The sequence below is a fragment of the Ochotona princeps genome, chromosome 9 (genome assembly GCF_030435755.1).
Source record: "Ochotona princeps isolate mOchPri1 chromosome 9, mOchPri1.hap1, whole genome shotgun sequence".
Classification (NCBI taxonomy): domain Eukaryota; kingdom Metazoa; phylum Chordata; class Mammalia; order Lagomorpha; family Ochotonidae; genus Ochotona; species Ochotona princeps.
The window spans coordinates 67,915,753-68,059,534 of NC_080840.1; the positions used below are offsets into that span (position 1 = coordinate 67,915,753).

General features: G+C 42.0%; 4 protein-coding genes and 1 pseudogene across 5 annotated transcripts; 2 read left to right on the plus strand and 3 right to left on the minus strand.

Moving 5' to 3' along the window:
* The first annotated feature begins 7,341 nt into the window (after positions 1-7,341).
* Positions 7,342-35,123, plus strand: E2F5 (E2F transcription factor 5). 2 transcript variants are annotated; one of them, XM_058668769.1, is made up of 8 exons: positions 7,342-7,699; positions 25,143-25,252; positions 26,024-26,186; positions 28,954-28,996; positions 30,154-30,218; positions 32,026-32,296; positions 34,012-34,059; positions 34,919-35,123. In XM_058668769.1, the coding sequence occupies exons 1-8, from the start codon at positions 7,424-7,426 to the stop codon at positions 35,026-35,028; spliced, it is 1,086 nt and encodes a 361-aa protein (XP_058524752.1). In that variant the 5' UTR covers positions 7,342-7,423; the 3' UTR covers positions 35,029-35,123. The 2 variants fall into 2 exon arrangements, with proteins under 2 accessions (XP_058524752.1, XP_058524753.1); XM_058668770.1 differs by having other exon boundaries at positions 34,015-34,059.
* A 550-nt stretch (positions 35,124-35,673) lies between these two features.
* RBIS (ribosomal biogenesis factor) lies at positions 35,674-40,786 on the minus strand. The gene is made up of 4 exons (XM_004588088.4): positions 40,696-40,786; positions 39,009-39,125; positions 36,067-36,183; positions 35,674-35,800 (listed from the first exon to the last, which is right to left on the minus strand). The coding sequence occupies exons 2-4, from the start codon at positions 39,120-39,122 to the stop codon at positions 35,729-35,731; spliced, it is 303 nt and encodes a 100-aa protein (XP_004588145.2). The 5' UTR covers positions 39,123-39,125; positions 40,696-40,786; the 3' UTR covers positions 35,674-35,728.
* A 22,265-nt stretch (positions 40,787-63,051) lies between these two features.
* On the plus strand, positions 63,052-95,952 carry CA13 (carbonic anhydrase 13). The gene is made up of 7 exons (XM_004588090.4): positions 63,052-63,177; positions 69,231-69,428; positions 73,867-73,985; positions 81,884-81,979; positions 86,555-86,617; positions 87,093-87,248; positions 95,730-95,952. The coding sequence occupies exons 1-7, from the start codon at positions 63,141-63,143 to the stop codon at positions 95,847-95,849; spliced, it is 789 nt and encodes a 262-aa protein (XP_004588147.2). The 5' UTR covers positions 63,052-63,140; the 3' UTR covers positions 95,850-95,952.
* Positions 95,953-122,142: 26,190 nt separating this feature from the next.
* LOC131481195 (U2 spliceosomal RNA) lies at positions 122,143-122,261 on the minus strand (annotated as a pseudogene).
* A 4,379-nt stretch (positions 122,262-126,640) lies between these two features.
* Positions 126,641-135,799, minus strand: CA1 (carbonic anhydrase 1). Its single transcript, XM_004588091.3, has 7 exons — positions 135,652-135,799; positions 134,628-134,822; positions 132,986-133,104; positions 131,952-132,047; positions 131,016-131,078; positions 128,283-128,438; positions 126,641-127,064 (listed from the first exon to the last, which is right to left on the minus strand). The coding sequence occupies exons 1-7, from the start codon at positions 135,686-135,688 to the stop codon at positions 126,948-126,950; spliced, it is 783 nt and encodes a 260-aa protein (XP_004588148.1). The 5' UTR covers positions 135,689-135,799; the 3' UTR covers positions 126,641-126,947.
* Positions 135,800-143,782: the final 7,983 nt, after the last annotated feature.

Sequence of the window (143,782 nt, forward strand, 5' to 3'; positions counted from 1 at the left end):
TGTGGCCTGGGAAAGCAGTCGAGGACGGCCCAAAGCTTTGGGACCCTGCACCCATGTGGAGACCCAGAAAGAAGTCCTGGCTCCTTGCTTTGGATTGGCGCAGCACTGACTGTTGCGGCCACTTGGGGAGTGAATCATCGGATGGAAGATCTTCCTCTTTGTCTCTCCTCCTCTCTGTACATCTGCCTTTTCAATAAAAATAAATTTTAAAAAAAGCAACTTCTTTAAAAATGGGAATAAGTATTAACAAGGATACAGAGCAATCAGAACCTTCATACATTATTCACAGCAATATAAATGAGCAGAGTTACTTTAGAAAACAATCTAACAGTTCCTCAAAAGTTTAAACATAGACACCATATGACCCAGTAATTTCATCTGTAGGTATAAACCTAGAAGAAATTTTGGCCACAAAAACTTATATGCAAATGCTCATAACAGTGTTATTCAGAACAATCAAAAGATAGAAGTAACCCAAATGTTCCACCAGCTGGTAAATGGATAAATAAAATGTGATGTATTCATACAATTGAATATGATTATTAATAAAAAGAAATGAAGTACTGCTGCAAGCTACAACATGTGAATATTCAATATAGGCTATTTATGTAACTGAATGTAGAATGACAAGCAGTTGTTACATCATTGTACTAAAAACCAATAGACTATAAAGCTTACGTCAATGGACTGTGTGGTGTGTGACTCATTTCTCAGTAATACTATTGTAAAAATATGACAGAGTAATTTAGTAACAACAAAACTGATTTCAGACAAAAGGAAATCTATAGGGAAACCCCCCCCCCAAAAAAAACAAATATCTGATAAACATAGAAAACAAATCACAAACTAGCAAACATTTAATAATATCAGCAGTTAGATTACATGTGCATGGTATAAACAAAGAGCTGGTAAATACAGGCAGCAGGCCAAGTCTGCTGTTTAGACAAACACAATGCTTTTGTAGTGCAGGAGCAGTCACATGGCTGCCAGCGAGCGCTAAAACAAGTAGTGTTCTTTCATCTCGGTATTTTGATCTTGGACTTTCAGTTCCAAAATTGTGAGAAAACACATCCTTGTTGTTCAAGCTACTTAGTCTTTGGTATCATAAGTGATCGTCCCAGGAAACTATTTGTATAAAATTGATAAATGATATTTCATCATAATTGAAAATATTTTAATTACTTTATTAAGAAAATAAAGACAGGGAGGGGCCTGGCATGATAGCCTAGTGGCTAAATCCTCGTCCAGGATCCCAAATGGGTGCTGGTTTATGTCCTAGCTGTTCCATATCCCTTTTAGCTCCCTGTGTGTGTGACTGGGAAAGCCTTGGGACCCTATACCCACATGGGAGACCTGGAAGAAGCTCCTGCCTCCTGGCTTTGTATTGGCTCAGCTTTGGCTGTTGCAGCCACTTGGGGAGTGAACCAGTGGATGGAAGATCTTTTTCTCTGTCTCTCCTTCTCTCTGTAAATCTGATTTTCCAATAAAAATAAGTAAATCTTTAAAGCAAAAGGGAAAATGAAGAGAGAATATGACACAATATCTGTTAAGTTGTATGTGATTAAAACATTTGTACATTTGTATTCTAATAATATATAAATAATGTACAATTCAATTAAAGATACAATTCAAAAACAGACAAAATATTTAAATGAACAAACTTCCCACCATGTATTATATATTATAGCTGATAAGCCCATGAACAAAAATGTATACATCATGATGATATTACAACTACAAATATATATGTATCTACTAGCAGTCACAAAATACACTAGCAAAAATTAAATGTAAAAAAAAATTGAATGTAAAAATATACCTGCCAATAATTGTGATTGTAAATATCAGTCCTTTATGCTCCTTATTTCCCAGAGCAAACTGAAGGAAACCAAGAAAGTCACAGAACACTTGGGCATCATAAACTGATTTGGTCTAGCACATTTTACAGAATGTTCTATTCAATGACAACAGAGTACACATTCTTCTCAAGTAGATGGACCATTATCTGAGAGAGCCCTGATGCTAGATAATGAAATATAAGCAATAAAAAATGTTTTATAACCAAAAATTTTAAATTAGAAACCAATTATAGCAAAAAAACTTAGGTAGTTCATACATATATGGATTTTCTTTTATTATTTTTAATAATAAATTCATTTTTTATGATGTTATGTAGTTAAGAAGGATGCATGCCCATGTGGACCAATTAGGGTGGGGAGGGTCGAGCAGTGGAGGAAAGTGGATGAGACAACCGCCTCCATCTCTTGTTTGATTCTGACTCTTTTCTCTCCACATTCCCCAGCCTAGCAGGCCTCACCCCCCAGTTTCAACTTCTGCATACACCAGTGGGGGGTGGGCGTTGCTACTCAGTCCAGCTCAGGTCTCCCATGTAGATACCTTGGTCTGACGCAGGCATGCCCTTCATTTTCTCCCCTCTAAATCACCCAGTCTCAGCTCCCTTACCTACCTGCAAGTGCAGTGGCCCAGTCCACGGAAGCCCCAACAAGTCATTCCTCTCCATTAAACATTCTCTTAGTCACTTCCACTCCAAGGGGTCCCTACACTCCCTCCCCCCGTGAATCTGCACCACTCCTGCATAGGGCTGGGCTGATGTGTGCCAGCCCAGCATTCCCTGCCTTCTCCACATCTTAAAAAAAAAAAAAATAGGCAACTATGCAGGCACAGAACACAGGCAACATTAACCAGGCGCAGAACGCCTGCCAGCTATTGGTTGCTTTTCTCCCAGCAGTGTAACACTTGCCCAGGCAAGCTAGGCCGTTGCCTGCAGCTGGGGCCTCATACACTTTTCATCAGTATCTTGAGCACTTTATTTTTATCTTGTGGTATAGATTTCATGGTACTAGGCAATAAAAGGACTAGTGTATACATTGTATAATGGTGATATTTCCTCTTTTGACTGTAAGGCTTTTGACTTAGATTTAACTTTTTTTTGGTAATAAAAATTTTTCAACACTCAGTGGACATGGGCTCTTAGTGAAGGGTTTGGCTCTGAGGTTCTACATGTAGGGTGTAAGTCTGTTCCTAAATGGCAGATATCTAGCGGACAGCAGGCATTTGTGAAACAGCTTATTATCTGGACAAGCCATAATCCTATGTTTTGGAGGGTTACAAGGACTTTCAATATCATTATAAAGAACTGCTAATATTCATAAATGTTTTGTAAGTCTTACAACATTATTTAGTTCTCATCCACATTGACTGTAGATTTTGAAAGTGGTGGCAGGTACACAGGAAACCAAAGTCTAAAGCTTGTTTGGCTACTCTTCACCCACAATGCATTTTCTGGACAATGTCACGCAGATGCGGAATGGGACGTTCCTCATTCCATTGGCCCGTACAGTATGGGATGGCCCTTATCATTTTGGCTCAGACAGCTTTCTTGAGCCTTGTTTCAATGTGCACATCTGGGGTTCTCATCTTTTCACAGCAAACTTCTGGATCTCTTTGAGGACCCATGGAGCCTGCTTCTTGAAGCCCACTCGGTGTATTTCCACGTCACCCTCATTGACGGCAGAACTGCCGTTTTTCTTGCTGCCCTTCTTGAGAGGAGCCATCTCGTATGGTTCAAACTGGAAAGGAACGATATTCACAATGTTTTACAGAGTTTTGCTGAGTGATTGTGTTTTTCAAGAAGTCTCAAAGGCATGTACTCTTGGTAAATATCTGACCATAATTTACTTTCTTTTGTTACCTATAAGAGTAGTTACTGTTCAAGCATACACATGACCCTTAGATGAAGCATCCTACACATTTCAGAGACGGAGACAGAAAGATCTTTTGTCTACTGGGTCACTTCTCAAGTGGGCACAGTGGCTGCAGCTGAGCCGATCCAAAGCCAGAAGCCAGGAGCTTCTTCTGGGTCTCCCATGTGGGTGCAGGGTCCCAAAGCTTTGGGCCATTCTCCACTGCCTTCCCAGGCCACAAGCAGGGAGTCGGATCGGAAGTGAACCAACTGAGACATGAACCGGCACCCATATGGAATCCTGGTGGGTGCAAGGCAAGGGTTCAGCCACCGAGCCATCACACCGGACCCTATATGCTCTTTTTCATAAGCCAATAAAGCAGATGAAAAAGTGATGAAATGAAATTTGAAATCTCTCTAAATTCATGGATAATCTGAATTTTCTGTGGCCACTATTTATAGGGTACAAATTTGAAAACCAGGTCTTGGCTTTATCTGTCCTATTGTTCTGCACATGTCATGAATGGGCAGAGAGTACTTCATATCATAGAAACAGGATTAGCAAGCCCTGAAATATATCTTTTTGATTAGTTTTTTAGCCAGAAAATAGGTGCTTCTGTGTTGTAACTTTCTGAAAGCAAAAATCAAAGCCAAGCCTTACTTTTTCTAATTTAGCAGATTACAATAGGAAGGCTGAGACACACACCCTTTTCATGGCAGTGTGTCAGCTCAAAGGATGGCTGAGAGCTGGACATGCCAACCAATCATGACCTCTGAATGGATCAATCCCTTTAAAAATCAGCAGCTTACCCATATAACTTAATTGGGTTTTGTTAAGAAGCTATATATTATGGCAAAACCACACATAGTTTATATTGCTCCTGGACCTTGGTGACAATGGTCTAGGTGAAATTCCACAAGGGTTAGATAGTGTCCGTCCAACGAACCATGGACTAATAAATCACAATGTCACAATGTGTAATCTCTACCTCCCCTCCCTCAGCCGTCTGAACTAGCCAAGGATCTGGGCCTTGCATTCAACAAAGTTTATAGCCACCCATTGATCCCAAAAGTCAAAGAAATGTTGTCTAGTTCAAATTATTGCAATATAGAATTAACCTTTATCTTCTTGATTTGCTCAGAGCCTGGATATTTGATGGGAAGACATCTTAGACAGAAGAAGAAGACATTTCAGAAACAGAAGAAAGAAGTGGTCATAACTGACAGGCTTTGGAGTACTGTCATCTGTATAGCCTAAAGCATGTAGGAATCACAGTCAGATTGACCCATCACAGAAGAATTATTTATATTCTGACTTCATAAGATCAGAAATGTAAAAAAAAAAAAGTTGAAAAAAGGAAAAAAAAAGATTTTAGCCATCTTTGCCTCCTAGTGGTTTTCAGCAAAAACATCTTATTTTTCATTAGGCTATTCAGGGTTTCTGACAGAATGGGTACATGGGAAGTATCTGGAATTACACAAGGATGCAGACAACACACCCGATTCTCCTACCAAATGCTGATCTTATCTTTGAGGTTTGTAATCAAGACTTCACATTTTTAACAAACACTGTATAATTTTTCCTTCTAATATGTGAGAATCAATTGCATGATTTTTAGCTCTCCAACAGGAGATTTTGAAAGTTAATGAAAATGGTTGCTAATTGGTAAATATTTTCTATTCAAATCTCAGCTAAGTTAAACAAATGAAAAATTCATTGTGAAAACTACAAATAACATTCTAAGCAAAACTTCAGACGGCCTATTAGCACAATTAATATAACTGCTTTGTAGAAAACCTTGAACACTGGAAATTTTAAAGTTTATACTTAAGTGTACTGGGACAGTCACTTACTATAAAGTGACACTAACTACCATGGACCAGTTGTACCTAATTAAAATGCTGCACACTACAGGATGTGAGAAGGGGAGACTTTGACAGGTAATTAGCTTTAATGGAAATCAAAGGGTGCCCCTCTTGTAATAGAGTTAGTACCTTCCAAGAAATCAGAGAGCCTGCCTCCCTCTGCTCTTCCTTTCTCTCTCTTTCCCCTTTCTGTCACAGGAGGACACAGTGAGAAAGCCACCATTCACAAACCAACAACAGTGTCCTCACCAAACACATTAGGTTAGCTCCTGGCTGTTTGCAAGCCAACATCCACGTGAGCCACCCAGTCAACAACTAGGGCTAACACGCCACTTCATTCTAACCACAAAGCTTATTTTGTAAAACAGAAATCTCACTGAGTCTTTGTCTTGTCCAATATTGACTGTTTCTTCTTCAAATTAAATCTAAAACTTCCTTAAGTAACCACACAGAGCAGCCATAAATAATATCAATTGGCAAAACCTGCATAAGATTTAGCTAATGTGAAATCGTTTGGCTATAATCCTTCTCAGACTGTCCAAAACTAGTTTTAGTAAGATGTAAATTTCGTGTTAGACCTCAGATTTTAATGCCACGTTTTCGAAAGCGTTCACAAAATAAAGTCACTCCATTGTCAGTCAGTTTCTGTCTCTGTGATGGAGAACCACATTTGTATTAAAAACAGGGCTTGATTTTTCCTAGTTAATAAGGCTGTTTGAATATCTCACTTCATTGACCTTTTCTGCTAGTTGTTACTCTAAAAAACACATTGCCTGACATTTCATTAGTGAATATTGCCATGTAAAGTTCGCACTCATCTGTTTACTACATTCAAGGCACTGCATGACACCAAACCCTTTAAAATTCAGCTCTATGGTTCAAGAATTTGTAAGGCAATGAGAAAAGCTTTACTCAGATCTGCATAGTATCATTTGCCACCTATGGTTTGGAAAGGCCAGAAGTAGAAGAAACTGTGGAGGAGAGGTGAAGGCAAATACTTAAAACACAGTAGTAAATAGTATTGAGCACTTGTTTGAAGGCAGAGGCTCTGGGAGCTAAGCGGAGTTCTCTGGACATTACGCCCCCTATCCCTCTACACAGCAGCTTCTCCATCCGAGGAGAATACAAACCAAACTTAAAACTCCATGATCCCACTCTTCCTGTGTTTTGAATCTAAAACTGAGTCCAGGTCAGGGAGGTAAGTACAAACGATGCTCAAGTTACAAAAGAGCAAAGTGCCAGGGACCTCCCCGTCTCCAACAGTAACTGCAGGAGACTCCTCCCGCGCAGCTCTCTCCGCACGCCACAAAGTCCGCCCACTAGGCGCGGCGGACAGCGTTCAGGCCGCGGGACAGCGGGCCTTGAAGCCCACAGCGGAGTCCGTGCGTTTCCAGGTCCCTGTCCGACCCACGCGGCCACGCGCGCCCCTCGAGCGCTCAAGCCCCTGGCCGACGCCGCGCGCGAGCGCGAAACCGCGTCTCCCACGCTGCCCCGCCCGCGCCCCTCCTTCCCTCAGAAAAATGCGTTTCTAGGCAACGGCAGGCCGCGGCGTCACTTCCTGCCATTTAAACTCCGGTCCCCACCCCTCGCAGCCCCTTCTGATTCCCACTGCCCCTTCCCTGCGTCGTGGGCTGAGTTGGCGCGGCCCAGGCTCTGGGGAGGGGGCGGAGGCCCGGCGCGCCGGGCGGGCCGCGAGTCTTTCAGACTCCGCGCACCTGTTGTGCGCAGCAGCCCGGGCCCCTAGGTGGCGGTTCTCAGCCGCAGAGCCCACCAGCACCCCGCACGCAGGTGGCCCCGAGCGGAGCGGGCGAGCGGCGGGGCGCCGGGGCCGGGCCACCGCGGCACCGGGACGCGATGGCGGCGGCGGAGCCCGCGAGCTCCGGCCAGCAGGCGCCGCCGGGGCAAGGGCAACGTCCACAGCCGCAGCCTCCGCAGCCTCCACCACATCCTCCACAACCGCCACAGCACCCCGGGAGCGCGGGCGGCAGCGGGGGCGGCGGTGGTAGTGGTGCCGGTGGTGGTGGTGGCGGCGGCGGCAGCAGCAGGCACGAGAAGAGCCTGGGACTGCTCACCACCAAGTTCGTGTCGTTGCTGCAGGAAGCCAAGGACGGCGTCTTGGATCTCAAAGCGGTGAGCCTGGGAGGCGGGAGTGGGGGGCGGACTGCAGGGCGTGTGGCCTGAGGAGAAGCCCGGCCCCCCTCGCCGCGTGGGTCGTGCGGCACGGTGTGGGCGCGCCCCGCGGGCACCGCGGGAGCAGAAAAACCCTGGCCATGTGGCTGACGGACGCCGGGTCCGGGGAGGGCGCAGGGACCCGGTTAACCTCTCCGGGCCGCCTACCCAATGGGGTCTGGCGCGGCGCGCGGGGGGCTCTCGACAAAGAGCCCGGGAGCTCGAGGCCGCGTGCAGGGCGGCGCTGCCTTGGGACTCCTGGAGCGAGATCTGCAGCTCGGCATCCACCTGCGGCGAAGGCTCGGTGGCCGGGCGCTTTGCCTGCAGACACCCTGGGGACTCGGTTGCTGTTGGGATTCTCGGAACGCTGTTGTTTAAAACAGAAGGCCCAGGGTGCTCTCTGTTGCAGACAAGAAATGAACTTTCCGTAGTCCTCATTAAAATAATAATCACAATAATACTCCCTACCCCCTTTTCATATATACTTCCTTTCAGCACTTTGGTGATGAGGAAAGCATATTTGGTTAGTGAATTAATCTGGCGGCCAGGAACGATTTCGAAAGGTGAGGGGATGATTTGTAAGATTCACCCAGGCAGGTGGGAGCGCTCAGTGAAGTCCGTATAGTTTCGTGAGAACGTGGGTTTAGCCCTTGGCCACAGCCCGGAGTTTGCCAACAACACCGCGCATCCAGTTCGCCTGGTGCTGCAGAATGACTTAACCGTCCGCGTGGAATTTGGAAGGATTCCACAACTGAGGGAGAGAGGCAGACTGAGAATATGGATACGTGTGAATGTGACCAATTGAACTAAAATCCGCCACGCCAAGTTTAAGGACCATAGCTTTACGAGCAAACAAAAATGTTACTACTGCACAGGTGCAGCGGTCGCTGGGGAAATTGGCGCCAGCACTCAGGGGAGGTGCCAACCTCGAAGCCATGCCCAGTGGCAGAAGTCCCATCTCCGGAGGGGCACCAGGCCCACCACCCCTGAGAGGAGGGCGAGACAGTTCCATGGGTATTGACTGTCCGGGTAACCGAGCAGAAAGTGTGCCTTCCACAGCGTCCTCCTCCCCCTGGCTGTAGCAGCTGAATTGTTCTGCTTAATGGAGATGGAGCACATATTTGGGGAAGTAGTTTCTGCTATCTTGATATAATTTTGATATAAATCTTTTTCCCACCTTTCCAAGTTCCATGTTTTCTTTTTTCCTTCCATACCTCTTTTTTCCCACTCTCTCCAAAAGTGCTTTATGGCACATATTATACTGTGGGTAGTGAATTAAAATGGATTGTTTGAAAAATTTCTCAAGAACACTTAAGGTCATCAGAGAAAATCTGCAAAACTCAAGATCATAGACTGCTATTTAAAAACATAAAAGTTGCGGTGTAGATTTTGAGTTTAATAGGGAGGTGTAGGGGGATATGTTTTAGATAAAAAAAAAACCTGAATTTGGAGGGCTTCTGCCTCAATACGCTTCCAGCTGGGACTGAACTGTGGCCATGCTTCGCCTGCGCCGGTTGGACTGGAGTTTGATCTGTGGAAGTCCCTGAGGGGCGAGTGGGGTGCAGTCTGCTGTTTCCTGCAGAGATGATCTCCTTCATCCTGAATCTGCCCCGGAACTTAAAGATTCCTGCAGTAATGTCTCATTGTATTCCATGACTTTCTAGAAGACTTGTTTGGCATGCCATGCTTTTTCTCTGAAGAATGTATATGCATTTTGCTGAAGTATTTTTCATTGATGTACAGGAGCACTTCGGAAAGGTCAGGGAAAATGGAATTTAAGTTTCCTTAGCCCGAAAAGTGAGAGCTGCGTAAAGCCACGTTGGCTTGGTGCCTGGTGGGAGGTCCACGGATGGGTATGATGGAGCTAATACAGAGGAAGGATGACATGGTGAGCCAGGAAGCCGGGGGTGGTTGGACCAAAATTAAGCTTTTAGAGCCAGTCCTCTCTAACTACCTTTCAAAGGCATACAGCCAGAGACCCAAGGACCTCCCACCAGGCTCACCCCAGGATAGCTCAGAGGTATTGCATGAATTTCCATTCTCATCATACCGTCATCAACTTGGAACTTGGGAATTTAACAATCCACCTGAGGGAGGGAGCCATACTCCAAGCAAGCCTTCGCAGATTCGGTTTTCTAATGTAGACCACTAAAGGAAAGAACAACCTCACTTTGGCTTTTAGTGATGTTTATTTTTAAAAATATAACTGATTGAGGGCATAGCTAAACAAAGCAGGTAAGTCTTCTTAATAAAGCTGTTCTGGAATAATTTAACAATTAGGAAGGACTAGAAACACATTGGAAGTCATTTGAGGAAATTTTTCTCTAATACCTCCCCACTTCTGTTGCATTAGATTGATTTGCAGCAGTGGAGGTGGGATAGTGCCTTTCTTTATTTTCCCTTCCCTCTTCCCTTCCCTCTCCCCTCTTCCCTTCCTTTCTCTTCCCTTCCCTCTTTCCTTTCAGGTAAATTGAGTAATTGCATTTGGATAAACAGTTTGCCAGTTTATGCTGTTAATGTAGTTAGTACTTATGGAAACCTTACTATATTTCAGGTATTTTACATCTGCTAACCCATTTTGTGCTCTTGCCAGTGGAAGTTTTTGAACCTGATATCACCATTTCACGGTTGGGAAAATTACTAGGTTAAATAAGCAAGACAGGTTTAGTAACTTTCCAAGTATCTTATAGTAGAAGGAGCCAAGATTTGACGCTAGCCAGCCAGGACCTTCTTCCAGGTCCCCCACGTGGTGCAGGGACCCAGCCTCTGGCCATTCTCCATTGCTTTCCAGGCCGTGATGGAGTTGAACCGAAAGTGGAGCAGCTGCAAAACAAACTGGTGCAAATATGGCAGGCTGGTACTGCAGGTGGAGGATTAACCTGCTGTGCGCCACGTTCATTGGAAACTCAAATATACAGAGAGGAGGAGAGGCAGAGAGGAAGATCTTCTGTCCAGTAGTTCACTCCCCAGTGACTGCAACGGCCATAGCTGAGCCAATCTAAAGCCAGGAGCCAGGAGCTTCTTTCCAGGTCTCCCATGCACGTGCAGGGACCCAGGGCTTTGGGCTGTTTTAGGGAGCTGGATTGGAAGTGAAGCTGCCGGGATTAGAACCGGTGCCCATATGGGAATCCGACACATTCAAGGCGAGGACCTTAACCACTATGATATCGTGCCGGGCCCATTGGACCATGAACTTTTAAAAGCATGATCTGGACTCTTGTATAATTATGTAAGTCATCAGTTATCTGAATGATACCTGGATTAGTGTGTTTCTTATGTCACAGGTCCCTGATTTGTACCCATTTATGATAACCTAATTGTCACACATTTTGGAAGAAATGAGTAATTTAACCTTACAATAAACTGGTTCTTCTTAATATTCTCCTTAATACTTGTTAAATTATTTAGTGGAGAGGTAGGCATGTGATTACAAAGTAAATTGGAAGTGTGTTGTAATAAATTTAAAGAGTGAGAAAGAGAATGTAGGAAACATTGTGTGCCCTTAAACTGTATGTACGAAATACATGCAACTTGTACTGATTCTTACATGCAGTTAGCTTAAGCAGAGATAGATGAATTGGGTCGGCTGGACTCAATTGCGTGCTTAAAAATCCCAGGAGATTTCAATCCGTGGGTGTGTATTGTAAGACTTGGAAACAAGGCTTTAGCAGATACTTGCACAGCCATGCTCATAGCGACATTTATAGCAGCCAAAATGTGGGAGCACCACATTTCTATCAGTGGATAAAATAGGAAGTAAACATACAATGGAAGATTTTTCAGCTTTAAAAAGTGATATGAAAATTCTAACATACACTATAGAACAAGTAAGCTGTAGGGAAATGCTAAATGAGATAAGCCAGTCATAAAAACAAATACTGTGTGGTTCCACTTAGGTCATGTGTATGGAGTGGTTAGATTCATAGAAGTGTATTTGCCAGGAGGAGACAATGTCAGTTGTTTAGTGATACTCCTCAAAGTCATATATTGATGTCTTAATTACTGGTGCCTCAGAGTGTGATGGTGGAGGCAGGACTTTTGCAAAGATGATGGAGTTAAATGAACCTATTGGGGCAGGCCCTCCTCCAGTGTGTTGAGTGTCCCTTATGAGAAGGGAGAAAGTGGCACACCCAGAGAGACCCCAGGGATGCCCTCACACTGTGAAGACCCTGACGACACAGCGGGAAGGTACTGTCTGGGTTGAAAGGGGTCTCAGAAGAAGGCAGATCAGTTGGTGCCCGGGCCTTGGTCGTCCTAGTCACCAGTGAGAAAACATTAACGTGTAAACCAACCCACTGTGGCGCTTTGTGGAACAGGTGTAGAGTTTCAGTTTTGCAAGATGAAGTATTGTGGATGGAATTAGTATAGCTGAATTGTGTACTCTGCTTTTAGCACTCGACACCTGTTAGAATGGTGCAAATTCAAACTGCTAGCACTAGCGGAAATGCCAGCAAGGATGTGATGTAACAGGAAGTCTCATTTATTGCTGGTGAGAATACAAAATGGCAAAACCACTTTGGAATCGACAGTCTTGATCGTATGATCTGGTATCATGCTCTTCGGAGTTTGACCAAATGAGTTGAAACTTATATCTACACAATCATTCATAGCAGTTTTACCTTATAATCCTAAAACTTGGAAGCGACCATGGTGTCCTTTAGTTGTTGACCAGATAAACTGCTACCTCTAGCCAATATTATTCAGTGCTAAAAAGAAGTGGGCTATCAAGCCATGTGAAGACATTAAGTACGTATTATTAGGTTGAAAAAAGCTCATCTGGAAAGTCTACATACCGTAGGGATTTCTATAATAGAGGCACTGACCTGTGGCACAGTGCGTTAAGCCACCACTTGGGATGCCAGAATCTGGTATCCATGTGTCAGCTCCGATCCTGGCTCTTTCACTGTGACCCGGCTTCCTGCTCCGGTGCCTGGAGAAGCAGCAGATTGGCTCCCTGCCACCTCGGTGGGAGAGCTGGCTGAAGATTCTGTTTCCAGCTTTCCGTTTGAACTAAACCTGGTTGTTGTGACCATTTAGGCAATGAAAAGCAGATACTTCAAATGGAAAACATAGAACTCTAGAGACAAAATACTAGTGGTTGCTGTGGCAGGAAATAAATAAGGATGGGGGATTTTCAGGGCAGTGAAACTGTTCTCTGTTGGACACGTGTCATCCAACATTTGTCAGAGCCCACAGAATGGACACCAGCAGGAGTGAAGCCTAGTGTTGGGTTGTGTACTGTGGCTGATACAGGTGTGAGCGTAGGTTCTTTGAGTCTAACACGCTGAGGTGGATGTTGACAATGGAAGAGGTTGTGTGTCTGAAAGAGCTATTGGAAATTTCCTGTACTTAATTTTTCTGTGAACCTAAAGCTGCATTAAAATGCAGTCTGTCAGTGATACCTATATAATGCTAATCTGAATGCATGTATTCCCGGGCTCGGTTATTAAATGCAAGAGATTGAGCTGAATGGAAAAAAAAATACCTTACAACACTATTAAAAATTATTACTAGTAGCTGATACTAAACAGCTGGCACTGTTATTAATCCATGTAGCAAAACGACAAAGGAGTTGCTATAGCGCCATTTTGCTAAGAAATTGAAGCTAAAAGAGGGTAAGAGATTTACCCAGTATATACTGTGAGAGAAATAGGAGCTCCGTGTGAACCACCATGCTAAGCAAAAGATGAACCTACTGCTAACGTGCTGTCTTTAGCGTTCTTTTGAAAGAAAACAGGGGAGGGGGAAGCTTGTCATTCTCATTTTCTAGCTTTCCAACAACATAATATACTAATTCTGAGCTTCTGATTCTGATCAGTGAACAATGCTTTGAAACTTTTTAAAAATAAAGATTTATTTATTTTTATTTGAAAGGCAGAATTACAGCATGGTCAATGTCCTTGAGCAATTTAGGAAGAATCTAGAGAAGTTTCCTGGAAGGCAGCGGTGGCACAAAAAGCTAATTCTCCTCCTGTAGTACTGGCATCCCATTATGGGCGCCGCTTCCTGTCTCGGCTGCTCCACTTCGATGCAGCTGTCTGCTTTGGCCTGGGAAAGCACCGAAGGATGCTGCCAAGCATTGGTCTCCTACATCCTCATGGGAATCTCAGGTAAAGCTCCTGGCTCCCAGTTTCAGATTGGCTCAGCCAAGTGTTGCTGCCATTTGGGGAGTGAACCAGTGGATGGAAGATCTTTATCTGTCTCATCTCTCTCTCTAATTCTGACTTTCAAGCAGAATAAATATATTTTTTAAAGTTTATGGAAAAATGTGAATTATGAGAATACTCATAGATTTCTATTTTTTTGTCACCAAAATCAACTCCATATTTAATTTGTTTTCCTGTGACCTTTCAAAGTACTGTCAGTCTGAGCCTCAGTTTCTTCATTTGTAAAGTGAGAAAAGTTACTACAGAACTGCTAGCCCAATATGGTAGCCTAGTGGCTAAAGTCCTTGCCTTGCATGTACTAGGATCCCATATGGGTGCCAGTTTTAATCCCGGTGGCCCCTCTGCCCATCCGGGACCCTGCACATGCATGGGAAACCTGGAAAGAAGCTCCTGGCTCCTGGCTTTGGATTGGCTCAGCTATGGCCATTGCAGTGGCCACTTGGGAGGTACATCATCGGACGGAAGATCTTCCTTTCTGTGTCTCCTCCTCTCTGCATATCTGACTTTCCAATAAAATAAAATAGATCTTTTTTTTTTTAAAGATTTATTCATTTTATTACAGCCAGATATACACAGAGGAGGAGAGACAGAGAGGAAGATCTTCCGTCCGATGATTCACTCCCCAAGTGAGCCGCAGCGGGCCGGTACATGCCGATCCGATGCCGGGAACCTGGAACCTCTTCCGGGTCTCCCACGTGGGTGCAGTGTCCCGTCCTCAACTGCTTTCCCAGGCCACAAGCAGGGAGCTAGATGGGAAGTGGAGCTGCCGGGATTAGAACCGGCGGCCATATGGGATCCCGGGGCTTTTAAGGCGAGGACTTTAGCCGCTAGGCCACGCTGCCGGGCCCAATAGATCTTTTTTTAAAAAAAGAAACTGCTAAAATGTATTTTGCTTTCAAAGCACGTATAGTACTTGGCACATAGTAAATGTATGTTAGATAAACAGTAGTTAACAGGAAAGATCAATATTAGGAATTCTGTATACACTGATTTAGCAGATTCGGAAAACTGATGTGTAATAATGATTTTTGTTCAACTTCATAAAACTAATCACATTCATTTCTCATCTGCTGTTTGTAATATTTGGCTGCTATTGTAATTTTCAGGTTATTATTTATTTCACTTTATTTGAAAGGCAGAAAGGCTGGCAGAGATCTGCCATTTGGTGGTTCACTCCTCAAATGCTCAGATGCCATGACTGCAAGGTGGCTGTGCAGAACTCGGTGTGGGTCTCCCACACGCATGGTAGGGACCCAAGTAGTTGCCATCGCCTGCTGCCTCCAAGGGTGTGCTTTAAAAGGAAGCTGGGTCACAAGCGGGAGGAGAGTCGTGACTCAGAATAGGCACTCCAGCACCGGCCACAGCATCCCAGCCCTGGCTGTGATTAATACGGCTGTGAATATTCATTACAAGTCTTCGTGTCATAGACACATTTTTTTCATAGTTTTGATTTGCATTCCTTTGAATTATTTCATTATTAACTCATTACAATGTGATTTTTTTTAAAAAGACTGTTAACAATATTTTGATGTTAATTCTGTGCTTTTTTCCTGCTTTAGTCCAATCTGTCTTGTCCTTTTATATGAAATAGATTTGCCATTTGTAAGTTCCAGGTGACCGACAATTTTGACATTTTGCTGTGTGTGCTCATGAGCTTGAGACAGATTCTTCAGTTCATCTGGCATGGGGTGCTAATCAGTTGTGAAGGCAGCTAAGCTGAAAGCTGGATTTGTCTCCAATCATGGTTCATTTTTACTCTAATCCTGTTGAGAGTTTTAGATTGTGCGGTAGCTTGAATACTGACGGGTCTCCAAAGGCCTGTGTGTTTAAGGTTTGGTTCCCAGGGTCCAAAACTCAGTGATGTGTTTTCACTTTCTAAGTTAAGAATATGGACTACAACCAATTACATAGAGATTTACCTGTTATTAGTATATTCTTGAGGATACAGGGTCCAAGTATCATAAAACCATGCTTATCCAATTGGATTTCACCCCATTACTTGTTTTCAGACAAGGTGAAGATTTTATCTTTATTAATAACATTTCTTACTAGAATATATGCAACCATTTTGGTTGGAAAATTTTTCAGAATGGGCCATAGCTGTCCTTATCCTCTTAAACTGAGAATACTGAATGCGTTTTTCTGTTTCAGTAGCTCAAGATATTCATAAATTTCACACAATTTTCCTAGTTAAATAGACATTTTATCAGATATCTCTTTTCTTTGGAATACTTTCTGGTGACTTGAATAAGACAGTTAAAGTTTCTCTTTAAAAGCATATGCACTGTTTATTAAAAATAAAAATCAGGGAAAAACCGTAAAGCCTATGCATTGCAAAACACTGAGTATAGAAGCAGTTAGTTTGCAGTAGCTTAACCACTGAAGGCTTTACAAGACATTCCTTTGGGGTAGGGCTTTGAGAGAGTTGAAATACTTGTTATGTAGTTAGTGCTGCTTCTGGAAGGAGCCTTTGTGTCTTTCAACTGCTTTTTTTTTTCTTTGGTATTTAATTTCCTTGTTGATTTTATGGTTCCTATAGACTCAGTGAATGCACACTGTGGCCTCTTCAGGATCTCTTTGGGTCCCCACCTTAAGTAATCTCCTTTTTCCCACCTCTTACAACACTTGTGTCATTTTTTTAAAACCTCATAAAGTGTAGGCTACAGCCCTAAAACCTTATATGTGTGTGTATTTATTTTCTTTTTCTAACAAATAGACAAGTAGAAATGAAAACCATTGTATACACTCCATAGGAAACCTTCAGTGGACCAGTGTTAGTAGAATTACTCTGTGCAGCCACATAACTTGGAACATTTGGTTGTATACTAAATTTATCTGAAATGTTTAAAAATTGCGTAAGTCCATCTAAAACCGTTTTGCCACAAATTAATTTCATGAATTTATAATTGGCACTAACTCCTACCTAGATTACTAATTGATTTTCTAAGGCTTTTCCTGTAAAACAGGAAGAGCTCCTGCTTTAAAAAGTTGTTTGAGCACTTGATGATATCTTAAGATCCTATTACATATTTATCCTAATTATCACCTTATAAAAAGTTCTTACTGTGGATTGAAATCAAACATGCTACACAGTAATTACCATTAGCAGTGTTTCAAATTAGGTAATAGCCCCAGCTTTGCCATGGAGTAGATCAACACAAAACTTCATGGCACATTTGAAGATGAGCTTACTCAAGTATTTTGTTAGCTAATTTTGAAACCTCTCAATGCATTTTTTTTCTTCATTTTGAAAGGCAGAGTTAGAGAGATGGAGACAGAGATCCGTTATCTACTGATTCATTCCCCAAGTGGCCACAACTGCCAGAGCTTGGCTTGTCTGAAGCTGGGAGCCAGAACTTCTGGGTCTCCCACATGGGTGCGGGATCCCAAGGCTTTAGGTCAGTCTTAACTGCTTTCCCAGTCAGTAAGCAGGGAACTGGATCAGAATTGAAGGAGCCGGGACTCTAACCAGTGCGCATATGGCATGCCAGACTGCAGGTGGATGACAAGCATGCTGCATCACAGTGCCAGCTCCATAATTTTAAAAACTTTAGAGCAGCACAGATATGGAGACAGATCTCTGTTTGCTGGTTTACTCCCCAGATGCCTGCAGCTGCCAGAACTCGGTCAGGGCAAAGCCAGGAGCCGAAACCTCCAGGAGGGGAACAGCAGCCCAGCTGTTTGAGCCATCACTGTTGCCTCCCTTGGTTCCTTTTAGCAGGAGGACGGAATGAGAATTAGAGCCAGTGCTTGAACCCCAGTGTAATGATATGTTAGGAAGGCATTTTAACCACCTGGGCAGTTGCCCACCCTTGTTTTTTGCTTTTTAAATCCTTGTGAAATTGTCTTACAGGCGATTGTGGTAGATTACAATGGACTCCTTCCACTTGCAGCTAATTGGTTTTATGTGTTTCTGTTGCACATGTTTGATTTTAGGTCGTGAACCTCCACGCTCTACTTTTTTTTTTAAGATTTATTTATTTTTAGTGGAAAGTCAGATTTTCATAGAAGAGATACAGAGAGGAAGATCTTCCTTCCACTGATTCGCTCTCCAAGTGGCCATAATGGCCAGAGCTGAGCCGATCTGAAGCCAGGAGCCATGAGCTTCTTCTGCACATGGATGCAGGGTCCCAAGGCTTTGGGCCATCCTTGACTGCTTTCCCAGGCTACAAGAAGGGAGCGGATGGGAAGTGGAGCAGCCGGGATGCAAACTGGCACCCATGTGCAATCTTGGTGCATGCAAGGTGAGGACTTTAGCCACTAGACTACCTCACAGGGCTCTGTTGTAATGTTGAGTTCAGACTTATGGTCCCAGAAGAGAGTAAAACAGCTGCTTTGCAGATGGAGAACCTGAAAGTCAGTGCTGCTTAGAACTTGCTGTCTACCGTTGGCCTTTTGGAACACAGTGTCCTGCTCTGTCAGAACATCACCCTGAGCAACTGAGCCTCAGCTAGTCCTAACTTAGATAAACTGCTGCATAATCTCCTCCCTTTCCTCAGAGCGCTGGGTTTTACTGGACTTGTTTGTTGAAGTAAAGGGGTGAGGCTTCGTGATTTTTCATACTGTCTCTTAGCTGCCCTGGTTTTCTTGTCCACCTCTTAAAAACATGATATGCCTTAACTTTGTCCCGTCTGTAGATTTTGTAGAATTTAATATTTGGAGGGGAGAATTGTTTCTTTCAGATGGTTATTTTTATTTGTTTGTGACAATTAAATTGATATAATAGAATTAAATGCTTCCTTACAACTATACAGATCAAGTCCTGTTAGAGTAGCCGTCACTTTGTTAAATAAACTTGACACAAAACATGCACATGTGCATCTGTTTCACAGCTACATTGGCAGGCAAATAAAACAGGAAGGCCCTGCCCCTGGTCTCTTGTGCACACTCCTCCAGGGCTGATCGAAGGTGCGCTTTAAATCCATGATCACCAACCTGAAAGTGTTAGCAACGTTGCCCAGCATTCCTTTCCCCCGTCGGCTCTCTAGCTCCTATACATAAATATTTCACACCTTGTCTCTTCAACCATCAGTCATTTCCATCACCAGCCCACTCCCCACTTCAGTAGTGATGAGAAAATGTAAAGCAGCTTTGTTCTCTTTCTTAAAATGTCTCCGTTAAGGCTTTGGTCTACATCCCTCTACCAGAAGAGCTATGGTCAGGATCTCGAGGGATCTTCCCAAGGACAAATTCACTGATCATGGGTTTTTTTTTTGTTTTTAAATTTATTTATTTTTGTTAGAAAGATTTACAGAGAGAGGGACAGATAGAAACTCCATCTGCTGGTTCACTCCCCAAATGGCCTCAATGGCCAGAGCTGATCTGAGCTGAGCTGATCTGAAGCCAGGTGCCAGGAGATTCTTCCAGGTCTCCCATTTGGGTACAGGGTCCCAAGGATTTGGGCCATCCTCTGCTGTTTTCTCAGGCCACAAGCAGGAAGCTGAGTGGGAAATGGCATAGTCAGGCCATGAACCAGTGCCAATATAGGATGCCTCGCTTGGAGTTGGAGGATTAGCCATTTGAGCCATTGCACCGGCCCTACACCTTCTTAAATTATTCTCCATAAGTGGTCACATCAGGTAGGGCTGTGCTAGGCCTAAGCTAGGAGATAGGAACTCCACCTGGGTCTCCCACAAGGGTGGCAAAAATCAAGTACTTGGGTCAGATGCTCCCTCCCAAACAGATTAGCAGGAAGTTGAACTGGGTTTGGAGATGGACTTGATCCCAGGGATTCTGTTATGGGATGAAGGCTTCGCATGCCACTGGTTAGTTCACTGTACCTTACCCTCTGCCCTCATTGGTCAGTTCTGGTGACTTGCCCTAACGGCAGTGCATGGTATGGTCTTTCTTAGACTTTGCTCCTTTGAATGCCAAAACTCCACCCTTCTGCTTCTGCTACTTCTGTGCAGGAAGCTCATCTATTCATTGATCGTCAGTAATGGCTATCAATGAGCCCTGCTCCTTCCTTACCTCCCAGGTGAATCCAGGGAGTTCTGTCTAGTGGCCTACAATGTCTGTTCTCTGATGACTACTGAATTTCTGCCACACATGAGGGCCTCATTCCTATTTCACACACTTGCCAATACAGTGGTCTTGATTTCTTCCCTTCAGTATCAGAAAAATGTCCAGGGTCAAGATCCTGATTTCCAGTGGCTCACCCCGATTCAACCTGTAGTAGTCCCTGTCTGTGACTGGTCAACTCAAAAGACTGTGGAATCACCCTGGACTCCTCTCTCTCTCAGGGCCTGCTGCTTGCTGACCTTCAAAAATTTACTCAGAATTTCATTTCTCAGTACCATTGTCAGTACCCCTCCATCCAAGCCACTGCCATGATTTTGTGGGTTTCTGCCATGGCCTTCTCACTGGCCTTCTTTCTTCCACTTCAGTCTTACAAGAATTTTCTCTATGCAGTAGTAAGAGAACCTTTAAAAATGTGAACTCCAGGGCTAGTGGAGGCTCACAGCTTAATGTTCCATCCTTTTTGGATACCAGTTTTGGTCCTGACTACTCCATTTCCAGTTCAGCTCCCTGTTTATAAGCCGGGAAAGCAGTGCAGGATGGCTCAAAGCCTTGGGCCTCTGCACCCATGTAGGAGACCCTGAGGAAGTTCCTGCCTTTAGATTATTAGCTCAACTCCAGCCATTGTGGCTATTTGGAGTGTGAACCAGTGGATGGAAGACTTCTCTCTGTCTCTCCTTCTCTCTGTAAATTTGCCTTTCCTATAAAAATAAATAAATCTTTAATAAAATATATGAGGTCCAGTCATCCATAGGCTCAGAATCTTTCAGGGACTTTTAATTGATGGGAACAAAAGCTGGTGACTTAAGAACCTTTGTATTGGCTGGCCCCTTTGTTCAGATTCTGCTTCTAACATATACTTAAATAAGTCACTTGATCCTTTCAGTTCAAATGTCACATTGTGAAAGGGCTCTGCTCTGAACATCCTGCTTAACATAGTTGCATTCATCTTACCTCTAAACATAATTATTTGCAAAATAACTATGTTTCTGTCTTTGAGGACAGGACTTTGTTGCTGTTGTACCCATAAGGCTCAGAACCAAGCCTTGAAAGAAGTATGTGTTACATGAATTGGTGAAGATGATGGTGGTGGCAGCAGTGGTGGGCATTCATGACTTCATTTTAATATAGTTGAAAATCTCAGGTTATTTAATAAAGCTTCAAGACTCACACATTTTGTTAAAGGATTTATTTATTTTTGAAAGAGAATTTCAGAGAGAGAGGGAGAGAGACCGTCCGTTTGCTGGTGTGACAGCCCAGACAATACAAAATGGTGGGAGTAAGGCTAGATCTTCTGGAACATTTTTGGGACATGTCCATAAGCTGACGTTTGCCATAACCTTGGGTTCTGGGACACCCCCGAGACGGGAGGGAGTGCTCATCACAAGATGGTATCTCATTCCAGGATGAGATCTTGCTTTTCTTTTATGGCTCAGTCAAGAAACTGATTGCCCCAAATTGGTTTCTATACGTGGAATTGGAAGGACCAATTTGCCTGTTTGCCTGGTTTGCCTGGTTCTGGCGGGATACAGCTCTTACTGATTGGATAGTTTGAAGTGCATGATGCTTAAACTGGGTATCTGTTCCACACCACTACAGCTGATTGCATAATTTGTATTGTGCACTGATGTAACAGTTGACTGATTTGTATCATGTGCCAGTGTTCTCAGTTAAGTGGATGATTGTTGCTCAAGAACCCCTGAGCAAGGCTGATTGGGGCTGCTGCCCTCTTCCATGTGTAATGGAACGGGACGGCCTGCTGGCCGGTGAATAGACTCCCGAGCTTCCAAGAGTCTGCCTCTGACTGATTTCTGGGATAGATTAGGTCACTCCCCAAATGGCTGCACATGGCTGGAGTTGGGCCAGTACAGAATCAGGAGCTTCATCTAGGTCTCCCAAGTGGGTGGGTACAAGGAACCAAGCACTTAGCCATCCTCCACTGCTTTCCCAGGCACATTTGCAGGAAGCTGGATCAGAAGTGGAGCTGCTGGGACAGTGCTGCTGGGACAGTGCCAGTGCTTCAGGTGGAGGCTTAATCTATATGCCTAACACCAGCCCAAAAAACTCCCTAACTTTTTAAAATAGCACATAAAACGGAGTAGTCACTGTACTCACAAACTCTGAAATCTTTTCCAGGATCCTCTTTCAACCTTTATTTGATGATGAACTGTTACTGTTAGTTATTTAAAAAGAGATGAGAGTTCTAGTTCATATGATATTATATTATTACGCGCAGCTAATTCCCGCAACCTGGTTCTTTACTGTGAGCTGAAATTACCAGACGCAAGGAGGTATCTTAAGAGGTTTATTCCAACGGGGAAGGAGCCTGGTAGAGGTGGTGAAGATACGGAAAGAAGGGCAAGAGAGAGAAGAGGGGGAGAGAAGAGAGAGAGAGGGGAGAGACCAGAGAGCAAGCCGCACCTGGGGGGCCTTTTTGTCTGCCAGGTGTAGGGGGCGGGGATTGGGAGGGATTGAGGCCAGGCCCCAGGGGATTGGTGCCCGCAGGTGAATGCCTAGGGATGATTGGTGAGTGGGCGGAGTTGGGGAAGGGGCTGGAAGATTGGGGTGGGATTCTCAGGTGGAATGCCAGATTACATCTGATTGGTGGATAGCTAGGCCGGCGGGAATTTCGTGAGCTGTGAGGAAGAAGGAATGGCGCCGGGTCCAGGGAAGGATATTGGAATAACTCCTTACAGTTACTAGCCCACATTTAAGTATTAACTGTGTAGCACACATTGTACCAAGAGTATCCAGCCCAATCCCACAGTTTACCTGTTTGGTATATGTTATCATTCTGTGTTATAAAAGAAAATAAATGGAACTTACTGAGTTTAAGGGACCAGCTGACGGTAGGAAGTAGTGCTGGAATCTAATCTTTATTTGTCCAACTCTAGAACTAACTTCTCAGCAATGATGCAGCTGCTAAAAGCCTCACAGGGATTCTCTTCAAGGGATTTGTTCTGTTTATATTGGTCATTTATGTTTATGTGCTTAAATAGAAATCATTTGTCACTGAAACCAAGAATATAATGTTGTGACTGGTAAACAGTGTAAGGAGTTATTCCAATACCCTTCCCTGGACCCGGCGCCATTCCTTCTTCCTCACAGCTCATGAAGTTCGCGCCGGCCTAGCTATCCACCAATCGGATGTAACCTGGCTTTCCACCTGAATCCCACCCCCCAATCTTCCAGCCCCCTCCCCAACTCCACCCACTTGTCAATCATCCCTAGGCATTCACCTGCAGGCGCCAATCCCCTGGGGGCCTGCCCTCAATCCCTCCCAATCCCCACCCCCTATACCTGGCTGACAAAAAGGCTCCCCCAGGTGCGGCTCGCGCTCTTATCCCGGCTCTTATCCCTCCCCCTCTTACCCCGCTCTTACCCCTCTCTTCTCCCTCTCTTCTCTCTCTCTCCTCTCTCTCCCTTCTCTCTCTTGCTTTTCTTTGCTCTCCCGTTCCCCTCTACCCATTCCTGCCCCGTTGGAATAAAACCTCCAAAAGATACCTCGTTGCGTCTGGTGTTTCAGCTCACGGTAAAGAACCAGGTTGTGGGAATTAGCTGCGCGTAATAATATCGGGATAATATCGTAATATCGTATGAACTAGAACTCTACAAATCTTTTTAAAATAACTAACAAACAGTAATAAGCCTAAGTCAGAGACTTTAAAAGATTTTGAGCCAAAGGTTCAATGTCACAGTACTTTGCGTGATGGTAAAGGACAATGCTTGCAGCGTGGTTTGTGTTAGCATGTTGGAATAGCAAAGCGAGTGGGCTGTTGCTGTGGTTGTGAATGTTTTTATGTGTAAGTATGTAGATACAGGAACACAAGGCTCAGAAGAAGCCAGAGCTTGAGGTGCTCACAGTTCCTCAGGAGCGTTCAGCAGGTGGTGAGGTGCTTGGTGCCTGGGAAAGGCAGATCAGACTTGCTAACTTGCTGCTTTGGCTGTTGGAAGGAGCTCCTTTTGCATAAAAGCGTTGAGGCCCTGGGAGGCCTCATTACCAATCCTATGAAGTTAAAACCCTGCTCATTAATTTAGATAATGTGCGGACAAGTTGTCAGCATCACAAATGTGTTTTCCGTGGCTACAATTAACCTTAAACTGTAGGTCCACATTCAAGATAGGTTATTGTTAACTAATCTATTCTGAAAAAAGTTTGTAGGGTGATGAGTTTTTATTGGGAAACAAATGTAAGAAATGTGAGTGAAAACTAATTAGAGGAACTTATATTCCTGGAATTTGTTTGTAATGTGACAGTTCGTAGTGTCTTTGTTGATTTTACTTTATATGAATGAATCTAATACATTTCCATGTAATAGTTACTAGTACAATTTTGTTCTAGGAATTATTTATTTATTTATTTGAAAGTTAGAGGGAGGGAGGAAGAGAGAGAGAGATCCTCTCATTTCTACTTCCTGCAAATGCCTGCAAAGAGCCAGGTCTGGGCCAGGACAAAGAAACCAGGAGCCCAGAACTCTCCGGGTCCCCACTGGCGGCAGTGACCAGTGTACTTGAACCGTCACCTGCTGTTTCCCAGGATATGCACCACAGGAAGCTGCATAGGAAGGGGAGTGGCGAGTTGCTGTGGGATGTTGGTATTCCACGGACTTTCTTCAGTGTTGTGCTGCAGTGCCTGCCCCTGTGCTCTGAGTTTAGGGTTTTCGTTGTTCTTGCTGTTGCTTTTTATGCTTTATCTTGGTATGGCTTGATTCATTGCTGTTTTCATTGGAGTTTTAAAATGTAATTTCAAAGTATTACAAAAAGGTATATAATAAAGAATTTCCCTCCCAAGGATCCTACTTGCCAAAAAAGCCAATTCTGGAGATAACATTTTTTTAGGTTTCAAAAAGTAAGGAAGGCTGTCATTAGGTGAGAACACGAACAGAGAACTCAGATAGGAAGCGACACAGGTAGAAATCATTAGCTCTTCCTCCAGCGTAGTTCCTAAGGTGGCACGCATCATTTTCGTTGTGTTCTTTTGTTTTTGTGGGCTTTGTGTCATGACCTTCACTTTTCTTTCCCATTCCAACATCTGCTACCTTTTAACTGGAATAATTTCTTTGGTATTTGCAATGTTCTGAACATACCCAGCTATTGTTCTCAAGCAACTGACGGGGTCAAATTTGGGATTGGGCATTCATGCTGTGAGCTTAATAATCAACCCTTTTTTACTTTAAAATATGATTTGTTTTTTATGTTTGCTTTATTTTCGTAAGCAGGCTGCAGACACTTTGGCTGTAAGGCAAAAAAGAAGAATTTACGATATCACCAATGTCTTAGAAGGAATTGATCTCATTGAAAAAAAGTCAAAAAATAGTATCCAGTGGAAGTAAGTTACAATTCAGCATGCAATTCTAAAACATTTAGTTTTTCCCTGTGACTTTTCTAGCATTTGCCCTTTTAGATTTCGATGCTCTATCTCAGCCTCTCCTTGTCCTTTGGAACCCTGTATCCATCAGCCCTGGCTGAAGTGCCCCCTTGTTCTCTGCTGTCTCAATTCTGTTCTTAGGGTACATGTCTGACTTTCTCCCTCCGGTTACTGCTTTGGCAAACATTGATGCTGCTTTGTACTGTAACTCCTCTGAATGAATCGTCACCCAACTAAAAAACTCCTGCCACTAAGGACTGTATTGCACATAGAAATGTGTACCTGTAAATTCTTGAGTGGAGTAATTGTAATGTTTTAACTGTTGCATAATTGTCTATTTGGAAGTGTTCAGTTGTCCTCTTTTTATTATTATTATTTTTTTAGCTGAAATTTCACCAAAATGTTAAAAGCGGTGTATTCATGAGGCTGCCAGTTTTGACTGTGTAACTTTGACATCTTTTTGGCGCCTGAATCACCAGCCTGGTCTCCCAGGTGACGGAAAACACTCTGGAGCAGACTGTGAACTTTTTTTGTAATTCATTTGTTCTTGTCAGTACATTTTATAAGCAGATATTTTCAGAAAGATAAAATATTTTCAGAAAAATTTTCTGAGAATTTTAATCTTGAGTTTTAGCAAAGTGTAGATTTCATTTCATATTACTGCCTATAGAAAAATTAAGTGATGTAAAGATAGATCTGATTTGGGAATATCAATTTTCACATGTTTTTAAGAGGTGTAGGTGCTGGCTGTAATACTAAAGAAGTCATAGATAGACTGAAATTTCTTAAGACTGAAATTGAAGATTTAGAACTGAAGGAAAGAGAACTTGATCAGCAGAAGTTGTGGCTCCAGCAAAGCATCAAAAATGTGATGGATGACTCCATTAATAATAGATATCCTTTCAAATAATTAACACATGTACATATAGCAATCTGTATGCTTATAATATAACTTTTAGTCTGAAACCCAGTTACTTTATTCAAATGATTCTAGAGTTAAGTTTTGTAAGTAAATATAACATTTCAGTTTTTATTTTATTTTTATTTTAGATGATGTTAACATAGTTGATCACAGTGGGGTGAGTCAAGGGTTAGGGAAAAGTGGGGTATGATAATTATTTCCAAATTTTCTATTTCTCCTGACTGTTTTTTGGTGTGGGGGCAGGGGGAGGGTAAGAGGAGAAGCCATACCTAGCCTCCCAACCACCCCAGTATCACCCAGGGATGGGGAACATTTCAATTTTGTTAATGCTTCTCTAGTGAATCATACCAATAGTTTAAAGATTGTACCTGTTTATCCATTAATTCCCAGGTTTCATTTGCAGGGGAAAAAGATCAGGTAACTTTTAATCTATCCTTTGATAAAATGAAATATGCTAACTGAAGTGCTTAGAAGGGTCATGAATATTAGAACTTTGTAAGAGTGATATATTTTTATTTTTTTTAAAGAGAGGTATATATATTTTTTTAAAGATTTATTCATTTTTATTACAGCCAGATATACACAGAGGAGGAGAGACAGAGAGGAAGATCTTCCGTCCAATGATTCACTGCCCAAGTGAGCCTCAACGGGTCGGTGCGTGCAGATCCAAAGCCGGGAACCTGGAGCCTCTTCCGGGTCCCCCACGTGGGTGCAGTGTCCCAGTGCATTGGGCCGTGCTCCACTGCTTTCCCAGGCCACAAGCAGGGAGCTGGATGGGAAGTGGAGCTGCTGGGATTAGAACCGGCACCCATATGGGATCCCGGGGCTTTCAAGGCGAGGACTTTAGCCGCTAGGCCACGCCGCCGGGCCCGCGATATACTTTTAAATACTAATGTTCAGTGTTCTGAAGTGGTAAAAATTCATCAACTTTCAAGGTTTTCAAAAATTAATTTTGGTCTGACGAGGCAGCAGTCTGGAGTCCAGTCAGTCCCAGGTCCTTTTGCTCGGTCCTGGCCTGCAGATAGCTTCTGGTGGCAGGCAGGAATCCCAGGTTTGCGTATCTGTCATATTGTGTTAACACCAAAAATCTTTTAATTTCTTCTAAACCACTTTGTCTTTTAGATACTTGAAATTCTCCTGGCTTGTGACTTGACTTCCACTCTTAGGAAAACTTCAGCTACATTTTACATTTTCTCTTATACCCATTTTAAACAGTACATGGTTTTCTTTTTCATATTGTCATGGATTTGGTGAATAAGTTCCTGGTCGCTTTCTAGAAATAGAACAAATCCTTGATGGGTTTGAGAACCGTGCAGGTTTTCATTTTCTTTTCCTTAAAGATTTAATTATTTTTACTGGAAAGGCAGATCAACAGAGAGAAGGATCTTCCATCCACTGGTTTACTCCCTAAATGGCTGTGGAGGCCAGAGCTGAGCCGATCCGAAGCCAGGAGCCAGGAGCCTCTTGTGGGTCTCCCACACGGGTGCAGGGTTCCCAAGGCTTTGGGCCGTCCTCCACTGTTTTCCCAGGCCACAAGCAGGGAGCTGGATGGGAAGTAAAGCAGTCAGGACAGGAAATGGCTCCTCCATGACATCCTGGTGATTAAAGGGGAAGGATCTGTCAATCGAGTCATTGTGCTTGGCCACATGTAGGTTTTCAAGCTGTGCCCTGTAGGGCCCTGAGATTCAAAGACCACTGAACCTCGTTGGTCTTAGACTTTGGTGTTCAGGTTTACAGGATTCTGGCCATTCCCAGTTCCTCAAACCATAATGGTATGTTACACACACACACACACACGGTAGAAGAGCTCCAGGATGTTTATTTTGGTGCAAAAAATGGAAAATCATACCTAAGTTTTTATAACATGTATTTTTCATTAGTTTTTTGGAAATCCTTCAGGAATATTATACATGCACACAGACATACACACGTGTGTGTGTATACTACATACGTGGTTATCTGTAAATTTTTTGAAAGCCTGAAGGGACCTTTCTGGGGGGTGCAGTTCTTGGAGAGTATCGAAGGCTCAGTGTGGAGCACACCTTGGGTACTTTGACAGTTTTCCAGGGCCACACTCCCCTCTGTGGATTTGACACCCCAGGAAGCAGTATTCGCTCTGCCTTCATCGCCAGGCCAGGCCAGATTACCAGAGGTTCCTCCTACAGCTTGGAATTGACCCAATTACTCTAATTCTTAAGTGTTCCCCCTTTCATTCCTTGCTTCTGTGAAAACTCCACTTGGGGTTTGACTTAATGCTTTCTCTTCCTCTGTCTCCTGCCTTTGACCACGCTGGTGTCTCTCCCACACGGGCCTGTGTGACGTGCCACACCTGCTGTCTCCAGGACCTGAGTAGTGTTTTCCTCTTGGTCTCCGGTTGTAGCTGACCTGGACTGAGTGTCTCATAAAACATCACGGTGACACAGGATGTTCAGTTTAGGTTTTTACTCTGCACTCCTGCTGATGGCCCCTTATCCATTTCCTTCTCTCAGAAGCCCCTGCCTCCAGAGAGAATGCACTATTCTCTCTCCCAAGGGTCTGCAGGTGCGGCAGTGATCAGAATTGGAGCAAAGGAAGTCTGATTCCTTCTGCTTTTCTAAACTGAAGACTTCTTGTCTTGTTTGATCATGTATGGCAACCCCTTCATGCATTTGGCTATTTGCTTATTTTAGCCTTCAGATATATTCATTTAAATGCTTAAACCTTGATACAAATGCTGTTCCTTAACTCTTATGGCAGTACGTTTTCCTATGTAACTCATGAAGACATCTGTAACTGCTTTAACGGTAAGTACTGTTAGACTTTTTCTTATGTGTTTTCTTGGGCCAACCTATTAAATGTAGAGGGATTTAGAATTGCACATTTACCCAGCCTCAGGCAGCATGTCAGGAGTTTGGGACATTTTTCTCACTCTTCAGTGCTGTGTGTTGATTGCTACATTTGTTTGTGTTTTCATGACAACTGCTTTTAACAGCTTTTCATGATGTTGCCTCAGTTGGCAGGCACATGTTGAGTGTGGGAGTGGAGAGAAGGCGAGAGGGCAGAGGGGCAGGGAAATTAGAGCTGGATTGAATGTTTCTCACACTCAGCGCCCACGGCTGTCATGAGTACTGTTTTTACAAACACACCGCGTGTGCTGGCCCTCCGGGGAACCTAAAGGAGCAAGGACCTAGGTTGCTGCTTTCCATAACCAAAAACTTCTCCCAATCCTAGTCCAGCCTCTTCATTTTTCTCCTCTTGAAGTGACGTTATGTAGTAATTAAAAAAAAACGGGAGATAGTAAATTCTGATAACATTAGTAAAGTCAAAAATTAGTAAAAAAAAAAAAAAACTAGTAAAAGTTTACATATATTTAATTACGTATGTTCTACCAAAAGGACAGCCCTATGTATTAAACACCACCCCCCAAAATACCAAGAGCTCTTGTCAAGTGCAATCTGATTTTTCATGTTAGCCTGTGTTAGAAATACATGTTAACTTAATGTTTTATTTTTCCATAATTCCCAAGCTTTCTGAGGATGTTGGGAAATTTCTGTTACCCTGTTAACTTGGACTTCATGAATATATTCCCTTACCTTCAAGATTTCATATTCTCTTACCTAGCTCTAGTGTCCTAACTCATTTAAGTAGTTTAAATATTTCAAGTAAATGTTATTATTAAACTGAAGTGAAAATGGTTAAGAACCACAGCTTTTATAGGAGGCAGATATAAAAGCAAAATTATTCTGCATTGTGTTTGTGAATGAAAACAGTAGAGCTAACACTGAATGTTTATCGTGTCCTAAGAGGTACTAAAGTTAAGTTATCTCATTTAATTACCATTTTGCAGAATTTAAAACCAAAGCTAAGGTCATCTACCCTGGTTTTTAAACCCAAGCATTCTGCTTGCAGAACGTTACTCTTGCCACATTTCTCTATATTCTTTATTTATGTTTTTGACCAGGTGATACACTTTTGGCCATTCAGGCACCTTCTGGTACACAGCTGGAGGTACCTATTCCAGAAATGGTAGGTATCCTGTAAGTGATTGGTGTAAGCAGTTTTGAATTGCTGCACTACCTCTTGCGAAAGTTTTACTATTGGATATTTTATATCTTCTGTACTTTAGAAGTGAATAAGTAACCTCATTTGATGTTTTCATTACAAGTAGTTTGTTTTTGTTTTGTTTCATTGGAAAGCTAGAATTACAGAGAGGGAGAAACTGAGAGGACTATTCCATCTGCCGGTTCACTAAGGGCCAGGGTTATACCAGACTGAAGCCAGACACCAGGAACTTCATCCAGGTCTCCCATGTGGTGCAGGGGCCCAAGTATTTGGGATGCCCTCCCACTGCTTTTCCAGGCATGTTAGGCTGGAACTGGATGGGAAGTGCAACAGCTGGGATTCCAACAAGCACCCATATGGAATGCTGACCTACAGGCTATGGGTTATCCTATTATTCCACAGTACTGTCACCGCGTTTTTGTTTTTTAACTTGACTTTATTGCAGCCAGAGGATATCGGGAGAAATAATGGCATTTGTAATAATCTTTTAGCTTTATTTATTTATTTCTTGTATGTTCTTTTTCTTTTTTATTGGAAAGGCAGCTTTAATAAAGAGGAGATACAAAGATCTTTCTTTTGCTGGTTCACTACCCAAGTGGCCACAATGGCCTGAACTTAGCCCATCAGAAACCAGGAGCCTCTTCTGGGTCTCCCATGTGGGTGCAGCATCCCAAGGCTTTAGGGCATCCTCTGCTGCTTTCGCAGGCCTCAGGCAGGGAGCTGGATGCGAAGTGGAGCAACTGAGACATGACCGGCGCCCATATAGGATCTCCGTGTGAAAAGCGAGGATTTAGCCCCTGACTCATCCCACCAGGCCCTGCAATGATCTTTCAAAATCAGTTAAGGGCCTGGCACAGTAGCCTAGATGGCCCAAAGCCTTGGGATCCTGCTCGCGTGTGGGAGACCCGGAAGAAGCTCCTGGTGTTGAATGGGTTCAGCTCCAGCGGTGAGTTAGCCAGAAGATGGAAGATCTTTGTCTCTCCTTCTCTGTGTAAAACCCGTCTTTCTAATTAAAAATAAGTAAATCTTTTAAAAAATCAATTAAAATGACTACAAGTAAAACTTATAAAAAATCCTGACTGAGGAAAAAGGTTCAACTTAGAAGAATTGTGAAGTTGGCACAATAGCACAACTGACTAATCCTTTGTCTGCAAGTGCTCGGTTGGGTCTCTGGACCACACTGGAGACCCGAAGAAGCTCCTGGATGTTGGCTTTGGATCAGCTCAGCTCTGGCCGTTGCGGTCATTTAGAGAGTGAACCAGTGGATGAGAGATCTTTCTGCCTGTCTGTATCTCCTTCCCTCTGTGTATCTGCCTAACAAATTAATCTTAACCTTTCACTAATTTTTTGCTGTATGTTTCATGAGTTGTCTTCAGATTCAATGTTTCCAAAACTGAAAGTTCTAACCCACCCCGCTCCCCTCCAAAAAAGAGCCCAAAAAGATAACTATATTATTTGACTTTTCACCTCATTTTATTAGTTTGTATTTAAGCATTTATATTATATATATTAGTTTAAAGCCTTGGGATGGAAATTACTTTCTTTTATGCTTAAATCTCTGTAGTAGAAAAATCAGGTATGCTTGCACTCACTGAATGGAAACAAGTTGTACTTTCCTACTTTTGGTCTCTATCCTTCTATTTTGACTTTGTGATTTTGTGAATTTGGTTAGTCCTCAATAAAAGTTTTTTTTTTTGTCTTGTTTTCAGTGTTTTGAGGTAGCTAGAAATGTTAATATTAATTCGTAATGTTTATACCAATAACTTCAAAGGGTCAGAATGGTCAGAAGAAGTACCAGATCAATCTAAAGAGTCACTCAGGACCTATCCACGTGCTGCTGATAAATAAAGAGTCCAGTTCCTCGAAGCCTGTGGTGTTTCCCATTCCCCCACCTGATGACCTCACCCAGCCTTCATCCCAGTCCTCCTCCACTCCAGTGACTCCACAGAAACCCCCCGGGGCCGCTCAGCATGTGCCTGAGCAGCCTGCCTCTGAAAGAAGTCCACATCTCCAGCAGACACCTGCTACAGACATACCTTCAGGTAGGCTCCAGGCCCGCTTCAAACCTTAGGGGAAAATACAAATAGTGTGTTAAATTGAATTGGGAAGTCTTCCTGAATCTGATCTTTGAAGTACTGTCATGTTACCCAACACAGGAGACAAAATAGTAAGATTTAAAAAAATCAATATTAATATTTTTAAATTTTGTATCAGTATCAGTAATAGGCTAGTTTCTTTAGCATTGGGACAGGTATAAGGGGACAGGTATAAGGAAGATCCAATCTACAGGCCTACATGTGTTTCATATGTGAGGAGGTTCAGAACGTTCATGGAAAATGTGTCTTATTTTCACAAACTTTTGAAGCTGCATCCTGTGTATGGGAGATACACAAGTCAAAAATATCTAGTCAGATAAGATAACAGAGCTGAGGCTGGCTAACAGTGAATACCGAGCAAGGAAGAGACGTCTGTGCAAAAGGTGACTGTTTCCCTTCGGATTCTGTTTCTGGGGCTAAGTAAGTCAGACTTGTTGCCTTTTCTTTATTATTTAGATACATCAGCTTTTATCTGTGGTTCACTTGGTGAGGCTCTTTTATTTCTTAAGACGTATAGGATAAGAAATTGAAATTATAACTACCTTCACAAAAAGGCATTAAAAATAAATATAGCACATGTGGACTTACGCCTCTTTCTTGACTATTAACCTCTTTGCTGAGACTTAGTTTGTGAGTGGACAAATGGTTGCAACTCCCAGTTATTTATGATATCTTGCTTTCTTAATTATTTCATCTGCAAAGTGACAAAAATGGGGAAGGTGGACAAATAGCCAAAACACTAAAAGTCGGGTGGGAGGAGTAGGGACCATAACTGCCAAATTCATAAACATCTCCTTGGCATGTGTTTCTTCTGGTTCTGGTGGGCAGGCATTTAGCTAGCAACTCTTGATTGCAAACATAAGGAACATGCTTGTCTCTCCGTTGCTGAAAGATGAATGGTGTTAATGTAGAGGACACAGCGCAGGTGGTTAGTGACTGTAAGGTACATAGTCCTCATTCTTTACCTATGGGATGTTTCCTTGCTGCTCCTCGGAGAGTTCACAGTAGTTAACCATTTAATGAGAACTGAGCAGTTAGCTTCTGTACATGATCTTGTTTGGAAACTGAGGAAAGTAACCAGTAACCTGGGGGCAGACTTGAGAAGGCTGGAGTATCACACTAATGAGTTAGGATATCAGTCACTAATCCAGTGAATATTACTGACCAGGGAAATATAGCAATTAGAACTGTGTGAGCAGAACAAAATGAATTAGGACAGAAGATGCTTTAGGCTCTAGGAAGTAGAGATCAAAGTGGAAATTGAACATTTGAAGTTTGCAGTTATGCAACTGTGGGAAAGCATCAAGGCTTAAACAGAGGGATGACACAGCATATTGAGAAATAACTTCTTAGGCAAAATAAGTAATATTTAATGTGTGTGATCTGGAAAGAAAGGTAATAGGAATGAAAAAGGATGCAGTTTTAAGATTTGGAGACCAGGAAAATTAGACCCTACGCTTTCTGACAGTTGAGTTTCATGGAATGAGGATTGGTCTAGGTCTTGAGTTTGAAAGCATAAGTAATACCAGTAATGTTCATGAAAATGATCTTTCCAGAATGTTGCAGGGAGTCAACTTTACACGCAGTCAAGCTGCCGGTGTTTCAGTACTAAAGTATGTAAACAGAAATGTAACTGAACTTTATCATATTTCTACTTTCAGTAGGATCTATTAGTGGAGACATCATTGATGAGTTAATGTCTTCTGATGGTAAGTAATTTACAGTGGTACTTGTTTACACATCAGCGTTGTTTTCCTAGAAGTCACAAGTGACACAGTTTGAGACTGTATTTTCTAATTGCTTTAGTATGATGATTCACGAAAAGTCTCCCTTAAAAATACCTCACAGTAAATAATAACCGTGCTTCAGAGTGTATTTTTTCTGCATTTCAAGGAGAAAGAATCCATGAGGGGCTACTTATCACCTTTACTTAATAAACTTCAAATGTAGTCCCAAAGAGTGCAGTAAGATAATATGTCTAAATGAGTGGATCTGAAACCCAGTTTTGTGAAGACTCACAACGTGGCATATTTCAGACTGCCACTGTGAAATCCCCAAACTTCTAACTTTAGCCATGTCAGCTTCCAATCTGAAAAAAATTCTTAAAATAACTACTATCTGAATAATTTGTCTCTGAGCTTCACTTTGCTGTTGCTTCTTGGATTCAGAGTCCTGGTTCTGCTAACAAATGGAGCAGAGACCAGGAAGTGTAATAGGAGTTAAATTTGGTACAGTAACCACTTAGGGATTTTCCACTTATAGAAAGGACATTACTAGACTTTGGAAATCTAGTGCATACTTCCGTTTTCAAAGGACAGACTTGTTAGTTAGTGTTTTAAAATCATCAATACTGCAGTGACAAATTAATTCAGCCACACTAGGATCAATCATCAGTGTACATATTACTTTAAGCAAATCTTCTAAATCACACATAAAACAGGTCATTAATTTGATCATTTGTTGACATGTTGCAACTTAATTTGGGTTGATTCATTTGAGCATATTTTATGTTAGTTTCTATATAGGTAATTGTATTCTATCTTTAACACTGAATTTCTTTGTTTACAGTGTTTCCACTCTTGCGGCTTTCTCCTACCCCAGCAGATGACTACAACTTTAATTTAGATGACAATGAAGGAGTGTGTGACCTGTTTGATGTCCAGATACTAAACTACTAGATTTCATGGAAATTTGGGACTCCTATCTACCTCTAACTGTGTAACATTTAGACTTCTTAATAACCTAAGTATTTAATGAATGTAACACCTTTTTAGTTCACTGATTCTGAAGTATTCTTCCCTAATACTTTTCTTTTACTTCACAAAACTTCAACCATGAAAACAAAGGGCTTTACTATTCAACCTCATCCCCATGGGATCCCCATGTGATTACCTCCGGGATTTCAGTGCTTTTTTTTTTTCATCTGTATTTTTGTTTTTTGGTCTTTTTTTTTTTAAACCAATTCTAGATCTTTGTTTTCTTCTTATGAGAGGAAAGTTAAAGCAGACTTCAGGTCTCTGAAAGCAAACAAGAAAGTTGGCCAAAGGCCCTACACTTGTTTATCTTGTATGGTTACTGCCATGAGACTGTACTTCTGTGTCTTTTAGGCCAGACAGACATTCACTGCCACTTGTAAGTGAGGATTTCTAAGTGTTTCAGTGAACAGATTTTGTGAAGTGCCTTCTGTTTTAGCACTTTAAGTTTATCACATTTTGTTGACTTCTAACATTCCACTTTCCTAGGTTTTAGGAAAGAGCTGTTTATGTAGTTTGTTTTTAAAATGTGCCAATGCCTGTACATTAACAAGATTTTTAAAAATAAAATTGTATAAAATATTTAATTTATTGATCTTTTGGGGGGAATTACATCACCACTGCATCACAACTGAGCCATTAATCTTGTAGCTTCATCAACATTTACAGGTTCATTTTCATGACTCTGCTGAGGAATCTGAAGAAAGAAAAGTATTATATTTATTTAAACATCTAACAAAATGATTTGCTTATATTATCCAACTTAATCTAGTCTGTCATGTCTTTGGAAGCAGAATACTAACTCTCAGACTCATAGTTTAGAATATAAGCATGACTGAATGTGCTGTACATACCATAGAAGCAAGTGTACTGAGGGCCAACCATTAAAATTCATACTCAGTGTATAAGCTTTGGGAATTGGGAGCTTATCAGCCATAAGATAAGCAAATGGTTGCAACTTACCAGCTCTTTTTGTAGAGGTTCCAGAGAAAGGCGCTTTGCGAAGTGTGCAAGTTCCTTTTGAATATTTATAAAAGCTTTATTCACTCTGTTCACCTTGTCTTCATTCACAATGTTTATCTTTAGAAAAAGAAAAAAGACATTAATCTCCCAAATCCCCCTCACTTTAAATCTAAACTCCCAAATTCATGCTGAAGTTGCTACAGATATGTGAGGGAATTTTAATTTAAAAAAAAAAAAAAAAACCTTTAGTTTTTTAGAAATTACAATTATGGGCTGTGCTGGTTCACTTCCCAGATGGCCACAATAGCCAGGGCTGGACCAGTGAAATCAGTAGCTTCAAATTCCACGCGAGTCTTCCCCATGGGTGGCAGGACCTCAAGTACCTGAGCCATCTTCTGCTGAATTCCAAAATTATTAGCAGGAAGGTAGACTGACAGCGCAGCAACCAGAACTTGAACCAGCACTCATGGGATGCTGGCATTACAGGTGGTCGCTTAACCCACTGAGCCACAACACTGCCCTCTACACCGCTGAGGCAAGTATTTGCTTTTGCAACAAGGATGCCCATTCACACATCCTGCCAATCAGCATACACAGAGCTGATGCTATCAAAATGAAATGATGTGCCTCAAGTATACCAGACTGCCTCAGTTGAACATCTCTGCACTTGCTCTTCCCTCTGCCTAGAAGATGCTGCTACCAACAGTTCTTAGCTCTTCACAGTGCTGGGACTTGGCTTCAATGTTGACTTCATTTGAAAACAGTCCTGTATGATACTGTCCGCAGTTCCTCCATATGCTGCCAATACTTTGTTTCCTACCTCGCAAAGTGCAAAGTCATAAAGCTCCATCAAGAAGCTTAACCCGGGCCTAACGCGATAGCCTAGTAGCTAAAGTCCTCACTTTGCACGCCCAGGATCCCATATGGGCGCCAGTTCTAATCCCAGCTGCTCCACTTCCCGTCCAGCTCCCTGCTTGTGGCCTGGGAAAGCAGAGGAGGACGGCCCAAAGCCTTGGGACCCTGCACCCGTGTGGGAGACCTTGAAGAGGCTCCTGGCCTCTAATTGGCTCAGCTCCGGTTGTTGTGGCCACTTGGGGAATGAATCAACGGTTGGAAGATCCTCGTCCTCTCTATCTCTCCTCTTCTCTGTATATCTGACTTTCCAATAAAAATGAAATAAATATTTTTTTAAAAAAAGGTGTTAAGCTTGCTACAGGAAGCCTTACACATTTGCATTCGGGAGCAGACAAGCAGCGTGGTTAGGGTGCTGCCTGGGATGTGCACATCCCACACTGGAGGAGTGCCTCGGTTCAAGTATGGCTCCATTTGTAGCTCCTACTAAAATACAATCAGGGAGACAAGTCGGCTAGGCCAAGGAGCTGGGTCCTTGTGACCAGGCGGGAGACCTGGGCCGAGTTACGAGGTCCTAGGTTTGTCCTAACCTAGCCATGGCTGCTGTGCACATTTGAAGAGTAAACAGAAGATCACTTCCTGTCTCTCGAACTTTTTTTTTAAAGATTTAGTTATTTTTACTGCAGAGTCAGCTATACAGAGAGGAATGTCTTCTGTCTGCTGATTCACTCACCAAGCGGTCACAATGGCTAGAGCTGAACCAATCTGAAGCTAGGAGCCAAGAGCTCTTCTGGGTCTCCCACAAGGGTGTCTGGTCCCAAGGCTTTGGGCTGTCCTTGACTGCTTTCCCAGGCCACAAGCAGGGAGCTGGATGGGAAGTGGAGCTGCTGGGATTAGAACCGGCGCCCATATGGGATCCCGGGGCTTTCAAGGTGAGGACCTTAGCCGCTAGGCCACGCTGCCGGGCCCTAACGATTTGTTTTAAAAAAATAAAATTCTCCCATAAATATGTAAGAAAAAAGTTCTTTATTAAAAAGCTCTAGAGACACAGGCCAGGCGCAATAGCCTAGTAGCTAACGTGCTCGCCATGCGGCGCCTGGGATCCCATATTGGCACCGGTTCTAATCCCAGTAGCCCTACTTCGCATCCAGCTCCCTGCTTGTGGCCTGGGAAAGCAGTCAAGGATGGCCCAATGCATTGGGACCCTGCACCCGTGTGGGAGACCTGGAAGAGGTTCCAGGTTCCCGGCTTTGGATCTGCACGCACCGGCCCGTTGCGGCTCACTTGGGGAGTGAATCATCGGACGGAAGATCTTCCTCTCTGTCTCTCCTCCTCTGTGTATATCCGGCTGTAATAAAATGAATAAATCTTTTAAAAAAAAAACAAATGGTTAAAATATTCTTGAGTTTCAGAAAACACTAAGAACTGTTGTGTTACTTAGCTTTTTTATTTACTTTTATTGGAAAGGCAGATTTACAGAGAGAAGAGACAAACAGCTGTAACAGCCAGAGCTAAGTTGATCCAAAGCCAGGAGACAGAAGCTTCTTCCTGGTCTCCCACAGGGATGCAGGGGCCCAAGCACCTGGACCATTCTGGGCTGCTTTCCCAAGCCATGAGCAGGAAGCTTTATCAAGAGGAGCAGCCAGGACACAAACCAGTGCTCATCTGGGGTGCTGGCACTGCAGGAAGAAGCCCCAGTTTCATACAAAAGCAACCATTTATTCAATTGCTTGAAGCGTAGGCTTTCTGGGTCCAGTGTGGTAGCCTAGTGGCTAAAGTTCTTGCCTTGAATGCACTGGGATGCCATAGGGGCACAGGTTCATGTCTTGGCTGCCCTATTTCCCATCCCAGCTCCCTACTTGTGGCCTGGGAAAGCAGCACCCCTTGGGAGACCCATAAGAATCTCCTGGCTCTGGACTGGCTCAGTTCAGGCAGTTGCCACTTTGCGGGGTGTACCAGTAGATGGAAGATCATTATCTCTGCCTCTCTTCCTTTCTCGAAAATCTGACTTTCCAATTTCAATAAATAAATCTTTAAAAAGTACGCTTTCCCTGTAACCAATGAACACAGAATGCTGAACTCATACATACCTTCTTAAGGCTAGTAGTAACTGGTTTTGCTTTGTTTTTAGCTTTGAAGTTTTTGTGGCTGGCTATGTGGAATACATTCCTGCATTTCTGTCCTCTTAATTTGTTCTTGGCCATTGTCTAGGAAAGAAGAAAAAACTCAGTTAAAAAGTTGCTGCATGTACTACTATGTTTTCTACGCTTTGCAAGCCATTGGGTGTACCCCATCAGTATGTGTGGGCTGAATTCCTTAATAGCTTCACAACTGTTTCTGCAGCATCTGATAGCATGCTCCTCCGTATTAGCAGTGTATTTTAGTTCCCAGCACAGCTTAGCGACTAACTAGCTACTAATTCATGCGCCTTCTTCTCTGCTGTGCACCCCATCAAAATCAGTCCTTAATCCTATAGTTCTTCCACTCTCATTTCTTGAGGCTGTCCTCAATGTATCTGTCAGCCATAGAGAAAACAGGACTGGCTTACTGCCGCCAACCCTGTACCTCCACTGGGTTAAACCGGGGGTTGATAAATCTGCAAGTTTTAATGGAGCAAACTCTTCGGTTTTGTGTTGTCCGGCTGTTTTTGTTTGTTGCTTAGAAAGTGTTAAATAGTTCCTGCCTGGTCCTTAACTGTTCACTCCTACTGTCAGCTGTCTGCACGGTGGCTGTTTGCCGTGCACTGGGTGAAATCTGTTACAGAGCTTCGAGGCTTCTCTGAACACATTAGAGGCAACACGCTGTGTTCTTAGGTACCCTAAATCTAATTTAACATCTGCCAGATATCTCCAGTTACTTGCCTGTGACATGGCAGTAGCCAAACTGTTTTTAAAAGGTTTATTTTGGTTTTATTTGAGAAAGATTTGCAGAGAGAAGGGGAGATAGCAGAGATCCATCTGTTGGTTCACTCCCCAAAGGGCCACAGCCATCAGAGGCTCTGCCAGGAGCCAGGATTATTCACTTTCCAGTCTCCCACGTGTGTGAGGAGCCCCAACCCCCTCTGCTGCTTTCCCAGGCACATTAGCAAGGCGCCGGATGGGTGGCAGAGAGCCCAAACTCCACCAGTGCCGCAGGTAGAGGCCTAGGCTACGATACCACCCTACCCCACCGCACTAGCCCCAAGACAGCCAGCCACCTCTTTTTCTTAGGACCTTCATTGTGTCTCTTGACTGAAACATATCCTGTCTCAAAGTAGCCTCAGAAATTTACGGAACTAACAGCAATACTTTGAGCCCTAACAACACTTATTACAGAAAATGAGACAACAACACGTACAGAAAATACATGATCAGGACAGAAGCATAAGCTACAAATAAAAACTTGTATTAACTTAAGTGCCAATCGCTTATCTAGCATTCATTCCTCAGTGTTAGCTGTGGTAAACAAATGACAGAAACCAGACTTTGATATGGGACTCAAGACATAAGTAGGCGTTCCAGGCAGCGCACCAGGAACCCACTACTTGGAGAGACAGGGAAATTCTTGGACAAAGCACGTGCACAGTGACCCTCGTGTACACAGCCCCCACCCGGGGTGCTGGTAAAGCAATGGGTGCCCAGCAAGCACCAGAGTGTCGGCCTGGGCCTTAGGTAAGCCTCGGGGTCCAGCAAGGCCACACAGCAGGACAGAACCAGGCTTCCGGGCCACAGCGGCACCAACGCCGCCCACACCACAGCAAACCTCACGCCGACCCCCGGGAAAAACCCCTCATCAGACCTTCAGTGCTCGCGGGCGGCAACTCGAGCTCCAGAGACACCAGCTGCACTGGCACGGTCCAGGAAGTTCCGGGGAGGGACCTCGTGGCGAGCTCGGCCTAAGGCGTGGCCCCGCCCACAGGGGAAGCCGCCCCGCACGTACGGCGAGGCCCCGCCTCCGTGAAGGGTCCCGCCCATAGGGGAAGCCGCGCCCACAGCCCCGCACGCCTCCGTGCGAGGTTCCACCCCCAGGGGAAGCACCGCCAACCAGGCAGAGCGTCGTCCCAAGGCACAGCTGAGCCCCGCCCACAGCCCCTCCATACATTGAGGCCCCGCCCACACCCCCGCGCGCACAGCGAGGCCCCGCCTCCATGCGTGGTCCCGCCCACAGTGCCCACAGTGCAGTCCACGCCCCCTTGGCGTGGTCCCGCCCCCTTGGCGTGGTCCCGCCCCTAGGGCCGCGTTTCTCTCCCGCGGGAAGCCGGAAGCGGCGCCGGCAGTTCTGTCCGCGGGCGGGTGGCGGCGTCCCGGCAGTAGCGGGCAGTGCTACCCGGGCGGGTCGCGTACGGAAGCCCCGGGCCTCTCTCCCGAGCCCTGAAAGGCGTCTCGGTGAGCATCCTGCCGGCCCCTCGCGGCTCTGCCCGCGCGGACAGGAGGTGGCGCTGCGCTGCTCTGGGACAACGGGGAAAGGTTGGTCAGGAGGGAAGTCCGCGACCCAGTTCTTGTTCTGTCAAATCAGACACTTGCCTCCTTGGAAGAGGAACCACTTTTATAATGAGTTGTTTAATTATATTTATGCTCATCACAGAAAAAGTAAGGGATACAGAAGGAAAAAGGAATGCTTGTCAGTGTGTGTTCCCCTCAAATTTTGTGTGTTAAATTTTTTTGAAGTGCAGATTTGCAGAGATAGAAAGGCCCCTCTAGGTTCACTCCCCAATGGCCGGAGCTAAGCCGGACTAAGCCGACCCAAAGCCAGGAGCCAGGAGCTTCTTCTGGGTCTCCTATGTGGGTGCAGGGTCCCAGGGCTTAGGGCCGTCCTCTGCTGCTCTCCCAGGCCACAAGCAGGGAGCTGGATGGGAAGTAGAGCAACTGGGACCTATGCCTGCACCCATATGCGATCCAGGCACTTGGAGGTAGCAGGTTAGCCAATTGAGCCATTGCACCAGACCCTCAAATTTTTACTTAAAAAAAGTCAGTGTTGCGGGGAGCAGGCATTGTAGCATAGCATGTAAAGCTGCCGCTTGGAATCCGAGATCCTGTCTGTCTGCACTATTTCCAATCCAGCTAATGGCCTGAGAAAAACAGTGGAAGATGGAGCAATTGCTTTGGGTCTCTGCCACACACTTGGGGGAAGCTACTGCGCCTCGCTTCAGTCAGCTGGGGAGTGAGCCATCAGTTGGAAGATCCTCTTTCTCTCTCTCTCTTCTCTTTTCTCTCTACTGTTACTGCTTCTCTGCCTGTTATGTAAATATATAATCATTTTTAAAATCAGCCTTTCAAGACACCTTAAAATGATAATAAAAGTACAAAATGTATGGAAATAAAATCAAAGCTATTTGGAAAGTGAACTGGTGGGTGGCCTAGCGCTCTGTCTCCCCTCTTACTTTGTCCCTCTGCTTTGTAAATAAATCCTAAATAATAGTAATGATCAAAGCCTCAGGCTTAACACAAAGGGAGGAAGTATATAGTCTGAGTCATTTGTATTCATGTGTAAACTAGATGAGCCATATGTAGAAGAAAAACAGTTTCAGGATTTTTTGTCTTTAAAGATAGGTCCAGCAATCACGTTTCTAGCTTTTCTAACTGTCTTAAATACGAATAAAAAATATATCAATGGGGAAGAAGAACCACACCTTTTGGAAACCTTGGTTTCCGTTCTGAGATTCAGCGATGCAGAGCCCTTCACACAGATATCAAGAACTGCCTTGCAAGCAACTCAACAGGTAATCAAAGATAGTTCAGGGGAAGAAAAGACAGTGAGTGTAAAGCAAAACCATGTATAGTAGAATGCGCAGCTACATGGCGGCACAGAGCCCACCTGGGCTCAGTGACACGCCAGGGTGCGTTAGTTTGCGTCTTCATCTCTTAACCATCCCATTCCTTGAATTTGATTGGCTTGAGCACCTGGGCTCTGTGGGAGCTTAAAGGGAACACAGGTTTCTCTCTCTCTTTTTAAAAGATTTATTTTATTTTTATTGGGAAGTCAGATATACAGAGAGGAGGAGAGACAGAGAGGAAGATCTTCCGTCTACTGTTTCACCCCGCAAGTGGCAGCAATGGCTGAGCTAAGCTTATCCAAAACCAGGAGCCCAGAGACTCTTATGGGTCTCCCACGTGGGTACAGGGTCCCAAGGCTCTGGGCCATCCTCAACTGTTTTCCCAGGCCACAAGCAGGGAGTTGGAAGGGAAGTGGAGCAGGCGAGGTATCAACTAGCACCCTTATGAGATGCCAGTACATGCGAGGTGAGGACTTTAGTCACTAGGCTACTGCAGCAGGCCCAAGGGATAGCTATATTTTTTATGCCATGAGTTTGGGTTCCTTTGCTTATTTGGTTATCAGTGATTTTCATGGCTCTGGATTGAAAATGGGAGTTACCAGGTGCTTTTATCAGCATCTCAGGAAGTGAAGGAGGGAAATTATTTATTTATTTATTTATTTGCGGTTGGACTCTGACACAGCGGCCGGGAGGCTTTGTTGTACACGCGCTAGGCTGGGCCAGGCGGGACCTGCGCAGGTCGGGGCGGGGGTGCTGCGGCTCACCGGCCGGCGGGGAGGTCTCCGGGGTCTCGGTGGGGTGGACGCTCCGGGCTAGTGGGACGGCTCCCTCCTGCCGCGGCCACCTACTTTGGACCACTGTCGCATCTTCCTCCGCTTGCGCTTCAGCCTGCTCATCCGCTTCTTCCTCCACTTGGCTCTCATGGCGCGGAGGTGTCCACGATGATGGCGCTAAAGCCGAGAGAAGAAGGGAAATTATTTAAAATTAAGGAAAAAGTGTGAGCTCCTCGGACACCAGAGCAATGACCAGAATAGACCGTGGCAAAAACTTTCTGGAAATACAGGCCAGGAATGCCATGGCCTTAGGAACATGAGCCTACAGGCCCTGCCTTGTCACAGGGTTGTGCTCTTCACAGGGCCATTTTATCGCAGTGATCCATGACAGAGTGAATTGTGCCTGTGACTTAGATATAACAGTGTGCCCACATTCTTCGGTTGACATTTGATGGCTACACTGTTATGTGGGAACACATCCTTATTTAAATGAAATGCACACTGAAGTTTTCTGGGATGAGGAAGCAACTGGCTAGTAACTTATTCCCAAATGGTTCAGGAAAAAATGACTTAATTTCACCCTATACATTTTTTTTAAAGATTTACTTATTTTTTTTTATTGCAAAGTCAGATATACAGAGAGGAGGAGAGACAGAGAGGAAGATCTTCCGTCCGATGATTCACTCCCCAAGTGAGCCGCAATGGCCAGTGCGCGCCGATCCAAAGCCGGGAACCTGGAACCTCTTCCAGGTCTCCCACACGGGTGCAGGGTCCCAATGCATTGGGCCGTCCTTGACTGCTTTCCCAGGCCACAAGCAGGGAGCTGGATGGGAAGTGGAGCTGCCAGGATTAGAACCGGAGTCCATATGGGATCCCGGGGCTTTCAAGGTGAGGACTTCAGCCGCCGGGCCCGTCCTGTCATTTTTTAAAAGAAGAGATATATGTATTTATTTGGAAAGTCAACGTTAGAGAGAGAGAGAACTTCCATCCACTGATTTACTTGCCAGATGGCACAACCACCACTACTGGGCCAGGCTGAAGCTAGGGGCCAGAAGCTTCTTCTGGGTCTGCCCTGTAGGTAGTAGAAGCCCAAACACTTGGGCTGACTACCACTGCTTTTCCCAGGCCATTAGCAGGGAGCTGGATCAGAAGTGGAGCAGCCAGGACACAGACCAGCATCCACATGTGATGCCAGTATCACACTTCGTCTTTCTCTGTTGTGCCACAAAGCTGGTCCCTACTCCTTCCTTCTCAGTTAACTCTTACCTGGACCAGTGACTCAGCCTTTCTTTACTTTTCTGGCTTGATAGTCTTGAAATTAATAGTTTAATAACGGATAGGTTTTATCTGTTGTTTTCTCATGATCAAATTAGCAAATGTCTCTCCCCTCCCTTTTTGTGGGGCAGAGGGACAGAAATATGACACAAATATCTCTGTGAGCTCTCATTATGTCCTATCAAGTTGTACAAGAATTTTATAATACCCTGTGATAGGGAGAAGTTAACTTTGATCACTTGATTAAGATATTTGCCACGTTCACCATAAAGTCATTCTTCTCTTTTTATCAGTAACTATTTCTTAAGGAGCGGTCTTAAGCTATGCAAATATTCCTTTACTCACCAAGCTTTAATGTACTGGTTTTGGTACACTTTATATTTCTTGGCTGAAATAATTATTGCCATGATAAGTGCCTAATTCGATTTTTTAAATATTTCATCATTCTTAGAGTCACAGTTGACATTGTAAATAAGAATTTTCTCCCCCCATTTAATTCATTTGTTCAATTATGCATTTATAGGATGGCTCATAGGTTAGTCTTTTATAAAATAGACTTTTGTTATCACAATTGATTATGGTGTTCACACTATAGGATTTGACCAAGCATTCACTTGCCCTATTTGATCAGGCAGTCACCAGTTGCCCCCATTTTGACTGGTTCTCATCATTCTTTGATCTTTTTGTTTGGTTTGTTTTCTGTACAACAAAGCGTCCCGGTACCGTTTTGGACCTATACTTCCTCAGTCCTAGAAGCAAGCACTCATTCGTCTGTATAGCTTGGCCTCTGTGGGTGAAGAATTACGTTTGGAAACCAACATCTGAGGTTTGGATGTCTCCAGGCCTTCTCAGGGGCAGAGCTTACTCACTACCCATATGTGTGCATACTCCTAGTCTACCTACATACACATGAGTGTATACTTCATCAACTCTATTATTTTATATATTCACACCATGAGTTAAGACTCTCTCCAGTTCAATTAAATCCCATAGCATTAGTTTTTTGTTTTTTGGTTTTTGTTTTTTTTTAAGATTTATTATTATTGGAGAGCCGGATATACAGAGAGGAGAGACAGAGAGGAAGATCTTCCATCCGATGATTCACTCCCCAAGTGAGCCGCAACGGGCCGGCACGCGCCGATCTGATGCCGGGAACCAGGAACCTCTTCCAGGTCTCCCACGCAGGGGCAGGGTCCCAAAGCTTTGGGCCGTCCTTGACTGCTTTCCCAGGCCACACAGGCAGGGAGCTGGATGGGAAGTGAAGCTGCCGGAATTAGAACCGGCGTCCATATGGGATCCCGGGGCGTTCAAGGCGAGGACTTTAGCCGCTAGGCCATGCCGCCGGGCCCAGCATTAGTTTTAATTTCTACTTTTCCATGTTTGTCATCTCATTCTCCATCATTGAGAACTCTGTCTATTATTATCCTGAATGTGAGAATACTCTAAAAGTTATTGAATAGGGCCCGGCGCAGTAACCTAGTGGGTAAAGTCCTTGCTTTGCATGCGCCAGGTCCCATGTGCATGCCGGTTCATGTCCCTGTGGCCCTACTTCCCCATTCAGCTCCCTGCCTGTGTGGCCTGGGAAAGCAGTATAAGATGGTCTAAGGCTTTGGGACATGGCACCAAGTGTGAAACCCAGAAAGAAGCTCCTGGTTCCTGGCTTCGGATTGGTTCAGCTCCGACCATTCACTTGGGAAGTAAATCAGTGGACTGAAAATCTTCCTCTCTGTACTTTCCTCCTCTGAATATCTGACTTCTCAATAAAAATAATAAAAGTAAGTCTTTAAAGTGAATGGACAAAGGGTAACTTTTACTTTGGTATAAAAAAATTAAAATCCAAACTTTTTTATTTTTAGAAATTTTTTAAAGACTTATTTATTTTTATCGCAAAGTCAAATATGCAGAGAGGAGGAGAGACAGAGAAGAACATCTTCCGTCCACTGACTCAGTCCCCAAGTGGCCACAACGGCCAGAGCTGAGACAATCCGAGCCAGGAGCTTATTCCAGATCTCCCATGCAGGTGCAGGGTTCCAAGGCTTTGGGCCTCGACTTCTTTCCCAAGCCACAAGCAGGAAGCTGGATGGGAAGCACGGCTGCCGGGATTAGAACTGGTGCCCATAGAGGATCCCGGCGTTGGCAAGGTGAGGACTTTAGCCGCTAGGCTACTGCGCATTGCCCAAACTTAAAAAAAAAATAAACATCTTCACCAGTTTTTGAGTTCTGCATATAGCCAATCTTCTCTCATTGTTAGTATCTACATGCCATACCCACACATCACACAGGTGCTCTCCTCATCCCCAGAGGCTCCCATCATGCACACGCGGTGCTGCTCTCTGAGTCGGTGTCTTCTCCAAGCCACTTAGACCTGACTCTCCCTGAGCTTATGTGCTATCCTCCCTCTATCTTCTAAAACCTGCTCTCGTTAGAAGTGAGAAATGAAAGGAAAGGAAAGAAGGTGGGCAGGAGGCAAAGAGAAGAGGAAGAGCACATTTCAGGGGATTTTGTTCTACAGGCAATGAAGACTTCCCCCGTCCCAGCACTGCCCACTTAGAGACCCCAGGGATGCTGCTTGAAGGGACGAGCTTTTGTCTTGAAAGCGGCTTAGAGGAAGGGACAGTTGCAAGCAGGAAGCCAGGATGTTGAGGCCTAGGGAAGACCAAGAAATCCTTCATGGACTGTAGCTGCTCTGGCTCCTCCGAATACCCAGTGCACAGAGAAACGGGCACCAGCATTATCTGCAGTCTCTATTTCTGTGTTTGTGTGTGTGTGTGTGCCAAATACATAGTTAAGCTATGTCTGTTAGTTATTTAAAACAATGGTTGAGTTCTAGTTCATACGATATTACGATAGTATTACGCGCAGCTAATTCCTGCAACCTGGTTCTTTACCGTGAGCTGAAAACACCAGACGCAACGAGGGATCTTAGGAGGTTTATTCCAGCGGGGCAGGAACAGGATGGAGGGGAAGGGGAGGAGGGGAAGGGAGGCTGGAAGAAGAGGGGAAGAGCAAAGAAGAAGAGAGAGAGAGCCGCACCTGGGGGTGCCTTTTTGTCTGCCAGGTGTGGTGTGGTGGGGATTGGGAGGGTTTGAGGGCAGGCCCCAGGGGATTGGCAACTGCAGGTGAATGCCTAGGGATGATTGGTGAGTGGGCGGGGTTGGGGAAGGGGCTGGAAGATTGGGGGTGGGATTCTCAGGTGGAATGCCAGGTTACATCTGATTGGTGGATAGCTAGAGTGGTGCAAATTTCATTAACTGTGAGGAAGAAGAAATGGCGCCGGGGTCCAGGGTGGGATATTCGAATAACTCCTTACAATGTCCAATGAAAGCTGTAGTACATTGAAACGTCTTTCAAACTTTGTCATGATTGATTATGGAAATTGGAAATATTTTAATTTTAAGCTGAGTAATACGCACACATGTGCTTAGAACATGAGTGAACATTTGTAATAGTCTGCGTAAGAAAATATATGGGATCTTCTGATCTTCGATGTAGATAAAAATCATAGAAATATGTGGAGAATAGAAGCCAGGTAATGAAGAGGTGGTTAATGCCTGACAGTAAGGGGAATGCGATTCATGTGTCAGACTGTTGTGGTGCTACACGAGGGAGGTCACAGTTTAGCTTTCAGCAGATTTTCCATCCTTGAAAATCATATTGCTGATGTGGGTGTTGGCCTGTCATGCATTCTTCAGTCAGCAGGTCTATAACTCCACGACTCCTGGATTTCCACCGGGGGTTCTATATTTTTAGCATATAGAAGGTTTAGCAAAGTGTTTTCCCAGTCAAAGAAAACTCGAAGTATAAAAAGCAGACAAGAGGGCCTGGTGCAATAACCTAGTGGCTAAAGTCCTAGCCTTGAACACGCTGGGATCCCATATGGGTGCCGGTTTTTGTCCCAGCAGTCCCGCTTCCCATCCAGCTCCCTGCTCGTGGCTTGGGAAAGCAGTCAAGCACGGCTCAAAGCCTTGGGACCCTGCACCCACATGGGAGACCCAGAAGAAGCTCCTGAGTTCAGATCGGCTGAGCTCCAGGCCATTGCGGCCAATTGGAGAGTGAGCCAGTGGACAGAAAATCTCTGTCTCTCCTCCTCTCTGTGAATCTGACTTCCCAATAAAGTAAATAAATAAGTCTTAAGAAAAGAGTTGAATGATGGGCCCGGCAGCATGGCCTAGCGGCTAAAGTCCTCGCCTTGAAAGCCCCGGGATCCCATATGGGCGCTGGTTCTAATCCCGGCAGCTCCACTTCCCATCCAGCTCCCTGCTTGTGGCCTGGGAAAGCAGTCGGGGACGGTCCAATACACTGGGACACTACACCCGTGTGGGAGACCTGGAAGAAGTTCCTGGTTCCCGGCATCAGATCGGCGCACACCGGCCGTTGCGGCTCACTTGGGGAGTGAAACATCGGATGGAAGACCTTCCTCTCTGTCTCTCCTCCTCCTCTGTATATCTGACTTTGTAATAAAAAAAAGTTGAATGCCAAGAATGGTTAAGTACGTATCTCAAAGGCAATAAAAACAACCAGAGAGTATGTGAAGTCCTTTTACATTTTTATGGTGCTTAGTTATAGTGCAAGTAATAGTTAACAATTAAAGGAATTGCAAAATATTTAACAGGTGCCTGTTGAAAACTCAGTAAATTTGGCAAGGGCGAGGAAGGCAGTGTGTTGTTCAATTATAATTTGACACTCTAAATTTCAGCAATATTTTAAAGCAAAAACAATGCAAAGCAGACAGTGTTTTGAAATTGCCAAGTTAACTCCCAGGCTAACTGCTCAATCATGACTTTGTTTTTCAGTTGAGAGTTCTATGTTCCAAGCCTACAGAGGTTACAGCACACAGTGTGGGGTGTGTTTTTGGTTTGTGTAATTTGAACACCTCTGCTGTGTTGAGATATTACTAAGAATGAATAGACACCGACGTTACGGTACTGTGCAAAAATACCGAAGACCGTTATTTCACAAGCATTTGACTCCTTAAGAACCTTTTTCTTTCTTTAGAAAAGCCACAGAGAGAAGCAGGTGTTGGGTGTAGCCACCAAAACGACTGATTCCACATCACAGAGCCTGGGACTGACTCCGAGCTCCTGACTCCATTGCTGACCATCAAGGGAGGCCCTAGAAGGCGCAGTTACGGCTCTAGTAACTGGCTTTCTGCCACCCCTGTGGGAGACAGGCATTGCGCTCCTGGCTCTCGGCCCAGCTAGGCTCATGTAAAGCGTGAATTAGCAGATGGACACTCGCTCTGCCTCCCAAATAAAAATGAAAATTTTTAAAAATTCAGTGAAAGTAAAAATACTAAAGAGTCTTTGTAAAAATCTGGAAAATTCAGAAAAGTGTAAAGGAGAAAATAAAAGCAGCAATTACAGCATTCTGATCTAACTCCCCAGCATAATCCCTCCCTTTGGATGATTATAATAGCTTCATCACTGGGACCCCTGCTTTCACCTTGGCCTGATGTAACAGCTGAAATGTTAATCACATCATGTCATTCATCAGCTCAAAACTTCCCAGGTTGGCACATCCGTCAGAATCAAAACCGAGCAGCGACCGTGGCCTGCCGAATCCAACCTGTTGGCGCGGACCCTGACAGGTGTGCCCCGGCTTCCGGGTGGCCGCTGGTCACTGCAGGCATGCCCCAGAGTTCTGCCTTTCCGCCAGGAACACTTGCCTCCTAGATATCCCCAAAGTTCACTCTCAGCTTCTTCAGATGTGCTCTCTAAGACATCCTCACCACCTCCAGTATTAAATCCTCCAATATTTTTGCCTCCTTATTCTGCTGTCTCATATCACCATACAGTGTATTATGCACTAGTTACTTTTTAAAGATTTATTTATTTTTAATTGGAAAGTCAGATTTACAGAGAGCAGGAGAGACAAAGATCTTCCATCCCCGAGTGACTGCAGTGGCCAGAGCTATCAATCTGAAGCCAGGAGCTTCTTCTGAGTCTCCCACATGGGTGCAGGGTCCCAAGGCTTTGGGCCGTCCTCTACTGCTTTCCCAGGCCACAAGCAGGGAGCTGGATGGGAAGTGGAGCAGCCAGGGTAGGAACTGGCAACCATATGGGATTCTGGTGTGTTCAAGGCAAGGACTTAGCCACTAGGCTACCACACCGGGCCCAGTAGTTCTTCTCTTTTTTTTCCTTTTTTCTTTCTTCCTTTCTTTCTTTCTTTCTTTCTTTCTTTCTTTCTTTCTTTCTTTCTTTCTTTCTTTCTCTTTTTCTTTCTGTTTTCTCTTTCCCTTTCTTTCTCTTTCTTTCTTTCTCTCTCTCCTTTCTTTCTTTCTCTCTTTCTTTCATCTCCATCTCCTCGATTGTATACCGTAAAAGGCAGGTCTTTTTTTTTTTTTTAATGTGATTTCTTTTATTATTATTATTTATCTTTGCAACATTTGTTGAGTTGAAAATTCCTCTTGACCAGAAGGAATAAATAAACTGCACTAGAGAACCAGATAATACATGTGAAAAACCACCTTGGAACCAGTGCAGTGAAAGGCAGGTCTTTGGATCTCCCCAAAGGAGCTCAGGCGGATGGCTGCAAGCTGAGGCTGCCTATGGCTCTAAGCCCCATGAGCTCCATACTTGGCCTTCTGCCCAGGTTTATTTTCACGCCCCTTGGACACAGCAGCGGTTTCCCTCAGACTGAGTCAGTGCTTTCCGTGACCTAGCCTTGGAAGGCACACAGCATCATTTCCATTGCAATTTATCGATCGCCCGCTAGGCCTGGTTCAGTGAGGAAGGAACCACACAGGAGTTGAGCACCAGGAGGTGAGGATCACAAGAAAATGACCTGGGAGGCTGGTCAGTGGCATTGCTCTATGCCTAAAACATTGGGTAGCATATAAGAACTCAATGAATATTTTACCATCAAACTTTTTTCTTTCTTTCTTTTTTATTTTTCTTAAAATGAAAGGTGGAGTTGGACTCAGAGATAGTTTATATCTGCTGGCTCACTCCCCAAATGTCTGCACCAGGTCTGGCCTGGGCTAGGTCAAAGTCTGGGCTCAGAACTCCCTCTGGGTGTCTCCTCTCGGGAACAGGTTCAGGAACTTGAGCTATTGTCTGTTCCACCAAGGTGCGCCTTAGCAGAACACTGGATAAGAAGCAGAGAAGTCAAGACTGAAAACAGGCTCTCGGATATGGGATGCTGGCATCTCAACCTGTGGCATCACTTATGTGCCCAAGGGCTCCCACTCAAGCAAGATATTTAAGTAAATATAAGTCGGTTCTATTATAAAGCATTTTTAATATTTCTTTATAACATATTTTTCTGGGCATGCAAACTATGTTGCTTATTATAAATTGAAGTTTTTCTTTAAATACAATTTTATATTCTATACACACAAATATATAAGGTTAGGTACAGTTTGAAAACACATAATTTTTTTAAGATTTATTTTATTTTTATTGCAAAGTCAGGTATACAGAGAGGAGGAGAGACAGAGAGGAAGACCTTCCATCTGATGTTTCACTCCCCAAGTGACCACAATGGCCAGTGCTGCATCAATCCAAAGCCAGGAGCCAGAAATTTCCTCCAGGTCTCCCATACAGGTGCATGGTCCCAAGACTTTGGGCCATCCTCCTCTGCTTTCCCAGGCCACAAGCAGGGAGCTGGATGGGAAGTGGAGCTGCCGGGATTAGAACCAGGGTTCATATGGGATCCCAGGCGTGTTCAAGGCGAGGACTTTAGCCGCTGGCCGCTGCACTGGGCCCATGTGTAATGGTTTTAAAAACATTATGCTGATATAGACTGTTTCAATTTTCTTATTTTTAATTAAATATTTATTTGTTTTATTTGAAGGGCAGAGTTACACAGAGAGAGAGAGAGAGAAATAGAGAGATCTTCTATCTGCTGATTCACTCCTTGAATGTCCCCAGTGGCTAAAGCTGGGCCCATTTGAAGCTAGGAGCCAGGAGTTCTTCCAGGATTCCCATGTGAGTGGTGTAGGTCTCCCCCACATTAGGCCTTCCTCTACTGCTTTCCTATGCTGTGAGCAGGGAGCTGGATTGGAAGTGGAGCATCCCAGACTGAAACTGGTGCCCATATGGGATGCAAACACTGAAGGCACAGATTTAACCTGCTAGGCTATGGTGCCTATCGCCAATTTTCTTTTTATCAGTAGCATATCTGTTGATTGTAAGTTTTTATGTTATAAATATACTCTAATGAGCATCTTGATGTATGACTGCTCAAAACAGAGTTGAGTGTTTGGCATAGCAGTTAAGTTGCAACTTGGAGTGGCTAATCTCCTATTGGAGTATCTGAATTTTAGTGTCAGTTCTGCTTCCGATCCAGCTGTGTGCTAATGTGTACCCTGGGAGCAGCAGGTGATGGCCCAGGCAGCTGGTCCCTGCCGTCCGTGTGAGGTCCGAGATGGAGACCTTGGCTCCTCAGTGTGTCCTGGCCCGCCTTGGCGTGCTTGGTCACTTGTGGAGTGATGCAATGGGAGGAAGATTCTGTCTCTGTCTCTCTATATTTCAAGTAAAAAACATGAAAATAAATAACAATTTAAACATTATTTATAGTTTCTAAACTTTTTTTGCATAGTATGTGTAAGAACAAGATCTAAGGTTATGAATATTTAAATTTCTTTTAAAATATTCATTTATTCATTAATTACATTGCATTACATGACACAATTTCATAGGTACTGGGATTCCCCCCCCTTCACCCCAAACCCTTCCCCCATCATGAATTCCTTCGCCTTGATGCATAACCACAGCTCAAGTTCCGTTGAGATTCCCTAATTAAAAGTTTACACCATACAGAGTCCAGCATCCCACTTGTCCAGTTCAAGTTCAATGGCCTCTTAGGGAGGCCCTCTCAGGTTTGTAGGCAGAGCCAGCAGAGCGTCACCTCGATCAATTAGAAGCTCCAACATATCATCAGCAACAGTCCAGGTATGATGAGGCTGGTGCAGAGTCCACTGATTGACATAGTCCATCTTAGGGTTTCCCCTTGTCCAGTTTTCCGCTGGAAGCATAAAGCTGAGGTGGTTGATTGATCTACTCCATTTTCCATCTTTTCTTGGTTAATGCTTTGATTCCTCCATTTTGTTCAGGGGAATCCCCCTAAAAAAAAACTTTGAGGCATTCCCAGTCCAGGCTCCTACATGTACTACTAGTAAGCACAGTGCTCGCCACCGTCCATCACTCCGATCAGCTGATGGTTTTAACCCCTGGGTTGGTTCTCTTCTGAGCCCCGACCTCTATTGGAACCAATGAGTATCGCATCTCTCCCCGGCTCTGCCCATCACACTCTCGTCCCTCACCTAAACCAGTGGGAGGAGTGCTGGTCGGGTGTTGCATTCCCTACTAGCACAGGCCATTTCACCTTAAATATTTAAATTTCTTGATTTCAATCACCAAATTCTTTCCAAAAGATGACAGAGTTTTTGTGTTTGACAATAGTTTCTGAACATACCTATTTCATCATTTTCTAATTACAGATTATTAATAATTTTTTAAGAGACTGAAAATAGCTTATCAGGAAGAGACACTATAAAGATTTTTAAATTTATACAATTTTTAAAAGATTCATTTGTTTTTATTGGAAAGGAAGATATACAGACAGAAGGAGATACAGAAAAGATCTTCAGTCTACTGATAAACTCCCCAAGTGGCCACAATGGCCGGAGCTGAACCGATCCGAAGACAGGAGCTAAGAGTTTCTTCCGGGTCTTCCATTGCAGATGCAGAGTCCCAAAGCTTTGGACCATCCATGACTGCTTTCCCAGGTCACAAGCAAGGAGCTGGATGGCAAATGGAGCAGCTGGGATTGGAGCTAGTGCCCATATGGGGTCCCAGCATGTGCAAGGCAAGGACTTTAGCCACTAGGCTACCGTGCTGGGCCCATTACATTTATGCATTTATTAAAGTTTATGTGTAAAGTTATACAGGAGTGTAACCTGATCGTTTGCCTAGGAAACCAATTGATTGCCTAGGAGCTAAAATAAACAAAATGTAGTGGTTAGAAGAAAAAGAAAAAATTAGTAATCAATATGATTTTGTAGTTTCTGCCTGGTACATGTGGGCAGGGTATGATGCTGGGTAGTGAGATAGAAAATAGTTGAGAATGAAGTTGAGAAAGAGGAAACTTTCCGTGTCATTTGGGTACCTTATGCAGCTGGATACATGTTAGTGAACCCGACTCTTTGCCAAGCAGTATAGTAGCTGTAAGCCTCATGTGACTATTGAGCATTTGTCAAAGTGACTGTGTTGAATTAAGATGTGTTGCTAGAGTAAATTCACACTAGACTAGGAAGCTTTACAAGCCTAAATGAGTGTAAACGATATGATTATTTCAGTCAAGTCCTAAACAGGAGACAGAAATCATGCAGTGAATTGAACAGAGAAAGTATATTGTAACAAACAAACTACTAGCTGCAATAAGGTGAAAGTAAAACTCCAAGGGATATCCTGAGGCTATGGGGATTTCTGAAGAAAGATGAACTTAAAATTCAGCCTCTTTTGCAAGATTTGGGTGCAGACCGTTGGAGGAGAAGTATTGTTGCAGCTCAATGGAGGATAAAGTTCCTGGGATTTCCCAGACCGGAGTTGGTCCACAGTTGCCAGGCAAGCAGGAAACACCAATGCAGGATGTTAGCTGGGCTAGGACTGCCATGCAGCCGCAAGGCTGCAAGGGCCCTCAGGGCGCTGAGAACCCATGCCTGGCTGGAGAAGCATGGCCTAGAGTGCACTAAGTTCATGTCAGAAGAGTCCTAGGAAACAGCACCTGCTCTGAGAAGAATGTGTCAAAGCTTTATAATCCCAGAGCAGGTAATAGGGGGCAAATTTAAAGCTAAAAGAAAATAAATGAATAATCAACACATCCCATATTTGTATATCCATCTTGAAATATTTGAGTATATCGAGCTAAGTAATAATATATATCATCAAGACTGAACTACTCCTTGCTTTCAAAAATGTAACTAATGACAAATTCAAAGTTACACAGATGGCTCACATTCCTGACTTAATTCACTTTGTGTTTCTTTCTGGTAGTGTGGGAATAGCTATCAAAGATGAATGAATTATTCCATCAAAACCAGTGAACATAGACAAAAAGAGAGGACAAAGAAAGAGAGAATGAGAGAAAGAGAGAAGAGTGAGGGAGGGAGAGAGAGAGACAGAGAGAAGGAATCCACCTTCTGGTGGAAAGTCCTGACCTTCCCTAAATTGGAAGGTTGGTTTGATGGTTTATTTTTGTGTGTCAATATGACTGGAGCCATAAGGTGCCTAGAAATTTGTTTAGACATTCTAGAAGACTATCCGAGGCTTTATTTTTGGATGAGATTAACATATAAATCAGCAGATGAGTAAAGCCAAAGCCGATTGCCTTCTCTAAGGTGGATGGTCCTCCATTCAGTCAAATAGGGAAAGGCTGGGGTCCCTGCTGTGACAGAGGGGGTTAGCTTGCCCTCTGCAGTGCCAGCATCCCATAGAGCACCTGCTAGTGCACTTCCTGGCTAGTCCAATGCCAATGCAGCTCTCTGCTTATGTGCCATTAAAAGAAACAGAAGATGTCCTAAGTCCTTGGGCCACTGCATCCACATGAGACATGTCGAAGAAACACTTGGCTTCAGTCTGGTTCCGCCCCAACTGTTGTGGAGCTTTGAGGAGTGATTCAGAAGATGGAAGACCTTTCTCTCTTTCTCTGTGTCTGTGTATGTGTTTATATATGTCGATGTTTATATGAATCTAAGTACCTACATATCTATCTGCACACACATATCTCAATAATAGAATTAGAGAAGAACCCAAGGAGTCCAGAAGCAAAAGGGAGATATATATTCAGAGATGTATTTTCTTACAAAAGAAGAAAAGATTTCATACGGTGTGGGTATGTTGATGGCAATGAGGGAGAAGGGGAAATTGAATGGCAATGCAAGTTAAAGATGTAATGGTGTGAGCTTGTTGGCAGTAGGAGGTTTTTCCAAACATGTGGAATACTAAAGCAAGACTTCTTCAGTGATGAAAGGAAAGATCCAGATTAGGAACTTGCTGGAATGACTGTAAAACCCACCTTCCTTGGTGTTTAGAAAGACATGGGCACTGGTCTTGAAAAAACAGGTTACCTTCTAGAAGACAGACAAGAGTAAGTGAACCTAATGAGAGCTGATAACGGAACACTTACAGAACTCCTGATTTCTCTATGTCCCTGTATTTCAGAATTGGCAGCAATAGACTTTACGTATTCATCCCAAGGAAGCAACTGTTATCAAAGAGGTGACAGCAGTTGGTTGTTGACTGAATAATACAGACTTTTAGAACTGATCTGTGCTGATAATCTTAGCTCTCTCCTCATATCCCTTTCTGATTTGGCTACATCTATAATATGCTCCAATGAGATATTAAACATTGCAAAATAGGATGTGGATAAAACAAAAATCCACAAATGCAAAACATAGGGCTTTTGTTATGTGTTCTTGTCTGACAATATAGGACTAGAGAAATCTTTAGCCATAGTTTCTGAAAGCTATACTCTAGAAAGTGTCTCCAGAAGTGATCTCATCGGAGTTACCCTTTCAATTTTGGTCTGAGAATGCTTTTTTTGGCATGACATCTGAGTCACATGGGCAAGTCCTGTAAAGCTCTTGACTCCAAAATTCCTCCTTGAGCGACTGTATCATGCAATGCTAACCTTTGTACAACCTTAGGAATGGGGAATTTAAAAAAAATGAAAGCCTCATACAATATCAACACCATAAAATCAACACTCTCCGTGAGATAATCAAACATAAGTTACACCTGTGGTTAATAAGTCCCAGCTGCACAAATTACAAGATTAATAAATGAAAGAAACAGCACAGATTGCGGAGCACTTGGACTTGGGACTCTTCAGATTGGGTCTGTGTCCTTGAGCATGTAACTCGCCTCTCTAAATAACTGACAGATTTCCTCAGCTTTGCTTGCTGCTTGATAACAATCAGAAGCTGATGGCTACTTCAGTTCACTCGGGAAATGAGTCTACCTACTTTCCCAAACAAAACAATACTAACCCAGAGATCGATTTTTCCTTAGTACTCTACTGTTTTAGTTAAATACCTAATGGCTAGGTTTGTAATTTACAACATCACTCTCGTTGTGACACACAGTTCTGATTCACTGCAGAGGAGTGGGGGGACTTCAACAGGTTTTGTTGCAAAGGGCTTACATTTCATTTATCTGCCTCGAAAGTGTAGAGATGAGTGAACCAGCTGATCAAATATTCTTTGTCTGTTCTTCTTTTACATTTTGCCATTCAAGAAAGTAAATTAAATGGATCTTTGAGGGACAAAAAGGAAAGTTAATGAATCGTTTCATTTGAAGAAACAGAAGGTTTTTATTTAAACCTCCTCCAATTCTTTTTTTTTTTTAAGATTTACTTATTTTATTACAAAGTCAGATATACAGAGAGGAGGAGAGATAGAGAGGAAGATCTTCCGTCTGATGTTTCACTCCCCAAGTGAGCCGCAACGGCCGGTGCTGCACCAATCCGAAGCCGGGAACCAGGAACCTCTTCCAGGTCTCCCATGTGGGTGCAGTGTCCCAAAGCATTGGGCCGTCCTCAACTGCTTTCCCAGGCCACAAGCAGGGAGCTGGATGGGAAGTGGAGCTGCCGGGATTAGAACCAGCGCCCATATGGGATCCCGGGGCGTTCAAGGCGAGGACTTTAGCCGCTAGGCCACGCCGCCGGGCCCATAACCTCCTCCAATTCTTAAAAAAAAAAAAAAATCAAGCCTTACAGAAAAATTGTGAGATCCATCAGATTCGCTAACTATTGTCAAATTATTTGAAACTCAATTTCAGACCTGGTATTTCAGCTCTACAGGTTTGATATTCATATCCCAACACAGTCCTACCACAAAGCACATCCAAGAAAGTTAACATCAGTTGACTATATTATATATTTGATGAACATGTTTAGATTTCCCCCAAATTGTCTTCAAAACATCTTTAAGGGATTTCTTCTCTAACCTTGGATCTAACTTAAATCTACATATTGTGTTTGAATTTAATATATCCTTTATCTGTATGAATCCTAGACTGTGTGAATATTGTATTAGTCAATAATCTTTACCTCAATAATCTTTAACTGAGTAATCTTAGCTCTCATGAGTGGATCCTACCTGAATAAGACAATACATTATCTTTGCAAAATGGCTCCTTTAAAATTCTGTCGTTTCCTCTGTATTTAGTGGATGGCTGATATGGAGATCTCTGTGTCTCTTTCTGTCTCGAATTCACTTCTATGGTGTGGATCTCTTTGTGAGCCATAAGATGGATTCAAGAATAGTTTTTCGAATGAGAGTATTTATAAGCTATTACCTTTTACTTATTTTTGACACTCAGATTGTCCCAAATTTGGTAGTGGGATCTCCTTCAAACAACCTCATATTTGTGTGTGTGTGTGTGTGTGTGTGTGTTAGTTACGCAAGCCCATTAGTTTCTTTTTTTCTTTTTTTTTTTTTTGAAAGATTTATTCATTTTATTACAGCCAGATATACACAGAGGAGGAGAGACAGAGAGGAAGATCTTCCGTCCGATGTTTCACTCCCCAAGTGAGTCGCAACGGGCCGGTGCGCGCCAATCCAATGCCGGGAACCTGGAACCTCTTCTGGGTCTCCCACGCGGGTGCAGTGTCCCAAAGCATTGGGCCGTCCTCAACTGCTTTCCCAGGCCACAAGCAGGGAGCTGGATGGGAAGTGGAGCTGCCGGGATTAGAACCGGCGCCCATATGGGATCCCGGGGCTTTCAAGGCGAGGACTTTAGCCGCTAGACCACGCCGCCGGGCCCAAGCCCATTAGTTTCTGAAAACACTTACTGCTTTCTAGAATACAAACATATTTGCTAGGATTATCTTCACCTTTTCCTGGATTACACCTAGAACTAGTGATTTTTCTAAGGAACTCCGATTCCTTCTAATGAAGGATGATATTTTGAATCCAGGGTCTCAGTGCTACATGTATCATAGCAAAAGGTAGATTCAGATCTATGAGCCTTGAAGCTAGGGCCATTTTGGAACATTTTTAGAAAAGCAGGACAACAAAATTACAAATTCAGAGTTAGGTATAGGGTCTTGAAATAACTGCGCAAATTAGGAGTTGCCATTTTTTAAAAATTAGCTTCGTTATTACTGGGGTGTTAATAGCTTTTACAATCATTCAGTAGACTGGAATATTTAAACTCAGGATCACAGGGTTTCTGCTTAGCTTCTGTCATTTCATATTTTTGTTTAAAACACAGTCAGCATCATGATTCTTGAGATCATCCAATTACGCATTTATTTACTCTAACATCATACATAAAATTAGTTTCAAAATCACCCCAACATTCCTACAATTACCACATCTATCAGTAAAATTCAGTATTTCCTTCTTCTTCTTAATATATTATACTTTATTAAAGGAGTACAGAGAGCTACTTTCAAATTCTATTTAATTTTTCGATATGGTTTTGTTATCAATTCAACATACAGTTCATTCCAATGCTTGTTTGAATTCGATGTTTGTGTTGTTTGACTCAGACTTTTGAAAATGTAAATTAATGTTCAAGTTCAGACAGATGCACTAAGAGTCATTGCAGTGCTCTGAGCTCCGTAGGGTCCCACCGAGGAAAAATAACTCAACATGGGCGGAGCAGATCCTGGGAAGCCGAGAAGGCAGGTGTCCTGATTAGCACTGAACGTGTCAGAAGGAGCACAACCAGCAGCACCCGGATGCTTCAGTCAGCTTCTTGGGTTTTCTGAGAGCTCACAGAGGTGCATGACCTTATCTGCTAAACAGAAGGGACATTCTGAAGGCAAGATAAAGGTGGACAAGGCTTGCTATGAAAGAGAAATGAAAATCTGTACCCCCACCTAAAGGGGTAAAAGAAAAGAAGGTGAAGATTGTGGCCAGAGCCACAGTGAGTCAGGCTAAACCTCTGCCTGTGGTGCTGTCTGCATCCCACATGGTGCTGGTTAAAGTCCTGGCTGCTTCAATTTTGATCCATGCCCCTGCTTTCGGACTGGGAAAGCAGCGGAGGATGGTCCAGGTCTTTGGACCTCTCCACCCACATGGGAGGCCCTGAAGAAGCTCCTGGCTCCTGGCTTTGATTCTGCCCAACTCCAGCCATTTAGCCATTTGGGGGAGTGTGGATAGTGAAGCAGCAGATGGAAAGACCTGTTTCTCTTCTCTCTATAACTCTGTCTTTCAAATAAAATGAAGATAAATCTTTAAAAATAGAAGAATTTCAAGAATCCCAACATACCCCCAGAAATCTCCTTTGGCCTATTTCTTGTGGTGGTGTGAGTGTCGCCCCCAAACCAAAGCAGATGACCTGTCCATTTGCGATGCTGCAAGGAAGCCGAGAGAGATTTGGGGTCATGCTGCTGTAGGTGACAAACCACCTTATGGAAAGAAGGCTGAGAGGCGGAAGGAAACATTTCCAAGGGACATTGCTGCAGATATAGCTAAGGGAAAAGAGTGAAAAGAACAAGGAAAAAGAATATGAAGATGATGATGAATTAGTTTCAGAATAGCCTTTTTTCCTTGTCTATAAAGCATTTATACCCTCCTCACCCCATACATAACTCACTCCTTTTTTAAAAAAAATTTTGTTTATTTTTATTGGAAAGGCAGTTCCACAGTGACAGCGAGAGACAGAGAGCATATTCCCAAGTGGCCCCAGTGGCTGGAGCTGAGCTGGTCCAAAGCCAGGAGCCTCTTTCAGATCTTGCATGCAGGTGCAGGGTCCCAAGGCTTTGTGCTGTCCTTGACTGCTTTCCCAGGCAGCAGGCAAGGAGCTGGAGGGGAAGTGGAACAGTCAGGACACGAACCAGCACCTACATGGATGCTGGCATTTGCAAGGTGAGGACTTAGCCAGCTTGTGCCGGGCTCTACAATTAAAGTGTAAGATTCTATAGGGTTTGTTTTAAAACTGTACAGTGTCTTTGTATAGTGGTCTCTTGGTGATATTTTCTTTCATTTTTTAAAGATTTATTTGTATTGGGAAGTTAGATATACAGAGAGGAGGAGAGACGGAAAGAAAAATCTTCCATCTGCTGAATCAGTTCCCAAGCGGCTGCAACAACCAGAGCTGCACTGATCCTAAGCCAGGATCCAGTAGCCTCTTCCAGGTCTCCCACACAGGTATAGCGTCCCAAGGCTTTGGGCCATCCTCAGCTGCTTTCCCAGGCCACAAGCAGGGAAGTGGAGCTGCCGGGATTAGAACCGGCATCCACATGGGATCCTGGCATGTTCAAGGTGAGGACTTCAGCCGCTAGGCTACTGTGCCAGGCCCCAAATGCATTGTTTTCAGTATTCCTTATTCACTGCAATGAGTATCAGGAGTCCCTGTAGGATATTGCAAGAATTGCGTGGAAGGCAAGGGGAAAAAAAAGGGGAGGGGGGAGTTAGACAAAACACAGTCACTCTTCCCATCTTTGAACAAAGGCCCATGCCCATTAAGAATCTCTTTGCTTTAGTTGGCCCATATGTAATACTTTACCACTCAGCTTTCCAACTTTCCAGCCAGCCTCCAACCTACAGGCAGCCTGAACAGCAACGGCAGTGGGAAAGGGGGAGGGCATAGTTTCTGTTATTCGCCGGGAACCTAAAGGCCCGCTATTCCAGGTCAGAAACTCAAGGCGCAGGTCATGCCTGCAACTGGGGTGGAGGGTAGTAAGCCTGCCTGGCATCCAAGAAAATATGGCCTGAAAACTTACCTGGCTGCTTTGATCAGAAAGGCAGCACACATGGTGAAAGGAAGCTGCAACAACCGCACTTGCTTCCCTCACGCACCTGTCTAAGGAGCAGGACACACGGGGCCTCGGAGGCCCTTGTTTCCTTCTAGGAGTGACATCCAGTTCCTATGACCTGGGGAAGCTAGCAGGACAGCATGAGCTATAGAACGGGGTTGTGAGGACTGGGGCTTACCTACTGTCTCCGAAGCCTCATTTCCTTGTTTCCTGGGACTCACAACCCTTTCCTCAAGGGAATACTGAAATGATCTTCAGGAGAACATGTGGGTGATTGTCTTGGCTAAACCCCTGGCCTGGTAAGCCTTCACTAAGTAGTGAAGTTATTTTTAGGTGGTGGTGATTATCCGTTGTGATTAGTTTTGTGTTACACCTGTCACCTTCCTTACCATCACTTCTCTACCAGCATCCCTGTCTCCTCCCAATGGGACAGTCCCAGGACTGGGTAACTTGCTTAGTTCCTGGACAGCCTGCCTCTCCCTGGTGACAGCCCACCAGGGCGGACTTCGCCATTGCCCCTGCCGGCACGCCACTGCCCTCTGGGGCCCGAGGTCGGGAGCGCCCTGGCCCCTGGTGCCAGGGCTCCTGCTGCAGCTGCCCGTGTCCCTCAGTCCCCGCCCCAGCCTGGCGGCCGCCCGCACACTCCACTCCCTCCCAGCCTGTCCTTGCCTTGCCACATCTTCCAGAGCCCAGTACCCGGGGGGACCATGTCGAGGATCAGCTGGGGCTACCTCGAGCACAACGGTGAGTGTCTGTCTCTGTCTCGGCTCGGGTCGGAAGGGGTCTTTGTGCAGGGGCCGGCGAGGGGCTGGCTCCACGGACCCTGCGTTCTCGGATCGCGCGTTGCTGGTCCCACTTCGGAGAAACTTTTTGGTTCCCCTTTCAACTGAGCCAGCGCTCCCCAAGCCCAAGGCAGGAAGCGGAGGGCAGCTCCAGTCGCTTATATAAAGGGGGGAGTCTTCTGCGGATGTTGGTTGATAGTAGGGGGCGACTTGCTGGTGAGTGCCCAGCCCCCCGGGTCTCCCCAGCCACGGACTGTCCCAAGTAATCAGCTCTGTTAAAAGCTTGGAGATGAGAAGTCTGATGACACACTTTAATGAAATGAGGACGAGTTCCCGTTCAGTCTTTGAATAACTCACTATTCACTGAGGAGGGACAGTGTTCAAAACTGTATTGAAGAAATGTTAGCAACTTGCGTGTTGCCACTTAAGGTTTGTTTGCCTTCTTAGCAACCAAAATACTGACAATTCCTTACGCATTAACTGTAAAGCGTGGGCACAGCTATTGCAGTTGACTGCTTCTGTTGGTGGCTGGAACACTTCAGCTTCAGTCCGGGAAAAGAAGTTTAATTTTATGTTACTTCTCCTGATTTCTTCCTCTCCACACGCATGCTCCCAGTGACTGCGAATCAGCAAAGTATTACTGAAATATTAGCACACTGATAAAAATAGGATTACTGATAGAGGTGGCAGTAAGATATGTATCTTGATTACCCCAAATCATCAAAAGCAAACCATTGTTCTTGTTTTTCTGTTAATCTGATGATCTCAAACTGTAATTACTCAAAACAGTTTCAAAATGACACCAAGTCTTATGCCCATCAAAATAAAGGCTAGAAATAATAATAGTTCCCTCTATGTCCCCTTGATTAGCAAATGTCTTATTGAAAAGGACTGTACAAATTTTAAGTGAGGTTTGTGTCCACAAAAAATTTTTATTTCTAGTAGTATGTTGAAGTTCTGATTGAGAACTTGTGAATTTAACAATGACAGTACATGAAATTAGTGCTTAGCACTGAAAATTGTTATTTAGGTGGATTTCTTTTTGACTAGAGCCACAATTTATCATCTTACATTTTGCTGATGTCTTTATTTTTATGGGAAAGGCAGCTTTACAGAGAGGGAAATGCAGAAAGACCCTTTATCTACTGGTTCACTCCCCAAGTGGCCACCATGGCTGGCTGGAGCTGAGCTGATCCAAAGACAAAAGCCAGGAGCTTCCTCCAGGCCTCCCATGCAGCCGCAGAGTCCATGGCTGCAGGCTACTCTCCACTGCAATACTAGGCCACTAGCAGGGAGCTGGATGCGAGGTGGAACTGGCACCCACATGGCAGCCTGAGCATACAAGGAGAGGATTTAGCCACTGAGCCATGGAACTAGTTCACATTTGGTAATGTCTAATTTGTGTTTTGGAAAACAAACCTCAGTAAAAAGATGAATATTTCAGTGGGTAATGATTGTTCATTAATAAGACTAGGAAATGTTGGCTTCCATGAAGCTCATTTTGAGAAATTAAAAATATCCATCTTAAACCATTAATAAGGAGTACATGTATATTTCAGCTAGAAACTGTAGGGCCATTCTTTCTTTAGATGCAGTAGCTTGCCGAGCACCACCCCTTGAAGTAAGTAGGGTTAAGTTTGGCAAAATCTTATTGGAAATGTAGTGTATTCTGAATAGGCAAGTTTTGTTGCAGTTTTCTTGTTTAGTTGCTGGCAAACCCAGTAATTTAACAGATCAAAGGAAAAATAAACTGAGAATAGTTTTACTTATAAATACAACAGTGGAGGCCTGGAAGGAACCCCATCTTCACAAATAACTCACACTTCTTCCAGTAATCTTTATCATTTTACTGATGTGTGTGGGGAATGTCACATCACTGAAAACAATATGAGTTTGTATAAACTGACTAGACAGTATTGGATATTTGGTGCAAAGAATCAGTAATTTTTTCTTTTTTTTGCTTTATTTTGGTTTGACATTCTGAAAACAGCTGTATAGGACTGGACATAGGAATATAAAAGAATCAGAAAGGAAGAAGCTTTGAATTTCAAGAATGTCAACAGCATGTTGTGATACGTGCGTTGCGTGTTTGAAGTCTATATCTTATTAGATTTACTCTTACTTGGTGGCAACGGAACAGAAATTTTTTGAGAGACAGCGAGTGAATCCAAAAATGTGAATGAAAATGTTTAATGAATATGGAAGCATGCCTTTTATTGTCATATTTTTAAGCCAGGAGTTTTGGTTTTCAAAGAACTTTGGCTTTGAGTCCGAAGTGTCAGAGGCACAGAGGACAGCACTGAACCAGAGTGTGTGGGTCTGTATTCAAGCTGTGGCTTTTGGTACCTGAGTGTATGTGAAAGACATACACTTCAAAAACAGAGCAGTAAACATTGCTGTTAGAGACTGAAATGGTTGATGATTGCAGTGTACTGCATTTGAATAAAATTGCACTCTAAATTTTATCATTTTAAAGTGTTTATTGTTGTTATAACAGGTGTTTGGTTAGGTGGCATGTTGTATTGTTTTAATTAGAACTTCCTTTCTGCAGAAAAAGTGGTCAGTGCAATAGGGAAACGATTAGCAGCTCCGTGTCCTACTTCCTGGTGATAGCAGTGCAATTGCAGGTATAGTAGAGAAGAGGAAATAAGAGCCTCCAACGTATAAAATGACTCACACCTCTGGAATACCTTATAGCTTACACGAAGCTGCAACTTTGCTTTTGATTTTGCAAAGTACAGCTTGAATAGAATCTCCCAGAAAAACAAAGAAACTGGACAAGGGAATGGTGCGCTTACTGGCTTGCCTCAGTTTGCTTCTGATGAGCCCGATGTGTGAACCTGACTTTTTGAATATCAGATTAGGATGATAGCTGTGCTATGTGTTGGGCTGGTAATGTAGCATCGGCATAGTAACCACAGAAGTATCATCTGAAGTTTAGAAACATATTGCAACCAAATTCTACTGCATGCCAAAGGTACAGTAATACTAGGGTAATTCAGAAAACTTGTAAAAAAGACACATTTATTTTGGTGCGGAAAAATTTGAAATCAATACACAGTTTTCTCATACTATTTTTTTAAGATTTATTTATGTTAATTTGGAAGGCAGATTTTCATCTAGAAGAGAGAGAAAGAGAGGTTCTTCTGTTTGCTAGTTCACTCCCCAAATGGCTGAAATGGCCAGATCTGAGCTGATCTGAAGTTGGGAGCCAGGAGCTTCTTTTAAGCCTCCCATGTGGGTACATCATCTCTGCTCTCCCAGGCTGTAAGCAGAGTTGGATTAGAAGTGAAATAGGGGCCTGGCATGGTAGCCTAGTGGCTAAAGTCCTCACCTTGAACACGCCAGGATCCCTTTTGGGCACCAGTTCTAATCCCAGCTGCCCTGCTTCCCATCCAGCTCCCTGCTTGTGGCCCAGGAAAGCAATCGAGGACATCCCAAAGCCTTAGGATCGTGCACCTGCATGTGAAAGACCTGGAGGAAGCTCCTGGCTCCTGGCTTCGGATTGGCTCAGCTTTAGCCATCGCGGCTGGTTGGGGAGTGAATCAGTAGATGGAAGATTTTCCTCTCTATCTCTCCTCCTCTCTGTATATTTGACTTTCCAATAAAAAATTTAAAAAATCTTAAAAAAAGAAGTGAAACAGGTAGAACATGAACCTGTATCCATATGGGATGCCAGTCCCACAGGGCAGTGTTAATTTGCTGTACCACTGCACTGGCCCCTCTCATAATTGTGAAGGAACTTTTTGAAGACCCTTAGTGTGCATGTGCACAGATTACAACATTTTGAATCCATGGGAAGATAAAAGAGAATAATAGAAGAAAGAAGCAGGAGGAGTGAGCAGCATTTAAAAAATATTTATTTTTATTGGAAAGGCAGATTGACAGTCAGGAGAATGAAAAATCCTCTGTCACTGGTTCACTCACCAAATGGCCACAACAGAACTGAGCTGATGCTGAGCCAGGAGCTTCTCCTCGGTCTCCCACACGGGTGCAGGGTCCCAAGGCTTAGCTGATGCTGAGCCAGGAGCTTCTCCTGGGTCTCCCACATGGGTGCAGGGTCCCAAGACTTTGTGCCATACTCCACTGCTTTCCAAGGCCACTAGCAGGGAGCTGGACAGGAAGTGTAAGACATGATGTGGCACCTATAAGGGGTCCTGGTGCTTGCAAGGCAGAGGGTTAGTTAACTGACCATCGCTCTGGGCCCATGGAAAACATTTTTAAGAGTAGTCTTCTTTCTTTTCTCTGTTCCTCTCACTTGTCCAGTCTTGTTCTCTGGAATACAGCACATTTTTTTAAATGTATTTTATTATTCGGGTACAAAGGGTCAAGGGCTACAGGGTGAAAGTGGGTAATACCATTGTTTCCACACTAATATTATAATTTTTCCCTGTATCTGGGGTTAGGGAAGTAACAAAGGGAAAACCACACCCAGCCTCCCACCTATCCCAGATCCCCAACGGGAGGCACGCTCCGAGGGTCCTGCTCAAACAGTTTTGATAGTTCATCAGTTCTGGATTGCTGCCAATCTCACAATTCAAATTGCAATGAAACCTATTCAGAGTCCACTGGCTGATAGTCACTTCATGGTTGGGGCTCTAAGATCAGCAGCTCAGTTGGAGGGATCTCCAAAGAATCTTCATCTGAGATGATCCCAGGCATGATTCTTGCACGAGTTTGCCAGTACAGACTCCAACACCGTCCGTCACACCAGTCAGCTTATGCACTTCTGGTCGTTGCGATTGCTGGGTCCATTCTGTTTCCAGCCCTGTCTTCCTCATGAACCTACGGGTGTTGTATTCCAGCTCGATCCTACCCACTTCATACTTGGTCCTCACGCAAACCAGTTGGAGCTGCAGCCTAGTTGGGGCGACTCCCCACAACCCCCACCGGTTCTGCCCCCTACCCTGGTTCCCATGCTTGCCAGCATGTACCGCAGGCTTGTCCAGTCTGTCCCACACCCCATCTAGCTCTCGCACATGTCAATGGGCACTGAAGCCTAGTTCAACCCAACCAACCTACTATTCAGCCCATACACCTACTGGCAGGTGCCTTTCTGTCTAGCCACCCCTGCCTCTGTCCTGGGTTTCGTGCTGTCCAGTGAGAATGGTAGCCCCGAGGGAGGTGCCCACTATTTCCCTTGTAGGCCACACCCACTCCCAGATTATGCACTCTCCAGGTGGTTCTGGCATTTGACTTGACAGAATTAGCTCCCAGTGCCATCCTCTGCCAGCTAATGCTGTGGCTAAGTCCAACGAACCCTCACCCACTCTAATTTTTGCTTGAACCAGTGGGAACAGTCAGCCCACCGTGGCCTTTCCCTTATCTAGCTTAAATGAGGCCCACAGGTGTTATAGCCCTGCCTATTCTGATCTGTCCCCATACCGACTCATGCTTTCCAATGGAAATAGTTGTCCAGCAGGGGAGCCCACATTCCCCTGTCAGCTTTGCCTCCTCCCCCTGATTATCACATGTGCTGTTTGGGCACTGCAAACACATCTGGTACGGCTCATCTCACCTTGGCATTCCTTATTGTGTACTGGTTTATGTCGCAACCGAACCTAGCTTAACCCACACTCTGTTCTGGTGCTCGGATTCGCCAGTGGGTGATGTGAACAGGCTCAGCCTGGTCTGCCACCAACCCATGCCATGTGTATGCCAGTGGGTGGAGTACAGCACATTTTTGAAGCTGAGCCTGAGTCTCATTGTTTTCAGTGGTGGATTATACTGTTGTTTTTCATTTTGTTAGATTGGTATTTTTGAAAAATACTTTTTAAGATTTCCATGATCTGATGGTTGAAAGGCTAGTTCTATTGTGAAAATGACTAGGGCAACACCTCATACCTCAAATAAAATAACTAGTCTTGTGAAAATACTTACATACCTATGTAATGCAAAAATCTTGTGCAGGGGGATATTGTTATATTACTTTTTAAAATCTGGGGCACAGTGCACTGGGTTCAACAGATATGACAAAATTTACTTAGTCCTTTCTTTTGGTCTTCCATGTTTAAGGTCCTATTCATTGGAATGAACTCTTCCCTATTGCCAATGGAGATCAGCAATCCCCGATTGAGATTAAAACCAAAGAAGTGAAATATGACTCTTCTCTTCGACCTCTTAGCATCAAGTATGACCCAAGTTCAGCTAAAATCATCAGCAATAGTGGTCATTCCTTCAATGTTGACTTTGATGACACCGAGGACAAATCAGGTTGGTTGGTAGTATTATGCATTTTTGGTGAGGAGTGAGCAATTTGGATGATGGATCCACATTCTTATCTTTCAGATTTTACCTAATTTTTCTTTTTCTTTGGTAAGCGGTAAGAAACACAAAGAAAAGTATATTCTGTAGCACACCACTTGGGTGGAGTAGTTCACGGATCAACTCTGAGCGCTCCTAGTCCATCAGCCAGAGGGCTGAAACCCTCCTGGATCTTGGAGTGTTCCTTCAGTTGGGCTGATGGGTACCCCCAGGTTAGATAACCTGAAGAGAACTGCTCCTTTACATTTTAACAGGCCCTTACACGTGGATGTGAAAATCTGATGACGCCGGATATGTCTCTTTCCGTTCCATCTCCTGATCTTTTTAGAACCGGACAGGATCTTTTCTCTCTAGGAACCTCACTTGATTAGCCCTATCTTTATTTTGTCCTATAACTGAACTTTCATACTGTGATGAAACTGCCTGTTGACTTCTCTGTTTTTCTACTGACTTAATAGCTTACTGTGGGCAAAAGACATATTCCAAATTTTTATGCCATTTGTCGTTTCCTCATTTCTTTTATGAGCATGTTATTTGGAATAGATTTTATTTTAATCTTAATGTAAAAGTAAAGGGGTTATGTGGAGAAATTATTACTTATTTTTAAACATAAAATGTAGACAGTGCTGGGCCTGGTATAATAGCCTAGTGGCTAAAATCCTCATCTTGCATCTGCTGGGATCCCATGTGGGTGCTGGTTCCAACCCTGACTGCTCCACTTCCCATCCAGCTCCCTGCTTGTGGCCTAGGAAAGCAGTAGAGGATGGCCCAAAACCTTAAGACCCAGAAGAAGCTCCTGGCTCTTGGCTTTGGATCGGCTCAGCCCTGGCTGTTGCAGCTACTTGGGGAGTGAACCATCTATGAGGAGGATTTTTCAGTCTCTCCTTCTATTTTATAGAACTGCCTTTCCAATCAAAATAAATAAATCCTCCCCACTAAATAGATGAGAACAGTGGTACTTACCTAGATTGGAAGGTGTGACAAATAAATTGACACTTTCAAATAGAATTATTAAGGATATTTTTCTGCCATTCTTCATTTTGTGTCATATTTAGATGTCTTGTTATAGATTGCCTCAGTCAGTTTTAAGCAAATCTTAATATTTTGACTCACTTTTCCCCTTCTCTGTATTTTTTCAGAGGAGCGTTGCATCAGGAGAATGATCTTTGCAATTAGATGTTGATTATAAGCCCAGTTTGGATGGTTCGGTTGCAACTGTGGAGCCCAGATACTCTCAGATTCAGGCAATCTTCGTGGCTTCACTAGGCAAAGCTGTGGTAATCAGGCTTTAAACCCTGGGCTCAGAGCAGGCTTACCAGAGATTAGCATCATTCTGGGATGTTTCCTTTAGCAATGTGTGTTTCTTTGTATCACTTTGCTTTCTCCAGAGCCAATCTGTTTGCACCTTCTCCCAAAGTCAATTCCACCTTGGTTATTCAGGCTTTCTAATCTGCTTTGTATCTGTGAAGGAATGACTTTGTGGGCCAAATCCAGTCTTATTACGCAATGCATGGGGATAAAAGGACAATAAAGCTGTTGTTGTCTGTTCCTTCGGAATGGCATTTCATCATCACCTATCCAGATTAGTTACATTATGTAGTGAATACAGTATCACTTAGGGAAAAATGACTTTTAAGTAAACTTGTATGTGAATAAACTTGAAACTGCTTAAAGGCAGATAAAATATTTTAGCCATTTGCACTTGAAATATAAATTATACATATTTTCTGTTGTAGTTACTGTCCTAGGAGATGGTATAGAAAATGAAACAATAATTTTTTTAATTACTATTTTTAAGGAAGTGAAAGAAGATGTCCTAAAGCTTGACTTACTGATCTCTCTTCTTTTTTGTTTTTCAAACACTTCGAAAATAATTGTTTATTGTAAAGCAATCTAGACTCAAATCAATTGAAATGACGCCCAGTCTTCCAAAGAAGCTTTACCACATATGCTCACATTTTTCTTTTTTCTTTTTCTTTTTGATGATGATTACGTGGTTGAGCAGGGTGAGAAAGATCGAAGGTAAGGGAAGAGTGGGTGAAATCATTGTTTCCAAATTCTCTAGCTCTTCTTGTCTCTGAGGGAAGGGGAGAAATAAAGGGAGAAACCAGACCCAGCCTCCCAAATGTCCCAGTGCCCAGGGATGGGGAACCGCCATCCGATATCAACCCAGGGTCCCACATGTTCTGAGGGTTCTGATCAAGTTCTTTGGATAGTTTTGAAATGCTGTCTGTTTCAGCGATGCATGTGTGAGGCAGCCCTCCCAGTGTGCATTGGCTGCCATAGTCGACCTCAGGTCTCCACTTACCCAGATTTTTGCTGTCATCGTTTGCTGGGATAGTTGTCCAATTTGTTCTGTTTTCCTTCCTCTGCTATATCAGTGGGCTTCCATATTCTCTCTGTGCATCAGGTTCTGTGTCCACTATTCTGCCATTTTTACTTGCAGGCAGGCCCTAGGACCAAGGACAGGCAACCCAAGCCCTGCCGGATCCCCCACCCCCAGGGTTCCCAAACATGGCACCCACTGTGCAGGCAGGCCCCAGTACTCGGGCCAGGTGACCAGAGCCCTGCTAGATTCCCCACCACCAGGGCTCACGAACCCAGTATCCACACTGCAGGCAGGCCCCAGGACATGGGCCAGACAACCTGAGCTCCCTGGATCCCCCTCTCCTGGAGCTCATGAAACTGGTACCCACTGACCTCAGGCTGGCATAGATCATGTCACCTCAGCATCCACTATCACATTGTGCAGCCTGGCTCAGTCCAGCTTCCTGGTGTGATTTTGCCTAATTCTGTCTTTTTGTATGTAGAAAACTGCATATGCTTATACTTAATGTCATTTGCTTCACATATAGGACACTTTCTTCTTGGCCATTTTTAAGATAATATTTACGTGATATGCCTAAAGAGGAGAACAGTTTAAGCCAAATGGTTGTTAAGATTCAACAGCAGTAACAACTTCGTCTGGATATTGATAGATGTTTAGTAATACTTGAGGAGTATTCATCACTCAGTGATTCCTTATTCTCCAAGATCTATTCAGGATGCTCAATAAAGATTTATCAGGAGACAGTTTGAGACCAAGTTTTCCATTAAGAAACTCTGTATACTTAGATGGGATCCTGTTGTCATAGTTTCAGAGATCATATTTATTGTGGAGCAATAGTAAAAATGTGCTTTGCCAAAGAAAGAAAACTATGACGATTTTTAAAAAAAGAGTTGATGTGATTATCCTGTTTTGCTATTTCTTCAAGAATATATAATTCCAGTATAGGAGATGAGGTTGATTTATAATTTTTTTTAAAGAATAATAAGATCAAGATAATAATAGTGGGTAACACATGTATTATGCCATTACAGGCAGTAGATATGTGCATTACATTTAATTTTTGTTCTATTTTTGACAGTAGGAGGAGGTCCTATGAATATCCCCAGCTTGTAGAGATGAAGACAGATGAATTAGTTTGTGCCGCATCACACATTCAATAAAAGAGGGTGTGAGCCCAGCTGTTCTAGCTGCTGAAACCGTGCCCTAACTATGATGCTGCCCTTTGCATATGATATGTCTTTCCATATGATATGTGTTTGCATATGATATGCTTACTCAAAGAGATTGGCTTGTCCTTAAACAGAACAAGTTATTGCCTTTTAGAATTCTTTGCATATGATAAGTCTTTGCATATGATATGTCTTTGCATATGATATGCTTACTCAAAGAGATTGGCTTGTCCTTAAACAGAGCAAGTCCTTGCCTTTTAGAATTCTTGTTCTCCTGTCTGATTGGGTGTCTGCTCTGGTTTGGATGTGGTTTGCCCCTGCCAAAACTCAAGCTGTATTGAAGTTGAAAGGTGCTTGGGCCTGTCAGAAGGATTCGGGTTATGGAAGCCACACACTCAGGGAGAGATTGCTGCGGTTTCTATGACAATGGGTTGGTTACCTGGAGAACAGGCTAGTTCTGGCTTCCTTGGCTCATTTTCTTCCTCGCACACAGATCTGCTTCTCCTTGCGTATGCTGGCTTCCCCTTCCCTTTCATCATTTTGTGTCTCAGCAAGAGCCCCTCAGCAGCAGCTGAGCGGATTTTGTATCCAGGATTTTGTATCTCCAGGATTGTCAGCAAAATAAACCTCTTTTCTTTATGAGTCAATCACCCTCAGAAACAAATATAGATCTTCTGTGGTTTTCCAGTGTTTCACCAAAGTTTGCATTGTGAGCTTTATAATCTTCTAAAATGTCTTGTCTACTGTTGTCCTATACTCACTTAAAAGTTCTATTCCTGCTAGCAAGCTGAAGAACATATAGGTAAAAAACCTTCTTGGAGGATATTGTTGTGGCAGCACATGTAAATGATTCACTTTTGCTAATAATTTAAAGTGTGTTCCTGTCTAGTTCTGCGTGGGGGCCCTCTCCATGGAAACTACAGGTTACGGCAGTTTCACCTTCACTGGGGTTCTGCTGATGATCATGGCTCCGAGCACGTGGTGGATGGAGTGAGCTATGCAGCGGAGGTAAGTCATCAGACTCACTCCACACAGTGCGATCTTAGGGGGATGGGGAAGAGCTCTGGAGCCCAAACAGATCCTGAGCTATCAGAGTAATTCAGTGTCTACCAGTGCTTTATTCATTCAATGTGAGAAGCTTCAAATGGGGCCCTTCTGAGCCATAAGCTAACGTTGGAGTTTAGGTTGTGTGTTCCCATTTTAGAAATCAGTAGGGCCCGGCGGCATGGCCTAGCGGCTAAAAGTCCTCGCCTTGAAAGCCCCGGGATCCCATATGGGCGCCGGTTCTAATCCCGGAAGCTCCACTTCCCATCCAGCTCCCTGCTTGTGGCCTGGGAAAGCAGTCGAGGACGGCCCAAAGCTTTGGGACCCTGCACCCGCGTGGGAGACCCGGAAGAGGTTCCTGGTTCCCGGCATCGGATTGGCGCGTACCGGCCTGTTGCGGCTCACTTGGGGAGTGAAACATCGGATGGAAGATCTTCCTCTCTGTCTCTCCTCCTCTCTGTATATCCGGCTTTCCAATAATAATAAAATCTTTAAAAAAAAAAAAAAAAGAAATCAGTAAATTAGGGGCTGAGTGCAATGGCTCAATGGCTAAATCTTTGTCTTGCATGTGCTGGGATCCCATATGGGTGCTGGTTTGTGTCCCAACTGCTTCACTTCCCATCAAGGTTCCGGTTTGTGGCCTGGGGAAGCAGTAGAGGATGGCCCCTGTATCCAAGGGAGAGACCTGGAAAAATCTCTTGGCTCCTGGCCTCTGGCTTCAGACAGCTCAGGCCATTGCAGTCATTTGGAGAGTGAACAAGCAGATGGAAGGTTATCCTGTCTCTCCTTCTCTCTGCAAACCTGCCTTTCCAAGTGAAGCAATAACAACAGCAACAAGCAAACAAAAAAAGAAATCAGTAAATAGGAGACTAAAGAGATTAGATAACTTATCCAGCTAGAAAACATTGAGATAGGTCTAAATCTGGTTCTATCTGAAATCAGATGACCAAGTCTTTCTACCATATCTGTTGTGTCTTCTGAAAGACAAATGAGAAGGGAGAGAAAGATACATGAGAGTCTTTAGAAGTTTCATGGAAAATATGTGTTATGAAAACAATATGCATGAATTTAAAATTTTTGTGCCAAAATACATTTATCTTCTAATCCCATGCTTACACAAATCTTTTGAAAAATCTTAGTATTTGTACTTTAGGCCCAGCGGTGTGCATATTTGGTCATGTACAAGTATACACTAGTATACAAAGCCCATATTAAGTTAACAATAGTAAAAGGCAAAATTCCACTTAAGAAAAAAATACAAAGTCATAAGCTCTGCTAAATTCTTCATTTTCTCTACTTTTGCAGATAAAAAATGTAATCTTTGTTAGTTTTCAAGTCATTGGCGAAAGCATAACACATGAAGCATTCATTGATTGTTTTTCATTGGGATTACTTTTCACTAATAATGCTCTGCTTTCCTTAATCCTGTAGCTACAGAACAAACTGTAACATGTTTCAAGTTTTAATATGATTAAATATTGTTAATACCCAACGTCATCACAAGATAAAAGTGAGTTTTTGTATGACTCAGCCAGTTCTATTCAAGTGAAAGTAATTTGGCTGTGAGTTGTCTAGGCAAGACACAGCAATGCTTCCCGGTAAATATGGTTTTTTTGTTTTGTTTTGTTTTCTCATAGTTACTCAGCTATGGATTTAGATCCTGTATAGACCTGCTTTTAGAGAAATCCAGGAAACAGAACTCGTTTCCAATTTTATTCTTCCTTTCAATTGTACTGGTTGCTCCATGAGACTGTCATTCAAAATATCAGTTTTGCCAACTCAGTCACTACCAGTTTGCAAGTTGTTTCCTGAAAAGGAGCCTCATGTATTGAAATTTACAAGAGGCTCACAGTCCTGACTTGCAGATCCAGGATGCCTTTGCATGTAAAACTGCAAATAAAAACCGAACTGGAATTTGGCAGTGTTTCTGCATAGGTATGTGAGGATATTTCTTGCTTCGCTGATTTATATGTTTACTCATTCACTCTGTAAGAATTCATTGAGAACCAACCGTGTCCCAAATCTTGGCACAACTTACTCGTGCTGTGTTAACGGATGTGCACGGAAGTGTTAGGGTGGCCCAAGTCTTCGGAACTCTGTAACCCAACCAAGGCTCTGGGTTAGAGATTGTCTTTCTATGGAAGAGACTTTTAATCTCAAATCTGAAGTATAAAAAAAGTAGTCAGGCAGAGGGGAAAATGTATGCATTTCTGTATAAAACCAAAAGCGAGGATTGAGGGCAGGAAAGGGCATCACATGATTAAAGATCAGAATGACCTGTGCGATTAGAGCTTGGAGAGCAAGACTGGGATTAAGAATGAGGGAAAGGGGCCCGGTGGTGTGGCCTTGAATGCGCCGGGATCCCATATGGACCCTGGTTCTAATCCCGGAAGCTCCACTTCCCATCCAGCTCCCTGCTTGTGGCCTGGGAAAGCAGTTGAGGACGGCCCAAAGCCTTGGGACCTTGCACTGTGTGGGAGACCTGGAGGAAGTTCCTGGCTCCTGGCTTTGGATCAGCACAGCGCTGGCCGTTGTGGTCGCTTGGGGGGTGGGTCATCGGACGGAAGATCTTCCTCTCTATCTCTCCTCCTCTCTGTACCTCTCTACCTCTCCTTTTTTCTGTATATCTGACTTTGTAATAAAAATAAAATAAATCTTTTAAAAAAAGAATAAGGGAAAGAAGTCAGTGATTTGAGATAGGCAACTCAGGCTGGCATAGTGCTGGACATAGACAATATATAAGTAAATGCTATGTGTTGAGCTCTTTGGTGAAATACTTTTGCAGGGTGAGTGAGGTGTTAGTAAAAGATTATTCAAGGGATAGGTGAATTGAAATTTAATGACAACCAAGCACTATGAAACTTGCTAGAGTTTCCCAGGATGTAAGAAAAAATGCTCTAAGGCAGGAAGGAGATTGGCATGCCCAAGAAAGGAATGGTGTTGGATTTGTGAGATTGGAATTAATGGGAAAGTTTTGAATTCTGTCCCAGAGAGGCAAGCAGAGACCATGCTACATTGGGAGTTTTTTGGGACTAAGTTTGAGATTAATTTTGAACGGAGTGCTAGGAAGACAATGGAAGTTTGAAGCAGGAGTACATCAGGTTTTATGTTTTATAAACTGTAATTGACTACTGTGTGAAGAAGAGGCTGTTTCTAGGCAAATACTGGAGCAAAAGAGAAATTATGCAGTAATAGAAGGAGTGTAAACATGTAGTGATGGTAACGGAAACACAGGGAAGATGGAAATGAAATTAGCTGGGCAGATACCTCATATGTTTAGCAGATAAAGTCAATGGCATTTAAAGAAGAAAAGGATTTTGGAATGGAGGAAGGAAAAAGAATGCTAGAAACATCTTGAGATTTTGGCTTGAGTGAGCTAGAGGGGCTATGTCGTTTGTTGCTGTGGGCACGCTGGAGGAGGAGCCCAAGGAGCGGAGCAATCAACGTTCTGTTTTGAGTATGTTTGGCTTCAAATGCTTATTAGGCCATCTAGGCTCATGTTCAAATAGGTCCTTGGATACAGTCTTTTGTTTAAAGGAGAAATTGGTGCTGAAGATAGTGACATTTGGTTCCAACTACCTAAGAATCCTTTGTACTCAGCCTTAGGAAGGATTCCAAGGTGTTAATTAGTTTTTCTAGACACTTTTCTGCCCAAGTTCATTAATGCTATCAAGCTATACCCTCTTATAAAATGAAAATAGGAAAGAAATGAAGAAAAACCATCTCAAGCCGCAATAGACCCATGTATATGTATCTATTTGTCACATACATCCACACACACACACACACACACACACACACACATATATATATAAAGAGAGAATAAAATAATTTGAATCATGAAAAATTTTGTCTTAGGAGTTATGCATCTAGAAAAACTGAACTAGCAGTCCATGTGGTATTTGGAACATTATTGGATGACAGCTTTTATAAAAAAACATCGTAAGTATATTAACTATGTAGTTAATTGTGAAATTGTGATTTCAACATTCATGGTAGAATTCTGGTATAGCATTTGGAAGAATCACTAATGTATCATTTAAAACTACCAAAGTTGAATAATTTATTTAGAAATTGTTATTCAATAGGGAAAACCTTATTTCTATTTTCTTTACTTTTTTTTCAAAGATTTATTTATTTTTATTGGAAAGTCAGATACACAGAGAGGAAAATCTTCCATCTTCTGATTCACTCCTTAAGTCGCTGCAATGGCCAGAGCTGAGTCGCTTCAAAGCCAGGAACCCAGAGATTCTTCCGGGTCTCCCACACAAGTGCTGGGTCCCAAAGCCTTGGGCTGCCCTTGATTGCTTTCCCAGGCTACAAGCAGGGAGCTGGATAGGAAGCAGGGCCTCTGGAATTAGAACTGGCACCCATATGGAATCCTGACACATGTAAGGTGAGGACTTTAGCCACTAGGTTACCATGCCAGGCCCTTTATTTCTATTTTTTTAAAAAAGATTTATCTTCATTTATTTGAAAATAAGCCTTACAGAGGGAGAGGGGGGAGGTATACAAAAGAGCTTTCATTTGTTGCTTTATTCCCTAAAAGTCCACAACAGCCAGGCCGAAGCCAGGAACTTCTTCTAGGTCTTCCACATGGGTGCAGACACCTGAATACCTGAGCCATCTGCTACTGCTTTTGCAGGCTCACTAGCAGGGAACTAGATCAGAAGAAGGACAGCCAAGAATCAAACCAGTGGCCCAATGGAGGCTGTCATGGCAAGTAGTGGCTGTATACGTTACTCTACACGCCTACCCCCTTTTCCCACTCTAGTGTTGGCTGCGAAAACCTGCCGTCCAAGTCACTTCTACTGTAACTGTTAGGAAATGTGAGTTTGTTATTTATTTCTTTGAATTTTGTATACAAATGTTAATAAAGGTGAAATAATATCAGTTCCATGAGCATATTGCTGCCAGTCAAGCAAGGTATATAAGAGAGAGAACTCATAAAAACAAACAAAAAATGGATGACTTTCTTGATCTAGTTTCCCATCATATTTCAAATCGTTGTTGCTGTTTACCCGGCAAAAAATGATTATGTAGAGGAGATATATATCTCTCATTAGTTGCAGATTCGTTTTCTAAAGAAGTTACTATACATCTTTTTATCTCATCAATGTCATTTTTTAATTGTGAACTGCTGTGTTGGCACAGAGCCTAAAACAACTTTTAACATTCATCTCCTCCCTGACAGTGGCATATCATTTGTCTCCTGTGAGCAGGTGAATTTCATTTCATCATCCAAATGTATTCAGGTTTCTTTCCTCCCCCAGCTGTCTCACACCAATTTGGAACGTGGTATGACAGGAATCACCTTTTATATTTTCTGTCTGAATATCTCAGTCTTCCCTGAGTGTTTGTGGGTGCTTTATTGTTGAATTCATAATAATTCTAATCCAACCAGAAATGCCCTCATATTGATTGCTTAGGAGACATAGAGCTATACTTATAATATAAAAATAAGAAAACATTTCTAAAGATAGTAACATCCATCATAACAGCAACAAAGATAGTTCGGGCATGAAGATCCATGTAACTGTGCCTTATGTGCCAAAAGGATTTGTTAGAAGATGCTATTTGTTAGACTGTCACTATTATTAATAAAATATCCAAGAGAAGCTATTTATGAAGGGAAAGCATCTTTTTCTTTTTAAAAAAGATTTATTTATTTTTATTGGAAAGTCAGATATATAGAGAGGAGAGACAGAAAGAAAGATCTTCTGTCCACTGATTCACTCCCCAAGCAGCCGCAATGGCTAAAGCTGAGCCAGGAGCCTCTTCCAGATCTTTCACACGTGGGTGCAGGGTCCCAAAGCTTTGGGCTGTCCTTCACTGCTTTCCCAGGCCACAGGCAGGGAGCTGGATGGGAAGCACTGCAGCTGGGATTAGAACCGGTGTCCATAAGGGATCCTGGCATGTTCAAGACGAGGACTTTTAGCCACTAGGCTACTGTGGCCGGCCCAGAAAGGTCTGTCTTGTCTTGCCTTGCCTTGCCTTTTCTTTCTCTCTTTCTCTTTCTTTTTCTTTTTTTCCTCTTTCTTTCTTTCTGTATTAGGGAGGATAGAGGAAGAGAGAGAGAGAGAGAGAAGAGAAGAGAAGAGAAATGGAGCGATCTTCCATTTGCTGTCATCCATAGGAGCAGCAGGTGACAGCTTCACCCACTATACCACAGTGGAGCAGAGTGGAGGGAGAATCACATGGTGAACCAGAAGCAAAGTAGTTCATGTCTGTGTCATGCTTCCGTGTAAAGACACCAAGATGAGATCAAAGGAGCCCCAGATTAACTTTCCAATCTAACCCACTTTTTAAAAAGTTTATTTATTTATTTGAAAGGCAGAGTGACACAGAGAATGGAGACACACACACACACATCATTTGCCCACTGTTTCACTCTTCAGATACCTTAACAGCAGGGTCTGGGACAAGCTGAAGCTAGTAGCCTAGCCAGGCACTTTCTGCATGTCTGCAAGAGGATAGTGGGAACCAGTACTTGAGGCATTGTCTGCTGCCTAGCAGGTGTATAGGAGGGAACTGGATTGGAGTGCAGTAGCTTGGACCGAGACTGCTAGCCTGATGAGAGATGTGCACATCCCAAGTGGTGGCTTAACCTGATGCACCATAATGCTTGCCCCCCAAAGCATTTTCTAAAGGCTCCAAATTCAGATTCCCATAATTGGATCAAGCCAGGACCCAATCAGTACGAGCAATCCATGACATTGGAGTTTAACCCTGCATGAGTTGGGGAGCCAAATCTTGTCAATCTACAGCAGAATTAATATTTCCTGTCAAATGTGTGGACACCGTGGCCAGTTTTTGTGACTTATGATCTTGGATAAATCTTGGGTGGTCACATTGCCCTTTGGCTGTTGAATTTGTCTTTCTTTTAAGAACTCTACAAAAGTGATCTTCTGCTTTATTGTTTTTCTGCTATCTTTGACAAACCTAGAATATTTAGGACAGTTGTGTTTTGTTAAGAACAGTTGTGTAAGAGTAGAGTTGTAAGGTGGTGAAGTCTGTTTTCTGGAGTTGCTTCCTTCTCTTACCTGTGTTTTCCCCTCCTCAGTAGCACTAGCTTGCTCTCACTTCCTTTCTCAATCATACATGGTTCCTAGACCTAAAAGCATTTTTTTTCTATTCAAACTTATTCTCAGTAAAAGATGTGAACATATTCATAAAGGTATTTATAAACATAGTAAATTTATAAAAATTAGGCGAGAGACATTTTAATCATTTTGATTTAATCATATATATGCCATATCTATATCAGAGCAATACTTTGTGTGACACAAGTGCATAGAATTATGATTTGTCAATTAAAATCTTAATGAAGAGTATGATTATTGCTTAATATAGTTATTCATATAGTCAGTCATATTTTCCTCTTATAAAAGGTCTTAAGCTATGGTGTGGTAAAATTTGGCACTTTCAAGAACAACTGAATTGTCTTTAGTGCTGAAAGGTATTGGTCCCTGAACACCTACTGTGTGGGAGATTCTGCACTCAGCAATGAGCCTGGCCGCACCTGGTGGACTCCACTGCCAGCTGTAAATGATTCGAGGCTGCCCCACTGCAGTCACTCAGGAACAGTGGTTGGAGTTTGTTGTGGCCAAACAGATGAGCAGAGTTCTTGGGGTGTTCTGAGTGGTGATACACAGACTTGTTAAGTGGCTGTAATTCTTCGGTGCTTGATTTTTAGTTTCTAGAAAAAGTATATAGGAACAGTCTATGGTTCTTGTGAAGAACACATTACACACACAGATGAATACACAGCATCAGAACATCCAAATGAATGCTATATCTGCACTTAGGTTTTTCAGGATGCTTTAAAAAGACCTTTAATTATGTGTGTTCTTCTCTTTCAGCTCCATGTAGTTCACTGGAATTCCGACAAATACCCCAGCTTTGTGGAAGCAGCTCATGAGCCGGATGGACTCGCTGTCTTGGGAGTGTTTCTAAAGGTGAGACTCCATTGATTTATTTTGGAATTGTGAACCATGTGGGATGAAGAGTTTGAGTCATAGAGTGAACATTATGCCACCGTTTAAGGTTATTTAGGGGATAGGGGAGGGAAGAGAGAACGGCAACCGACTCTGGATCTAGCTCTCATCTGGTTGTTCATTTCCCAATGTCCTCAGGTAGAAATTAAGGAGACAGGAGCTGAATTTTGGTCTCCCACGTGGGTGACAGGAACCCCAGTGCTTAAGCCATCACCTGCTGCATCCCAAGATAAACACATCAAAAGGAGGCTGGAATCAGAACTGGAACCAGGACTAAAACCTGAGCTCTTAGATGCAGAATGTGAGTGGATCAGTTGATGTTTTAACCACCACACCAAATGCCTACTTTCTAATAGTATCTTAAAATAGTAATAATTTTAAAATAGTAATAATTTTAAAATAGTTAACAAGTCCTAGGCTTAGCATTTCCCCTTTGATTTTAATATCTAATAAATAATTCAAAGCCCTGGTTTAGCAGGATTACTTGATGGTTCTTCTGATCGTCCATTATTTATGGGACTGCAGCAGCAGCAGCTTCAGTAGTAAGAATAATAGGAGCTGTAACAGCTGATGTCCTGAGAAGAAAGTTTCTTCTAGGTTCCTACTGATTACATAATATTTAGAGACACAAAACAGATTGAAGTTCAAGCTCCGGTTTCTTGAAGCACTTGTTTGTCCACAGCGGCGTGTTGTCACAACCCACTTTAAAAACACTTGTGTTGCCTATCTCTTTGTCTAATATTCCCATGTGGACAGACAACTATTGTTTTCACCACCACCTGGGGATGGGCTGGGCCTCTCAACTCCCGCTGTGATGGCATTCTTGCAGGGCGTGCACATTTGCCACGTTGCATACTCTGTGTGTGATGTAATTCCTGGGATTGGAACTGGGGGAGCAGCGGGTGGAGGCAGGGAGTCCTACGGACAGCAGCAGTTTGCTGACTTGGACCACCAAGTTCAGATGCAGCAACAAAAACCAGTAGGGCAAAAAAACCCCCCAAAACATATTGTAATTCTGAAGGAGGTGAAACCTGGTAGTTTCAAATCAGAACACTTCTAATGACCAAAAGAGGTATGGGGGCTGGGGAGAGATTGGTCCTAATGATAGATACATCACTTTAATTTGGGATCTGAAATTGATTTATGTTGCAACTAGATGTCTTCATCTCATATTTTGATGCCACCAAAGTAATTTTGTATCTGCAGTCTGAATACTTTTTAATTTTTTCTTTTATTATTATTATTTTATGATACATTTCCGTAGGCACTGGGATTTCACTTATGCCCTTCTCAAGCCCCTTTCCCCACCACTGATTCCCCCTATGTTATATAATAGTGTGATTCTTCATTCACAGTCATATGACCATCTTTGTGGACATGGACAATAGCAGGGAGTCCAGCATCCTATTCTCAAGATATAGTTGGCAGTTTCATTGGAAGTCCGTCTTTGATCTGGAAGTAGAGATGCATACTGCATTGTATTCTCACATCTGAAGTTGATAATCTCATTACACAGTTACTGTACATCCCCTTAAATGAAAAGCCACGATACAAAGTCAACAACAGGAAGAAAAATAGATATTTACAATGCCATGCAGCTCAATAACATGATACCGAATGACTAATGTGTCACTGAAGAAATGAAAAGGAAAATCAAAGACTTTCTTGAAGAAAATAGCACTATTGTATGATCTATGAGTCAGTGAAGAATTTAATAGGAGAAAAAAACATTTTGAAGCAATGAAAATTAAAACAAAACAGCAAAGTCCATGAGATATGGTTTCCGCTGATTTTTATTGGTGAGATCTGTCTCCTGTAGGCAACGGATAGATGGTTTTTTTTTTTAATTCAGTCTACTTATTTATGATGTTTGATTGATGGGTTTAAGCCATTTCATCCAGCGTTAATATGAATGGATAGTAATTTGGTCCTGTTATTTTAGCAATGGGTTGTTCATCATTTGATTTAATCTATTTTTATTTCCTGGGATGTTCTTCACATTTGCCTTTGGTGTTGATGGGTGCTATTCCTCTTCTCTGACAGATAACATCTTTAAGTATCCTTTGTAGGGCAGGTTTGGAAGAGGCATATTCATTGAGCTCCCCCCCTTTTTTTTCACTGTGGAAGAATTTTAATTAATTTTCAAAGACAAAGGAAAACTTTTCTGGGTACGTTATTCTGGGCCAACAATTTTTTCCTTTTAGGATCTGGAATATGTCACTCCATTCTCTTCTGGTCCGTAGAGTTTCCTCTGAGAGGTCAGCTGTGTGTCTGATTGCCATTCTTCTAAATGTCAATCAATTTTTTTTGCATGCATATTTAAGGAACTTTTCCTTATGTTTGATTGAAGAGAGCTTGATTATTATGTGTCGTGATGAAGATCACTTTTGTTTAACCCTGTTGGAGTTCTGTGCCCCTTCTGGATGTTGTTTCCCAATTCTTTCTCCAGATTAGGGAAGTTTTCCTTTATTATTTCACTGAGTACATTTTTAAACCCAGCTTCCTTTCTGTGCATTCTGGAATTCCCGTAACTCTTATATTTGGTATTTTAATAGTGTCTGTTAATCTTTGAATGCTTTTTTTTAGCTTGACCCAGCTCTGCTTCCAGGTTTTTGATTGCTTCCCCATTGTGACAAGAAATATTTTCCAATTCTGAGAATCTTCTGCTTCCTTCATTCTATTATTGAGACTTTTGACTGAATTTTTAATTTGCTATACTGTGTCCTTCATTTCCAAAAATTTGCCTTGATTTTGTTTCAGTGTTGCTATTTCCTGTGTGACATACTCCTTGAATTCCTCCAACTCCTGTATGTGCTTCTCATTGTTGATAAGAAGTTTTCTGAATTCTGTATCCCCCATTTTCTCTATGTATTCCTCAGTTTACTTAGAGATTGGCAAAGGCTTTTGCTCCTTTTCAGGGGAGTTTTCAGTAATATTCATTGTTCCTCTTTCTTTTGCTCTTGGTCATTGTACTTCTGGCTAGCAGATCCTTCTCCTTACGGCATGTATCCAAGCTGTGTCACCCACGGTACATAGTTCGATTTTACTTACTGCATTTGGTACCCTGTTCCTTGTTTGTAGTCACTTGTGCTGCTCTCCAGTGAGTTTCAGGTCTGGGTTCTTGTTCTAGACTTCTGCCATGGTCTCCATAGCCCCAGCTCCTGGCTTACCACTCTCCACCTCCTGAGATCCCATGCTGTGGCTGCACCATTGCTGTACAAACTTTCTCCCATTTTTGGTTCAAGCAATTCCCAGGATTAGGGAGACACCAGGTATTCTAAATAACTAGATTTTTGCTGGTGTTGGTCTTGCTGGAACCTGCTGGCCATTAGGTCTGAGGGTCAGCTGGACCTATTTTGACCTGTAGGATGCCAAAGTTATTATTCATTTTCCTGTGGGACAAGTACAATGCATTGAGCTGGAAGTGAGTTTGCTCTCAGCTCAGCACATGTGCAGCTCACTGTTGTCGCTCCGGTCTCACAGCATTTGACACTGTACAGAATAGCACCTGATGTGCCACTGGTGGAGTTCTGGATCTTCTGGCTATTAGGTCGTGGGGTTACCCAGATCTATTTTGGGTGGAACCTGTAGGATAATACATGGGTGCAATGCACTTAGCCAGAAATGAGTTCTCTCCCAGCTGAGTGCATTTGTAGTCTTGTTCCACAGCCTTTGCTACCCTACACAAAGTGGTGCCCAATGAGGCTGTGGTGAAGTTCTGGGCTGTGAAATCCACCCTGCTCCTCACCACCTGTTTGGGATCTGCTTCTCTCTCTTTCTGCTTCTGATCAAATCAAACAAATCAGCAGTATGGGCAGTTCTTTACCTGGGCTCACCTCCTGACCTCCAGGTGAACTCCCCTTCCCACCTGGCTACTGGTGGAGCTCCAGCTGCCTATGGAGCTCAGATCGCTGGTTGCTGAGTGCCACTGAGGTATCTGGTCATTGCAACACCGTACCATTGTCTTCACTGCTTTTCTGTGTCCGTCAGTCTCCAGGTGCCCCTGTGCTGTTGACCTGTGCTCTCCTATTTCCTGGAATGTTCCCTCTTCTGCTTCACCCTGGGTAATGATTCACTTTATTTAAATGTGTCCCTACCCTATTCTGCCATCTTGATTCTTTTTATTTTTAAATTTGCTTTATTTTTTATGAGAAGGATGTATGCCCATGTAGACCACTGATTAGGGTGGGAATGGTTGAGTCTGAATACTTAATAAATCAGATATTGTGTTGATTACCTAAGCAATATTTCTCTCCAGGTAGCCTTTCAAACCTTCATAAAGCTTAAAATATGCAGCTATTGCTCTTAGTTTTAGAAACAAACAGAACTTTAAGACAGGAACCCTATAATATCATCTGTTTTTCAGACTCTTCTGACCTGACAAGGCTGTACAGAAAAAGGAAAACTTTGTTCTACAGCAATCACCATACATTCTATGCTGAGTTGTGATTTTACAAAATTAAAAATAGTAGCTGAATTAAATGCTTCTGATTTGATCTGCTATTAAGAGCTTCTTTTGACATTTTGTGATTTTAGATTGGCGAATGTAATTCTCAGCTGCAGAAGATTACTGACATTTTGGATTCCATTAAAGAAAAGGTGAAATGAGTTACAAGAAATACATTTTTTGTTCTCTCTTGAATTCTTTTATCTTCTTTTAAAGTTTTAGATGATCTGTCATGAACTTGTCTGCTCTGGAAAAAGGTTTCATTGTACTTGATCAAAAAAGCAGAAGTAACCTTTTCCTATTTATTTTTTCAAAATTATTAAGGAATTTATAGTTATCTAAGATAACATTTACAGATCTACTATGCATAATTAATTGGTATTTTGATGTTATACAATGATCCTTCCATTGTAGCGTATTTTACATAATACATAAAAACAAGTTTATTTAAATGAATTTACATGATATGCTTCTTTTTCTAAATTTTTTTCAGATTAAAGCAAGTGTTTTTAAAATATAGTAAAGGAAGTTATTCAATAATTCCATATTATTTCCTTGGATGAATATTTCTTAAAGTCTTTGTGTACAACTTCCATTTTAACTTATGGAAATCCTTTGTTCTCTCAGGGAAAACAAATGCGATTCACAAATTTTGACCCATTATCTCTGCTTCCACCATGCTGGGACTACTGGACGTACCCCGGTTCTCTCACGGTTCCACCCCTGCTTGAGAGCGTCACATGGATCGTTTTAAAACAGCCTATAACTGTGAGCTCCCAACAGGTACGTTACCTCTTCTGGGGTGACCCTGACTCATTCAGAGGCAACTGAGCAGACTCTTATTTCAACCTTGCCCTTTCTGCCTAAAAAGGCAGTGTTTTCCCTCCCTTAGTCAGGGTGTGGGGGGTGCTTGTCCTTTTCTTATGTGACCTTCTGTGATCAGAAGATGACTTTCTCCTTTCTGACCTCAAGCCCTCGACCTGCTTCTCCGACCGTGATCATTATCATCCATAGGTGTATTGCCCTAAGACCCCTTTTTGCCTGCTAAATTGAAAAATGTATATTGTGCACTTCAAATTTTAAGCGGATAAACCACACAGTACGTGTTCTCACTGCAGTTAAAATACCAAGTTGATTTTGGGTTGATATTAACAAGAGTTTTGTAGGGCTGCCTAAGGGCCTTGACATCATCGCTGTTTGTTGGAGTCATTTGTTTTTCCATTTTTCCTGCTTAATTCTTATTCAGCCCCATAACGGGCTCTGCGGTCTGCTGAACTGGGGATGTCTTTAACATCCAGAGACTCAGCTTGCAACTGTCCTGTGTCACAGGTGGATGCTGTGTATTCTGGGGTGTTGTGTGTCTTAGTGAGTTTTGTTGGTTTGTTTTTGTTGCCTATTTTCAGTTTAGTTGTTTCAACAGCATTCCATGACCAGTTTTTGTAGCTAAAAAATATTCTTGTTCCCAGCTTGCCCACTTCTCTCGCAGTTAATTTTTCCTCTTTTTCAGACGAAAGTTGGTTCACCTTCATCAAGATCATTTAAGCAGCATTTTTCCTGGGCTGTTAAACATTTTCATTTTTTGTTGAGTTTTTCCTCACTGACCTTGTTTTTAGAGTGAATACAAAGAATAACCCGGTACATATTTATGAAAGCATTTTATAAAGGTCTGGATAGAAATTCAGAGCGTTACTATTAATTTTTTCCATCCTAGTTTGGAGACAAATGACCTGCCACTAATCCATTGGTTGTACTAAGGGTATTCATTTTTCTCCACTTCACATGACGAGCTATTTAATTTTGCATTCTGTTGTTAAATTTGAATGTTTTTAATGTGTAAATACTAAGAGTTCATAAATCAGAATGTCAAAGTAGTTAGTAATGAGGAATTGTGTTTTATGTTATATTTTGAATATACCATTTATTCTTTAAAGCCACTTGGAAAATAATTTATCTTTGTTTGGCAATCGGCTAGTGATTTAGAGGAAAATATATTGAAATAAACATTTAGTCTCTTAAAAAGAATAATGTCAACCTTACTAAAAATGATTCCTGCAAGCTTAGAAATTATTAACTGCCTCACTGTGGATTCTCTGATGTATCTTATTTGAGGTTCATTGAATTATTATTATTATTAATGTGGCTTTTCTACCTTAGAATATATAAAATAATAGCTACCTTTTAGAAAATTATTGGGTAATGATTCAAATTATCATAATAGGTATGGTAACTTTAAGAATTGCTGATGGAGAAACATGGAATGGGGGGGAAGGAGAGAGAAACAGAGATGGAAGGAGACAGAGACAGAGAGAGAGACAGAGACAGAGAGACAGAGACAGAGACAGAGAGAGAGACAGAGAGACAGAGACAGAGACAGAGACAGAGAGATTATACCTACTGGTTCGTTCCCCAAATGGTCACAGCTGCTGACATTGGGTCAGGACAGAGCGGGGAGCCTGGAACTCCATCTGAAACTTTCATGTGAGTAGTAGGGCCCAAGTTCTTGGGCCGTTTTCTGATACTTTCCCATGCATCCCAGTAGTCAGCAGGATGGGGTGTGGAGCACCGGGACAGTCATAGGGAATGCTGGTGTCATTACAGGTGCCATAATTTGTTGTATCAGAGCTGGGCCTAAAAGACATTAAAAATCCGGTCACAGACTAACAGTGTGAAAAATATCAGGTAAAACTCAACTGAGGGACACACTACAAAATGTTTTAACTCATCAAAAGCAGTCTGAGAAATTTCATAAGTAAGAAATGACTCAGGAGAATTGACAAGTCATTTCCTGTGTTTAAGTCTGGAGCAGAAAATGACACTAGGTTAAAACAAAGCAAATGTGTAAAGATTTAGTTAATGATAGTACATTAATATTGATTCATGAATTACAGAAATACACTATACTAATATAAGAGTCATTTATAGAGGAAAGTTATGGGGGAAAGTCAGTTATAGGAGAAAGGTAAGTATAGATTGCATGGGAAATATTTATAGTCATTTTGCAATAGTTATGTGAATCTAAGACTGTTCTAAAAGTGAGTTCATAAAATTATTCAGCAGTGGAGTAGGCGTCGTGCCCCAAGCCACCACTTGGATGTTTTACATCCATCAGAGTGTCTGGTTTGATTTCCAGGATTCCAGTTCAGCTTCCTGCATCTTGCCTGTAAGGCGGCAGATGGTGGTCCACATGCTGGGTTCCTGTCATCCTGGTGGGAGACCCAGGCAGAGTGCCTGGCTTTTTGCTTTGGTTTGTCCTAACTGTGGTTGTTGTAGGCATTTGGGGAATGAACCAGAGGATGGAAGAACTCTCTTTTTCTCTCTCTGTCTCTGTTTCTCCCTCTGTGGCACTCTGCTTTTTGATAGAAATATTCAAATCTTTTAAAAAATGTTATTTAGTTGCTTAGTTCTCTTACATAAAGTAAAATGAATATGTCTTTTACATATAGCATTGAGAATGTAGTTTTTTTATAAGTGAGATTAGCATCCTGGCATTTAAGTGCTGTGTACAGCTTGTGTCTACATGCCTTGAGTAATAGTAGGATTTTCCTTTTTTTCCTTTTTTCCCCTTCTACTTGCTATGTTGCAGTGTCTTTATATATTGGAATGCTAAGCTTGTGACTTTGAAGTAAATGGAAATGCCATTGTAATAATTTGGGGAAAAAATTAAGGAGGGCTGAGATAAGGGAGGAGGAGAGAAAGAGGGAAGGGAGGAGCCCCTCCACTTCTAAGTCTATATTGTGAAAAATATGAAATGTGTGCATGTTATATTAAAAAAGACAACTTTGCAGATATTTCCCACTAGACGAAGGTTAGCAACACCTGGAAATATTTGTTTCCTTAGGACTTTAGTAAAACAGCCAAGCAATTTGTGAAGGATGATTGAACTATTTCTTTTAAATGAGAACTATGTATATTTAATGAGTCTACACTGATGAAACATGTTTAAATTCATATTATGTTAATGTGTATGCATTTCTTGCATACGTACATTATATAAGCATTCACACACAGCTGTGGACTCTTCCAAAATGATTCATGCAAAAATCAAATAAAGAAAGCTTGTTTGGCGCCAAAAAATTACGTTTAAAAAATAGTATTAAATCTCATGTTTTGTAGCTCTCTCTTTTTATAGCTGTGGAGAACCACTGCTTTTATTTCATTTTGAATTCTACCATATAATGCCACTGGCTATGAAGAATAATCCTCTCTAAGGCCAGATTTCTTTTCCCTGAGATTTTCTACTGCTCTTTTTTTTTTTTTTTTGAAGATTTATTTATTTTTATTGGAAAGCCGGATATGCAGAGAGGAGGAGAGACAGAGAGGAAGATCTTCCGTCCGGTGGTTCACTCCCCAAGCGGCCTCAATGGCTAAGCCAATCCGAAGCCAGGGGCCAAGGAGATTTTTCCAGGTCTCCCACATGGGTGTAGGGTCCCGAGGCTTTGGGCCGTCCTTGACTGCTTTCCCAGGCCACAAGCAGGGAGCTGGATGGGAAGTGGAGCTGCTGGGATTAGAACCGGCGCCCATATGGGATCCTGGGTGTTCAAGGCGAGGACCTTAACTGCTACACTATCGCTGGGCCCTCTCCTGCTCTTTCTTAGTAAGTCACTCTTTGAACTAAAGAATAAATCAGATTTTAAGAATTACGTTTTTTTTTTTTCTCAAGTCCATTTTATTCCTCGGAGTCACTGAGTGGTGATAAATCGTTGGTATAATTGCTATTCCAGTAAGCAGGCATGCTGCTTTCTAAATGTTTGGATAACAGATCTGTCATTTTCTCTGGAAGTTTGGCTTTTCCCATCAAGTCTCTGAGTTCTGCTAAATTGTCCAAATTGACTTATTTAAGTGTTGAAATTTAATGTACAAAACACTTGATTTTGACTCTATTTCTGATTTTTTAAAATCTTCCTTTATTTAATTTATGGAGTTGCCTGCATAGAGTGAAACTCATGAAAGTTAGGTGTGTGTTTGCTGATGTTGGTGTTTGTGTAACCACGGAACACCCACCCACAACTGAGAACAAACTCCTTGGCCAGTAAAATTCCCCGTGTGCTCTGCACTCACCCTCCCTTCCCATGTATAGCCTGAAGCATTCCCTGACATGTTATCACTGCAGTATTGACTTTCCTAGAATTTTGCTTATATCACTCAGATAGTTAATAGATGTTTGTGTCTGACTTCTTTAACTCAGAATCGTATTTTTAAATTTCACCCATTCTTTGTTTTGTAAGCGGTTAGATCACAGAAAACAATGTGTTCAGCCATCGGTGGACATGTGTGTTGCTTCCAGTTTTTGAATTAGTAGTGGTACGTATTTGGATGTTAGGAGTAATTCACATCCACTCTTTTGTGTGGACAGTTTCATATGCCTTAGGTCGATACCTTGGACAGCAATGACTAGATCTTACATATTTAATTTTATAAGGTACTGCCATATTCTCTTCCTTTCTTCCATCCAGTCTTTCTTTCTAGATATATTTGTGTATGTGAAGGCAGAAAAACAGAGATTTTCCTCCTGCTGGCTCACTCGCAGAGGCCTACAATGGCTGAATTGGATGAGGCTTAATGCTTCATCTGGTTTTCCTACATGTGTCGCAGGGACCCAAAGACTGGGACCGTCTTTGACTGCCTTCCTGGATTCACGAGCAGGAAGTTAGATTTTAAGGGGTAGAGCTGAGACTTGAACTTGCACCCTGATGTAGGATGTGCATATCCGAAGGAGACACTAACCCACTGCAAAACACAATGCTTACCCCGTCATACTGCTTTCTAAAGCGTGTGTCATCTTGCGCTTCCACTAGCAATCTATGAGATTTCTAGTTGTTCCATAATTAGGCCAGTGTTTGATATTAGTTCTCTGGCTGTAAGCTGTTCTGGTGGTTATATGTGATTTTAATTTGCTTCTTTCCCGATGACTAATGAGTTTGAACATTTTTATATGTGCTCATTGTCTGTATTTTCTTTTTTTGAAGTAAGATTAAAATCTCTTGCCCATTTTCATATTGGGTTGACTTCTCCTTGTTGATTTGGTGGAGGATCAGTCAGTTGAGCCAATGTATGGGCCTTTGTGTTTTATTCTTCTGAATGATTATTTATTTATTTGAAAAACAAAGAAAGAGAGAGGAATAGGGAGAGGGAAAGAAAGGAGAGAGAGACGGGGAGAGAGGTTGGCGGGGGGAGGAAGAGATCTTCCATCCACTGGTTTGCACTCCAGATGGCAGCAATAGCCAGACTGGGCTGGGATAAAGCCAGAAATCAGGATTTGCATCCAGGTCTCACACATGGGTGGCAAGAGCCGAAGTACTTTGGCTATCAGTTCTGCCTGTGAGGCATAATAATAGCAGGAAGCTGCATGGGAAGTAAAAGTAGGACTCAATGCCAAACACTCCAGTATGGGTTGTGGGTATCCCAAGGGATGGCTTTACCTGCTGTGCGGTAACTCCCACATCAAATGTCATGAACTTTAGGGTAAGTTTGAAATTTGTACTCTGATATGATTTAGTATTAGGTGTTTGCTCCAAAATGACCTAGTTTGGCAGGATGGGAGGTGGAAAATGTATCAGTGGGCATGATGGGTGAAAATTGGTGGTGATTGATGGTGACTGAAGCTAGGTAACAGGCTCATGGTATTCGATTTCACTTTTTACTATTGTGTATGTTTGAAAATTTCTGTAATAAAAGGTAAGTGGTGGCTGGCTCTGTGATACAGCAGACCAAGCCTCTGCCTGTGGATTGAGTCCTGGCTGCTCCACTTCTGATCCAGCTCCCTGGTAAGGGCCTGGGTAAGCAGTGAAGGATGTCCCAAGTCCTTGGCCCCCTGCACCAGGCTCCTGGTTTCAGACTATTGCAATCATTAGGGGAATGAACCCGTGGGTGTAAGGTCTCTTTCTTTCCTTCTCTCTAACTCTTCCTTTGAATGAACAAATCTTTTTAAAAAGTTGATAAAACCAAAAAGAGACTAAGAGGAAAGTGAGAAAAAAAACCCCTGCAAAATAGTGCAGTTGTTAGTGCATGGCTTATTTGACAACCTCAAATAGATAGCAGGTAAAGCAGATAACAGTACAATATAATCAATAATAGTAATGGCCTAATGTAAAGTCAAGCTTTTAGAACAGTGCCTGGCCCACCATGTACCACAAGAAAGAACTTATTCTCACTATTACTCAATTTTGCCCAGCAGTAGAATGTTATTAAAAATGCTTGAATATGAGCATGAGCAAAAGTTATTTACAGTTCTCTTGAGAAAGAATGTTTCAGCTTGCTGGGGTTACTCCACAAAGAAATCCAGTAGTTAGAGCCGAGGAAACCAGCAGAACAGGTTTTGCTCACCTTAGCCTCAAGGTTGAACTGAGACAGTCCTGCTCAGTCAGCCTCTGTGACAGAGACGCCAGGTTTTCAGTGTGAGTACAGTCTGGGGTCACCTGGGAGGGTGGAGTTGGAAGAGACCAGCTGGGGGTGCGAAATTCAGAGAGTGCAGTGGCAGAAAACACCAGAGCTAACCAAAGCAAATACATGCAGAGAGCTGGCAGGTGAAGTGTGGTCCACTTAGCTGGCCCAAGTGGTGGAGAGATCATGAGTCCTCAAGAGAAGGGGTTTGATGAAACGTTAGGGCAAATTTGGAAACTCTTGCTAAAATGCCAGACTAGGTAGAGAAGGATATATAGTTAAATCCAGTTCTAGATCAGTGAGGCTGGAATGCTGCCCAGTTAGGGAGTCATGGTCAGAGAGGAGTTGAATGGCAGGAAAAGTATGGAAAGAATATAAAGCCACTTTCTGAGAGGGAGCAGTGGTATTACAGGCAAGGCACACTGGTCTGTAGCACTGTGCAGTGACCTGGCATGGCCTCCACAGAGCACTGGTGTCACCCCTGGGTTCCACAGGTGGAATTTTTCTTGGTCTTTGCTAATTAACCATACCCAACAGTTCTTTAGTCTCTTATCTGGTTTTGCCCATAATGATTTGGTCTAATGAAACACAAGAGAGAGGAATTTGGATATGTTTTTGTCTTCCGTCCTGTAGCTGTGCTCCTGATGTTAGTGGAAACATGGTTACTTGTGTGTGATAGGTGATCCTATCTCCAAAAACCATGGTTCCATTACTGTTTTCTTCTTCTTATGAGAGATCTCTGTCTTCTCTGCACCCCCTTGTGATTGGTACCAGACAAGAAATGCTTTAGGCCTTGGGTCAGTGGTGATGTTGGAACCTGAATGATGTGTCCGCTTCTGAATTTGATGAACTCTGAGATTAGATGATCACTAACATTTAAATGGAATTTCTCATTCTTTTTTTTTTTTTTGAAAGATTTATTATTATTGGGAAGCCGGATATACAGAGAGGAGGAGAGACAGAGAGGAATATCTTCCGTCCGATGTTTCACTCCCCAAGTGAGCCGCAACGGGCCGATGTGCGCCGATCCGAAGCCGGGAACCTGGAACCTCTTCCGGGTCTCCCACGTGGGTGCAGGGTCCCAATGCATTGGACCATCCTCGACTGCTTTCCCAGGCCACAAGCAGGGAGCTGGATGGGAAGTGGAGCTGCTGGAATTAGAACCGGCACCCATATGGGATCCCGGGGCTTTCAAGGCGAGGACCTTAGCTGCTAGGCCACGCTGCCGGGCCCCAGGAATTTCTCATTCTTGATAACCATGTATCTTCACAAAAGCAAACACCAAAACCCCAGTTGTATTAATTAACATGATATTTTTGGTGATTGTTTTTGAGAAGACAGCATTATTTAGGTATTTTTTTCATCCTCATTTTACTATTGTAAATCAATAATCATACTTAACAAATAATATTAAACTACTAATAAATTGTTAGAACTTTATAAAATATAGTAGAAAACTGCAGCAATTAGTTATATAAATCTGTATTGATAGACAATTCAGAGATGATTTCAAGCTAAGATATGATTGAACTAAGCTTTGTAACAAAATGTGTGTATGCGTGTTTATGGGTAGAAAAACATTCTCGAGTTTCTACATATGTATTCTTAAAATCATATTCTAGGTATTCTTTCTCCTTCTTACGTAGACATTTGAATAGAAAATGCTGAATACTTGGTTTTTAGGCTCATTGATATTTCTGTAGTGATGAAAGTTTAGCAAATGCATTGTTTTGCTATGGGTGACCTGTAACAGACATTTCGTTGCGTTTGTTTCAGTTCCTGGTAGATGAAAGGTCACGTGTTTCTTCATTTTTTACACAGGGTAATTCATTAACATTGCTGTGACTTTCTTTGCTGAAACTAACTCTTCTCTTTCCTCATCAGCTGGCCAAATTCCGCGGCCTCCTGTGTACAGCCGAGGGTGAAACAGCGGCGTTTTTGTTGAGCAACCACCGTCCACCACAGCCACTGAAGGGTCGCAAAGTGAGAGCCTCCTTCCATTAGCCGCTGTCCCTGGGGATCCTGTGAGCCAGGACTGTGGAAGGAACCAGAACAAAGCCAAGGAAATCAACCCCCCCAAGTTCTTACCAACAGTTCTAGAATTCTAAGTTCTAGAATTCTAATTAGTGGGTGCCACTTTACTCTCAGCTTCAGCAAAGAGAACTGCTTCTCTGGTTGTGAACTAATTTAGATCATCTGCCTCAGATTTGCATTTATGTGTTTTCAAGCAGTGAATATAGTTTGGCATGTACTGAAATTCATTCAATATGTGTATATCAGCCTGCTTGAAAGCATGGCCTACATGGCAAACCTCTGAATGTTTTCAAGATTTTTCTTGAGATACCAACAGTCACACCTCCTGGTGGTGGTAGGTGAAAAGCACAAATTCAGTCCAGATAAAATAATTGTGTATACTTTTCTAAACAGGTTATTATTCATAAAACTGCAATATTTACTTTAAGATGAATTTCTGCTGTGACTGCATTGCTGGTTCTCATTGCATGGTGTCTTGTGAATGAGTTAATAGGAGAGTGACAGGGAGTGGGGTACAGTGATTTCCAGTGTCTACTCGACGGGTGATTAGTCCATGCAGTTTTGGAAGGAATTCCTGAGGACGTGAGACTATTTACATTATAATAAATTATGCTACTTACTGTGTTCACTGGGTCATGTCAGCTGACTAGTAACTGACAGGATGCAACCCTTCCCAATGTGTAGCATCAACGTGGCTTGAAGCTAACAGATTAGCCAGCACTGGAGCAGGCAGGCTTGCCCCCGGGCTCACCGAGTGAATGGGTCCTGTGTTTCGGCAGCAGAGCAGGGAACAATCCTGTATGGGCAGTTGTTCTCTCAGCTAGTGGAAAAATATCGCTTTAGTCTCATATAAAAATACAGTCACTTTCTCTGTTTTTTCCTCTCTGTCATTCTGTCTTTCAAAGAAATAAAATGAAGCTTCATAAAAAAATACAATCGGTTGGAGCCAGCATTCTGGTACAGTGGGTCAGGCCACCATCTGTGATGCCAGCATCTAGATAGGCATCAGTGGGAAACTTGGCTGCTCCACCACTGATCAAGCCCCCTACTGTTGCATCTGGGAGAGCAGCGGAAGACAGCCCAAGTGCTTGGACTCCTGCACACATGTGGGAAACCATGAAGAAGTTCCTGGCTCCTGGCTCCTGGCTCCAGGCTTGCCCAGCCTCAGCCATTGCAGCCATTTAAGGAGTGAACCAGCAGATGGAAAACCCCTCGCTCCCTCTGCCCCTCCCCCACCTCTCTGTAACTCTTCCAAATGAATACAAATAAATCTTTAAAAAGATAAGATCAGTCCCTAAATCCTTCAACTCATTTCCTTGGCACAGCCCTTCTCCTGTTTTGCACATGCCCCTCCTTTATTTTTCTTTCTGTTTTGAGTGAAGGATGAGTGGTGCTCCTTTTACTCTTTCTGATACAGATGGAGCAACACTAAGCGTTAACTTCGTGACCACATTTGAGACTTTCGTCATCCATGATTGTGATGATTTGTTTAAGGCATCTCTCTTCTTCTGAATGTCAATATTAATAATTCCAGTTTTTCCTAATATCTTTCTTGTAGAATACTCTTATTAAATTCTGTAGTAACAATGCTTACTGTTGTGTAAGATGAATTCATAAAGATTAAATCTGATATCTTGATCATTGTTACTTTTATTTGTACCTTGAGACATTGCAGAAGATTGATGCGTGGCAAATATTTAATGATCTGAATATTTAATAGTTTAAATGTATACCTTTAGTGATAAATATTGAATAGAAGTAGTAGTTAGCAGTAGTACTTGTTGTAAGATTTAGTAAATGTTCTTTCAAGAAGAATCCATTTTTAAGAGATAATATTCCTGTTGTATAATTTACTTACAATACATTTGATGTCAAGTGGAGAGATAATTAACACATCTAGCTTGGGTAACCAGAAGTTATAGTAGTTTTTTTTTTTTTTTTTTAAGTTGTATTGGAAAGGCAGATATACAGAGAGAAGAGACAGAGAGGAAGATCTTCCATCCGATGATTCACTCCTCAAGTGGTCGCAGTGGCCAGAGCTGAGCCAATCCAAAGCCAGGAACCAGGAGCTCTTTCAGGTCTCCCACGCGGGTGCAGGGTCCCAAAGCTTTGGGCCGTCCTCGACTGCTTTCCCAGGCCACAGGCAGGGAGCTGGATGGAAAGCAGGGCTGCCGGGATTAGAATTGGCTCCCGTATGGGATTCCAGTGCATGCAAAGTGAGGACTTTAGCGGCTAGGCTACTGCGCTGGGCCTAGTTACAGTAGTTTTAAAAACTACTTTGTTGAGTGAGAAGGTATTTCTTTAGTTTGGGAAGATAGTTTGGGAAGTATCCTAGTGGGAATAAGTTGCGTTTCTTCAGAGAGAAAGTTGCTGTGCCTGGAGGCGTTTGTACGGGGAGGATTCCATTACCTTGTGTTTCTGCTGCAGTTTTGCGTTGGTGCTGAGGTTCAGTCTGCACCACAGTGGCCTGAAAGTTCTACACCGTGCTGATTTCTGTGAAGATTGTCTGCTAATTTGTATATATTTTTAAAAATGTTAGAACATAAAATAAAATTATTATATTGTACCTTTTTAAAAATCAAAGTTATAAATGTAGTGTAGATTTATTTTGTTTCCCACAATATCTATTGGATTTATGTTTTTAAAATATTTTATATGCCAGTATCAAGTGGATTCCATCATAATAAAGAAAATGAGAAAAACTGTGTTTTTTATGTTCTATCAAGAACTAGTTTACACTTATAATTTAGTAAATAATTTCATATTCATAGAACAATTGTGAACAATGCAAAAATATTTTTTTTCTGCATTATCTGCGAATCAGTCACCACCCTAACTACCTGTCTCCACACGTGTTTAGTGTATAAGCTGGGACAGCTGAGACACATACACTGTCTCACATGGCCGTGGTGTAGTTAGATCTGAATCTAATTATAACACAAAAGAAAGCCAAATGGAGAAACACTTCACAAAATAACTGGCCTATAAGCTAAACATCCAGAAAGCCAAGGAAACACTGAAGAACTGTGCCTGGCTAAAGGAAACATGGCAAGGCAATAATTGAGTTATTCTGGGCAACAATGAAGTAACGTTAATCTCATAGATGCTTTGGTTATAGCTGGCTTCTGTTAGCCAGACAGGGATTCTAACAATCTAAGATTCCCAGGCCCTCGTAACAGTCTCCCACCTCAAGACCTGCACGTTTCTTGGTTCTCCTGCGCCCACCAGAAGGGGAAGAAGGTGCGTGCATTATACCTCCTGTTGCAAATCCAGGTGTGCAAACTTCTTCAGGTGGAGAGACACTTTTAGAAATGTTGTGTTTCAATAAAGTTATAAGAACCACAACTCAGACGTAAGTTTCTCATGAAGGTCTAACTTAGAGACAAATGCCGCGTGAAGGTTTTTGTCTTCAGAAATAACCACCTGTGTGGAGGTAATCTGGACATCCATATTCCCTGGAAACAGACTGAGTTAGAGTTGCAGGTGTCTCTATGAGGGCCCAGACACAACTGCACAACTAAAGGCCATTATATTTAAAGCATAATGCAACATCAGTCAGATTCCAACAGGAGGGTATTTCAAACAGAGGTTGAAAATGCCAGGTTCTCAAAGAGGCTCTGGATGTACTGTATTATGAAAAGGCTACGCATTTACTTCATTTTTTCCTTTGTCAAAATCAATTATATTTTCAAATTGAGTTTTTCATGAAAGTATTCTGATTCACATAGGGCGTGGGTATTTTGTAGCTTGCTCCATTCATGATGGTCTCCAGTAATTGCTGGCCTTGCTTCTTCTGGCCCGGGCCCTCTGATCTGCTTTGCAGTCAAACCTTCTATTGCCACCCTCTAGCAGGAACATTTCTTGCCTTAGACCAGCACTCCAGGGAGTGCTCAGCTCTTGCTTCAGGGAAGATGGGTTTCTTTTCAGTTTTGTTATTTTTACTGCTCCTGCAAAGGAGCTAATAGGTGGACCCGCTGGCATCTCAGTACAAATTAGGCTGTGGCAGTGGGTGATGCTGGCACTCATTATTTTCTTCAGCACCATGCAGTCATTTCTCGGAGGCTGCTTTCTCTGAAGTACGCCCTTGTTTTGAAGTCAAAGTTGTTGATTTTATTAAATCTCAACATACTCTGTTGCTAGTGAGTGTAACAAATGGGAAAGCTACATGATGCATGCTTGGTGTATTTTTGATGGTATATCTTTGGAAAAACACTTGGGTGACTGAGTGGCAAACTGAAGTAGCTACTTGTTTTCGTGGCATAACATCATTTCACACAACAGAGGAACTGAGAAAGTGTGACTTATCCAGACTGGGTAATTGATAAATAGTTTTCTTAGAAATCAATAAAGTCTGATTGCCTCCTCAAGGAAAAAAAACTGTTGGAAAATATTTGTTGACAGGAATGAAACTGGAACTTTCGAGAGAAAATTGTGATTTTTGGAAAACATATTTGCCTCTATGAGCTTTGCAGCTTCTGAATATTCAATGACGTTTCTAATAAGATTAGGGATAATTTTTCAAGTGTATTTTTGATATTTTGTAAAGAGCTTCGTCAAGAGCCCGGCAGTGTGGCCTAGCGGCTAAAGTCCTCGCCTTGAACGCCCCAGGATCCCATATGGACGCTGGTTCTAATTCCAGCAACCCCACTTCCCATCCAGCTCCCTGCTTGTGGCCTGGGAAAGCAGTGGAGGACGGCCCAATGCATGGGGACCCTGCACCCACATGGGAGACCCGGAGAAGGTTCCAGGTTCCTGGCTTCGGATCGGCGCAGCACCGGCCGTTGCAGCTCACTTGGGGAGTGAATCATCGGATGGAAGATCTTCCTCTCTGTCTCTCCTCCTCTCTGTATATCTGACTATGTAATAATAAAAAAAAAGAGCTTCGTCAATATTTTGAGGGCAGACATAACCCTGAGAGCCAGTACTAATTAATGACTAACACGTGATGTTATAAAGTCATGTACAAATAAAATACTTGCCATGGAAAGTGCACCAATAAATTTGAAAGGAAGAGTGTATGAAATGTTTGTCCATATAGTTTATTGGTATGCAACTCACTTTTAAGAAATTGTCACTTGCTATGTTTTGATTTGCACAAGAACATATACAATGATCTAAAATAGCTACTATCTTATGCCTCCATTTTATATTAAAACTCATTTATTTATTTTCATCTTTTTTGAAAGGCCAGAGTCAGGTACACATAAATGTCTACTTCCCGAATGTCTGCAGCAGGTGAGGCTGGGTCAGGCCAAACCCAGAACTCCACCCTGGTCTTGTATATGGATGGTAGGGACCCAAGTCCTTGAACTATCACCTGCTGCCTCCCAGCGTGTGTGACAGCAGGAAGCTGGATTGAAAACAGAGTAGTTGGTACTTGAACCCTGTAAGGGTTGTGGGCATCCAGAGTGGTGCATAATTAACTTCTGTGCCAAATACCCACCTTTCATCTCTACATTTTTTTGAAGATTTATTCATGTTTATTGGAAAGGCAGATTTGCAGAGAAAAGAGGCAGATAGAAAGACCTTCCACCTGCTGGTTCACTCCCCGAACGACTGCAATGGCTGGAGCTGAGATGGTCTGAAGCCAGGTGCCAGGAGCTTCTTTTGGATCTCCCACGTGTGTGTAGGGTCCCAAAGCTTTAGGCCATTCTCCGCTGGCCATAGCAAGGAGTTGGATGGGAAGTGGAACAGACGGGACACTACCTGGCACACAGATGGGATGCTAGGGTTGCAGAAGTAGGATTAGACAACCGAGCCATCTTGCTGGCCCCAGCTTTTATTTTACTACCTGTGTTTCCAGCACCAGGACAGTGATTGGCATGTGACGCATGTCAGTAAGTTTATTGAGCAAATAATATTTTATGCATATTTGAAGTAATACAGACTCAAAGTATGATCAATGTTCTGTATTAATTTTACAGATAGGGTGTGGAATAATAACTTTGCATCCCCCTGATAGTCTGTGGACTATGGTGTTCCCTAGAAAAGCTCCTATGGGAGTCTTGCATGTTTGGCCTGGTGCTTAAGGTGCCAGTGTGCTCCATTCTGAGTAACTGAGCTAGATTTCTGGCTCTGATCCTTGTCTCCAGCAGGTCAATCATAGGATTTGAGGATGGAAAGGACAATCTTTGGATGATACAGCGCAGGACACTTGCTCGTTGATTGAAAAGGGACCCTTCACACACTGTGGATGAAGAAGGCAAGAGTGCAGCATTGTGACATATGCTGGGTGGTTGCTGAGAGGTTAGCCAGGAGGGGCAGGGAGACTGGCCAAGTCAGCAGGACGTCAGAGGAAGGGCCTGCGTGCAGCCACCCCCATGATTCCAGTACACCTGATCTACTACCTGCATGGATAAAGCCCCTGGAGCTCTCAAACATGGATGTGACTCTCTCATTTGATGGTGTGTGGAACCAAGGTCAATAATCAGATCCTTCCTGTCCCACACTACAGGACAGAGATCACAGTCCAAGTTCCTGTATTCTTGGCCTGACAACCACGAGATTCTGAGATAAAAACTGAAGTCTTAGGGCACGGGCTTTAAAGAAAATATCATCACCAATTCAAGTCAATGAAAACCCGATTCCTTTGAAATATGACTGCCTCTATTTGTACCCGATGTCTCCAAGCGCAGTGCTTTTTAAATTAATCTAGCGTGGCAGGTCTTAGACGGGTGGACCATCCTCTGCTGCTTTCTAGGTGCACATTTAGGGAGCTGGATCATCAAAAGGAGAAGATCCGGTACTCAAACTGCTGTCCTATAAGGGATGCCCATTTACAACTGGCAGCTTAACTCTGCACCACAGTGCCAGTCCTACACTACCATCTTTAAAAATCACATTTTTCCAAGAGGGTGTTTTTATTAATTAATTACTTATATTTGAAAGGGAGCAGGAACCCACTGGTTCACTTTCCAAAGGTCCAAACTACAAGAGTCAGCACCAGCTATCTGCCAGGGTTTGCATGCGCAGGCGCTGGAGACCCAACTGGAGTTTCATGGTCAGCTTGGCATAGTCCTGGCAGTTGTGGCCACTATTTGGGCGAACCGGTGAACCAGCAGATGGAAGAGCCTCTCTCTCTCTCTCTCTCTCTCTCTCTCTCTCTCTCTCTCTCTCTCATTCTTTGTCATTCTGCCTTTTAAACAAATGAGCAGAGTGTAAAAAAGATGTCAGTATAACAATGTTCATACATATTAGGGCATTTCAAAAACTAAGTGTGGAAAATTAGGAGTTAGCTTTATTTTGGTGAAAACTTTGGATTTCATGAAGTTTTTGTTACAGTATGTATTTTCCATGAACTTTAGAAGATCCCTTATGCATTCACAAATTGAATTGTGCTCTACTGCTTTGAAACTACATTAAAAGTTTCCATGCAATTTTCAGAGCATAAACTTCCTGTCAGGTACTGAAAGACACAAAGACCTTACTCAATATGATCGGTGTGTGATTTCCCAGTTTTCAGGTTATCGCTTCGTGCTAGACAACAGATCTTCAAGAATAACGCTAGGATGAAAAAGGGAACATAGGAGAGCATGAGAGAAGGGAGAGAAAATGCTCTGGAAGTAAGCAGTATTTTAAAACAGAATATACAGTGTCTTTCATACAGGAATGAAATAAACATTAGGGGCTCAAATATGAGCAAACACGGGAAAATGGAAGTGGGAAATGGATTTGTTCCTCCTGTTAACCACCAGGTGGTGCTGTTGGATCAGAAAGGCTAATTTGCCCTGTAGGGCGTGAACTGGCCAGAGAAAGATCCGACACTATTCCCTTCTTTCCATATGTTAATGCTGAATTTCAGCTCCTTCCAAAGGCATCCTCTAATTATTTATAACTTTTCTCATTTTTTTTTGAGTTTAGGAGTGAATGAATGAGTGAACTTAATGACCCACATTTTCTTCTCCAGTCACCTCCCTCCACACTTTGCAGGTGCACCTTGCTGCTCACAGTCACTCAAGGGGTAGCTCTGTCACCTGCCCTGGGTACCACTCGGTCCTCTGGGTGTAGCACCGATTCCATTGTTCCCTGCTTCTGTTGCATTCATCAACAGCAAACATTTGACTTCCCCTGCTGTGGTTCACTTCTACTAAGTTTGAACTTAGGCAATGTGGGCCTGGGAGGAAGCAAGTTTGGGCTGAGGTTTCCTCGAGTCAGAAGGTTTTGACGTCGGTATGCTCTCCACTTATCGTTCTAGGAAGTTTTAGTTCTTGCTTCAGTTTTCTCAAGTGGGACAGGGTTTTGACTGTGAGTACTGCTCTACCATGCAAAGGGAATGGGTTACATCAGGAGTTTGCAGGCAGTTTTAACTCTTCCATGAGCGTAAGACTTATTTACGAAACACTTTGTTACAAAAGGTTTACTTACAAAGAAGCTCTGGGAGTTGGTAGCTTGGATCAGCTGGATAATCCTCCACTTACAAGCACCAGCTTCCCAAATGGGTGTCAGTTCATGTCCCAGCTGCTCCACTTCTCATCCAGCTCCCTGCTTATGGTCTGGGACAGCAGCAGGTGACGGGCCAAAGCCTTGGGACCCTGCACCCGTGTGAGAGACCTGGAAGAAGCTCCTGGCTCCCGGCTTTGGATCCCGGCTTTTAGCTCCAGCCATTGCGGCTATTTGGGGAGTGAACCACTAGGTGGAAGGTCTTTATGTCTCTGTCTCTTCTTCTTTCTTGAAATCTGCTTTTCAATTATAAATAAATAAATGTTAAAAAAAGAAAAGGATCTCTGTGAGTCGTTTGCAATCCCGTGCTACCCTTTGGCACGCTCTGTTTGTAGTTAAAAGCCCCTTTGGTGTTCTTTCTTTAGTTCTTTCACTCTTAGTGTTCTGCAGTGTTGACACCACACCCCTGCCTTTGCAGCTCAGACATTTCATTCAGTGAAGGCTCCTGCAGAGCTTGCTGGTGTTCTCCCCCCGGGGGTCCCTTCAACAAACACTCAGAGACACACACGACACAGTTTCACCTCTCGGAGGCTTTCCTAGCATCTGTGGAAAGAAACAAGAGACCGTTACTTTGTTTAGGAAACCCATATTATTTCTTATGCAGACGTTTTGAGAAGTCTGGGGTCAGGGGTGGTCCTGGATTTGCCCATTCACTGTGGAATCGCCGGAGGCCAGACATGAGCACTGCTCTATGCAAACATTTTTGAATGATATATCTGTTTATTTGAAAAGAAGAGTGATAAAGAAGAAAGAGAGAGAGAGAGGGAAAAGCAGAAAAAGAGAGTTTCAATATACTGGTTCATTCCCCATAACTGCTGCTAAAGTTGGGCCAGAACCAAACATGGAGCTTAGGGCTCCTTGCAAAGCTTCATGTGGGTGGCAGGCGGCCAAGTACTTGGGCCATCTTCTGGTATTTTCCTGGATGCATTAGTAGGCAGCTGGGCTGGAACAGAAGGTCTGGGACTTGAAGTCATTTACCAATATAAAATGCTGACCTCACAAGTGCGACAGTGCCAGCCCCTCTTGTTCTGGTGAGACTGGAGATTAAGGGTAGGGGCCGTATAGGAAATGCTGATTTTAATCAGAAGGCTGAAGGATGCAGTGCAGTGGCTTGTGAGCATGTGCAAGATCACATTTTTAAATTTTCAATTTCTATTCTAATTTTCAGTTCTAATTTCTCAATTTTCTAACACATAGAACAGAACACTAGTAGTATCAACATGATAGGGTTTTTTGAATATCTTACAAAAATGAAGAGTTATCGTGTCCATGGCATGCACAAGAACATTCGCTGTGACTGTTGTGTATATTCTATCCAAAAGGGAGAAAACAGAAACAGGTCGCTGCAGCTCCTTTTTAAGACACTAGATGTCGCCGCTGAGAGTCACACAGAAGGCAAAACCACCCAGAGAAAAGCGGGGTGAGCGGGGAGCAATCTCCATCCACCGCGAAGTCTTGGAGCATTCTTTTGAGTGTCGTACTAGAGTGAATCGGTCTTAGAAACATTGTAAGGCTTTAGTCTGTGTAACTAGACATCAAGTAAGCACGCTTAGTTTGATCATTTAACTGAATTGATCCAAAAGTAATGGTACTAAGCTTAAGAAGTCCTTGCTGCTGGCACAGGCTGCAGTGATGGGATCGGCCTGAGAGGTTAGAGGCGTGGAGGAGGCGATGGGACAGCCATGTTCAGAAGTGAGTGAAGAACAGCAGCGAACAAAACCAGTAAGAGACCAAGCATCCCGTGGATGCTGAGCTGGCGTGACGGGAACACCATGTGAGTATGGATCTTACGCCCACAAAACCCTCTACTCCAGCTTTCAAGATTTTGAAGTCTATTTCGTTTCATTTAACATTTTTTATTAATAAAAAGAGAACACATTTTGTGCATTCTACAGGTACAGACCAAAGAAGGCTAGCACATTTCCCTCACTCCTGTGCTCCTCCAAAACCCCTCTCTCCCTCACCTCTTTTCATCAGCTTTTGCAGACACAGCTTTTACAAATATGTATTCATTTTTATCACAAAGTCAGATGTGCAGATAGGAGAAGAGACAGAGAGGAAGATCTTCCGTCCGATGAGTCACTCCCTGAGTGACCGCAATGGCTGGTGCTGCGCTGATCTGAAGCCAGGAGCCAGGAACCTCCCTCAGACCTCCCACGTGGGTGCAGGATCCCAAGGCTTTGGGCCGTCCTCTTCTGCTTTCCCAGGCCACAGGCAGGGAGCTGGATGGGAAGTGGGGCTGTTGGGATAAGAACTGGCACCCATATGGGATCCTGGCATGTTCAAGGTGAGGACTTTAGCCGCTAGGCCACCATGCTGGACTCGCAAAGACATAATTTTAGCACATTCTATATTCACAGGCTTAATTTGCTATTAATCATAATAGTCAACAAGTAAAAAGCAGGAAGGCCACACTTCCACAGGAGTGCAAACATGGGCTAAAACAATTGCCATGTCACAAAATGACTGTTTCATTCCTACACAGTTATTGCATTCTAGATCAGCTGAGTTCTTATCTCAGTTATTGTGAACCTAACTAGAAGTACAAGTATTCCTTTCAAATGCTGATTTTGCTTCATTTGGGTAAATTCCCAGCAGCGGAGTGACTGGGTCTTATGGTAGGCCTATTCTCAGATCTCTGAAGAATGTCCATACTGTCTTCCATAATGGTTATATTGGTCTGTATTCTTACCAGTTGTGGATCAGGGTATGTTTTCATCACACCTTTCCCAGCGTCTATTTATTTATTTGATTTTTGGATGCTAGCTGTTCTAATCAGGGTGAGGTGAAACCTCAATGTGTTTTAATTTACATTTTCCTGTTGGCTCGTGAGCCTGAGTATATTTTTATGTGTCTGTTGTTGAAGCCTTATTCTAGGTGCCTTCCCCAATCTGTATGTAGTGTATCATATTAAATGTAAACCTAGATTCTCAAGTAAAAATTTCCTTAGATGGGATATATCCAATATATGTAGGAAGAATGAAGCTTCAAGTTGCCACCCTCCTTTTGTTACCTGCGTTAGGACTTTGAGAAGGGAAGTGCTGGCTCTGAAATGGAACGTTTGAGGGACAGTGTGACATGGTCCACCAGCAAGCGCACCTGTGCTTTCTGGGCTTGCCCTGCTGCTGGGGAAGTGTGCAGATCTACAGCGGCCCTCGGCACCAGCAGCAGTGTTTATTAAAGGAGTGAAACAGCAAGGAGATGGGCTAAAACTGAGTTTTCTGTTGTATTTCCACTCTTTATCCCGAAAGTTTAACAGTTGAGTGCAGTGCAATAGCCCTGTTACTCATGTCAGCTGACATCTGCCTGAGCAGTGTGGTAAGCATCACACATAAACCTGCTCACAATAATGTCACAGCACAGGTGTTGGAATTTACTCCCATTTTACAGATGAGAATGCTGAGGAAAGCTAGTCAGTCGCCTACAGCATTAGAGCTAGTCATTGGGTTTGATAAAACACACTCCCAGTAAGCAGAGAAATACATGCTTCTAAGGCCTGGCGTGACAGCCTCGTGGCTAAATTCCCACCTTGTGTTTGCTGGGATCCCATATGGGCAAGCATCCTGGCTGCTCTATTTCCCATCCAGTTCCCTGCCTGTGGCTTGGGAAGGCAGTCAAGCATGGCCCAAAGCCTTGGGACTCCCCATCTGCATAGGTGATCCTGAAGAAGCTCCTGGCTCCTGGTTTCGGATCAGTTCAGCTCCAGCCATTGTTGTCATTTGGGGAGTGAAGCAGTGAACAGAAAATTTTTCTCTGTGTCTCTTTCTCTCTATAAATCTGCCTTTCCAATAAAAATAAATAAATTGTGAAGAAAATAGACCTGTTTCTAACAGAGTGTTGTAAGATGAGGCCAGTTATATTCATCTAGCTGTTGTATTCTTCATTATATATGTATTTATGCACATATATGTATGTATATGCAACATATATCTGTTTCAAGTATACACGTAGATGCTTCCAGAAGTTCATGGAAAACAATTAAAAGATATATTTACGTTACTATAAATTTTTAAAAATCTACAAATATGAGAAAACTAAAAAAGTTCATAAAAATGTATATCATAAAAACTATACATGTATTTCACTTTAAAAAATATTTATTTATCTTTTATTTTTATTTGAAATACAAAGTAATAGAGAGAAGGAAAGACACAGAGAGAAAGATTTTCCATCTGCTGGTTTACTCTTCAAGTAAATGTGACAGCCGGAGCTGAACTAGTCCGAAGCCAGGAGCCGGGAGCTTCTTCTGGGTCCTCCACATGGGTGCAGGGGCTAAGGGCCTGAGCCACCCTCCACTGCCTTCCCAGGACAGAGCAGGGAGCTGAACTAGAAGTGGAGCAACCAGGAATCTTGAGGGACTGGCCATTCTTCAGAGCCTGTATTGAGGAACTAGAATCTCTCAGAACATATCTAGATGAAGAAATTTAAATGGGAAGAAGTTGAATTAGTGCTGCCAATCTTAAGACTGTGTGGGGAAATGTTCACGGATTTAACACTTATAGATCAAGGTTTTAAAATACCTCATTATAGATACCTAAGAAAAGAAACCATGCACATATCCGCCCCCATTTGTCTCTTAGGAATTTGAAACAAAGGAATCTCTAGTGGATCTTGCGCTCATAAAGTTTTGATAATTTGTTTTCCTTTTTGGACGTTTGACAATGGAATGGGCCATGAGAGAGCAAAGTCAACTGACTGTTACTCCGTGTTTAGAAGTCCCGTATTGGAGAAATTTACAATAGACAGTTTAATAGAAAGGAAGCAGACTGCTTCCCGTTTAAAAGCACTGCTTAACTTTCCTCAGAAATTTAAACTCTTCCATTGGCATTTCAGCTTGCAAGATCAGCAGATGACAAGGAACAATTATGCCATTTCCTCAAGTCCGAGTGACATCACCCATGGCATGGCAGTGGCAAATGGCTGCAGAATGTCACACGCTGCTGCTCTGCAGGTGCTAATCTCTCTTCCCAGGCAGCAGAGACATTCAGTCTATGGTGTGACACTGATGCCAAGATTAAGGTTGGAGCAAACCAGGACAGAAGAGGTGTGTGGACAAGAAAACACCAGGATTTTAATAGTCAAAATCCTGCGTTTGCTTTATTGTGCAGCAGAGTCGAGGGACATTAGGGATTTCGTTACACTTTGACACACTGGCTGAACCTGCAAATTGCTCATGCAATGGGAGGGTCTCTGTAGAAGTAGAAAATCACTCTTATGCCTGTTGCCCTAATACAACTTATTGTCTTAACTTCCCAACTTTCTTGGTTTCAGTCCAGCTCCTCACCTCTATGCCAACCATCTCCCCAACACACACAGTGCCGTTGTTGGTCACCTACGGCTACACACTTTTGATGAGGGTTGTATTGTCAACAGAGCAGAGTCCAAAGGACTACTTCTGGCATTCAAGCGCTCACATTCTCTGGTTATGACCCTTCTTGCCTAATGTCTGGGAACTTCCGGCCAGCCTTGCTGTGTTCTGTTCTCTCAGGACAACTGCCAACTTCTAAGAAAATCTGTTCTTTTCTATGATATTCTCTTTCTCTGCTTCTTTTTTCTTTAAGAAGACTACACTTCAAAAATTTTTTTGCGCTCTTGGCAGAAGGAAGAGCATTTTCAAACTGACTGCTATGCGTTTGCTCACAGCACTGGCCAGCTTAGCATGTAGTGGTTTGTGTTTGCATCTCCCACTTCTGCCTGATTGTGTTGTATCTTTAGAACTTGCATAGTGTCCAGTGCTTTTGAATAAATTTATTAATTTGTTGTATCCTTAGAATTAACATAGCATTCAATGCTGTTGAGTGAATTTATTAATTTTTAAAAGATTAAGGACACTGATAAATGCATAAAATGGAATAAATGGTTGAATTACATTATTTGCTGTTTTATTCAGTTCTAGTAACTCCCTGTTTTATACAATGTGGTGTTAATTGATCGGCACTGACCTTTAAAATGAGTAAGACATTGTTTCTGTGAAGGGGCCCACAATCTTGTGAGCAAAAGAGACACATGGCGTGAATTATATTTATTTATTTTATAAAATAAAAATATTCTTAAATCTGGATCATTTTTCTTGTATAAAATTGTGGTGGATAATGGTATCATAAGAGTATAAGCAACCAAAATATATACTGTATATCTAATTTCTGGTTGGTGTTATTCAGATAGAGCATGTTTAATAGCAATTTTATTTCCTCTCCAAGTAAGGGCACAAATCCTGAACATTTCTGCGGGGTGTTCTAGGGACATTGCCACAGGTAGCCAGCTCTACAAAGAACTATAGGGTCAGAACTATAGGGTCAGATGGTGATTCTAGGAAGCAACACACACCCACACACAGAGGCACATACAGACACACACATGCACTCATGGAGAAGTTGACATTTTCCCACTCAGGAATTCACAGGATTAGCTGCAAAGCGGTGGTACATGGACAAACATCTTGGACCCACTTATGGTAACGTGAGGGGATGAAGCAGAGATCACAAAATATTCAGAAGAGCATTTTGGAGCAGTCTTTGTTTCATTTCTCTTGTAGGCTTGGGTGAGGGTTTACCAGGGCCCAGCTTTAGTTTGGACAAGCGATATGAGGACTCCAAGTTGTTAGTGTTCTGTGATATATAAAGAAACCACCTGAGGTAGTCAGCTGTATTTTATAGAAGTCAGAGGTTGCTATTCAAGGACTAGAGCAGAGATAACAATCATTCTATTCTACTATACAAGGAGAAAAATCTATATTCATGGGGTCATATGATTGGAAGAGACATCAAGATGTCAAATAGTTCAGCCTTCACCTCCCAGCAGAATATCCAGTCATGTAAAATCACCAAGAAAAAATAGAATGAACCCAATAAACCGGATCCCATTTTGGAAACTGAATTCTTTTTCAGCAAATGGCATCAGTGAGCCTACACTGTGCATGAGCTAATGCTCTAAAATAGCATAGAAGACATTTTAGCATATTGTTAGCAGAATGAACAGCTTTCTTTGCTCATACCTTGAGAGTGAGAATTTTTGAGAGTCTTTGGTGAGTGGCCTTTGAAGGTGGTCATAGAAATAAATGCCTGCAGGTCTGGTGCCGTGGCTCAGCGGCTAAATTCTCATCATGCACCCCAGGAACCCATATAGGTGCCTGTTTGTGTTCTGGCTGCTCCACTTCCCATCCAGCTCCCTGCCTGTGCCCTGGGAAAGAAACAGAGGATGGTTCCAAGTCTTGGACCCCTGCACTCAAATGGGAGATCTGGAAGAAAGCTCCTGACTCCTGGTATCAGATCGGCTCAACTCCAGCCATTCCGGCCATTTGGGGAGTGAACCAGTGGATGGAAGACCTTTCTCTGTGTCTTTCCTTCTCCTCTGTAAATCTGCATTTCCAATAAAAATGAATGAATCTAAAAAAAAAGCCCAAAAAACAAAAACAAGAAAGAAATGTTTGCGCCAGGGGAAGCTGTCTGCTTCTGAGGGGCACAGAGTGAAGTTGGCTGCCGTAACGAGAGTGCAAAGCTCCTAGATGAGGACTGCGGTGGACCGGCAGAAGAGTGCGTTAGGAAGATGTTTTCAAAGGAACCACGAACTCTTAGAATGTGAGTTATAGTATTTGCCAATGAGCAGCTTCTTTATGATATATGAAATGCTTCAAAGTATTATTTCTTTTTTCCCTTTGAAGTTTCTAATAGTTCAATGCAACTTCTAAAAACATACCATTTGCTGCTACTTGCCACAGAAAAATAAGAGACTCATTGGAAATTAATCTGTTAATCTGTGATGTAGGAGCCTCTGCAGGTTGACGTGGATAAGGACAGTGAAGGTACATTTTGGCTTGGTAACTGAAGACCAGGACTCTATGTTCTAGAACAGAGGCTTTTGGAAACAGATATGGGCAGAAGCATTTAAGATCCCTGCTCAGAAGGGGCACTGCCGGGAAAACCATGAGGGTCTTTAGAAAGTTTGTGGAAAACGTGTGGTATGAAAAAAACTATGCGTAGATATTGACGTTTTTACATTGAAATAAACTCATCTTTTAACTTCATTCTTCTACTAATTTTTTGAAGTACCCCCATATATTTTGGATTAAAAAAAGTTTATTTATTTTCATCAATTGAAAAGCAGAGCGACAAACAGGAAAGAGAGAAAGAGCTAGACGGACAAATGTTGGCAAGAGTGCTGACAGGATCAGGCCAAAGCAAGAACCCAGGAATTTCACTTGGGTCTCCTGTGTCAATGGCAGGAGTTCAAACACTGGCACCATCCCATGTTGCCCCCCGCCCCCAGAAAGCATTAACAGGAAACTGTCTCAAAAGTGGAGTGGCTGGAACGAAGCAGGTATCTGGTATGAGATGCAGACATCCAGGTGGCTCCTGGCTTCAGACTGGCCCAACTCTGGCTGCTGTGGCCGTTTGGGGCATGAACGAGCAGATGGAAGATCTCTCTCTCTCTGCATCTCCCCTCTCTCTGTAAACCTGTTTTTCAAATTAAAAAAATGATTTCTTTTTAAGGCTGCCTTTTGTTTTCTACCCCTGAAGTTAAACTGATGCAAGTTGTTTTGCCCAAATCAATACCTGAGCAGATAAAAAAAAAAAATAAAGGGAGGAGTTGTTCCATTTTCATAGTAGCTGATTTTTGCTTAGTTTCTTTGCCAGCATTTTCGAGGCAGAGAAACTTGAACTCTGATGGGAGCAAATTGCTCTGATTATTATTCTATTCAATTGTTAGGTTAGTGCAGTTACATACACGAATGGGCATGTCTGTAAATAAATAAAAAAATAGAGCAGAGTGCCAGTAAGGTATTTTTTGATAGCACTAGAAACTGTAAGTGGGAGAAAGTATAAAAAACTACTGGGACACAGCCCAAAAATGTTACGTGATTTCAGCTGCACTTGTACTTTTTCCTAACCACAGTAGTTCAGATGTAAGGAGGAGGAACTTTACAAATTAATCAAAACAGCCAGCCTTATCAAGATATAAGTCACATTTGATCTAGTTCACCTACTTACACTGTCTAATTAAATTTTCAGGGTGTACTATTGGAGTGTATAATTTCTTTTTAGAAGTTGTGCTAAATTATATACAACATAAAAGGCACCGTTTCAGCCACATAGCTGTATAATTCAAGGTCCTTAATTATATTCAGCGTTATGCAATTGCCGTTATGACCCATAGCTAAAATATTTGCACGATCTGAAATAACAACTTTGTAACTATTAAGCAACAAATTTCCAGTTCTTGTCTGCTGCCCAGCAACCTCTAACCTTTTGTCTATGCATTTGTCTATTTTACATATTTCATGTTAATAAACTCATGAAATATTTGTTTTGTTGTATTTGACCTATTTGGCACATTGTTGCTTTTTTTTTTTTTTTTACAGATTTATTTTATTTTTATTGGAAAGTCAGATATACAGAGAGGAGGAGAGACAGAGGGGAAGATCCTCTGTCCAAGGATTCACTCCCCAAGTGGCTGCAACGGCCGGTGGCAGGAGCCAGGAACTTCTTCCAGGTCTCTCACACAGGTGCAGAGTCCTAAGGCTTTGGGCTGTCCTCAACTGCTTTCCCAGGCCACAAGCAGGGAGCTGGATGGGAAGTGGAGCTGCTGGGATTAGAACCGGCACCCATATGGGATCCCAGGGTGTTCAAGGTGAGGCCACTAGGCCATGCTGCTGGGCCCATGGCACCTTGTTTTCAAGTGTATGTTTTAGCATATTTCAGAACTTCATTTCTTTATATGACTGAGTAATGTTCCATTTTATGCATATATCCCTTTATACCCATTCTGTTGCTGAGCCATTAAGGTTCTCTCTGCGTTTGGGTCACTGCAGTAGAGCTGCTGTTGGCATTTTGGATGCATGTCTAGGGCATAACTGTCAAATGTGACAATTCTCTGCCTAGCTTTTGGAGAAGCTGCCAAACCTTAGTTACGGCACCGTTACAGTATCACCAGCACAGTGCCAGGGCTCCAGTTTCCTGGAAGGTGTTGCCATCTGAGTGTCTTGCATCATGGTTTTGTAAAAATGAACTTTTTCATTTATACCAGTAGACTATTATAGCTGGATTCCTTCTATTCCTCAATTTCCTTAAGTTTTGTGTATATTAAGTCATCTCAGATGTTTGTTACTACTCTTAAAGTTACTCCCAGATTCCTAGTGTTTAAGCTCTTATCTTGTAGAGGATTAAGAAGGAAACTCGGGGGCTGGAGAAAAAATCATAAATGAAAAAATTCTATGCAGTGGGGAAATGTGTGTGTTACGTAAAAGAGGCCAAAAGAAGTGTATCGGAGTGAGGCGTGATAGCGTAATGGTTAAGGTCCTCGCCTTGAACGCCCCGGGATCCCATATGGGCGCCGGTTCTAATCCCGGCAGCTCCACTTCCCATCCAGCTCCCTGCTTGTGTTGGGAAAGCAGTTGAGGACGGCCCAAAGCCTTGGGACCCTGCATCCACTTGGGAGACCTGGAGGAAGTTCCTGGTTCCTGGCTTTGGATCGGCGCAGCACCAGCCGTTGTGGCCACTTGAGGAGTGACTCATCGGACGGAAGATCATCCTGTCTCTCCTCCTCTCTGTATTCTGCGTTTCCAATAAAAATAAATTAATAATAATAATAAAAAAGATGTGTACCAAGGGATCATATATCTTATAAGGAATTATAAAGATTATGTAGGAGAAAGAAACCCTGAGTGTATTTATGGAAAGGTAATGAGAAATCAAGAGAAACAGACCGCGTCACTGTGAATAAAAGCCACCACAGAAAGAGCCAAGGTTCAGAGTCTTCATGGCTGTGACAGTGACTTTGACTTCAGCAGGGAAGACGTGCTTCTGCCCCCTCTTTCCTTCCCTCTGGTGGGGCGAGTAGCTCCTGAAACCTTGCTAAAAATGGAACGCTCACTTCCCCAACCCTGTAACTTCCACAGCTGATCAGGTCCACACGACATTGGCCCAGTGGATTTCCCAGACTATCCTGTGAGATGTAAGAAGCCCAGAGCTTCCCTCAAAGAAAGAAGAGGGCCTGGCAGAGTAGCCTAGCAGCTAACGTCCTCGCCTTGCACGTGCCAGGATCCAATATGGGCGCCGGTTCTGATCCCAGTGGCCCCGCTTCTCATCCAGCTCCCTGCTTGTGACCTGGGAAAGCCCAAAGCCTTGGGACCCTGCACCTATGTGGGAGACCTGGAAGAAATTCCTGCCTTTGGCTTTGAATTGGCTCAGTTCTGGCTGTTGTGGCCACCTGGGGAGTGAATCATCGGATGAAGATCTTTCTCTCTGTCTCTCCTCCTCTCTGTATATCTGACATTCCAATGAAAAAAAAAAGCAAATCTTAACAAAAAAAAAAAAGAAAAAATGCGATGTAGTTCAAAGGTGGTACTAGCTATCAAAGTTCTAGATTCTACATTTGACGGATTGTACCTGTAGAATACCTAATGTGATCCCATGATGGAACAGCACTTCTCATTGTCACTATCACACCAAATTTTTTTTAAAATTATATGAACTTGAAAATATGCATACTGTTTCATTTTCTAAATTTATGTCAAGAAAAAAAAAACAAGGCAGTGTATAACTATTCATATGTATCTTGTACAAGATGATTAACATGCAGTTAGTTATCAAGACATATCTCGACAAAAACCCAGACATCCAACACTAAGGGAGTTACTAAGTAAAGTATGACTCAACCATGTACTAAAACACTAGTTTGTCCTTGAAGGTGACCTTGTAGAAATGTATTGACAAACGTAATAATATTCATAAATTATTCGCAGATAAAACAAGTAAATTATAAAATAAAGTCATAGTTTGCAATATCTGCCTATTTTTGTCTGTATGTATATATTTCTTTTGCTGTCTATAGCTGTGTATTTGTGTTGATATTGAGAAATCTCTAACTTTTCTGCATATGCCTACACATATATGCTCTTAACATTTGTCTTCGGTAGTAGGATTATAAATGATTTTTATTCATTCCTTAGACTATCTGTATTTTACAATTTTCATATTGCGTTCCCGAATTATATCCCCACAACATTTACCCATATTCCATCCTGGAAAATGCCAAATAGAGGCAACTTCAGAATTCTGGCAAAGAAACTGATTGCTTTGCCCGCACATATGTGGAATTATGCATTTCTGTCTCCACATGTTCAAGACTGTGTCTCTTTAAAAATGTGTCCTAAAATCATCACAAAGAAGACCCCAGCCACAAGTCTTTTGGCAGTCAATGCTGATAGGGTGAGTAAAAGAAAGATGGCTCATCAGTGATGTATCTTGCTGGGCTGGGCACAGGGTGGGCACAGGGTGGGCACAGAAAGGGCGTGCATTACCAGTACTGCTGTCTGCAGTGTCTTGTGTTCTGTATCTTTTTTTTTTTTTTAGCTCAGGATTATCAGGGCAGTGTTTCCACACCAGCACCTTCAATGCGCATGTCCACTCAAACTCAAAGCCCCATTTGATTCCTACCAGCTTCTAAACACTTTGATGAATAAGGATTTAGCTCTTGCTGACAGAATCAGTTCTTACAGATGACTTGTTCATTCATAAGTAAGCAAATAGTGCTACAGTGGCTTGAATTCACTGCAAAGGCATTTTCACAGAGTTGATTTCATCAGCACATAATCTCTCAGGAACTTCATGAGTGAAACATCAACACTGTCTTTTTCACACGGATGCTGTGCATACTTGACTCCCACAGGCAGTAGGAATCAAAGGGCTTGCAGTGCCAGACGATGTGGGACTGTCCCGACTAGCAATGTGCAATGGTAAGGATTCAGCAGGTGCTCCCTGATCAGTCTCATCTGCACATTCATTTTTTCACAATATTAAACCTCATAGTGAAATACAGACATTTTCAGGCTTAGTCTGCATCTCCAGGTGTTCGGACTGTCCGTCTATTGCTCCAGAGACTCTTCTCTCGCTACCTTTTTGTTTTTTTAAAGATTTATTTATTTTTGTCTGAAAAGCAGATTTAGAGAGAGAGGAAGAGACAGACACAGGAAGATATCTTCCATCTGCTGGTTCATTCTCTGTCTCTGGAAGAGACAGAGCTGGGCTGATCTGAATCCGGGAGCCAGGAGCTTTTCCAGTTCTCCCATGTGGGTGCCCGTGCCCATGGACTTGAGTCATTTTTTTGCCATAAGCAGAGAGCCGGATTGGAAGTGGAGCATCCGAGACTCCAGCCAGTGCCTGTGTGAGGTGCCAACGCTGCAGGTGGAGGATTAACCTGGTGGACCACTGTGCCAGTCCCACATTAGAGACCTTTGCTATCAAGAGCCTGAAGGGAACTAAGACAAATCTAAAAACTTGTTGTCATAGGCTGAAAATCATGTTCAAAAATTGAAACTGTACAGGGCCTGGTGCAGTAGTCTAGTGGCTTGCATGTGCCAAGATACCACATGGGTGCCCGTTTGTGTCCTGGCTGCTTCACTTCCCACCCAGCTCCCTGCTTGTTGTCTGGAGAGCAGTTCACTTCCCATCCAGCTCCCTGCTTGTTGTCTGGAGAGCAGTTCAGGACAGCCCAGAGCCTTGGTACTCTGCACCCACACGGGAGACCCGGAAGAAGCTTCTGGCTTCTGGCTTTGAGTAGGTTCAGCTCTGGCTGTTGCGGCCACGAAGATCTTTCTCTTTGTTTCTCCATCTCTCTGTAAATGGGACTTTCCAATAAAAAGAAATAAATCTTAAAAAAATGTGTGGCAAGGGCTCAAGCCCGAGAAAGCATCAGATGATGACCCAATTGCTTGAGCCCTTGCCACGCATGTGGGAGACCCAGAGGAGGTTCCAGGATTCTGGCTCAGTGACTACCCTGGCTTGGTGACCACTTGGGAAGTGAATCAGTGCATGGAAAAATCTCTGTATTCTCGTGTCTGTAACTCTTGTTTTTTCAAATAAATCTTTTGAAAAAACAAGTCAATGAAATTAAAAATAATGAAAGAAATTATCATATATCTTCTATATGTAAAGCAGTAAGAGTGTAATATTAAAATGATAGACAATATCAGATTGGCCTTGCAAAAATTTCAAACATCCTTCAGCCACACTAAGTGTGAGGAGTACTGGGAAGCAGTGTGATATGGAAACATCGATTGCTTTCTTTTTTCTTTTCCTTTAATAATGCTCGTTACAAGTTGGTGGGGCCTAGAGGGTAGGGGATCAGTTCAGATGCCAGGGCTCCATATCAGGGCACCTGGGCTCAGGCCTCTGTTCCAGTACCTGATTCCAGGTTTCCACTATTTTGCACTTCAGAAGTAGTTGGTGAGGGTTTAAATAGCTGATCTGGCCACCAACGTGGGGTACCTGGAGTGTGATTTTTGACTTCAACTTGTCTAATTATGGTCATTGTGGACATGTGGGGAGCAGGTCAATAGAAGAAAAATCCCTGTTTACTGGTCTGTCTCTGCCATTCAAATAATATTAGAAAGAAAGTGGATGATGTCATTTGTGTCTTTGGTCTAGATCTATCCTTGCTATGTGCAGCAAATGTAGCTTTAAGCAAAATATAGGGATTTATACACAAACACACACATATATATGTGTATGTATATATACATATACACATATGCACACACATATATACAGATACATACATGTATACACACATGCACATATATATATAAATAAATGATAAAAATGTTTATAAGGGAAAAGCGTTTGTAAGGAGTGTAAATACAACAGTGTCAATGCAAGAGATGTTTCATTCCAGGGACCATGATATTGAGGACCTGTCTCTTTCTATCCATCCTCCTTTTAAGTCTAGCACTTTCCCTCAGTTTTCCATTTGATAAATGATTCTCTTGATTTAGTACAAATTCATGGTATTTCTGTATGGCATTGCCACCTGCCTTAAATCTACTTAAATGCACTATTCTTGCTTCCACAGAACGAGTGACTTCTTATCTCTCTTTATGTGCTCCTTCCCCCAGTGTCCCTTGCTCTCTCTTGGTATGTTTTTGGACTATACAACCTCATTCATGCTGCCTAAACAAACACAGAATTATGCAACAGCCTGCCATTCCTAAACTTAAGTTCCTCTATTTTGTGCTTATGGTAGCAGTCTCATTTCAATTTTATTTTCCTTTTATATTGTAACATTTTTTAGGGTAAAGGACATCTCATGAGAAGTTTATAGACTTGGTAACATAAGCCCCAATGGGAACGCCCTCAAATCTTGTAACATAGCTTAGTAAGTTATCTGCGGTGCTAGGATAGTTCTAGCTCATCATAACAAGGAGGGAACATTGACATTTCTGTTGCAAAAATAACCTGAAGTGATTTCATTGACATACAGGAGGCATCTATAGTCTTTTTGGACTTTCTCTAGCATAGAGTAAATGTAACAGTGCTTATAAAATACTGCAATATTTAAGGCAACTTGGGATATTTTGTATTTTTAAGGATTAATGGCTTGTACACATTTATGCTGCTTGCTCTACTTCATGTTAACCAATAAAACACGTTTTTGTCTTAATCCTCACCCAATTTTTTGGTTTTGTTGTTCAAACTACCAATGCATGCTCCTTGAAATATTTTTAGAACATTATCATTCTAGAAAAGTTAAATATAATTTAAGAAGTTACTCTATAGTCATAATTTCATATGCATATATATGCCCTAAGTGATTATAGCTTGAAAAAAAGGGTTAATTTAGGGTTTGAGGATTTACAGTTTTACCCTCACAAAATGTGGAATTCCAATACTGCTTTTTTCCTTACTAATTAGGCCTAAACCAATCTCCCACCCCCCATAAAAATAATTGTAGCTCATTCACCAGATAAAATGATTATAAGATTGCTGTGATGATAGGATTGCTATGTGGTGAAATCAGATATAGTTCCTGGTAAAATCTAAACAAATGCTAATCTCATCTAGGTATTACTTTAACAGTTATAACTTGGTGCGTAGAATAGTTCTAAATCTTTGCAAATATTCATGATAATAATCATTACTTTCCGTGATTTAATACTTGGTTTCTGCGATGAACCTTGTGAAGTAGGCTGCTTAACTTTTCCAAATGTATAGATGAGGAATCCATGGGATGGACAGCTAGAATGACTGCCCCAAGCTGAGAGACAATATCAGACTCAGGATTTCAATTTACACAAGTAGGTTCAAGAATCCACATTTTCAAGCAATATTGTCTTCTTTTGTTTATGCATTAGGTCAACCGAGTAATTAACTCGTACAATGCATTGAGTTACAGAGATGATGTTTCTGCTCTTCGGAAGATCATAGTTTTATGGCAAAAGGGGGTTTGTGAGCAAGCAACACCATTACAGTGTTGGGTACTCATAGAGGTTTGAGTTCAGTTATGGCAGCACAGGGCTGAGAAAGTGTAAAGGAAGCCCCTGCTGTCCACATTTGAAGGGCTGCCGAGCACATGCAACAGAAAACCTTCATTCATTTGCACAGTACCTGAACACTGTGAAGCTTCACAATTCCGTTTTTCGTAATGACAAATTTGAAGCTATGTGTAAAGGTGATGAATTTTATATAACTAAAAATTGACACAATATCAGAAACAAGGGATTTGCACGTTAGTAATCATGTCTATATGTTTTGTTGGACATCTGGAGAGGTTAGATGAACCGAAACCAAAAATAAACACAGTTCATAAACAATATTCATTATTCCACAAATGTGATTTTCTGGTTTTAATTTTGGCAAACTAATGCTTTTATGATACACATTTTCACATAATTTTTAAAGTCTTAGAGTAGTTGGATAAATGTATAAATATATGCTTTTACTTAACATGTTCGAAATTTGGACACATTTTTACAAAATTGTAAATTGAAACAAACATACACAACTTAAAATTTTAATTATCTTAATGTTTAAAAAGATTTCATATAACTCATTAAAACATAAAATAAATATAATAAAATTTATACACCTTTAAAAATCAGCTAAAGCTGAAATTTCTATTTCAATGTTTTATACAATTTAATTTTATTAGATTAAATATTTCTAGTAAAATAGGGCAATTCCTGAACCTACCAGTCAATGTCCATCTGGGTGCTAATTGGATTGATAATTTACATGTCATATCTAAGCCAACTTATCTATTTATAAATTTAATGGTAATGCAAAATGCTTAAAATTGCAAAATATTCCACAGCTGCCATGCACAGTTGTTGTGAACACTCAATAATTAATAAATAGCTTCAGAACCATAATTTGAGCACATAGGCAAATCAAAAAGTGTATGCTTGACTCTCTGATGGAAACATCAGGTTTTCAAATCAATTACATGTATGATACCTGGAGGGGATGTTTGGTGTGCGCTGTCTCTCGCCTGAGCACCAGTACTCCTCAGATCATTTCTGTCCTCTGTGGCCATGTCTGTTTGTCTCTGTCGCTGGTGATAGCACAGTCATTCATAGGAAACTTTGCTTTGTTTCAAGGACTAACAGCCAGGGATAGAGGGTAATGTTTTCTTGATATCTGAATCATTTTGTTTATGATAGCAGATGCTTACAGTTGTGGCTCTTTTGGTGCCAACCTAAGCACCAGATCCTGAGAGTTAGGGAACATCTATATGTGCAATGTTGCTTGAAGTTTATTTTTGTTTATGATGTGCAAGGCCCTTCCAAGTGTAGGTTCCATCCTTTCCAGAGCTCCCTCTTGCTTATGACTGAAGCTCTGTGTGATTACTACCTATGGGACCAAGGAATACTTTTAGATGAGTCAAAAAAAGGAGATAGGGCGACATGGAGCATGGTGCCATGTGGTAATGCAGCATGTCCAGGAACAGTAGACGTGTCTTTGTTGTTGGAACAGTAGACGTGTCTTTGTTGTTGGAACAGGTTGCCTGAGGGGAGTGGAGAGAAGTGGGAGAATAGCTGAGATGCCTACTGGAAGTGTAAACAGCCATATTTAGGGAAACTGAACTTATCTTAATGCAAGGGGGAATCTGAAATTAAACTGATAAGAACAGATACTACACTTGATCTTAGCCAAAAGGCCAAGAAGCGATGCAAGGGGGAATCTAAAGGACTTATGCCAAGGGTGGTTTTATTAGGTCGAACCAAGAAGGGCACCACCAGAAACAAAGGTATCAGTGAAATTAGCCCAACAAATATGTGGTAGTGGACTTGAGAGTGATGGGAGGAGTTGAGAGGAATGCTGGATAATGTGAGAGGTTAGATGTACAGGCAGGCACAACACCTTGTTATTGTTTAATGTGCCTGTTAAAGTTCAGAGAGCTTCTGTTTCCAGTCTTCAGGATTTTAACTTTTGCATTACCTGCTTCTGTTTAACTGTTGGATATTGCTTCAATATTTGAATTATAGACTGAGTGTGGTGTTAGCCAAAGATAGACTGATTCCAACCAGTGCCATCAATGAGAAAATGTAAAAAAAAAAACCCAAAAAACAAAAACACAAAACTGGTCTCACGTTGTCACACAACTGTTGATTCTTAATAAGATCCTTTTTGGGCTGTCTCCTTGGGTCCATGAAGTTCATCTCACAGGTTAAAAAGATTAAAAAAAATGACCAAGGTACAATGTGTACTATTCCTTGACAAATTCTCCATGAATTCACAGTAAACTGACCTTCAGTTACTTTTGGTAAGATTTTTTGATTTTTCAATGGGAAACATTTGGAATATTTATAAAATTTCCAAATATGCTGGAACTTTACAGAATGTTGCTTTGTTCTTTAGAGTGTTGAAATATTTATTTCTAAATTAAGTGTGACCTAAAATGGCATTTGTTTTGTTTTGCTCTATTTTGACTTCATGTAACCTTTCAAGACTGATTAGGGGAAGATTTGTGACAAGTGTAGCTGGAATTTGACTTAAATGTTTGGTAGTCACAGCCATTACAGATTGAGCTTTTTTTTTGTTTGTTTAAGATTTATCTATTTCTCTATTTGACAGATAAAGAGAGAGAGAGAGAGAGAGAGAGAGAGAGCTCTCTTCCATCTGCTGATTTACTCCCCAAATGTCTGCAGTATTTTGGGGGGCAGGGAACAACCTGAACCCTGGAGCCTGGAACTCTATCCAGGTGTCTCATGTGGGTGGCAGGGACCCAAGTATTGCCATTTCCCTGCGTTAGCAAGGAAGTGGACTTGAGTCAGAACTTTGATATGGGTATGGGTGGTAACTTATGCTACTGTGTCCTAACATATGCCCTGTATTGTTATTCTATAGCTTTTTAAAAACACTTTTGTTCGTGCTTATTACATCTGTCTTCTTATACCTGGGTCAACTGGGTTACTTGATACAAGTTTGATGCTATTGGTCTCCAACACACACAGTGACTTTAAGTGGCCGGATATGAGAAGCCAGTCTTAACAACTCCTCACCTACTCAACTGAATCAATAGCTACTGCAATTGATCAAGTGCTCCTGCAGGGTTCTGGGTGTTGAATTCAGACTTTGGTAACTCAGTTTCCCTCAGTGTGGAAGATGATGAGTTTTGAATTCATTTTTTTCCATCCCATGATTGAAGCCTGGTTCCTTAAGCTGAGTTTTGGGATTGAGACTTTGGTTGCATGTTCACATTTCTGGCTATTTTGGGCGACACATTACCTTGTGTCCCCAAGGTGTATTTTCATTGATTCACTAAATATTGTCCTGGCATATTCTTTGTAATAGGTGAAAAGGCTGAGAACAGACTTCTGCTTTGATAAAGAGAGTACTTGAATACAGGGAATGTTGATAATTTTTAAAGTGTTTTTGGCCAATTATTTATTTGATGATATCTCCCTCAGGTTATATTTTATACTGCTTTTCCTCTCATTTTCATTCATTCATTAGCTTAGATACTAAACAACAACTCACTAGGGTTTGCATCTTATTTCTTTTCTTGTTTTATGTCTTTTTTTACATTGAGACCTTATGTTAATTCTAAATTATATTTGGAAGGGAGAACAAATGAGATTCATGAATAATATGAGACATTTAGTGAGGCTCTATCTCTAGACAGCCAGGAAGAATGAGATAGAAAATAATGATAACAAAAAGTAATGTTAGGAACAAGATCAGGAGCAATCTGGAGTTCAAGGTAGCTCAGTTTTTTTGTACTTTAGAAATGTCATTTTATCCTGAGGTTCAAAATGACCTTGTGATGGGAAGGGAGGAAAAGAGTGAATTTTAAAATTTCTACAAATCAGTGCAAAATTTTGGTGATATCTAACTTCTTTTTTTTTTTTTTTTTGATTTTCCATTTGTGTTTTATTGGATTTTGCAAATGGGGACTCCTGGATGCAGAAGACAACTGCTTTTCTTTCTACATTATGGATGATGGATGAGAAATGATGCCCAAGTTTTTCTCCCTCTTCTTCACTGCTGTGATTACTTTTTTGTTTGTTTGTTTGTTTGTTTTTTGTTTTTTTTATATCTAATTTCATAACTTTAGTCACATAGTTACCTGAATCTATAACCACAGAACCATTGGCTTACAGTAGCTAGAGTTATAATAAATAAGTTATTTTGAGTCCAATAAGTAAATTAAACTTAAAAAGACATTTCCTTTTCTTTTTTTTTTTTATTTACTGTAATTTACCTGTTGATGAATTTAATGGTTATAGAGCTGTTTTGCTAAAGCAGAAGTGAACAACTTGGAAACCAGTTTAGCTTCCTACATTCACTAACCATCAGAAAGATATTGTAGGGCCCGGCGGCGTGGCCTAGCGGCTAAAGTCCTCGCCTTGAACGCACCGGGATCCCATATGGGCGCCGGTTCTAATCCCGGCAGCTCCACTTCTCATCCAGCTCCCTGCTTGTGGCCTGGGAAAGCAGTCGAGGATGGCCCAATGCTTTGGGACACTGCACCCGCGTGGGAGACCCGGAAGAGGTTCCAGGTTCCCGGCTTCGGATCGGCGCGCATCGGCCCGTTGTGGCTCACTTGGGGAGTGAAACAGCGGACAGAAGATCTTCCTCTCTGTCTCTCCTCCTCTGTGTATATCTGGCTGTAATGAAATGAATAAAAATCTTTAAAAAAAAAAAAGAAAGATATTGTATGTCTTTCTAAGTGAGGAGGTGAGTGATGTGATGGGAAACAGCTGGTGCAGAAACAGTCCTCTGAGTCTGTTGGGCCTCGTCAGCTGGCGTTACTTTGGATGCTGAGAAGTCAGTAGGTTTAGCACAAAGACACTCAGCTATCAAACATCATGGGAGAATCTGAGAATCGCTTGCAGGGTTTCAAAGTTCCACCATTTACCATTGGCAGCAGAAGAGGGTGTGCTACAGGTTGGTGAGTCAGCAAAACAAGATGTAAACTCTCAGACGATCCAGTGCCTAGTCCGCATACCGTCTCGCAACAGCTGCTTTTATCGGCTGCTTCACAGAAATATAGAAAGCTCCCATAATGCACATCATGGGTTCTGCCAAAGACAGGAATTTCTGGCAGAAGCTGTCAGGGAACAGGCTCACCAGTTGGTATTTGGCTTAAGGATAAAATTTGATAAGCTTCCTATATCTCTTGTCACACTTTTATCGTTTGTATTATAAGACCTACATATAAACTCTAGTCTATTCCTAACCTTCTTAAAACTATACATGGATCATCAGTTAAAGCATTTTTTTTCCATGTCAAGTAGCGTACACAGGTATGTTTGCAAAGAAAACATGTGCACATATAGAGTGTTTATGGGACCAGAGTCTCTTACATTTTAGTGAAGAGAATTTATTTAAATCCTGGATGCCAAGTCAAGTGTTTCAAAAAAAGCCTCTTTATGTGGTTATTAGGTGCAAAACGACCCGTTTAGTGCAATGAAGAATCTGCTGGGTTGATCTCTTCAACTTTGGTTGTGGCTGTTCAGAGACATGACCGATTCTGTGATCTTAGAAATGACAAGGACTTTGAAGTGGGCTTCTCTAACATAATTTCTCAGATCAGGGAAAGTAAATAACAAGACTCAGTATTGTTCATGGGGTTTCTAGAATTCTGCATGTAGCAATAGCTTTAGAAAAAAAATCTGGCTTCAGGTTAGATGCACATTTGTATAAAACATTCCATGATGTTTTAGGTTTTAATGACTCCTTCAGCATTTTATAACCCTCAGACTTGGAACCTTCTTCCGATTTCAGAATACAGCTTCCCCATGCAAGCTAATTAGTTGCAATAATAGAACAAAGGTATTGGCCTTGTTCAAATGGGGAGAAGATATGGGAGTAAAATTCAGAATCATTACTTTTCTGTATAAAAGATCACCTTTCTCACTAGAATACAGATGGTAGTAGTAGCATTGGGTCAGCATAATATTAAATATTAAAATTAAATATTTGTTTCAATACTTCATTTCAGACTGCCCTTAGGTAATTTCAGTTGAGGCAAAAATACCCAAAATAAGATGCTTAAGAGTACAAACTTAATGGTTCTAACAAATAGTGCACAATAGCCAAAAATAAAGGGATAAAACTGGTTTATTAGTTCAACGAAAGTGAACAAAGCAGAAGAGAAACAAATCACTTGTTTTTGACAATAAATGCAATCATGAATTTATGCTTGCACATAGTGATTTTCAGTTTGCAGATTATTTTTATTTAAGCATCAAGAACTAAGACTCAAGATTTTAGTCTTTCAGTTTAAATTTGCAGGTATGTTGTCTGGCTAGTCTGGGATGCATTTATTTCCTAAAGGAGATTATGTTCCTGGACCAAGCCCATAGCGGGGCTGTGTTCCTGGAGGAGGAGGAGCTGCTGCTCACAGCGGTCAGAAGGAAGCTCTCACTGTTCTGCCCTTCAGAGGCTGCGGTGAGCGGTGGTTGTGCAGTATGGGGACAGCAGCTTCACCTTCAGCATTCGATAGGAGACTGCGGAACTGTGCCAACTGGAGGAATGACATATTTAAGGAGTCAGAAACTGTTGAAGTTATGCAAAGCTCTTTATTTCTAGTGTAATTAATGCATCCTAGTTGTGATATGCAGATGAGGACTATAGGAGGAAGGGAGGAAACCTTTGTGCTAGACATTTTGTTAGATTTTATGGTTGGGTTAGAATACCAGCTTTTTCATTTCACATGGGGCAGGCACTCTGGGCCAGTGACTTATTAATGCAGTGCCTCAGCTGCCACAAAGTGTCTATTTCATTGGGTCTTTATGAAGCTTGAATAGGTTAGTACATGTGAAGTACCTATAATATGTCTGGTATGTAGCTTATGCTCAGTGAATACCACTTAGCAATGAGGAGTCCAATGCTTGTCCTTTAGGTTTTTTTTATGAGCACTGGCTGATGAAATGTATGTGAGATTCTAATAAGAGTAATTGCCCAATCAATACTATTATGATCATCATTGTAAAAATAAATAATGAGGGGCCAGTGCAGTGAAACAGCAAGCTAATCTTTCGTCTGCTGACATGGGCATCCAAGTGGACACCAGTTTGTGTCTTGGCTATGCTGCTTCTAGTCAGCTCCTTGCTTATGTCCTGGGGAAGCAGTGAAAGTGGCCCAAGTCCTTGGGCCCCTGCATCCACATGGGAGACCTGGAAGAAACTCCTGGCTCCCAGTTTCAGACCAGCTCAGCTCTGGCTGTTGCAGCCATTTGGGAAGAGAACCAGCGGTTGGAAGACCTCTCTCTGTCTCCCCTTCTCTCTGTAAAGTCTACCTTTCAAATTTAAAAAATTAAAAAAAATAGATAATGAGATATTTTCTTGGATGTTTGAAAGTGTATGCTTCAAAAAGGCAACAGAAAAAGTTTTCTCACTATTGAAGAATGTTAGTTGAGAGTAACAATTTCTTACATCCTTAATGGAACTTCCAGTGACAGCTATCTTATTTCTGAAACTTTTCAGAAGATATTTAACACTCTTGAACTTTTTCTTATATTGGAAGAAAGAAGAGTGGGCGTGCTGAATCTGTTATTTTTTCCTGTAAGTGTCAAGACACAGTATTACAAATGCACTCTTTCTGATAATGCTATAGACCCATATCACGTACAAATCCTTTTAAAATTACAAAACACTAGAAATAGGCTTTTATTGATGTGATGCTTGAAGCAGGATCTCAGCTGCTCACTCTCCAGCTGATCCCATCACCTGTGATACTCTACCTGCTCTGAGCTGATAGTGATGCTGTCCTTACAGATGAGCCAGGTCACACTCTCAGAAAGAGGAGGATGAGTCAGAGAGCCAGAGTAGGTCCAATAATCCAGGGATGGAGGGAGCAGGGTAGCAGGGTCAAAATTTGTGAATGGGGCTTTTTTGCCCTGGAATAAAAAAAAGGTATATGTCATTATATCAAACCTTCTGCTCAGCGGGGCAGTTGAGCAAATTCATGATTATTTCTTTTTTTCATTATTTTGAATGTTTGAATTATGTGGTACAATTTTGTATAGACTGGGATTTGCCACCCCAAACTCCCACCCCCCAACAGATTTTCCACATTTTACTACAATGGCATGGTTCTTCACAAGGAATCACAATTCCATCAGTCTCTTGTTTAAGTGTACCCCGACACTGCTGCTACAGACAATGTCAGACATGCCAGCATCCCATTGTCTACACATTTTCAACAGTTTCATTGGGAATCCGTTTTTCATCTGGAAGCAGGAATGAATGTTGCATTATACCCCCACACCTGAATATGGTGGACCGCAGTACTCCATCACTATATGCATTTCCATAATTGAGAAGCCATGAAACATGATTGTTTCTTAAAGTACACTTTCCCAGGAAATGGTTTTGTGAGTTTTCCTTTTTTTTAAACTAAAAATATTATTTTTAATTTATTTTCTCTACTTGAAAGTCAGCAAAAGAGAGAGCAAGAGACATTCACTGGTTCATTCTCTAAATATCTGCAGTGGCTGGGGCTGGGTCAGGATAAAGCCACACGCCAGGAAACTTAATCTAGGTCTATCATGTAGCTGAAAGCCATCCAGATGCATGCATCATACCTGCTACCTCTCAGGGTATAGATCACCAGGGAGTGGAAGTCAGGAATACTGGAACTCAGACACATGTGCTCTGATATGGATGTACACAGCTCAACGGTCGTGTTAACAGTACTTTGATTTTTCCTTTAATTATTTTTTAAGCTATTCTTTTCATTTATTTTCAGGTTCTCAGGATACTTGTATTTTCGGATTCATTTTGAGTTAAGTATCATATTTGAATTTTCTTAGAAAGCCCTCCATCATATTCATTGACACGTTGTGACAGTTTTCTTGTTCTTCAATCTATGGGTTGGGGATTCGGTGCAGTGGTTAGAATGCCACGTCGGAATGCCCGTTTTCCGCACTGGAGTGCTTGTGTTCAGGTGCTGGCCTTGCTGCCAGCTCTGGGTTTCTGCCATTGTGCAGAGGAAGCAGGTGATGGCTCAAATACTTGGGTCCTGACTCTCAGATGGGAGTTCTGGAATGAGCTCTTGACTTTGGTACAGTTGGGCAATCCCTCTGTGTCTCCGTTGAACTTGACTGGACAATAGGATGCTGGACTCTATGTTTGGTGTATGCTTGCAGTGGGGGAATCTCAACTGAACTTGAGCTGTGGTTATGCAACAAGGTGGAGGAATCCACCATGGGGGGAGGGTTAGGGGAGGGGTGGGGAGAACCCAAGTACCTATGAAACTGTGTCACATAATACAATGTAATTAATGAATTAAAAATAATAAATAATAAAAAAAATTGAAAATGAAAAACTGCATATGAAAAACTGTATATATAAAAACTGTATATATGAAATACATGAAATCTGTTCCCTTTACATAAGTAAAGGGAAAATTAACACTAAAATTAACACTAAAAGGCCCGATGCAGTAGTCTAGCGCTTAAAGTCCTTGCCTTGCATGTGCCGGAATCCCATATGGGTGCCGGTTCTAATCCCGGAAGCCTTGCTTCACATCCAGCTCCCTGTTTGTGATCTGGGAAAGCAGTTGGGGACGGCCCAAAGCCTTGGGACCATGCAACCGCATGGGAGACCTGGAGGAGGCTCTGGGCTCCTAGCTTCAGATCTGCTCAGCTCCGGGCATTGCAGCCATTTGGGAAGTGAATCAACAGACAGAAGAGCTTCCTCTCTGTCTTTCCTCCTATCTGAATATCTGATTTTCCAATAAAACTAAATAAATCTTTTAAAAATTAACATTGAAAAAGGAATAAAAATGTTTGCCTTTAGTTATGTCCCTTTTTTGTTGTTTTTGCAAAGAATCAATTTATTTTATGGCTTTCTTATGCTTAGTCATCACTTTTGTATATTTCATTAATTTTTGCTTTTCTCTTTGTTAGTTTTAATTTACAATTTTTACATTCTTATGCTGTCATTTTCCATCTTTCTTATTTTATAACATACGTATTTAAAGATTAATCTTTCTAAAATCAGCACAAACCAGATTTATTTTTTGTCAAAATCTGAGTCCTCCACACTCCTAAAGCAAGTAGCAGCTTTTTGACTTATCTGTGTATTGATTTGACAGATGAATTATGGTTATCAAGTATTATATACTGATAGTATCTTTACGAAGAAGTTTCAGATCCTGCATTTTTTGTTTTACTACTAAAGAAACAGATTCCTTTCTTGAGGAAATGGAGGAAAGCAATCATATCTTAGTTGGCTATGTTTTCCAGTAGATCAGGGCGGCTCCAAAGGCTGCTGAAACTGGTGATAAGCAATGAAAACACGATGCAGAACCCCAGACTTTCTCAAAAGCAGCCACTCTAGATGTGTTGCTTTGCTTTTCAGATTAGCAAATCATTTCTGCCTTCTAACTTCCCACATAAGTAATGACACGATTTCAAAAGTTCCATAGATCCTTTTCTTCTAGTTTAAATGAATTAATTCCATCTATTTACCTTAGTTTTAACTGCACTTAGAGCATCAAGAATCTTCTGTAGCTTTGGATTGGCCTGACCAACCTAGAGGTTAAAAAAAAATGCAATGTGAGGTTAATTTTGTTATCAATCAATCATTGTTTAGCTAAATTAAGCAAATTGTTTTCAATTAACAACATCAACTGATGAGAAGGTTAGTCATTTTCCCTTTGCTTTAGGGGAGAAAATTTCACTAAGTCTATGTGTTTGTGGGCCCTATTGTGCTCTGCAAATTGTTAACAAAGTGCACCTACAGATGAAACATTAGATAAAATGTCTGGTTTAAATTAATCGTGGCAAAAATCACCTAAGTTATATAAGATAAATTGAGAAAGTTAGCAAAATTATGATACAACTAGTTATATGATATATTAGTTATAACTAGTAAATTTTAGCATAATGCAAGAGTTCAATAAAAGTTAGCTGGAATTACTCTAAAAAGTTTTTTTTTAGCAACTCAAGTTTATCCAATCAAATAAAAAGCTTCCTATAGAGCTTTAGTGTGTCTAAAAGATAATTTGAGAAACTACACCATGTACAAAATCATTCATATCTTATTTTTGGGAAAAATGATCTTAGCAATTTTCCTTGATGAGATAGTACATTGATTAATTCCTAAATCCATGGGATAGGAAGTTTAGAGGAAAGGGAATAGGAAATTTGAACATCTGAAAAATGCAATTTTCTTGTTCCTGGTAAAGATTATCCTACTTTACCATTTAACAGTTATTTCTTTCTTCAAGATGGAAAACCAGAAAGAAAACAAAACAGCAAGTACCAGGAAACAGTGTTCACCTTGTTTTTGGTAGAATGTGAACTTACCAAAAGCAAAGACTCAAATGTCATTTTGCCTTTTTTGTTCTCTATTGAGATTCAATAAGTAATAAAGAAGTAAGTTGTTAGCAATCTGTAGCTCACCTTCACCAAAACAGCAATAATCGCCAAACCATCAGCTTTGCTAACGGCTTCGTGCATGTTGGCATACTTTGCAGAATTCCAGTGGACAAGGTGGAGCTGAAAATGACATGTGATCAATGAATTGTTTATGCATTGTAAAGAAAAAAGATAAACTATGGGTTAAAGTTCTGCCACAGAGGATGAAATCTTGGTTTAAAGGGAACTTATCTGAATGTTCACCTGGAGTGTTGGCTACTAATGTGCTCACTGGGAAAGAGTGGACTGTGTGCCAGGGAGAGTAACCAGACTGCAATCCTGCAGCCAGAAGGTACAGTTTATTTTCTTACAACAGTAACTATTAAAATTTACTCAATTAAAAAATAACTCTCTTCGGCATGAAAAAAGTCAAGGGCTGTGACTAGCTTTAGGATAAAATCAAAGTTTTTCTCTCACATGAGGCACATTTTCGTTATGTTCTGGAAACATTCCGAGAAAATCTGGGAGTCTTGGCCAAGAAGAGATTCTTGTGCACACAATACCCTTTTGAAGTACTGCACAGCTCCATATCTCAAGCCTAACCCCTCTGTGAACTCTACATACGCTTGTCCAAGTATCTATATAGTTGACTGAATATGTTATTGATACATTTGCATTGATGTTTAATAGACATCTCACACTCAATTTGGCTGAAACTAAACTTCTGGCTTCCTGCTTGCCAAGTATGCTTCATTTTTCTTTTTCTGTTTAGGAAAAGATAACACAACCCATTTAATTTCATAATTATAAGTTCTCTGAAGACTGGAATATGCTTTCTTTCGAGCCCATGAAATATACTACAGTACATGCTATCACTCAATAAATACTGAAGGCATGCCGTAGCCAAATCCTGGCTTTCTTCATTTTAATGAAGTCTATGTGTTGCTTTACAGAGACCAGAATGTTCATTTTTTTTTTTTTTTTTACAGCCATCGTGATGGTGTCTGTTTTTGGAAGAGAGCTCCTGCTCCTGGGAGAATTCTCATTGTAATTATTTCTCACTTACTAAATTACATTACCTCTGAGGAGTATTTGACTCCATCCACCGTGTGTTCAGAACCTTGGTCATCTGTTTTGCCCCAATGAAAATGGAACTGATAAAGTCGATAGTCTTCTGAAAAAGGACCACCCTTCAGCACTAAGAGGAAAGGAAACCACTGTCAGACTTACGATCAGAAACCAGCTTGTCATTGAATTTGATGTAATTCAATACTACGTGGAGTTGAACAGAAATCAAAACAAACACGATTACTGAGGTTTCCAAGAGGTTTTTTCCTTCTTTCACATCCTTGGTGATGACATTCACAGGGATATATATATATATATATATATATATATATATATATATATATATATATGATACCCCTGACAGTGTCATTGATAAGATGTTCTATGAGTTATACATAATTTTCAGCATATGACTATAATTTCATCTATTATTCTACCTGCAAGATACCATATTGCAAGGTGAGTGAAATGTGTGATTATAGACTTTTGTTGATATCACCTTTAATTTGCAGGTAAATTCATGTTTCTTTCAATGAGGACTACAGCAATATGCATGAAACTCTTTAGCAGTCTGTTTTGAGAAGCAAATTCATCTCATATTTTGTACCTGGTGAGAACTCAACAGTCTTATATTATAGCCTTGTTGGGAATCCAGGACAGTATGATAGGGTGTTACTTCCTTTTTTATTTTTTTAAAGATTGATTGATTTTTTATTAGAAAGGCAGATATACAGAGAGAAGGAGAGACAGAGAGGAAGATCTTCTGTCCGATGGTTCATTCTCCAAGCTGTCGTAATGGCTGGAGCTGAGCCAGTCCGAAGCCAGGAGCCAGGAGCTTTCTCCAGGTTTCCCATGTGGGTGCAGGGTCCCAAAGCTATGGCCCATCCTCAACTTCATTCCCAGGCCACAGGCAGGGAGCTGGATGGGAAATGGGGCCGCTGGGATTAGAACCGGCACCCATATGGGATCCCGGGGTGTTCAAGGCAAAGACTTTAACCGCTACACTATTGTGCTGGACCCAGGTTGTCACTTTGAAAAATTTAATTTGAGTGGCCTGTTACTTTGGAGTCTATCATATGGTTCTTTAAACACATACATACCACACTTATAAATGACATAGCCCCAAGGTACCTGAAATTTAGGCTAAACACCACACAGGAAAGTTTTAAAATTAGTTTAACATTTCTATCCTGCAGAACTGGCTTTTGAAATTGTCACTTAACACACTACTAAATAAACATTTATAAAAAGAAAAACTTATTCCATTGCAGGAAATGTGCCAGGTTCCACGGAGTGTTCAATCACTCCCTTACGTCTCCTCCCTAGCGTGCTTTCCCATCTTTATTGCAAGCAAAAATGTTTGTCTTTGAGCTTTCTATATCGAAGGCTGGTTCTCTAGACCGTGTACTGACTGAATTAAGTGAAGCTAAAGACAGCAAAACATCCAAAAGGAATGGAAATGAAAAAGAACAAAGTTGAATCTCCAAAATTACCTTCACCTCTAGATATATTCCAAAAATTGCAGTTGCTTCATTAGATTACAGCAATGATACACACATGCAGGAAAGACTTAATGATGGATGCTTGACTTCAAGCCCCATTTTTTACATCTTCCCCATGAAAGAAAAATGTCCGAAGGGCCTTTTGACTCACCAGATTGGCCGTTATCTTCAAAATTGACATGGAAGGAATGTCCTACATTGACAATTTCTTTGGCGTTGGCTGCATTATAGGAGACACTGAAAGGTTTCAGAGAGGTGTCATGTTTCACATCACTGGTTTTGATATCAATAGGAGACTGGCTGTTTCCGTTGGCAATAGGATACAGCTTGCTCCAATTCTCAGGACCTATGAGGATAAGCGTGTGTATAATTAAAACTTCATCAAATGCTTGATTCCAAGTTTACAGACTATAAATGTGGATAAATTATAGTATGTTTTGTTTAAATTTAGGTAGTATAAATGGCATTCTGTTTACCTTATTGTAAATTATACTCTTAATAATGACCCTTTTCTATAATATACTATGATACAGTCTACTTATCAAATAACAATGGTAATATAAACTTGTGAATATAGGTTTTACAGATAAGATAAAAATATTTTACCGTAAGCAATCAAGTTATTCTGCATGCTTTTATATATTGAATAGATTTTGTATGTAAATAAACCCCAAAGGCAATTGCTAAAAACATGCAAAAATTAATGACTCAAAACAGGCGATTCAAACCATTAACTTTGTGCAGCTATTTTATTTTAACTAACTTATTTTTCCTTAGCTATCTTTGATTTTATTTGAAAGGCAGATTTATAGAGAGGAGAGCCAGAGAGATCTTTCACCCTCTAGTTCATTCCCCAAATGGCCATAACAGCCAGAGCTGAGCCGATCCAAAGCCAGGGGATTGTTCCATGATTGTTCCATGATTTCTATATGGATGCAGCGGCCCAAGAACTTGAGCCATCCCCCGCTGCTCCCAACCCATAAGCAGGGAGTTAGATCAGAAGCGGAGCCATCAGGACCTAAACGAGCATCCATATGAGATGTCAGCACTACAGGTAGAGAACTAGCTTGCTACACCACTGTGCTGGCCCAGTGAAGTTATCTGCGATGTTTAGTGTGTCTATAAGAAAAGGAAATGTATTATTATTTTGAATCATATGATAGAAAATCTCTTACCATTTTGGCCTTCATATGCCCAGTCAGAATTTGCCATGATCTTCTACTTTGCTTTATTTTTCTGAAAGCAACAAGAATGGTTAGAATAACCAACTGCAGTTAGGCATGCAGCAGAACCCTGAAACTGCCACTGAGGCTTTTTATAGGAACTACTCTGCCAGTGGTAGGCCACTGTGTCATCATCTTTGCTTATCAGGAAGTCTACATGCCTAAAGAAAGGTGCTGTAAAAGAAGCTTACAAAAGTTATGCCAGCCCCAATTGCTTTATTTTCTTATATTGCAAAATAAAAACGTCAAAATCCCCTATTTTATGAAGCCAATTGCTTCTTTTCCCATGATAGTAGAAAAGATATTTAATTATCCATAATTAAATTTCTTAAATTAAAAATATTTTGTTCACCTTTTCAACTTTTGGCTTTCTAATTTCGTGATTACAGGCTTAGCTGGACTAGTTTAATTATTTTAATTTTAAATTAAATAGTAAATTGATTAACAATTCTTCAGTTATCGGTTATAATGCATTTTATATAAATACAATGTGGAAAAATGTATAAATACAGGTACATAATGAAACTACTATATCTTATCTAGTTACAAGTAGAGTTTTGCTTACTGTGGAACAATGTTGGCATTCAAAAATGGGGAAAATGTTACTAATGTTAAAATTATATATGGCACTATGTGTTACACATCACCTAGGACTACTCAAGCAGAAGCTTTCTTTTGTAGAGTTCTGTTTATAAGTAACTTTCATACTACTTTATTTTTCTCACTCAAAGATCTAATAATTATTTTTATTTTGTAGTTGAGAAATATAAAGGGACTTCACCACAATCAGCAGGAAGCCAGGAGCTAACACTTTTGCTTTAAATTCAGCAGCTTTATTTTCTATGCAAATGCTTTTATACCTATTATAGAATTATGATGAACAGCCTTGCTCATCTTAAATCTGCTCAGAACACAAATGTTAGACTCTGGCTTACTACTGAGAGAGCATCAGATTACATATCACTGACCCTGGAAAACAAAAATGCAGACTGTAGCGATTTCTACTGCAAGTGTATGACCTTGGCACCATCATCAAGGCAAAAAGCCACAAAGTAAACTCATGCATTGTGGACATTGGTACCTCTGCCAAAGGCCCCGCTGGGTGAGGTACGGCATGAGCAGTGCCTTAATTCTTTTATTGTGCTTACAATTCTATTTATTTAAACTCAGCTTCATGGCATGATGGTATCTGTCGAGTGTTGAGAAAGTTCATTTGATTTTTAAGAGGCATAGAAATGGATTAGGATGTGTTGGACTTTGGCTAGGTGCATACTTTCAGGGTTCTAAGATAGCTCAGAAGCAATGCAATGTAAAATAAACTTTTTTCCTCCTTCTTTATTTAGTTTTTTTTAAATTTTTTTTGGTTAGTTATTATTTTCCATGGAACGGTTTTGTAGGTATAGGAATCTCCCCAACCATCCTTTCCTCCCTCTCCATTCTCCTGTACCTTTCCCGCAGCCATATTATTACAATAGTACAATTTTTCCACTTTATTGTTGGTGGCAGTGTAGGCTAGTACAGCCACTACAGAAGTGAATATGGAGAGTGCTCAGACTAATGAAAAAGATCTACCATATGACCCACTTCTAGGAATATATTCAAATGAAGTGAAATCTATATGAGAAAATACCCTGCAACCGTATATTAATAAGCAGTGCAATGTATAATAGCAAAGACATGGAAGCAACCCAGACACCTGTCAAAAGAGGAATGGATAAAGAAACTAGGTTAATCTACTCCATGGAATACTACTAAGCCATTTAAAAAGAATGAAATTCTACCAGTTGCAACAAAATATCCCAACTGGAGATCATTATACTCAGTGAAATAAATCAATCTCAAAAAGGACAAATATCATATATCTTCTCTGATACAAAGCAACTTTCATGCAAAATACAAAACAATTAGATATATGGTAAGCATGTGTACATTCTTATAGATGAACTGTCTAACTGAGACTAGCATTCTGGGAAGGGAGGATGCATTGCAGTATGCATCTCTATTCCTGCGTAAAAGGAGGACTCTCAATGAAACTTAAATATCTTGATAATAGGATACTAGATTTTCTACTGTTGCCAATACGTACAATGCCATGAGGCACTTAAATAGCAGAACATTGGATATATGACTGTTGCTGAACGACTATACTATTATAAAAACAAAATTCTAAAAGATTATTTTTATCTGATAATAGTCATATCTTCTTCAATACCACGCAACTAATCACCTTTGCTCCCTCAGTTCCTAAAGAAAGAAAGTGATCAGGAGTGTATTTTTGAAAGGCTGACTGCAAAATAGTGTAGATGACCTGAACTTCATAAACATTCAGTTTATGAAGCGAATCTATGACTTTAGTATGTACAAGGAGATATTACTCAAAGGGGAACTTCTTAAAAATCAAATTTTAAGGGTCTAGTGTCATGTACAGTCGGCTAAACCTCTGTCGGTGGCACAGACATCCCACCTGTTCATGTCCCAGCTGCTCTGCTTTTAATCCAGCTGTTTGCTGATAGCCTGGAAAAGCAGAGGATGGCTTAAGTCCTTGGCCCCTGTACCCAGGTCATAGACTCAGACAGTGCCTGGCTCCTGGCTTCAGATTGGCTCAGCTCTGGCTGTTGTGAACATTTGGGGGATGAACCAGAAGATGTGAGGCTTCTCTGTATCTCCCCCCTATAGCTCTTTCAATAATCAAAAGCAAACAAGTAAGTAAATAAATAGTGAATAAATAAAAATTTTAAATCTTACACATGATGTTGTATGCGTTTATTATGTACAATATGGTGTTTTGAAGTGTATGCGCACTCTTTGAGGTGGTTGAATTCATTTAATTAGCAATTGTTTTGCCTCACTTACTTATTTTTGTGATGAGAACATTTACCGTCCAGTCTCTGCACTTTCCAAGATTACAATAGAGGTGATCCTTTAGCCTAGTGGTTAAGAGTCTTGAGTTCCACATTGGACAGCCTGATTTCATTCCCAACTCTGACTCCAGCTTTAAACTCATTCCAAAAGTTTGAAGGTTTCTGGATGTAGGTTTAGATATGTTAGTCAACATATCTGAAAAAGAACAGTTCCTCCCTTTTTCATTGTGATTGTATGATGATTCATTGAATAAATGTTTTAACATCCATATGAGATAGTAATTTATCTGAAGTTCTAGGTACAAAACTACTTCAACCCCTCACTCTGTGACCCTTTAACTTACTATGTGCTTAGGGTGTGTTTTTGCATTTCATTAGAAGATTGAATTGATGGAGGATGTAAAATTTAATGAGCACCTGTATTTTAAATCCTAACGTCCTCCAATTTACCTTTGTCTCTCTTTTCCCTGCTCACAAACTTTGCCTCTCCCAGTTTAGTATTTATATTAAATGCAAAATTCTTTATTCACAAATTTTTCTCTTTTACCTCTGTCTCCCACCCAGTATCTTTTTCAGGACAGTTATTGTTGGATTACTTTTGCATACTGCAATGGCCAGTGCTGTGCTGATCTGAAGCCGGGAACCAGGAACCTCTTCCGGGTCTCCCATCCGGGTGCAGGGTCCCAAAGCCTTGGGCCATCCTCGACTGCTTTCCCAGGCCACAAGCAGGGAACTGGATGGGAAGTGGAGCTGCCGGGATTAGAACCGGCGCCCATATGGGATCCTGGCGCGTTCAAGGTGAGGATTTTAGTCACTAGGCCACACTGCTGGGCCCATACTGCTCTTGAAAATGAAGAATTTGTTACCTAAGGCCATCAAATGTGTAAGTACTATATGAAAAAGGCCTTTTATTTGCCCTGAGAGGGACCTTTATGAATAAATCCATATGCTGTTGAAATTGAATCATGAGCAGTGATCATGACGGAAAATCCATATTTTTAGAAAAGTAATACATAGATACATAACTATTATTTATAGATAACTGTTACTTATAGATAACTTACAGCAATATTAAGAACACTAGAGGCCCAATGCGATGGCCTAGTGGCTAAATCCTTGCTTTGCATCTGCCAGGATCCCATGTCGGTGCTGGTTTGTGTGCCAGCTGCTCCATTTCCAATCCAGCTGCCTCCTCGTGGCCTGGGAAAGCAGCAGAGGACAGCCTAAAGCCTTGGGACCCTTTGCCCATGTGGGGGACCCAGAAAAAACTCCTTGCTCCTGGCTTCAGATCAGATAGGCTTGGCTCTGGTCATTGAGGCCACTTGGGGAGTGGACCAGCAGATGCAAGATCTTTCTATATCTCCTTCTTTCTATATATCTGCCTTTCCAATAGTGAAAAATAAAATAAATCTTCAAAAATATAAAAAAGAAGCACCACGCATGTGTAAAGATTTCCTATAGTTCTCAAATAAGCAATTTGGCAATATATTCATTTTAGCGAATGGTAGCATGGGTTAAAAAAGACTTTTAGGTTGAAGGGCTTACATCTGTGGAGTATTTCAAATTAGCAGCTAATTAAAATCTTACAGCAGATCTAGGGAATAAGTTATTATCCTTTACTTTTCAAGGGAAAATAACTAAAGCTCAGAAAATTTGAGGAGAGCTGGAATTCAAATCCACTTCTAGTTATATTATCCAAGTCCGTGAGTGTATCCTCTTCTTCATTATACCACACTTTGATTTTTATTAGTCTGCCTGTAAGATACTTGTTTTAAAGTTATTTTACAGCGTATTATGTCTATTAGGCAACAGCAATTAACTTTAAGTGAAGCTTTTTAAAAAAGATTTATTTATTTTTATTGGAAAGGCAAATTTACAGGGAGGAGAGACAGAAACATCTTTGTCTGCTGGTTCACTCCCCAAGTGCCCACAACAGCCAGAGCTGAGCCAATGCTAAGGCAGGAACCATGAGCCAGTAGCTTATTCTGGGTTTCCCACATAGGTGCAGGTCCCAAGGCTTTGGGCCATCCTCGACTGCTTTCCAGGCCACAAACAGTGAACTGGGTGGGAAGTGGAGTAGCTGGGATATGAACCAGCACCCATAAGGCATCTTGGCGCATATGAGGCAAGGATTTGACTACTGGGCTATTGCACCGTGCCCAACTGGAAATGCTTTTAATGCCCTTAATGTTTTTCAAAAAGAAGTACCGTAGTATGCTACATTTAAAATCTCATTTTGGGCCTGGAACAGTGGTCTAGTGGCTAAAATCCTTGCCTTGCATGTGCCAGGATCCCAAATGGGTGCCAGTTTGTGTCTGCGTGCTCCCACTTTCCATTCAGCTCCTTATTTGTGGCCTGGGAAAGCAGTGGAGGATGACCCAAAGCCTTGGAACCTTGCACCCAAGTGGGAGGCCTAGAAGAAGCTCCTGGCTTCAGATTGACTCAGCACTGAATCTTGTGGCCACTTGGGGAGTGAATCCGTGGATAAAAGATCTTCCTCTCTGTCTTATCTGTGGTCTGTGTATCTGACTTTCCAATAAAAAATAAATAAATCTTTTTTTAAAATCCCTGATTATACAACTGAAATGATATTTAAGAAACCTAGCATTTGTTTATTGTTTTTATTTTATTTACAGGGTTTTAAAATGTGATGAGATGACAGACAGATGCGGACCATATTTAGGGATGAAGATGCTGGAATGGGAGAGAGAGAAATGTCTCCACGTTTCATCCTGTGCCTGTGCGAAGAGAGTGCCTCTCTGCATTGTGGACTGTGTGTATGCCTGGCAAGTAAGTGTTTACATGATAATGACCCCAGGCCCCTGGTCAGGGCAGGGAAATTCTGGAGGATGGAGCATTTGATCGTGACATGTGGGTGGGAGTTACACAGAGCATGGGATGTGTAGCTTCCAGCTAGTGACCCAGATGTCCCATTTCATTCCCCTGTCAGAGAGTTTCAACCTTTAATCTTTTTTTAAAAAGATTTATTTCATTTTTACTGGAAAGGCGGATATTCAGAGGAGGAGAGTCAGAGAGAAAAATCTTCTGTCCTATGGTTCATTCCCCAAGCGGCCACAATGGCTAGAGCTGAGCCAGTTCGAAGCCAGGAGCCAGGAGCTTCTTCTAGGTTCCCCTCCGGGTTTCCCTCACGGGTACATGGTCCTAAGGCCTTGGCCTGTCCTCGACTGCATTTCCAGGCCACAAGCAGGGAGCTGGAGGGGAAGCGTGGCTGCTGAGATTAGAACCGGCACTCATATGGAATCCCGGAGCATTCAAGGCGAGGACCTTAACCGCTACGCTATTGCGCCGGGCCCTAACCTTTAATCTTGAGTGTTGCTAAAGTGCTTATTTTTATCACATCTTCTGTAGTAACTTTCTGCTGATTAGGGATGTTGGGCTTGCCTATCCTAGGTTTAGAAATCTCTGTCTCATCTAATGGATTTTTGATCAGTGTCAATGGCTGTGTGCCTGCATCATCATTGTTGTTCTGGGAAGTTGTTGGTTTCTTTGAGCAGGAGTCATCAATGGAGGTGTCTGAACCCGGTAAGTGTGTGCCAAGGCCAGACCACACACCCATGGGCTCTAGTCCTTGAGAGCAGTGATATTTATGTGTTGGAGGCCAGCAGGACCTGCAAGCATAGGTTGCTTGCTGATGCCCAAAGCCATTACGCCCCTCCCCAAGCACGTGCTGTGGCCTGGACCAGGCAGTCTTAGCATGCAAGCATTTATTATTTAGCCTTGTTTCTTTTTTCTAGTTCCCTAGATGATTATTCTTTAATTTTTACTTTCCTATTTTAAAATTAACTCCTATGGAGACAAAGTAGTATGAGCTTGAAGTTTAAATTTATCATTAAAACCCATTGGGATTTTTGATAGTCCAATAGAGGTAACCAGAATTTGCCTCCTCCTCCATGGACAAGAAGCAAAATAATAAATAAATACCATATCATAAGGTGTGTGCCCTAAGAACACTAGATCTCAGTAAGGCATTATTAAATGAAGTAATTTTCATGTGCTAGGACTTCATAAAGGAGAGGGTAAGAGTAAAGGTGCAGAAACCTATTCAGCAAAGTAACAGCTGAAAACTTTCCCAATCTGGAGGAAGATAGGAACATCTAAGTATAGGCCCACAAGCCCCCAGGTGAGTGTGACCAGAGATGGTCCTCACTATAACACAGGGTAGTCAAATTCTAAAAAATGTAACGTAAAGTGAGGTCACTTTTAAGGGGACCCTTATTAGAATAACAGTGTATACATTTAAAAAAATATATAGCAAGGAGGGAATATAATTATATAGTTCAAGCTTTGAAAGGGAAGAATATCAATAAGAATACATTATCCAGCAAACTATCATTCATAAACAAGGCAAGAATTTTTCAAGGCAAATGCAGAAAATTTGTAATGAACAAATCAGCTTTATAGAAGGTGTTTACGGGTGTTCTAATTCACATAGCAAGGAAAACAGCTACCATTATGAAAAATTATGACAGCATGAAACCCACCAAAAAAAAGAATATTCAAAAAGAAACAAATTGTGATTTAAAAAAATGCAGGGCTAAGCCATTACTAAAATAATTGGCTATATTAAAAAAAAGCACACTCTAATTAATAAAACCAGAGATGAAAAAAAGAAGATACCAGAATCATTGATCCATGAAAGCACAGAAAACCTGAAAAGACCAACAACCACTTGTAAAGCTGAGTCATAACAAAATAAGCTTCAAACATCAGCCTAGGAGCAAAGAGGTTCACTGCCGAATTGTAACAAACTTTAAAGAAGGAACGAAACCAGTTCTCTAACTATTCCAAAATATTCAAAGCAAGGGAACTCGTCAGCACTAGCAATAAGGCTAGAATTTCCTTGATTATAAAACCAGACAAGGACATAAACACAAAGGTAAAATTATAGGCCAATATCCTTGATGAACAAATATGCAAAACTAAAGGACTGGCAAACTGAATCCAACAATGCAGAAGGAATATCACTTATTTTGATCAAACGGCATTTATCCAGGAGATGCAAGAATGGTTCAACATACGTACGTTACTAAGCATAACACACCATGTCAATGAAAGGTGAAAATAGTATGATCTTTTTAATAGATGGAAAAAAGTGATTCAACAAACTCAAATCCATTAAAGATTAAAAAAAACTTAATTAAGGAAAAACCATACATCATCATAACAAAGGGTATATGCAGCAAGCCTGTAAGCAACACTAT

What these genes read in the sequence shown, in the direction of transcription:
- E2F5 (XM_058668769.1), top strand. Translation starts at nt 7,424, where the DNA reads ATGGCGGCGGCGGAGCCCGCGAGCTCCGGCCAGCAGGCGCCGCCGGGG. An exon ending in AAAAATAGTATCCAGTGGAA is followed by an intron (nt 25,253 to 26,023) that starts GTAAGTTACAAT and finishes CATGTTTTTAAG; the next exon opens with AGGTGTAGGTGCTGGCTGTA. An exon ending in TGCTACAGACATACCTTCAG is followed by an intron (nt 32,297 to 34,011) that starts GTAGGCTCCAGG and finishes TTCTACTTTCAG; the next exon opens with TAGGATCTATTAGTGGAGAC.
- RBIS (XM_004588088.4), bottom strand. Translation starts at nt 39,122, where the DNA reads ATGGCCAAGAACAAATTAAGAGGACAGAAATGCAGGAATGTATTCCAC. An exon ending in TTACTACTAGCCTTAAGAAG is followed by an intron (nt 36,184 to 39,008) that starts GTATGTATGAGT and finishes CTTTTTCTAAAG; the next exon opens with ATAAACATTGTGAATGAAGA. An exon ending in AACCTCTACAAAAAGAGCTG is followed by an intron (nt 35,801 to 36,066) that starts GTAAGTTGCAAC and finishes TTCTTTCTTCAG; the next exon opens with ATTCCTCAGCAGAGTCATGA.
- CA13 (XM_004588090.4), top strand. Translation starts at nt 63,141, where the DNA reads ATGTCGAGGATCAGCTGGGGCTACCTCGAGCACAACG. An exon ending in GGGCTACCTCGAGCACAACG is followed by an intron (nt 63,178 to 69,230) that starts GTGAGTGTCTGT and finishes TCCATGTTTAAG; the next exon opens with GTCCTATTCATTGGAATGAA. An exon ending in TCTTGGGAGTGTTTCTAAAG is followed by an intron (nt 81,980 to 86,554) that starts GTGAGACTCCAT and finishes TTGTGATTTTAG; the next exon opens with ATTGGCGAATGTAATTCTCA.
- CA1 (XM_004588091.3), bottom strand. Translation starts at nt 135,688, where the DNA reads ATGGCAAATTCTGACTGGGCATATGAAGGCCAAAATG. An exon ending in GAGTCAAATACTCCTCAGAG is followed by an intron (nt 132,048 to 132,985) that starts GTAATGTAATTT and finishes TGTCATTTTCAG; the next exon opens with CTCCACCTTGTCCACTGGAA. An exon ending in TAAGTGCAGTTAAAACTAAG is followed by an intron (nt 128,439 to 131,015) that starts GTAAATAGATGG and finishes TTTTTATTCCAG; the next exon opens with GGCAAAAAAGCCCCATTCAC.